Genomic DNA, 141,724 nt, shown 5'->3' on the forward strand with positions numbered 1-141,724 from the left:
CCTGGATTAGGGTGGGCCCTGGACCTGTGACAGGAGATCATCTAAGAGAAAGAGGAGAGGGATCTGAGATGCACAGATGGGGAACCAGCCATGAGGACAGGGCAGAGACTGGAGTGTGTGGCCCTGTGCCTGAGGCACCTGAGCCACCAGGAGCTGGAGGAGGCTGTGCAGGGTCCTCCCCAGAACCTTTGGAGGGAGCATGCCCGGGACACTTCAATGTGGGGCTTCTGGCTGCAGAGCTGCGAGGAAATAACTCCCTTGCTGTTGTGAACTACCCAGGTTGTGGTAACTTGCTGTGGCCACCCTGTGATGCCAGTATACCTCCTTCCCTCATGTCTGGTGCCAAGGCCGGGAGAGTCAAATACCTGGGGCTAAAAGCATTGGGGTTCCTCAGGTGATCCTCTTTGCACCCCTGCATAGGGTGTTTGCCCACACGGCCTCAGGGTCATGAGTTTTCTGCAGGCAGCCACCTGACCTGTCCAGCTGGGCATGTGTCTCCCCCATGGGTCAGTTTGGGCAGCAGGTTGGGTCCCGTGTAAGGCTCAGGGCTGCTGGGCTTTGATGTCACCTGTTGCCACGGTGACTCTGGTTGCTAGGATCAGACTACTCCCTTCCTGGGCACACTGTATCCCAAATCCCCAGAAGAACCAAGGGGATCCACCAGCACAAGGCTCGTTGGGGAGGGAGTCCTTGGCGCTCAGGTTTGAGAGAGAGAGTCGGGGCTGGCCAGGGGGTGTGGCTTGGGCAGAGGAGAGTGCTCATGGTGATCCTGAGGAGACCCTCCCTTCCCTCGTTCATTGCTCCCAAGGCCAGGTGTCTCTAAATGAAGCCAGTTGTGGAGAATGTTGGTCCTGCAGTGGCGATTAATGCAAAGATGCCCTGAACAAAGTGGGACACACGTACCTGCCTGCTACCCCTTCCCAGCTGCTGTTCTTGGATGCATGTGCTCTTATGGTGGGACCCATGAATATGTGGCTCACGGTCCTGGGGCACACCCCATTGTGTGAGGCTGGGGGTCTTGTGGGGAGCCAGGCCCCTGGTGTGGGTCCCTGCTCAGAAGCCCCACGCAGCCCCTGTTCTGCTGAGTGCGGCTGAAAGCCCCCCATACCCACAGCCCTCTGTCCTCAAATTTTTCTCATTTTAAAAATTGTGGTAAAATACCCATAACATAGGACTTAACCATTTTAACCTTTTAAAAAGAATTTAAATTTTTTAAGAGATAGGGTCTTGCTCTGTCACCCAGGCTGAAGTACTGTGGCGTGATTTTGGCTCACTCCAGCCTCTGCCTCCTGGGCTCAAGCGATTCTCCCACTTCAGCCTCTTGAGTACCTGGGATGGTAGGCACGTACCACCATGCCAGCTAATTAATATATTTTTTCTTGTACAGACCGGGTCTCAGTATGTTGCCCAGGCTGATCTCAAATTCCTGGCCTCAAGTGATCCTCCCACCTCAGCCTCCTGAGTAGCTGGGATTATAGGCGAAAGCCACTGCATCCGGTGACTTTTTTTTGTTTGTTTCTCTAATAGCTGCCATCCTGATAGGGTGAGCTGGTGTCTCGTGGTGGTTTTGATTTGCGTGTCCTGAAGGACTTGTGACTTTGAGCGTCTTTCCATGTGCTTGCTGCTGTTTATAGACATGTCTGTCTTCCCTCTCATTCTTGCATGCGGGCGTCCACAGGCTGACCCCTCAGCTGCTCAGCCAGGCCCCTGCTCCTGTCCACAGGGCCCACCCTCCAGGTGCACTCCCTGCCCGCCTCCTGCAGGTTCCTTTCCTGGGCATGGTGGCCCAGCCCTCTTTGTCCCTCACCTCACCTGCTTTCTTCATGGCATGTGCACATCTGACATGGTTACTCGTTGTGTGATTTCTGTCTGCCTTTGCAGTGGACACACCACAGACGCTCAGCCAATGCTTGAACCAGCAGGTGGGTCTGACTATGCCAGGACGGGACGGTGGCTCAGAGAGGGGCTGCCTGGTCTGGGGCCTGACAGCCGGGAGGAGGAGAGGCCTGTAGCACCCATTGGAGGTGCGTGGTCGCCCAGCAGAAGAACAAGGGAGGAGGCAGTCAGGCGGGGGCGCTCCTGCCCAGGCCACGGAGCTTTAATTAAAACCCGCCCGGAACATGACCCCACTCTGCCGTGCATTCTTCACTTAATTGGGGCCCTTCGGGAGGGGCCGGCTGAGGTTAATTAAAAAGTCCAGCTGAAGACATTGTTGTCTTCCTAGCATCTGCTGCCAGCATCCGCCTGCCTGTGCCCAAGGCCTGGGCTACCGGGGTGGGCAGAACCATGCCCCAGGGGCCTCCAGCCCCCATGCCTGTCACTGCAGCCTGCCGCCAGCCTGGGCAGGGGACTGTGAGTGCCCCCTCTGGCCTTAATGAAAAGGAGACTCTCCCGGATACCCTGAACTGATGGGCCCCAATGCCCCACCATGGGAGAGCAAGGCTGGCTGTGGGACACCAGAGCACCCCAGCCTGCCCCGGCCTACTTGTGTCAGCTCCTAACTCCTACCCTGGGGGTCTGGGTGCTGCCCACGGCTCCCAGGCAACTGCGCGGTGACCCTGCCCTCTCCAGCTCCTCTGCCCATCAATCACCTGCAGGCTCAGCTACACACCTACACCTGGGAGACCCCTTTCTCAGGAGGCAGGGAGTAGCCAGGGCTGCCGTGGAAGGTTCTGGGTGCCGCAGGAACATGCAGAGGGTGGGTGGCCCCGTGAGGGAGGCTGGCATAGAGGGCAGGGGAGGGCTGTCGCACTGCCTTCTCAGCGTATGCCCCGGGGCTTGGCCGCAGTGAGGGAGACAGTGGTTGGAGGAGAAGGGGCAGAAAGAGGAACTCAAGCAGTCAGGGAGTGCCGGGCCCCCTTCTGCCCCAGTGGGAGGAGATGATAGACGAGGAGGTGACAGAGTGTCACCGTGGCCTGCAGGACAGCCACCCGCCCAGAGCCTGGGCACCCATCCAGGTCTCCCAGTGCTGTGGTCCAGGCCCGGAGGCCCCCACAGAGCCGAAGTAAGTAGGCAGGTTGTGGGAGGAGGTCCTGTGCACCTGGCACACAGGGATGCTTGTGATCCAGGAGAGAAATGAACCCTTGGCAACAGCTGGGAAAGATCTAAACAACTGATGCACTGGTGCAATGGACTTGCAGGTGCAGACAGCAGCCATGCTGGGGGCTAGTCAAGGGGCCCCATTTGCTGACTAGGCACATGGCCTGGAGTCTGGGAGCCAGGCATCACACGGGGCTGGTGGTGTGGAAGCCCGAGGAAGCCTCTTGTGCTATACAGCACACGATGTCCAAGGGGCCAGGGTGGGATTCATGCCATAAAGGTGGAGGCTGCTTATCAGTCCCAGGCCGCAGAAGAGGGGACAGAGGCAGACGCCAGACCGCCTCCCTGACCCTGGACTGGCCCGCAAAGAAGCAACTCAGAGTGGGTGGTGGCCAGCTGCACACCTTTAGGCAGCACTGGGCCAGGATGGCCTGAGCAGAGCCACCTTATGGTTAGACACAGCCCAAGAAAGTGCCCACACTAACGGGGAACAGACTGGCCTCTGACCCTCCACCTGAGGCAGGCCAAGTGACACGGAAACAGGGAGGTGACCAGGATTCTGTGTCTGCAGGGTCCCCACATGATGCTCCAGACACAAAGCACACAAACCATCATGGACACTGAGCACAGTGCCTTGGCACCCCAACAGCACTGTGACCCCTGCACTATCCCCTACATTATCCCCCTACACTATGCCCCACACTATTCCCTTCACTATCCACCTACACTATTCCCCTCCACTATCCCCCTTACACTATCCCTCTACACTATCACCTACACTATCTACCTGCACTATGCCCCACACTACCCCCTTCACTATACACCTACGCTCTCCCCCATGGTATCCCCATACAGTATCCTCCCTGCACTGTTCCCCTACACTATCCCCACTACACTATCACCTACACTGTCACCTACACTATCTACCTGCACTATGCCCCACACTATCCCCCTTCACTATACACCTACACTCTCCCCCATGGTATCCCCATACAGTATCCTCCCTGCACTGTTCCCCTACACTATCCCCACTACACTATCACCTACACTATCGCCCTACACCATCCCCCCTACACTGTCCTTCTACAGCACCCCCTACACTATAGCCTCGGCAATATCACCCTATGCTATTGCCGTACACTATCCCCTGTACTCCATCCTTCTACACTATCCCCTCTACACTATCCCTCTACACTGTCACCCCTGCAATATCACCCTACACTCTCCACCTAAACTATCCCCCAACATTATCCACCTACACTATACCCCTGCATTATCCCCCTACACTATCCCCTTAACACCATCCACCTACACTATCCCCCAAACTATCCCCCCAAACTATCCTCCTACACTATTGCCCTACACTATCCCCTACACTGGCCCCTACACTATCACACCTGCAATATTACCCTACACTCTACCCCATACTATCCCCCCAAAACTATCCCTCCTACACTATCCCCCCCTACATTATTCCGCTACACTACTCCCCTACACTATCCTCCCTACACTATTTCTCTCCACTATCCCCTACACTATCGCCCTGCACTATCCCCCTATACTATCCCCCTACACTATTCCGTATACACTATTACCCTACACTATCCCCCCTACACTATTCACCCTACAGCATCCCCTACATGATACCCTACACTATCGCCCTGGCAATACCACCCTACACTATTGCCCTACACTATCCCCCTGCACTCTCCACCCTACATTATTCCCCTACACTACCCCCTACACTATCCCCCTATACCATCCCCCTACACTATTCCCCCTACACTATCCCTCTACACTATACCCCACACTATCGCCCCACACTATCCCCTACACTCTCACCCTATACCATCCTGCTACACTATCCCCCCTACACTATCCCTCTACACTATACCCTACACTATTGCTTCTGCAATATCACCCTACACTCTCCCCCGACACTTTCCCCTTACACTATCCCCCCTACACTATCCCCCTACACCATCCCTCTACACTACCCTCCTACACTCTTCCTGTACACTATCCCTCTATACTATCACCCTACACTATCCCCCCACACTATCCTTCCTGCTATATCACCCTACACTCTCCCCCTACGCTGTCACCCTACACTATCCCTCCTACACTATCTCCCTATACTATCACCCTATGCTATCCCCCTACACTATCCACCTATGCTATCCCCCTACACTATCCGCCTATGCTATCCCCCTACACTATTCACTGTACGCTATGCCCCCATGTTATTCCCCCTACTGTATCCCCCATACGTTATCCCCCTACACTGTCCCCACTATGCTATACCCCTGCACTATACCCCTATGCTATCTCCCTTACACTATCCCCCTATGCTATCTCCCCTACACTATCCCCCTTTGTTGTCCCTCCATGCTACTCCCTACGCTATCCCACTACTCTATCCCCCCGACACTGTCCCCCTACGCTATCCTGCTACACTATCCCCCCTACACTATCTCCATACACTATCCCCCTACACTCTCCCCCTACTCAATTCCCCCTACACTCTCCGCGTACACTATCCCCGCTACGCTATCCCCCGACGCTATCCCCCTGCACTGTATCCTACATTATCTCCCCTACGCTATCCCCCTACACTCTACCCCCTACACTCTCCCACTACACTATCCCCCTACACTATCCCTATACACTATCCCTCTACAGTATCCCTCCTACACTATCCCCCCTACACTATTCGCCTACACTATCCCCCCTACACTCTTCCCCTACACTATCCTCTCTATGCTATCTCCCTATGCTATCCCCCTACATAATCCCCCTATACTATTCCCGTGCACTTTTCCCTTGCACTATCCCCCTACTTTATCCCCTACACTCTCCTCACTACATTCTCCCCTACGCTATCCCCCTACACTATCCTCTCTACACTATCCCCCTACACTATCCCCCACACTCTCCCTCTACACTATCCTCTCTTCACTGTCCCACTACACTATCACCCAATACTATCCCCCTACGCTATCCCTGTACACAATCCCTCTGCACTATCCTCCCTACACTATCCTCCAATGCTACCCCCCTATACTGTCCTTCTACACTATTCTCTACACTGTACCCTACACTATCCCTCCTACAATATCCCCCTACGCTATCCCCCTACCCTGTCCCTATACACTATCCCCCTACAGTATCCCCCTTACCCTATTCCCTCTACACTGTTCTCCTACCCTATCCCCCCATGCTATGCCTCTACACTATCCCTTACCTTATCCCCCATGCTATCCCTACTGTGCTATCCCCCTACACTATCCCCCCATACCATCCCCCTACGCTATCTCCCCTACTCTATCCCACTACGGTTTTCTTCTACGCTATCCTGCATGCTATCCCCCCTACGCTATCTCCCTACACCATCCCTTACGCTATCCTCCTACGCTATCCTTGCTATGCCATCCCCCTACGCTATTACCCCTTCACTATCCTCCTACGCTATCCCCCCTACACTATCCCCCTACGCTATCCCTCCTACAGTATCACCTCCTATGCTATCCCTCTACGCTATCCTTCTACTCTATCTCCTTAATCTATCCTCCCTACACTCTCCCTGTACACTATCCCCCTATCCTATCACCGCTACGCTATCCCCCTACACTGTCCCCCCTGTGCTATTCCCCTACGCTGTCTCCCCTATGCTATCCCCCTACGCTATCCCCCTACCCTATTCTTCTATTCTATCCCCCCTACACTATCCCCCTACACTCTCCCCCTACTCTATCCCCCAAAGCTATCCCCCCTACACTATCCCTTTACACTGTCCCCATACACTATTCCCCCCATACTATCTCCCTACATTATCCCCCACGATATCCCCTTACACTATCCCCCCTATGCTATTCCCCTACTCTATCTCCCTACACTATCCCCCATTCTATCCCCCTACGCTATCCCCCTACACTACCCGCCTACACTATCCCCTCTACACTATCCCCCCTACACTATTCCCCCCACACTATCCACCTACACTGTCCCCCAACGATATCCCCCTACGCTAACCCCCCATGCTATCCCCCTCCACTATCGCCCCTAAACTATCCCCCAACAAAATCTCCCCTATGCCATCCCCCCTGCAAAGTACCCCCTACACTATCCCCCTACACTGTCTCTATACTCTATCACCCTACCCTATTTCCCTTAGCTATCCCTCCACGCTATTTCCCCTATGATATCCCCCTACACTATCCCTGTATGCTATTCCCTTTTGCTATCCCACTACACTATCCTTTACTTTATTCCCCTATGCTATCCCTGCTACGCTATCCTTCTACACTATCCCCGCTTGCTATCTCCCTATGCTATCCCCCCATGCTATCCCCCCTACGCTATCCCCCTATGCTATCCCTCCTATGCTATCCCCCTATGCTTTCCCCACTATGCTATCCCTCCTACGCTGTCCCCCAATACGCTATTCCCCTACGCTGTCCTTCTACCCTATCCCCCCAATCTATCCCCCCTACACTATCCCTCTACACTATACCCCTACACTATTCCCCTACGCTGTCCTTCTACCCTATCCCCCCAATCTATCCTCCCTACACTATCCCTCTACACTATACCCCTACACTATCCCCCTACACTATTCCCCTACACTCTCCCCTACTCTCTCCCCCTTACAGTATCCCCCTATGCTATCCTCCTGTGCTATCCCCCCTACACTATCCTCGTACACTGTCCCCCTACACTATCCCCCGTACACTATCCCCGACGCTATCTCCCTATGCTACCCCCCTACGCACTCTCCGCTACACTATCCCCCTACACAATCCCTTTTATGCTATGCCCCCTCCACTATCCTCCTCCACTATCCCCCTACACAATCCCCCCTATGCTGTCCCCCTACACAGTGCCCCCCACACTGTACCCCCTACACTATCCCTTTACACTATCCTCCTACTCTGTTTCCCTACGCTATCCCTCCTATGCTATCCTCGTATGCTGTCCCCCCACCATATCCCCCTATGCTGTCCCCCTACACAGTGCCCCCCACACTGTACCCCCTACACTATCCCTTTACACTATCCTCCTACTCTGTTTCCCTACGCTATCCCTCCTATGCTATCCTCGTATGCTGTCCCCCCACCATATCCCCCTATGCTATCCCTCCTACGCTATCCTTCTACGCTGTCCCCCCTACACTATCCCCCTAGGCTATCCCCCCATGCCATCCTCCTACGCTATCCCTCATGCTATCTGCCTATGCTGTCCCCCCTACTCTATCCCCCCTATGCTATACCCTTAGGCTATCCTCCTATGCTATCCCCCTACACTATGCTCCTACTACGCTATCCCCCCTACTCTATATCCCTATATACTATCCTCCTACACTGTCCCTCCTACACTATCCTCCTACACTATCCCCTTTACACTATCCCCTACACTATCCCCTTTACACTATCCCCTACACTATCCCCCCTACACTGTCCCCCTACACTATCCCCGCTACACTATCCCTATATGCTATCCTCCTACACTATCCCTCCTACACTATCCCCTTTACACTGTCCCCCTACACTATCCCCCACGCTATTTCCCCTATGCTATCCACCGTACATTATCCCCCTACGCTATCCCCCATGCTGTTTCCCCTACACTATCCCTCTATACTATATCCCTACACTATCCCCCTATGCTATCCCCCGACACTATCCCCTACATTATCCCTTTACACTATCTCCCTACGCTGTTCCCCCTACGCTATCCCTCTACACTATCCCCCATGCTATCCTCCTTACACTATCCCCCACACTATCCCCTACACTATCCCTCTACACTATCCCCCTACGCTATTCCCCCTACACTATCCCTCTACACTATCCCCCATGCTATCCCCTACAGTATTCCCCTATGCTATTCCCCCTACACTATCCCTCTACACTATCCCCCATGCTATCCTCCTTACACCATCCTCATACACTATGCCCTACACTATCCCTCTACACTATCCCCCTACGCTATTCGCCCTACGCTATCCCTCTACACTATCCCCCTATGCTATTCGCCCTACACTATCCCTCTACACTATCCCCCCTACATTATCCCCCCACACTATCCCCCTATACTATCCCACCTGTGCTATTCTTCTGCACTACCCTGTCTACACTATCAATTCTTCTACATGCCCTGTACACTCTGGTCTACAATACCTGCCAACACTGCCCCGCCTGCACTCTCCTGATGGTTCCCATGTCCAGCATCCCACATCCTCCCCAGCCTTTGGTGTTGGTGCTGCAGGCTGCCTGCTCCATTGAGGAGTGGCACTGCAGGGCAGGTACTTCATGCCAGGCCTTGGATGGAGTGGGGAGAGGGCAACACCAGTCTGGCCTCTTGGCCTTCTGCCATGGGGGGGTGAGTTTGGGCAGCAAAAGAAGACAGGAGCCTGGGCACTGGCTCTGGGGCATAGTCTGCCCACCTCAGGTTCATGAATGAGGGGGAGACACCTGGGGAAATCCACTTTTCCTAGCCACACATCCAGCCCATATGCCTGCACCTGGACTTCCACGTTTCCTGCTCCTGCCAGGAGGCCGGGCCTTGGCATTCTAGTTTGTAATTCTGCAGCTGGCCGCTGGGTGGGCAGGTGAGGTGTGCTGTTAGAAGGAGACCCAGGCTGGGACCCAGCCAAGAAGCTCTGATCCCAGCTGGGTCTGGAGGGCAGGGCTCCCCATGGGCACCTGAGGGTATGGTGGAGCCTTTGCAGCTTCCCCTGGAGGAGGTCTTTTTGCCGCCGATGCCTCACCTCTTCCTAGAAGCTCTCCTGGGTTAATCACAGTCCCCTGCTTGTGAGACCACAGCTCCTCAGTCTGAAGGAGGCTTCCCCGAGCTGGGCCTGGATGGGATGTCCCACCCCTGCTTCCTCCCTCCCAGCCAGCCTGTGTTTGGGTGGACAAATCCTCCTCATCTTCGCACCATAAACACCAATTTGCAGGGCCCTGAGAGCCAAATGACTGTTTACTGTGTGCTCCAGAGGCTCAAATAAAAAAAAAAAAGAGAGAGAGAGAGAGAGACAAAAAGAGAGCAAGGAGTCAGCTTGGAGCTAAATAGCAATTAGCACCTTCTGCTGAGCTCCCATCCTGGCCAGGCAGGCGGGTGGTGGCTCCCAGGCTTCAGCAGGGCCCCTTCTGAGGGCTCCCCTGCTGCCATGGGCACCCACTTTTTTCCTGGCGTCCGCAGGGATGCAATCTCAGAATTACAAGAGGATGTTGGAGCCTTAGGAAGTGTCCCCATGCTCACCTCCTCCTGGAAGCCCTCCCAGATGATCCCGAAGGCAGCCACTGACAGCAGTCCAGTTCTGCAGGAAGGAACACTGACCTAGTCCCCCAGACCTTGGAAGTTGCTCCAGGAGGTCATGCCGCTGGGACCCAGGGCTCCAGACCCAAGCAAGACTCTGGCAGAGACTTGAGTGCCCTGTCCTGAGGCATCCATCCCGAGGGGTTCAGAGGCAGAAAGGAGGATCCATGAGGGGAGAAGACTGGGAAAGAGGGCTGAGCTGTCCAGGGGAGGGGGTGGGGCTTGTGGGGGGCGGTGGTGCCACTGCAGGGCAGAGGGAACTAGGGCTCATCCCAGGTTGACAGCTGGACCCCAGGGTGGGACTGCTTCCCCCAGGACCTAGGGTGAGGCTGTGTCTCCCAGACCCCAGGGCAGGGCCGTGTCTTCTTATATTCCAGGGTGGGGCACATCCCCAGCTCAGTCCAGGCTGAGGGTCTGTACTTGTCTTATCTGGGCCCGCAGCCCAGAGTGCTCCAACCTCCTCTACCCTCTCTGCCAGTAGCCCAGGAAGGGCAGGGCCTACAGGTGGAAGGGCAGGGTCTTGGGACAGAGCCTGGCAGAGGGCAGAGGCTGGCTCCGCATCCCAGGGGTTCCCCCTCTGGTTCTCCCCGTGGACTTTCTCTCATGGCTTCTCACTCCAGGCTTCAGTGCAGGGTGGACAGTCCACCCACCGAGCCCCGCCCTGGGCTCGGGGACCTGGGTCCCCCACTCTAATGATGCCAGGCTCTGAGTGCACGGCCCTGATTGTAATTCCTGGTGAGAGGCTATCTGCAGGGGAAAGGGCGGAGGTATCCACCCAGCTGAAACATCGGTGAGGGCCAGGCTGGAGGAAGGCTCCAGGGAATGAAGTTACAGGGTCACCTTATCGGGGTACCTGTGGCCAGGGCAGCCTTGCTAGGGCTTAGGAGTGGCTGATGTCTGACGACGTCTCAGACATTCCACCCCATACACAAACAGGCGTACTGAGGCCTGGATGGCAAGCTGGGCCTAGAGGACCCCCTCCAAGGACTGGGGTGTGGCACCCCCAAGTCCCAGCTTCTCTTCCTCTTCAGGGGCATCTTCCCCCAGGCCTTGCCTTCCCCCAACAATAAGCTTCTAGAATGTTCCTTCTTGAGGATGGCCCAAGGGACTGCGGGGAAGCCCTGAATTCCTTCCTGACTGCTCAGCCTGTGTCCTGGAGTTCCCTGGAGGCCGTGACAGACCCCACTCCAACCCCGGACAGGCCGAGGACCCCCTGAGCCAAGGTCATCTTTTGGGCTGTGTCAACTCCTGGGGCAGCAGCTGTGCCCCTGGGAGCTGACAGGCCCAGAGCTTGGTCAGGGGTCCTGCCCTCTACCCTCTCCTCTCCCACCCAATGGAGGATGGTGACACCAGGCCCACACTAGGGGAGTTGGGCTGGGTGTGGAACCTGGTTGAGCGGGAAGGGGCTGTCTCCACTGATGAGCCTCTCAGGCCCCCACCGACTCAGCATGGTCCAGAGAGGACCCATGATGGAGCAGGGGCAAGGGCCAGGGCCGGCAGGGCCCCGGGACACACCCAGCCCAGGCTCAGCACTGGGGACGGGCACTGGGCGGTCAGTAAGTAGGGCCTCACCCCCACCCCATGTCAGGCATGGGGACCTGGAGCTGGCCTTGCACCTGCCTGCTGCAGTCCCAGCGTCCTGGGGAGGTCAGGCTGGCAGCCTCCAGGATCCTCCTTGAAGGGAGGAAACTGAGGCCCCAGGATCCTGAAAGTAGGTGTGGGGGGGGGGGAGTGTTAGAGAGAGGAGGGGTGCCCAAGGTGGGGGCCGGCCACACCCCTCCGGGACTTCAAAGCCTGGAGGGTGAGATGTGCAGGGGGCTGGGCAGGGTAGCCCTGGTGGGGTGGGGCCCCACTACCTCCGGGCCTTTTATATGGTTATTCCTGTCCTGTCTCAACTACCTGCGAACAGGCCCACCAGGCGCATTTCCTCCCTCTGCAGGGCGGGTGGGCAGGATGGGCTATAAACGCCCCAGGGGGTGGCTTCTGAGACTGACTTGGAGGCCTGCAGGCTCCAGGGGGTTGGGGGCTGGGGTTCCCGGGGTGATGCCTGCCCTTGGCAGGTGAGGGAGGCCGTGCACCAGGTGCAGCAGCCCAAGCCAGCAGGCCCTTGGGAGCGAAGACCTCCCTTGGCTCACTGCCTTTTGCATAGAAGAGAAACTGAAGCCCAGGCAGGGGTGGGGCTTGCTCCTACACAGGGTGAGTTGAGGGTTTCACCTCCCAGCCCCCATTGCCTATAAACTGGGGTGTGTCCTATGGCCCCAGGGGCTGCAGACCAGCCGACCCCCATTCCTCAGAAACACATCCAGGACCTTTTGTGGGGTCACCCTCTGTCTGTGCTAGGGCCACAGTGGGGATGGGGACAGCTGAGACCGTCTTCACAGTGGTCCTTCACACCTGGCCTGCAAGGGGACCTTGGGCTCTCCACCCAGATGGTCCCCTGGGTCTCCAGCAGACTGTGTGTCCTCAGGCCAGCACCATCCCCTCTCTGGGCCCCAGCAGTGGAGATACAGCCTGGGTGCTGGGGATCTCTCTGGGGCCTCTGGGGCCTACCTCAGCTTTGAGCCCCCAGTTGGCCCTGGCCTGGATCTGGGTGTGGGCTCTTGCCCCAGCCTATGCTGACTGCTCAGGGCCCTGCAACCTGGCAGCCATGCCCACGCTCTCGCGCCCTCTGCCTGCCCAGCCGCCTCCCGGCTGGGTCAGTGTCTTTCATCTGCAATGCCCCCGGCACTGGGGCCCAGTAGGTGCTAATTAGGGTGGCTGTGACCTGGGTCCCGACCAAGAGGCACTGTGTCCATGGGCTGGGGCTGACCAGGGGCTCCTGTGGGGCACTGCCCTCCCCCAAGGACTGACCCTTTATGGCTATTGGTCAGGAAGGCCTGGCGGGTTGAGCGGGCTTGGGGTCCCCCCACTGGTGACGCACCACGGGGGAGAGGGGTCTTGTGCCCTTAGTCACTGGCTCCCTCTTTGTAGACGGTAGCACAGCTGCCCCCGGGGCCCCCCTGGGAATTCCAGTGGCCCTGCCTATGGAGGGTCAGGGCTGCTCTGGAGCAGTGGATGACCCAGCTGGGATGGGTGTCATGGCCCCAGCCAATGAGGCCATGGCTGGGAGTGATATTGGGGTGCCCACCAGACCTTGGGGGTGCATGGAAGCTGAGGCACAGTTTTGGGAGGCAAGAGAGAGGGGTGCCTGACCTCCAGAGTCCTGGACCGGGTCCCTTCTCCCCTGGCCCTGACAGGCCCTGGGTAGCTCTGTGCTCCCATGGCTGGTGGCTCTGGAGAAGCACTCCAGCACCCCCCACCCCACAACCACCCCAGCAGCCACACTTCAGCCCTCATCCCCTCCTGGGCCTGGCCTCCTTGACTGTCCTCGGGTGGGGGCCTCTGCTTCATAAGGCTCTGCATGGCTGCTGCAGGCAGGGGTTGGGCAGCAGCCAGACCTGGGCAGAAGTCCTGTGCAGGCAGCAGGGTATGGTAGAGGGTGGTATGCTCTCTTGCTCCGTGGGTGCTGTGTGGCCTCACTATATCAGCACTGTGAGGAGGCCCTGGGCAGTGAGTGGAGTGGAAAGACCTGACCTGGGGTGGGGAGGAGCAGGGCCCTAGTGGGAGCCGGGCTGGATCTGTAGCCTCAGGGAAGTGGATGAGGCACAGGACCAAAGGGACCTAGGAAGTGGGTAGTGAGGGGCAGGTGGGGGGTTTGGGAAGGCCAGGCTTCTGGTGGACCCATCACAAAGGCCAGGAGCAAGGGCTCTAGCTTGAAAATGGCACCCAGAGAGGGTGGCCAGGCCCAGTATGGCCTAGAGAGGGTGTCCTGCTGGGCGGCCATGAGGGCACCTTGGGGTGAGGGTGTGGGGAGGGAGGTCAGCAGTCCCTCAGGCCCCTCTGCCCAGCCTGAGCTGCATGCCCTGGGCCTGTGCCCTCAGGGTCCAGGACAGCAGGTGTCTGGCAGGGTCAGGGGACACTGTGCCTGGAGGGGTCATGCTCCTGCCTGGGGCTGGCCCTTCTCTGGCTCTTGGGGCCTGGGGGTTGTGTTCCCATGACCTCTATGCCTAGGACACTGGTGCACCCACCCCAGTCCTGGGGCTGCCTTGACCCCCCTTCCTACCACGGGGCACACTGGGGGATGGCCAGCCATTCCTGTTGTATGAAGGCCTGGCTCCCCGCCGGCGTGCACATGGCTGAGTATGGTGGCTGTGTTGGGCCCGGCCTGCAGGCAGGTACACTGGCTGCTCCCGGCTGCCCCACCTCCATGGCTTCTTCCCTCGGCATTTGCTGCCCTGAAGGTCTGGCTGGGCATCCATTCAGGGCCCAGAGATGGGCACGGGGACCGGGCAGGCATGGGAGGGCAGAGAGTGGTACAGAGATCCTTGGTGGGGCTGGGACGGGGAAGGCATGGCCTTGAGACAGCCCATGGGCCCCCGCTGCCTGTTTCCAGAGGCACACCCGGCACCCCTAGTAAGGCCACATGAGGGCTCCTGTTGGCAGGATGGCTCGCCTGTTCCAGGGGCTCTCCCTGCCTTCCTTGGCTGGGCACCACTGTGCACAGCCCCATGAGGTGAGGATCCCAGAGGAACTCCTGATGGCCAGCCCCATCCCAAGGTCCTGCTGGGATCCAGCTGATCCTACACCCCCAGGCCACTGTCCCCAAACCTAGAGAGTTGGGGATACATCCATAGCTGGTGCTAAGGTATCAGCTGAGTGAGTACAGGCTCTGTGGGAGGGGAGGTGGTGGGCGTCCTGCTGCTCTACTGACTTGTTGGGGGCTCGGCCAACCCCCTTACCTTAGGGCTGCCTACCTGGGGCCTCCAGGTGCCTGCTGCTCTCTCCCTATCAGAGGCTCTACCCTGCTCCAGGCCTTGGTGCCAGTGGCCATTCCTTCATTTCCTCAGCTTGGCTATCCTTATTCCAGCTCTGGAGGTCCCCTGCCCATCATGGCCCTGGGGTATCCCCCTGCCCCCAGACCCAGGCCCTGAGCCCCTGAGTGGGCATCTTCTCTACTCTTTCAACACCGTGCTGACCCACCACCAAACATCCAGCCCAGACCACAGCCTTGATGGCTTCTCTTTTTTCACTTTTCCCATTGTTTGAAACTCACAAGCTATGACTAAAATAATTTCTTTCATAGAAAGAAAAGGAAAAAAAAAACACAACACATCTATTCGTCTAACTCCAGTGGACAGTGGATATAGCAGCATCAGATATAACATTAAAACCAAAAACGCAGAATTTGAGGCAGAGGATGGCGGTGTGCCCTCTTTTGGGCTCTTGGGGCACCCTGCCTGGCCTCGTCTCCTCCCCGCACCTTGAGGGTGGGAGCCGGTTCACAGTGGCAGAGGCTGAGGGGCGCTGGCCATGGGGCAACCAGGGATATGGGCCGGGTGGGTTCAGCGGCTTCCCCATTCATTCCCGGGCCAGGCGGATGAGTCAGGAGGGGCCGGGCCATTGACTCCAGGAAAGCGGACGTTTTCTCCAGTCCCGCCATGAGGGGCCAGGAAGCGGGCCGGCCCATCTCAGGGCTGTGGGACCTTCGCGAGCAGCACAGTCGGGGGGTTGATGCCCCCCAAACTTCCCGAACAGCCCCCAAATGAGACCAGCAGCTCTGGGCAGCCTGGGGGGCTGGACCCCTCTTCCTACCTTTCCCTTATAAGGGGCTGTGGACAGTCGGAGGAAAGGGAGGGATAGGACGAGAGGCTTCTATCTCTCCTGTAGCTGGATGGAGTGCAGGTGGGGAGACCCGAGGGCAGGGAGGAGGGGCTGGGCAGCTGCAAAGAAGCGGGCGCAGCTGAGCAGCGCAGAGACGGGCGGGGCCTGGGGCGCAGCAAGCCAGTTCCCTGGGAGGAGGACCTGACGGTGTGGGAGCCCGGGCAAGGCGGGCCTCTTTGGGAGGGCCTGGTCACTTGCCTCCGCGAAGTCCCTGTCCTCTCCCAGAACTAAGCTTGGTGTTGGGGTTGGGGGCTGGGAGGCGCTTCAGGCTTTCCCCAGTAGGGCCCCTGGTCAGGTGGGTGGCCAAACCCCAGGCTGAGGAAGGGGTGGCACAGGCGTCGGCGCGCCTGGAGCATTCCAAAGCCAGGCGCTTGGAGAGGGGCCCTCGGATCCCAGGGGCACGGGTTGGGGACCCGACTCGCTTCATGGAACCTTCCCAGCTCGACACAGGGGTGGATGGAACCTTACAGGGGGTTGGGGATGAGGGGGCTGGTGGGCTGAATTCCCTGCTCTGGAGCCGGGATTCCTGCAGAAGCCACGCCTTAATCAGGAGGGCGGTTCCCAGGGAAGAGTCCCACCCGCGGAGAGAAGCCCCGCCCCATTGGAGCCTGGTCCCAGAGAAGCCCCACCCACAGGAAGGAGCCTATGCAGGCCACGCCCACTCAGAGCCACCGCCACCGTGGAAGGGGCCTCGCCCTGGTCAGGAGAAGCTCTGCCCCATCCAGGAAGAAGCCCCATCCACCATGAAACCCCACTCCTAAGGAGGAGCTCCGCCCTCAGGGAGGAGCCTACCCCAGAGCCCTGCCCCATCCTAGAGCCCCGCCTCCTTCAGGAGGAGCCCCACCTGCAGGTAGAAGCCTACCTAGTGCCCCACCCACCCAGAGCCACGCCCTCACTGGGAGGGGCCTCGCCCCCGCAGGAGAAGCCCTGTCCCACCCAGGAGAAGCCCCGCCCACCCTGTAGCCCCGCCTCTGTCCAGGGGGGCTCCGTCCCCAGGGAGAAGCCTACGCAGAGCCCCTCCCCATCCTGGAGCTCCGCCTCATTCAGGAGGAGCCCAGCCGCCAGAGGGGAGACACTGGCTCCAGGGAGGAGCCACGCCTTCAGGTAGGAGTTCTGCCCCCAGGTAGGAGCCCCACCCCCAGGGAAGAGTCCCGCCCCCAGGGAGGAGTACTGCCCCGTTTAGGTGGGAGTCCTGCTCCACCCAGGGAAAAGCCCACCCCCAGGCAGGGCCCGCCCCGTCCGGGGGGAGCCGCGGCCGGTGCCTACTTGCAGGTGTGCACGTCGTAGATGCGCGTGCACTCCTGGCAGCTGACGTAGCAGCACCAGTGGAACACGCAGCGGCACTTCTCCCGGCGCCGCTCGGCTCGCGCGTTGTGGCCGCGGCCGCAGCACAGCAGGTCGCAGCCGTCGATGCCGTGCGAGCTGACGTTGCAGGTGCGGTCGCGCGTGCCGAAGGAGCCCGTCTCGGGGTTGGGCTCGCAGAAGTTGGGCGAGGCCTCGTAGTAGACCAGGTCGCGCTCCGTGGGCACCTTGAAGTAGGTGTAGCGCGGCCGCAGGGTCTCCACCCAGCCGCGGGACTCCCGGTGCTTCTCCACCACCATCTCCGAGGCGCTGTCGTACTTGTCCTTGAGGAAGTCACCGATGGCGCGGAAGTCGGGTTGCGACCACCAGCATGTCTTCACCTCGCAGCTGCCCGACAGCCCGTGGCACTTGCACTTGAGGTGCATGTGGCTGGCGATGGCCTGCGGGGCACGCGCAGGAGCCAGCGTCAGGGCGGCCCCCTGGTGCGTCTCCCCGAGGAAACAGCATTACATGTCGCCTGCAGCCCGCCTGCTCCATAAAGCCCCCGGGCAGAGGGGGCAGACTCCCAAACAGGGCCCCAGGGCCACCCCCTTCCTATGGTGCAGATACTGGTGCCTGCTCCCTTGCCAGACCCAAGCCTTCCCAGGTCAGGGCTTGGGGGGCTCCCCTCTCCCCGTCTCCTAGCTGAGTACTTCTACACTGTCTAGCGTGGAGTGAATGAAGGACAGAGCTGCAGCGTGGGGTGCCATACACGAAAAGCCACAGCAGTCAGAGTGCAGGGATGCAGGGGGATAGGCGTTCCTTCTGACCCTGAGGACCCAGGCACGCTGCCCAGAGGTGTATATGGCTGGGTGGAAAGGCAGGAGTCCTGAGCATGAGTAATGAGAGTGGCCCAGGAAGCTGGTCACTGTGTGGGGACTGCAGAGGAAGAGGAAGGCAATGTCGAGACATAAGGCTGTTGGGGGATGGGGCAGGACCTGGCTGAGGAGCAAACGGTTTCCTCTATGGGCAGTGGAGAACTCAGCTTCTTTTCCCTTCTTTCTTTGGGGAAGGGATAGGGGTGAGCATGAAGGGGCATGTGAACATCAGAACAGTCTAGGTGGCACTGCACTGTGGCAGCCACTGGCCAGACAGGAGCCCGTGAGGCATGGCAGTGCAAATTCAGAAATGCTGTAAGTGCCAACTGCATGCTGGATTCCCAAGACTTAGTGTAAGTAAAGGATGAGAAACAGCTCATTCATAATTTTAATACTGACTACATTATTGAAATGATAGCATGTTGGCTATCCTGAGTTAAATCAAATTTAGTATTAAAATTTGTTTCTGGCCAGGCATGGTGGCTCATGCCTGTAATCCCAGCACTTTGGGAGGCCAGGGCGGGTGGCTCACTCGAGGCAAAGCCCCGTGTCTATTAAAAATACAAAAATTAGCCAGGCGTGGTGGCGGGAACCTGTGATCCCAGCTACTTGGGAGGCAGAGGCAGAATTGCTTGATCCAGGAGGGGGAGGTAGTAGTGAGCGGAGATTGCACCACTGCACTCCAGCCTGGGCTACAGGGCGAGAGTCCGTCTCAAACCAAACCAAACCAAACCAAACCAAACCAAACCCAAAACCAAAAAAACTTGTTTTACCTGTTTACTCTTTAAATGTGGCTACTAGAAAATTTACAACGATCTTTGTGTCATTTGTGGGACAAATTATAATAATCTGTGAGCCATTTGTGGCTCCCATTCTATTTCTATTGGACAGTTCTAATCTAAGGCTTCAACTGGGCTCTGGGTCCCAATCCTGCCTCCTCCTCGTCCCCTTCGGGCTCTTTCTTGAACTCCTCCCTCTGATATTGACTGCTTCCTATGGGCATCTGTAGAGTAACATATCCTCCACCCTGCCCAGTCTAGTTTATCTAATATCCATTTTATTTCCTCTTTTGTTTTAGTTTTATATTGGATCAAAGTTATATAGGTGCATACTTTAAGGAGTCCAACAGTTTCCAAGACCCGTTTAGATAAACAGGAATTCTGGTGCTACATGCAGCCCCTTGCAATGTCTACAACTCTATTAACACACTTGTCTTGACACCTCTTGATTTTTCAGCATTAGGCATTATTTATTGGCCTCTCGCCATGGTGGGTGGCAGTTAGTTTTCTCTCCTTACTCCACCACACTGATGCACACTTCCCAACCACCAACCCCTCCTGCCCTAAAAACTAGCTTAATTTCATATCAATATTCACTGCTGGTGGTATTGGGACTACTTTAAGTGTCATATATTATGATGACTTTTTTTTTCCTAAATGACTTTTTGTAGTTGGTGTTATCAATGTACCTGTAACTGATTCAGCCTCAAATTCTCCCTTACTTATCTAAATATTCTCTTCAAGATGTCCAAACACATCAGCTATTCTATCAATTTCATTTTCTTGCAGATTTTTTTTTCCCAGAAAAGGCCTTGTAAATTTTTTGAAATGTCCATGTCTAAAAACAATCTTTTCTACTATCCCATTTAATTGATAGTTTTGCTGGGAAGTGAATTCTTGGCTTAAAATCATTTTTACATCTTGGAGTTCGAAAAGTATTATTACTGTTTTCTTCTAGCTTTCATTATTGCTCCCAAAATGTCTGGTACTATTTTGATTCCTGATCCTGAAGCCCATACATTCTCCTTGGCAGCTTGGAGGGCTGTTCTATGTAGTAGGCTCTGAACTTCACAACAATGTGTCTTGCAGTAGATCTTTTTCTTCTGTTGTTCTCGTCACTTAGTGGGCCTGTTTGATCTGAAACCTGTGCTCCACAGTTCTGAGGAAGCTTCCTGCCTTCTTTCTTTGCTGACTGCCTCCTCTTTTTGTTTGTCATTGTCTTTCTTGGACAGATCCTCCAAATCTTCTCCTTGCTCTTATTTTTAATCTCTTTGTCTTTTTTTTTCTGTCTTGTGGGAGGGTGTCTCAACTATCTTTCAATTTGAGGATTTTGCTTCTGTTATCATATTTTTAATTTCTAAGAGCTCTTTTGTAACCTGAGTGTTTAAAATTACCATCCTGTTCCAATTTCATGGATATAGTGTTTTATCTTTTGGGGATATTAATGATCATCCTTTGAAGTTTCATCTCTCTTTACAATGTCTCTTTCCCGTAAATTTTGTTGGAGTTTGTTTGTTTTGGACTTTGCCATTATTGTTGTTAGAGTCCTTCCTCAGAGGTCTGATGATCCTTGGCTGTCTGCTCGTATTTAAAAATGGGACACTAAAAATCTTATTGGAAGTTCCTGTATATGGGAGAGACTTGTCAACTTTGGTCCTCTCTATAGAGTGATCTAGCTGCATCGGTTTATTGGGACCTTCCACAAGTCACTATCTTGAAGTCTCCTCTTTTGAGTTGGTCAGAGTCCCCAGAGCAGAATCTTCCATCCTCTTGCCTGGAGGATAACTAGGGTTCACAGCTAGCATTAGGAAATCAGGAGGAGAGAGAAAGGCATGAACTTCCATATGTAGAGAGAAAATTTTCACTTTGAAAGGTTCACTCTGAGATGCGCTTGGCGTCCCTCAGATCAGACACCTGTGCTTTGCAGAAAACAAACCTCCAGGCTTCAGCCACAGGGAAAGGAGAGGCTGCTGCCTGGCTACAAAGAGTTGGGTAGTGGAGTGAGTGGGCTATAAAGTACTCTGAAAATTGTCTTTCAACCAATCTTCCTGTTTTCAGCACCATATTTATCTCAAATTCTCAAGATATCAGACACTAGGAATTCCTAGACTGGTTCTCAAATTTCTTCTCTACTGGCTTAAGACTCAGTTTTCTTGAGTCTGCTTGAGTATTCATCTATCTGCTTTTAGCTTTCAAAGTTTTGTTACCATTGTTTCCTCTTTATTTTCTGTATTCTCATGAGTATCCATCTCTATCTATTCATCCATCTATCTAATCTATTTATCCATCCATCCTATCTATATTAGCATCTATATCTATGTATAATCTCTATGCACCATTTATATCTATTTATATCTATCATCTATATCTACTATTACCTGTCTCTACTTATATCTATTTATATTTTATTTATATTTATCTCTACATATCTATTTATTTTAAAATTAATTTATTGTTATTTTAGTGGGTTCCAGGAGAGTGCAGACGTAAGTGTTCAGCTTCTCATCTTTAACTGGAAGTCCTTATTTTTTCTTCAGTTCTGCAATTTCTATGTAATTATTTTCCAAATCTATTGTGTATGTATATATTTGTTGTTGTTGTTTGTTTGTTTGTTTGTTTTGGGGATGGAGTTTCGCTCTTGTTGCCCAGGCTGGAGTGTAATGGTGTACTCTTGGCTCACTGCAACCTCCGCCTCCTGGATTCAAGTGATTCTCCTGGCTCAGCCTCCCAAGTAGCTGGGATTACAGGCATGCACTACCACACCCGGCTAATTTTGTATTTTTAGTAGAGACGGGGATTCTCCATGTTGGTCAGGCTAGTCTCGAACTCCTGACCTCAGGTGGTCCACCCGCCTTGGCCTCCAAAAGTGCTGGGATCACAGGTGTGAGCCACCGTGCCCGGCCTATTATATTATTTTTATAGTTTCTAGTTTCCTGATGCAATGTTCACACTTGTGTTTTAGCTCTGTGAACCTAAGTAAGCATTTTTCCCCTCAGAGTCTGTGTCTAATAATTCCAGTATCTGAATTCCCTGTGTACTTGTTTGTGTGTGTTTTTTTTTTTTTTCTGATTAAACTCATTGTGTCATCAGATCATGTGATAGATTATCTTTGATTGTGTGCTGGACATGGTGTTTTCTTTTCTTTTCTTTTTTTTTTTTTTGAGATGGAGTCTCGCCTGTCGCCCAGGCTGGAGTGCAGTGGTGTGATCTTGGCTCACTGCAAACTGTGCCTCCTGGGTTCACACCATTCTCCTGCCTCAGCCTCCCGAGTAGCTGGGACTACAGGCACCTGCCACCACGCCCGGCTAATTTTTTTTGGTATTTTTTAGTAGAGACGGGGTTTCACCATATTAGCCAGGATGGTTTTGATCTCCTGACCTCATGATCCGCCCACCTCGGCCTCCCAAAGTGCTGGGATTATAGGCGTGAGCCACCACGCCCAGCCGACATTGTGTTTTCTAAAAAATTATTATAGAAACATTTATAGGCTTAGAGGAGGGATATCATCCTTCTCCAAAGAGGATTTCGTCTGCTTTTTCCAGGTGTATGGGAGTACCAGCAATTTGGGATTACCTTAATCCAAGTTCAGGTTTTGAGAGATTTCTAGTCTGCCCATGTGCACAGGACAAGACTACTTCTGGCTTGGCTTTGCTCTTCAGGGTCACAGCCTACACTGAGGAAGGATTTACCAGAGATTGCACCCTTGATGGGCCCCTTAGCTCTGTGAGTCTGCTGGAAATGCAGTGCAACCTCTGTAGTCTCTTCCAGGTCAGCAAATGGCCTCTAGACAAAAGCTACCCCAGGTACCAGGCTTGGGATCTTCTCTTGGATCAGGGGCTGCTAATTCCTCACTAGATGGTCAGTTATTTGACACTTAAAAATCATTTTATGGAAGTATAATAGACATACAAAAAATATGTGTCATAAGTGCAAAATATACAAAATTTTACAAATTACCTGCCCCAGAACACCGGTGTCTCAGACACCCCCATCCTCCTCTCTCTCTTTCCAGGACATAGGTTCTCACAGCATTTTCTTGATGACTCATAACATTGAGCACCTTTGGTATAGGTATTGGAATTTCTGTATTTTCTTTCATAACATGGCTTTTAATTTTTTGGCCAATTTTCCCATTGGTTTGTCTATCTTTTTCTTCTTAGTCTGCAGAGTTCTTTTCCTACTGTAGCTTCTCTACATTTGCTGCATATGTGAGTGTGGATGGATGGATGTGAATGGTGTCCTCTATGGGTTGCCTTTTCAGTCCCATAGTGGTGTCTTTTTATGGATGAAAGTTCTTTATTTGAGTATAGTCTATGTTATTCCACTTCTCTTTCAATGTGAGTGATTTCTGGACTATTTAAGACACCATTGCCTTTTCTAAGGTCACAAAGATATTCTATATTTTCTTGAAAAGTTTTATTGTTTTACCTTTCCCACTGAGATTTGTAATTGATTTTTACGGATGGTGTGAGGTAGCAAGCCAGGGTTATTTTTTTTCCATGTTGCTATCTGTCTTAGTCAATGCTGTATTGCTACAACGTAACACTTAAGACTGAGTAATTGATAAATGTATTCTTTCATGGTTTGGGAGGCTGGGAAATCTAAGATCAAGGTGCTGACAGGTTAGGGCTTGGTTTATCTGCTTCCAAGAGGGCACCCTGAATGAATGCCGCATCCTCCAGAAGGGAGGAACATCATGTCCTCATATGGCAGGAAGGTAATAGAGAGAGAGAGACCCTCTTCTGCAAGCCCTTTTACAGCAGCATTGGTCCCTTCATGAGGGCAAGGCCCTCACGACCTAAACACCTCTTGTTAGGTGCCACCTCTCCAGACTGTTGCACTGGGGATCAAGCTTACAAGATACGAATTTTGGGAGACACATTCAGACCATAGCACCACCCAGTTGACTGAGCACCATTTATTGAAAAGCCCATTTCTCCCATGGCACTGCACTGCCTCATCTATCATGAATCGGGTAATTATGGGGACTCCACACTTTTAACAGGGTGCTTTTTATAGTTCATCCTGCATCTGAAGTTGTCTTCTGCAGGAAGATTAGTCTGAGTTATCTAGTTCCTCACTGTTAAAAGGTGAATATCCCCTGTTCACTCTTCGCCCCTCTGTGGTCCCCTGATTCTACAGCCAAGGTCAGCTGCCATCTTCATGTTGCTAAATCCCGTGGACGCCACTTGGTCCTTACACCCGTCACTGCCCATCAGCCATCTTTCATCCCTTGGTCATCCACTGATCTTCTGACCACGTCCTTTCTAGCAAGCTGCTGTGGTCTGAATGTTAGTGTTCCTCAAAAATTCATGGGTTAAAATCTTTACCCTCGGCTGGGCACGGTGGCTCACACCTGTAATCACAGCACTTTGGGAGGCCAAGGTGGGTGGATCACTTGAGGCCAAAAGCTCAAGACCAGCCTGGCCAACATGGTGAAACCCTATCTCCACTAAAAATACAAAAATTAGCCAGGTGTGGTGGCATGCGCTTATAGTCCCAGCTACTCAGTAGGCTGAGGTAGGAGAATCGCTTGAACCCGGGACGTGGAGGCTACAGTGAGCTAAGATGGTGCCACTGTATCCAGTGAGACTCTGTGTCCCCACCCCCCCAAAAAGAAATCTTTACCCTGAAGGTGACGGCATTAAGAGGTAGGGCCTTTAGAAGGTGATCAAGTCAAGTCATGAGGGTGGAGCATCATGAATGGGATTCGTGCCTGATACGGTTTGGATCTGTGTCCCCTCCAAATTTCATGTTGAAGTGTAATCCCCAGTGTTGGGCGTGGGACCTGGTAGGAGGTGTTTGGGTTATGGGGCAGATCCCTCATGAATGGCTTGGTGCTGTCCTCATGATAGTGAGTGAGTTCACACAAGATCTGTGCATGGCGACCTCTCCCCCACTCTGTCTTCCTTGCTCCTGCTATGGCCCATGTGACGTGCCTGCTACCACTCCACTTCTGCCATGTGTAGAATCTCCCTGAGGCCTCCCAAGAAGCTGAGCAGATGCTTTTACCAAGCTTGTGCAGCCTGCAGATCCGTGAGCCAATTAAACCTCTGTTCTTCATAAATTACCCAGTCTCAGGTAGCAATGCAAGAATGGCCTAAAACAATGCCCTTATAAAAGTAACCCCAGAGAGATCCACACCCTGGGTGAGGACACAGAAGGCATCATCCATGAGGAGCAGCCCTCACCGGACATGGAATCTGCTAGCACCACGACCTTGGACTTCCCAGTCTCCAGAACTGTGAGTACTAAACTCCCATTGTTTATACATTATCCAGTCTAAGGTATTTTGTTGTAGCAGCACAGACAGAATAAGACACAGGCTCACGAAGCTTTACACGGCTTGGTCTGGGTTGGCCTCTCCACATCAAGATACTGTTTGTTCCATTACACTCTGTACTCTGCCCAGACCAAGTCACTTGTTGTCTTTCACCTCCAGGCTGCCTGGGAGGCTCTCCCAGCCTCCGTCCCCCTAAATTACTGCCAGCTGTCCTTGACATCGGGTCACCTTGTGTGCCTGCATTTCCTCATTGCAGAATTCCTCCCTGTCTCTGTGGCTGCCTGGCTGTCTCCCTCCCTGGGCTCTGCAGGGGCTCCTGTTGACCAGGCCTTTGCCTCATCCCTCCTTCTTGGCTACCCCAGTTCACAGGTGGGCTCGCCATCCCCAGGAGCACACTGGATGCTGTGGTGCAGCTGGATGGTGCTAAGCTTCGCACACCCCAGGCAGGGGTCGAGAAGACCCTCAGCCTGGCCACCATCCTGCCTCACCGGGCCATATGCCGCAAAGAACCAGGGCACACACCCTGCTGAGGAGGCTCCTTTTTCCCAAGCACCCTTGCGGGCGGCGAACCTACCTGGCGCCCAGCCTCGTTGTTGTGGCGGTTCATGGCTGAGCGGGCATCTGGCCGGTTCTCCCGGGCGTCGGCGAACTCCCGAGACACCATCCCACCAAACTCGATGTCCTCGCTACAGCCACCCCACTTCCAGCCCTTGCCTGGTGAGCCCTGGTGGCGGCTGCTGCAGCCACAGATGGCGGCCGTGCCTTCTGCACATGAGCGTGTCACCGCAAAGGCCACACCGGCTGAGGCAATGGCGTGGACAAAGGCTGACTCCCTGGTAGCTGTAGAGAGAGGAGAGATGCAGGGTTAACAGGGCTCAGCTCAAAGGACAGCCTTGGGCAGGTCAGGGGTCTTAGCCCATTTGCATTGTTATAAAGGAACTCGTGAGGTTGGGTGGTGTATAAGGCAAAGAGGCTTACTTGGTTCACGGATCTACAGGCTACACAGAAGCATGGCTCCAGCAACTGCCTCTGGCAAGGGCCTCAGGCTGTTTCCACTTGTGGCAGAAGGGAAAGGGGGGTAAAGGGGAACCAGTGTGTGCAAGAAATTACATGGTGACAGAAGCCAGAGAGAGGGGAGGTTGGTACCAGGCTCTTTTTAACAATCAACTTTGGCTAGGTACAGTGGCTCATGCCTGTAATCCCAGCACTTTGAGAGGCACAGTAGGAGGACTGCTTGAGACCAGGACAGCCTTTTCAACATAGCAGGACCCCCTCTCTACAAAAACTAAAAATATTAACTGGGTGTGGCCCTAGCTACTTGGGAGGCTGAGGCGGGAGAACCACTTGAGCCCAGGAAGTCGAGGCTGCAGTGAGCCAGGATAGCACCACTGCACTCCAGCCCTGTCTCAAAAAACATACAGCTGGCAAGGTGGCTTACACCTGTAATCCCAGCCCTTTGGGAGGCAGAGGTGGGAGGATTGCTTGAGCCCCAGAGTTTGAGACCAGCCTTGGCAATGTAGCAAGACCCCATCTCTACAAAAAAATTTAAAAATTAGCAAGGTGCAGTGGTGTGCACCTGTAGTCCCAGCTATTCAGGAAGCGGAGGTGGGAGGATTGCTAGAGCCCAGGAGTTTGAGGCTGCAGTGAGCTATGATCACACTCCAGCCTGGGTGATAGAGCAAGACCCTGTCTTTTAAAAAAAGGCACAAGGAAGGCCAGCATGCACCTGGAAAGATGGTCGACATCACCCATCCTGGGGATGTGCAAATCAAAAAACCCAATGAGGAGCCACCTCACACCTACGGGGATGGCTGCAAAGAGTCAAAGAGTAGCAAGTGTTGGCAAGGATGTGGAGAAATCAGACCCCGACCCTTGTTCACAGCTGGATGGAGGGGAAAGGTGCAGTCCCCTTGGGAGGCACTTTGGCATTGTCTTCAGGGGTAAACGTACACCAGCCATTAGGTTTGCCCCAGAGGAAACCCATGTCTGTGCAAAGACTTGTAAGCAAATGTTCACACAAGCCACAAACTGGAAGTACCCCAATGTCCATCAACAGGGATGGTTAAAAAACAGTGGCAAGTCCATAACAGCATTTAATTTAGGAATAACAAGAAAAATAGCACAAAGGATCTCAAAATAATCATATAACTGAACGAAGGCAGGTAAAACCAGACAAGAGCCATTTCCTTCTGCTGCCCAGACAGCCTGGGGCGCAGACCCCAGAGTGTGGCTCCACCCCGCACACTGCCCACCTCTGCTGTGCCTCTTGCCATTTCCTTCCTCCACCCCAAGCACCGGCACTTGCATGGCTCAGCTGTACGGCCGCCTCTTCTGGAATCTTCTCAACACCAGTGACTTCTAGCGCCCACCTCCCCAGGGCCAGCCCCAGTGCCCCAAATGCCCCTGCCTCCAGCTTGGAAGGCTGCAGGGTGTCTGCCGCTGCTGACATTGGAGCTGCCTGGGTCCTTGTACACAGCTTCCTTCTTCCCCAAATGGGGAAATAGAGGCTAAGTTGGGGAAGTGGCATTGCTTGTGCAGAAGGGTGGTAGGGGAGGGCTGGAATTTAGGAGAAAGCTCTGGAGGCTAGGATCAGGGGATGGGAATGAGGGGTGGTGTGGGCTTTGCAGAGGCCAGGCCCCCAGCCAGTCTTCCCCAGACAGGTTGAAAGAATGAGCCGTGTCTTGAGGGTGGGTGTGTGCAGACACTTCTGCAAGGGTGCGAGGAGAGGGGGCGGGCCTGGCCAGGCCCTGCTTCCATTGATAAAAGGCACTCAGGGCTGGGGGCCTATAATCTCAGCTACTCTGGAGGCTGAGGCAGGAAGATCACTTGAGTTCAGGAGTTCGAGGCTGCAGTGAGGTATGATTACACCGGTGCACTCCAGCCTGGGCAACAGAGTGAGAACCTGTCTCAAAAAAACAAAATAAAAAAAGACAGGCACTCACTTTGGACCCACCTTCCGATACAGGTGAGGAACAGAGTGCCTGCTGTTTGCCAAGCATTGCAGTCTGAGCTGGGGAACTAGCAGGGAGCCAACCAGGAAAGAGCCTGACCTGCTTCTGGGCAGGGATCTTACAGACCTAGCAAGAAGATATCTGGGCTTTGGAGCCGCTGAGCCTCGGCTTGGCCTCTGGGGGCTGGGTGTGCCCTGGGGCAGGTTCCTCCATGTCTCTGCTTCTGTTGTGGGAGGATCCTGAGCCCCCACCTTTCCTTGGCTCTGACCTTCTCTCTTCCCTTGAGACCCTGGGAGAGCAGGAGGGAGAAGGGAACTCCGATGGGCCCTCTCTATGGGGACAGAAGGAGGCCTGAGGTTCTCCTGGAGCCAGGGTCCTCCCATGGGACAAGGCGGGGATACAGGGCTATGTCCCACTGTGTCCCCTGCTCCTCCTTGGCAGAGGCCCGCAGTGGACCCCTTAGGGTCACAACAGAGTCATCAAAGGGGGCTGTGACCTCCTCTGCCACCTGGACATCCAGGGAGCTTTCATCCTCGGGTGGATGGGGCTGATGTAGTCTGGATATTTAACCCTGCCCAGATCTCATGTTGAACTGTGATCTCCAGGGCTGGGGTGGGGCCTGGTAGAGGTGACTGGGTCATTGGGGAGTGGGTCTCATGGCTTGGTGCTGTCCTCGAGATTACGAGTGAGTTCTTGCAAGATCTGGTTGTTAAAAGTGTGTGGCACCTCCTCCCCCACTCTCTCTCCCGCTCCTGCTCTCACCATGTGACATGCCTGCTCCCCCTTTGCCTTCCGCCATGATTGGAAGCTTCCTAGCCTCCCTAGAAGCAGAAGCAAGAGCCACACTTCCTGTGCAGCCTGCAGAACTGTGAGCCAATTAAACATCTTTTCTTATAAATTACCAGCCTCAAGTGTTATATAGTTTATAGCAATGCAAGAATGGCCTAACTCAGGGACACAGGCACGTGGCTGCAGGCTGCCTAGGAGAGGACCGAGAGAGCAGCCCCTGGGGCTTGTGATGCCCTTGAGCCCAGGCCGGCAGGGACAGAAAGGCATGAGTGTGCACACACTCAGACGCTCCCACACGGCCCAACACATATCCACACACAGCCAGCACAGAAGAACGCACGTTTGCTCCCATACCAAGAACATACAAAGTGGAAGGTATTTGAGGCTATGGCTTTGCACCGGCGTCCCCCTGGCTGCTGACAAAGCCCCGAGCCCCTCGGGCCTGCTTTGGTTGACTTTTCTGTGGATTGGCCAACAGCCCCCTGATGGCAGGTCCCAGCAGCCCCGTCCCCTCCCTGGGGCCCTGTCCAAGTCAGGCCTGGACACCCACTGCATCCAGCCACAAGCCCAGAAGAAAACTCTCCATTTCTTCTGTATCCACTTCCCACCACCAGCTCAGGAAGGGCTCTGCTTGCTGGCCGGAGACTGTCCAGTCCTGAAACAGCCCCAGCCGCCCAGGCTGCTCTGGCCTTCTGAGGTGGCCCTGGGGCCTCTCAGCCAATTTGCCCCTCCTGGTTCTTGCTGTGGGTCCATCTCCCACCTTGCCATGAAGAGGCCCCTAGGAGGCCCCAGCCTCCAGCTTCCTTCTTCCACCACATGCATGCACACCACATGCACACATGCGTGCACACACAGACACATGCATACCACACACTCACGCACACCCCACCTGATGCACATGCACACACACATGCAAACACACACATATAGGCCTGCACACCACACACATGCACACATCACACACATGCACACACATGCACACCCCACCACACACAAGCACACATGCACACCCCACTACATACATGAACACATATGCACATGCATGCAAGCACAGCATACACATGCACTCACATACATGCACATCCCACACACACATGCACACCATGCAGGCATACCACACATACCATACACATGCACACACATGCATGCACACACCCCACATATACACACCCCACCCCACACACATGCACACACACAAATACACACACCACACAACACATACACATACATGAATACCATACACATACATGCACACACACACCCCACATGCACACCCCGTGCACATGCACACACACACATGCACACACATATCCATATGCATGCAAGCACACCATACACACCACACACATGCACACCTCCCATGGATGCACATATGCATTCACAACCCACCACACACCAACACATGCATGCACACAGATGCACACACATACACACCCCTCCACATGTGCACCACACACATGCACACACACGCATGCACACACACGCACACCTCTCCCTCGCAACACACTATCTGCAGGCTGAGGTCTTCGCCCAATGCCAATCTGGCCATGCCAGGCCCCCTCTGGATCTATCTCCTCTCCTGACCTCAATGCCACTCCCTGGCCTCAGGCCGCACTCAGCCCTTTGTCCTCCCCTTGGGCTCTTTCCAGTTCCTTCCTTGGCTCAGGCTGGACCTGCTGTGCCCCTGCCTGCTCTGAAGGGAGCGGCCAGGGATCGGGTGTCCTCTACACCTGGCTGCCCCTCCCCAACCAGGAAGATTTGCCCACTGACTCCCTCCCTAGCCCCGGCTGCCTAGGGGCAGGGACTGTTTGGCTCACCTTTGATTTCCAATCTGGAGCACAAGTCCCAGCCCATAGATATTTCCTGGGGCCAGAATGAAGGGCAGGAACCCTGGGCTGAGTCAGGGAACCAGGAGGGTCTGAGCCTACCCAGAGCAGGCCCACCCTTGCCCCTCTAAGGCACCCAGGCCCATCATGCAACCTTCGCTGTTTCCTTTCCCAGGGAGCAGGTAGGCAGCCACCTCCTCCACACCTCTCCAAGAAACTTAAAGCCCCCACCCCCGACTCCATGTTACTTCCCTAACACAACTGATCAGTTCACAGACGGGCCTGGAAGGGCCTTTGCTGAACCCACTGCCCTTGAGTGAATACATGTGTGGCTGGATGCAGAGCACTTCCTCTCTAAGCCTCCAGGTCTGAGCGCCTCTTCTTGTCTTTAAAGGACTCAGGTCGTCCCCTCCCTAGTCAGCACCCCCTCCCCTGCCATCTGCCCTGCTTCCCTTCTAAGGCAGCTTGAGAGGCAGGGTTGAGGAGTGTCCTGGGTGGTCCTGGAGCTCATGCATGGCACACAGCTCCACCTGCCCTCCCGGCCGGACCCTCTCACTCCCAAATGACCTGGGCATCCCACGCCCTGAATACCTACCCCAGCTAAGCCTGCCTTCCCACCTCACCGCCTGGCTACTACAAGTCTGTCTCCAAGGCCAGCCCCTCCCTCTTGCTCCTGAGCTTCTGGTAAGTGGAGAACCAGAGCCTGCGGCTAGGGCTTTCTGTGCCTCACTCGTGCCCTGCCCATAACAAGGGCCTTGAGATCCCTGCTTATCAAAACTCAGGCAAACAGCCCCAGTAGCCAGACACACTCAAGGGCAAGGGCGGGTGGTGCTCAGGGCTTCCACTTGGACAGAAAAGAGCTCATTCTTGCTCAGTTTGGTCACCAGCTGGCTGAACCTTGATTTTCTCTTCCATCACATGTGGAGGTGGAGCTCCCTGCCAGCTGAGAAAACCCTGGAGCAGGCCTTCAATTCACTCGTGAAGACTGAAGAGAAGAAGTCTCTGCAGAGAGGCTCGGATCCCAGGACAGACACCCCCATCCGAGGCCGAAGTAGAAGCTGCAGGCTGCAAGACCACAGGCCAGAAAAGCGTGAGACCCTATGTTCTGGCAAAGAGAGCTTGCATTAAAGTTGAAGCCACAAGGTCTCTAAGCGGTTCTGCAACTGCTCACAGTGTTTATCAAGCACAATGAGAAAAGCCTTAACTGTGCACTGGAGAAGCCTGGCAGATGCCACCTTATGCTGGGGACTGAGTTAACTTTGCCTGAAATGGGACACACAATACCTTGTGGCTCCAGGGATGATGCGTGAAGGCCACATATAGCCTTCGAGGTATTCTCGCCCAAAATGCACAGCCTGCATCTAATCGTCGAGAGACATCAGACCAACCCAAATTGATAGCTGTTCTGCAAAATGCCTAATTGTGCTCCTCAGAGGTCTCAGGGGCATGAGGGACAGGGAAGAGTAGAGGAGCCAGAGGCATGGCATCACCAAAAGTAACAAGGGACCCAGGAGGGGGTTCTGGGACAGAAAAGGGATCTTGATAGAAAAACAAAGGAAAGCTGAGTGACGTCCAGAGTGTGGTGAATAGAACACACTTAGTTTTGAACAATTGGCATGGTTATGCACCACAGGGTTGGGTGAGGGGACCCAGGACTCTCAGTGCCACTCCTGTGATGTTTATGTAAGTCTGAAATTATTTCAAAATAAAAAGTTAAGCCTGGGCAACATAGCAAGACCCCCTTTCTTAAAAAAAAAAACATAAATGAGCTGGGCATGGTGGTGTGCATCTGTAGTCCTAGCTACTCGGGACGCTGAGGCAGGAGGATTGCTTGAGCCCAGGACTTCAAGGCTGCAGTGAGCCGTGTTCACACCATTGTACTCCAGCCTGGAAAGCAGAATGAGACCACATCTCTAATCTAAAAATAATGAAATAAAATAAAATAAATAAAAAGTTAAAAAATGTCCTGAAACCATGCAGAAGGAAGACCCCCCAGAATGTCCAAGTGGCAGCCACAGCGGCAGGAGATTTGAGCCTATGGGATGGATTCCACCCAAGGTTCTAGGGGGAATCTGCAGCAGGTTCACTACCCTCCCCAGATAGCACAAACGATGGGGTATGTCTGGGAGCACGGGCGTCTTTCTGGAGAGAGAATCCATTGCTTTGATCAGATTTCCACAGGTGTTTGAAGCACACAGGTTATGAACCACTGCCCAGAGTCATCTCTGTTTACAGAGGAGCCGACTCAGGGCTCCCCTGGGCCAGGACTCACGTCCAGGCTCTGGAGTCCTGGCAGCCAGCCTCCACAGAAGCCAAGTTCTCTGCCACAAACACCTTTGTCAGGGGTTTCTGCTTTTGTTGACACAACAGAGGCAGCTATGGGGGTGAAACGGAGGCATCTTGCCCGTGGGAAGTGCCAGCCATCCCAGAAGGCCAGGAAATCATCCCAGTCAGCAGGAAAATGCCTTCATTAGAGTGGACTGTCGGAGGTCCCACTGGAATGGGACACAGGCTACTGAGAGGCAGGGTGCTTAGACACAAATGCTGCCAATTTGGCCAAGTCACCTGGGAAGGAGCCTGGCTGAACTTTTTGAGCCACCTGAGGCCTGCCCTATTCAGGCCCAAGACTTTTATTCTAACACAGCAATCAGTTGTTGGAGAAAGGAAGAAGAAAAGAAACTGCATAACAAAATTGTTCTGTAAGGGAAGTATCTTCCACCTGGGAAAACCATCTTTCCCAGAAACTTGTTGTGGTCTCATTTAGCAGTTATTTACTGAATTCATCCAAAGTATCAATTATCTATCTTTCCTTCCTTTCGTTCATTCATCCATCCGTTTTCCACATCCATCCATCTCTCCATTCATCTATCATGCATCATCCACCATCCATCCATCCATCCATCCATCTATCCATTACCTATCATCCATCATCTACCACCACCTACCATGTATCCACCTATCAATTCATCTATCCATTCACCATCCATCCGTCCATCATCCATATATCTACTATCCATCATCTACCATCATCCACCATCCACCACCCATCTATCCATCCACCCATCATCCATCCTCTGTCATCCACATCCATCCATCTATCATCCATTATCCATCCATCCATCATCCACATCTATCCATCATCCATCTATCATCCATCATCCACCATTCATCCATTCATCATCCATATCCATACATTATCCATACATCTATCATCCATCATCCACCATCCATCCACAATCCATCCGTTGTCCATCCATTACCCATCATCCACCATCTACCACCACTAATCCATCCGTTCACCCATCATCCATTCATCATCCATCCATCATCCATTCATCATCCATCCATCATCAATTCATCACCCATCCATCATTCAACCATCATCCATCCATCATCCCCTTCATCATCTGTCCATTCGTCATCTATCTGTTGCCCATCATCTGTCCATCTCTAATCCATCCATCACCATTCATCCATCACCATTCATCCATCATCCACCCATCATCCATTCATCCATCTATCCACCACCCACCATCCATCCATCGTCCATCCATCATCCATCCATCCATCCATCCATCCATCCATCCATCCATCCAAGATCTGAGAGTCCCTAATGAGCCAGGCACTGGGCTGAATGAGGAATATGAGATGAATAAGAAGCAAGGTGCCCACTCTCAATAACCACAGTAAAAAAATCCTCCAGAGGCTGGGCGCGGTGGCTCACAGCTGTAATCCCAGCACTTTGGGAGGCTGAGGTGGGCAGATCACAAGGTCAAGAGATTGAGACCATCCTGGCCAACATGGTGAAACCCCGTCTCTATTAAAAATACAAAAATTAGCAGGGCATGGTGGCGTGCGCCTGTAGTCCCAGCTACTCAAGAGGCTGAGGTAGGAGAATTGCTTGAACTCGAGAGGCGGAGGTTGCAGTGAGCTGAGGTCGCGCCACTGCACTCCAGTCTGGCAACAGAGGGAGACTCCATCAAAAGAAAAAAGAAATCCTCCAGAAAGTGCACTGCTGCTCAATATGATACAATTTCTAACAACCTAGGCTTTCTGAAAGTTGAAGGAGTTCCTGTCCTGGTGATAATAAAACAGAGGCTGGATGACCCACTTTCAGGAGAAGAGAGTCCTTGCCTTGGTAAGGAGAATGAACCAGGGGAAGCCTTCCCTATCTCTAGTGGGAGGCTTTGCTGGTGTGTATGTTAGGTTTTTTTTGCCTGGGACTGTGCTAAACCATGTGCTTTTGGGAGCTTACAGTTCACAAGGGAGGCAGTAGAGAGGACAAGGACACACAGCAAGGCTTGACAACATGAGCTCTGAGGCAGGCCTGGGATGGAAGGGTGATGAATAGTGGGTAGATGGATGGGTGGGTGGATAGATGATGGATTGAGGGATGGTGGATAGATGGATGATGATGAATTGATGGATGGTGGATGGATGGATGGATGGATGGATGAATGATAGATTGATGGATAGATGGATGATGGATTGATGGATGGCAGATAGACAGATGGATAGATTGATGGATGTTGGATGGTGGATGGATGGATGGATGAATTGATGGATGGTGGATCATGCATGATGGATAAATGGATGATGATGATGGACAGATGGATGAATGATGGATTGATGGATGGTGGATCATGCATGATGGATGAATGGATGATGGATGGATGGATAAAGTCTGAGAAGGTGAGGGAGTTCTAGGTGGTAAGAGGTGGGCATTTAGGGAAAGGCAGAAGAGCTGCCAGGTAAGGCTCCATCACAGCTGAGGGCAGTGCAGTTGTCAGATGCAGGGAATCATGAGATGAGCTTTGATGGTTCCTTTGTCTCTTGCATCTCAGAACTTTTGGACTAGAGGGATCTTAACAAATCCTTTGTTTCTAGGTTTGGATTTAATGGGCTTTTCAAGTATCAGAGAGCATCTGGGGACTAACAGAGGACTGCCAAGTGTTTTATTTTGTTAAGACAGGAAAAGATGTAGATAGATAGATAGATAGATAGATAGAGATATGTAGATATGTGGTAGATATTTTATATATATATATAATATCTACCATCATAACTTCAGAAAAGGACCTTTGAACATCAAACAGGAAGGATATGTTTCCAAATTCTTTTTTTTTTTTTTTTTGAGACAGAGTCTCGTTCTGTCGCCCAGGCTGGAGTGCAGTGGCACGATCTCGGCTCACTGCAAGCTCCGCGTCCCAGGTTCACACCATTCTCCTGCCTCAGCCTCCCGAGTAGCTGGGACTACAGGTGCCCACCACCATGCCCAGCTAATTTTTTTTGTATTTTTAGTAGAGTAAGGGTTTCACCATCTTAGCCAGGATGGTCTCGATCTCCTGACCTCATGATCCGCCCATCTTGGCCTCCCAAAGTGCTGGGATTACAGGCGTGAGCCACTGCGCCCGGCCATGTTTCCAAATTCTTAAACGTTGAACAACATTTGCCCAAATCATTCCAAAATCCTTGTCTTTCACATTTCACTAAAGTTGCTCAGTTGCCACTATGTATTAAGCAGCGACTGTCTTTTAAGTGGCAAAGAAGGCTGCAGCCTCTGTCCTCTCAGGGCTGACCTTCCCACAGGGAGGTGACCCGGGAAGCATTTCGGCAGGGACAGGTGTTTGCTCAGAAGGTAGCTGCTGAGGGAGCACAGCATGGAGGCTGCCCTGTTCTGGGGTGACAGTGGGAAAAGCAGGTCCAAGCCTATCCTTGTGATAACTAATGAGAGAAGTGGCCCCGACAGGAAAATGGCTCAGAGAGGGTCAGCCATGGGCCCCAGGCTGCACAGCAGTGAGTGCAGAGCCCAGACAGAGGGGTCCCAAGAGAGGTCCCTGAACCCATCATTACAGGCTCCTGCAGCTGCAATGGGTGTTCCCATGGCTGGTGTTTCCATGGCCGTAGCCTCAAGGGAGCAGGGAGCCTACCTGCCTGGCTAGGCCCCCACTGCATGGCTGAGGGGGACATGCCTATCTGTGGAAAGGCTGTGGGGGCTGATACAGGGCGAGAGAAGAGAGACAGCCTGGGACTCCTGGGCTCCTGGGACATGCCCGTTGGTCCAGAGGGGACTCCTGAGTGGCTTTTCTGAGGGACAAACAACTTGAAGGAGGGAAAGTTCTGGGTCAGGGGGTGGGGATTGTTGTTAAATGCAACCATAGGACAATGAAATCCAGCTCCTCAGGGAGGCAGAGTGCTCAGTCTGAAGGGCTTCACCCAGGCTGGCCCCTCTGGGAAGCCCAGCAGGGAATTAGGACTGGAGGCTTCCAACAATGGTCATGGCTGGGAGGCCAATGAATCACTGCAGGGCCGCCCTGGGGACCCAAGTTCAACTGGGGTGGGGGCACCTATATCTTAAAGGGTCTCCAGTGATTCTGATGCATCAACTGAGATGAGATCTCCCAAGCTCAGATTCCATTCTGTGCTGACCCCTCCTCTGGGCTGTGACCAGAAGGAAGGCTATGGACAGCTTGGTCATGACTTTGTAAGGGCTATATGGGACCCTGGACAAGACCCTAAACAGGAGCCTACCAGGAGAAGGGGTTGGAGGGTGTCTCCGATATGCTGATGGCCATCCCCCATGAGTGGACAGTGGTCATTGGGTCTCTGGCTTGGCCTCTTCCTGGAGGTGGGTACCTTGGTCACAGGCTCTGGGATTCAGGGCCCTGGCTGCTGGCAGCTGGTGGCTGGGCTGCTCAGTCTGGGGAGGGGGCTATGGTTCTGCCTCTGTGGCCCCATCCTGGGGCAGCTGACACCTCCTTTCCTAGGAGCTTGGGATGCCACCTTTGCTCAGTCTGCTTCTTGATTTTGACCCATGCTCACCTGGCCATGCCTCCTGGGGCCCTCCAATGCTTTCCCCAGCCCCTGGAAACCTGTGGCTTCGTCTCTTTCCCCTGGCAATGCTGACTGTCTGGCTGGACACCCCCAGCTCCGGCAGGGATGCACTGGCCGAGGACAGGACCCCATGGTGGTCAGTCCAGCTGGGTGCTGGGGGCCCAGACTCCCAACATTGCCCACTGCCCAGGAGAAAAACTCTGCTGAATCTCCACCGGGAAGTTCTCACCTCCACTGTGACAAAAAAATGCCCTCTGTCCCCCAAGTGCACCCTACTGCAGCCAGCTTCTCTCCCCAGGTCTGCAGGGCAAATGCCCCACCCCACAGGCTTTGCCCCTGCCTGATCTGCCAGCCGTTTCCATGCACCAGTGAGGAGCAGTCTCCCTGTACTCCGGGTACTGGCCTTCAGGCATCCTGGGGGATGGAGGGTCACAGCGAACGCAGCCTGCCGTGCACGCTGCACCCTGTATGATTACCACGCCCCCACCACACACCTGCGACCCATAGAGTTGTGGGGACAGTGGCCACCCCGAATGCATTGGGTCCCTCCCTCCTGGTGCTGCCCCCATTTCCTGCCTGCTCAAGCCACAGCGGCCGGAAGGGGCTGGCTGAGTGAGGGGGTGCCTCGGATCCCAGCTAGGACCACCTGACCAGACTGGTCAGGGGCCTGCAGGTCACTGTGGCCCCAAATGTCATGTCATCTGGGGACCATCGCCCCTGAAAAAGGACAAGCAAAGTCCTTCTCGTGCCCATCGGGAGGCCACAACAGGCTTCCAGAGCAGCCAACGCATGGGCCCTCTTCCCCCACTGAGGCCTGAACACAGGGGAAGGAGAAGACCCTTTGCTGTGGGGCACACAGGGGGACTCAGCCCGCGCCCCCGTCCCCGCCGGAGCCGACGCCCGGGCGCCTCCCCTCGGGGGCTGCCCACCTTCCCTCATTCCTGCGGCCCCAGGAGGAGCCAGGCGGCCAGGAGGGGGTGTCGCGGTGGCATTTGGTAATCATGGCCTGCACAAAAGGCCCCGGAGCCACCTGAGAGCGGAATGCGGCCCGTGCCCCACCGCGGCCACGGCCCCTGACACCGCCGGGCGGCCCGCGCGGCCGGGCGCCGTGCTGACCCGCTGGGGCGCTTGAATCCGGCTTTGTGCGCCACTGTCACGCCGAGTTAGGCCCACAATGGCCGGCGATATTTTATATGAATTTCCCCCTGGTCGGTGATTAGGCGAGCACAGGCCAGTCATAGCAACCTGGAAGTATGCGCCGCGCGCCAGGCCGTCCGGCGCGAGGGGAAATCCCCATTCAGACGCTTTAATTCAGCACCGCGAAGGGCGTGTGAACCGCCCGCGCATTTGCACTCTCCCCTTGTGCTTAATCTTGTCGCCGTCGCTGGGATATTGTGCTCCCAGCCGGACGCGGCGGGGAGTCGGCCGGGGTTCCCCTCCCACTGGGGAGAGTTAATGATATACCAGAGAGGCCGCTGGAGCCAGGGGAGCCCCCCACCCCAACGCATCTTAAATGGCAACACTTTCCGATGGGGGGGGTCAGGGGTCGCAACCTGGATTTGGGGACGCTGGTTCCCTAAAGAGCTGCCCTCTGCGTCCCCATGTCCTAGCAGGCAGGCCCCACCCCTGTGCCGGCCCTCATAGGCAGGGGACACACAGGGAGGTGGCGGACCACCCCCGAGGGGCTCCTGGGGGCTCTGTGGGGAGGAGAGGAGGCTGGGCTGTCTCCTGCCTGGGGAAGACGTTGGGGAGATGAGGGGGGCCTTGTGGGGCACCCAGCAAGGCTTACTGACATGTGGTGCGCAGGAACCCTTTCATTACTCTCCCCACCCTTTGGGGCTGGAGGGGTCCTGGGGCACCAACCAGGAATCTGGCCGTGTGCTTTGAGTGGGGATACCCTGGGGTTCACAGACGAGGGCAGGGGGTGGGGACTGGAAATGCTTGAAGAGGGGGTGGTGTGTGAAGGCTGAGTGGGACGGCCACTGCTGCAGGCCCCACCCACACTGGGTACGAAGAAGCAAACCCCAGGGCTCTGGGAAGTGTCCATGGGGAGTTGTGGGAAGCACACTTATTTGGGAAGCACAAGAGATTGCATACCTCCCCATGCCACTACGCTCCCCCCGACCTCTGTGGCAGGTGCCAGGGCCTGGGGGGACTCCTGGGCCCAGCCCATGTTAGAGGGCACCGAGCGTGCGGGCACAAGTGGCATCCCTAGGCTCCAGGTCTCACCCACTCCTGGCCTCCATCCCCTTCTCTAAGGAGCACATGCCCCACTTGGCCTAGAGCAGGCCAGGCTCTCTGCAGAGCCACATGCCGCCTGAGATCCAGCTGCTGGGCCCTGGGCTGCTGCATCAACTGCAGCCGTCTCTGCCCTTTCTCTGTACCTGTGTCCTTGCCAGCTTTACCTTGCCAGGGGTCAAGAGTGAGGTGTCTCCAGCTCTGCAGGGAAGTGAGCCCTCCCGGTGCCTGGGGCCTGCGGCAGGGGACAGAGAAGCTGCACGGTGTGCGCAGTCTCCATGCACTTAAAATTCCTCAAATGCTTCCTGCTCCAGGCAGGTTGAATGTCCTGCTCCTTTTGGACCCCAGAAGAGAGGGCTCTTCAGGGACCAGGCTCAGCTTCTGTGACAGAGCCCCATGTTCCAAGGACTGATGGTTTCTCCCAGCCTCAGTCTGGTGGCCCCAGCCCCCAGCCCCAGGCCAGGTGGACAGCAGATGGGGCTGAAAGCAGGAGGTGTGAGGATATGAAGCTTCTTCCTTCATATGTTCACACTCATGCACACGCACACACACATGCACATGCATACACACAGGCATGCACATATATGGCTATGTGCACATATAGGCACACACATGCACCCCTCACAATGCACACACTAGGGTGTACACTCACATGTGCACACACACACAAGAGGCTGGGCCCCTCTCCTCACAGCTGGCTGAGGGTTTTTAACTGTGTTCAACAAGGCCATCTTGGCAGGGGTGGCCAGGCACCCTGTGGCCCCTGCCACAAAGCCTGGGGTGACCTCTGACATGATTAGGGTTGCCCTGACCCTAATCCAATCAGATGATTATGGAGAGCGCAGCCAGGGCCTCCACAATGGCCTCCTGAGCAGGCCTCTGTCTGAGGCACCCGACGGGCTCCTTCCTCCCAGGCCACCAGGACTCCAAGCATTTCTGAGTCCCCGTGGCAGGCAGGAGGGAGGAGCCGGGACTTCCCCTTTCCTACTTAAACCTATTTAAGCCATGAGGAGGTAGGAGGGGTCCCAGACTGTGTTCCTCTATCAGAAAGGGGAGGAGAAGGGGGTTGTAGGATCAGAGAAGGGGAGAAGGAGAGGGTCCAGGGGAGGTAAGTGGGATGGGAGGGGAGGCTAGAAGCGCAGCAGGAGCTCAGCCCTTTGCAGAGAGGCCGGCATAGCAGCAGGAAAACAACCGGAAATGGGGGCTCCCCGCCCCCACCCAACGCTGGCACCTTAGGGCAGGACCTGGGCATCTGTGAGGCCTACTTGCCCCTGGAGAGCCTGAGGCATTCATCCAAGAGCACCATTGAGAAATTCTCAGTGACTGCTCAGATCCATCCCCGCCCTGCCCGGAGGGATGCACACATGGGGACCGGGTATCCTCTGGAGTCCTACCTTCTCTGCTTCCTCCAGGGCTGCACCTGCCCTCCCTGTGGGCTCGGGGTTCCTCCAGTGATTCCTAAATTGTATGCTCCAGCTAGGCCCTGTCACTGCTGGGCCTGCCTGAGGGCTCTGCTCACCCCTACGTCAGCCCCAACCTTGGCATGGGCTGTCCCCTCTGCCTGGGGACTTTGGAGCCAGGCTGCCAAGGTTCACGTCTCTGCTTTGTCACAGTGCTTCCGCTTCCTCATTTGTAAAACAGGGTCACTGCACTGCTGGCCTCATCAGATGGGCATTAGGATTCAACTGGCCATGGTGTGTCGAACACTTAAACAGTGCCTAGAAAATACTGGATATGTGTTGTGTTAAAGAAAGAAGATCCTTCAAGATTCAGCCCAGGGGCCACCTCCCCTGGGAAGCCCTCCTGGGATTCCCCGAGGTATGCCCATTGTTCTTAGGTCACTGGCTTAATACATCATTTCTAAGCATATGCTGTGTGGCAGAGTGCATCTCTGTGCTTTCCCAGGGGACCGACTGCGTACATTTGCGCCACATGTATACCTGTGGCATATGCTATAGGGATGCTGTCACACACCAGACCCATGGGAGACCCCCAAGGGTCCCAGCTCTTGTTCCAGGAGACTCCTGGATCTTCCTGGAGTGTGCCATACCCTAGGGAGTTTCTCCCAGAAAGCAAGAGTGGGAGCCATTGATAATGACTGGGACTTGTGAAAATCAGGCGCCTTTAATTCCCTGTTTTCCACAAACTTTAAGGAGGACCTAACTGAGTCATGTGCTGATAGGCTTTTTCCACATTTTGATGATAGGCCACCATGTGATTTTTGGCATACATAACTCTAAAAAAATTCAAAGAATTGAGAGATGCATGATAACTAAGTGCTCCCCTTTTTATCTATTTATTTATGTGAACAAAGTTTTTCTCACATCTAGAACTACTAAGTTTAAAAGCAAGATGGGCCTACCTGCAGCTAACATCCTATCCGGTGGTGAAAGACTGAAAGCTGTTTGTCCACTCTCAACTCTGCTATTCATCATGGAACCGGAGGCTCTGGCCAGGGCAATTAAGGAAGAAAAATGAAAAAAGTGCATCCAGCTTGGAAGGAAGAAATAAAACTATCTTATATGTAGAAAGCCCGAAGGAATCTGCAAATTAAAAAATGCATTAGAACTGATCAACAACTCCAGCAAGGTTACAGAGTACAAGATATATATTAAAAATCATTTGTGTGTGTGTGTATGTGCGTGTGTGTGTATGTGTGTGTGTTTTTTTGAGACAGAGTCTCACTCTGTTGCCCAGGCTGGAGTGTAGTGGTGTGATCTCAGCTCATTGCAACCTCCGCCTCCTGGGCTTAAGTGATTCTTGTTCCTCAGCCTCCTGAGTAGCTGGGACTACAGGTGTGTGCCACTATGCCTGGCTAATTTTTGTATTTTTGGTAGAGACAGGGTTTTATCATGTTGGCCAGGGTGGTCTTGAACCCCTGACCTCAAATGATCTCTCTGTCTCAGGCTCCCAAATTGCTAGGATTACAGGCATGAGCCACTGCACCCGGCCTCATTTGTGTTTCTGTACACTAGTGACAAATAATTAAAAAATGAGATTAATAAAACAATTTCATTCACAACAGCATCAAAAATAATAAAATACTTAAGGAATACATTTAACAAAAGAAGTGCAAGATTTGTATGCTGAAAACTACAAAATGTCGTGAAAGAAATTAAAGACCTAAATGGGAAGATATCCTATGTTCATGGACCAGAAGACATAATATTAGTAGAACAATATTTCCCAAACTGATCTACACATTCAATACAGTTTCTAAAAATCTAAGCTTTTTTTGCAGAAATTGATGAGCTAATCCTAAAACTCAAATGGAACTGCAATTGTCTCCAAATAGCCAAAATAACCTTGAAAGGAAAGACAAGCAGGAGGACTCACATGTTCTAATTTCAAAACACTACAAAACTACAATAATCAAAACAGTGTGGCACTGGCATAAAGACACACATATGGAAAAATGGAATAGAATAAAGAGCCCAGAAATAAATTCATACATCTAGGGCTAACTGATTTGCAGTAAAGTTGCCAAGACTATTCAAAGGGGAAAGAACAGTCTGCAACAGATGGTTCTGGAATAACTGGATTTCCACATGCAAAAGAATGTGATTATATCCCTGCCTCACATCATCTATGAAAATTAAAATAAAGACCGAGATGTAAGAGCTAAAACTCTAAAACTCTTATTAAAAAAAAAACCTAATTAAGAGTAGATCTTTGTGAGGTTGGGTTAGGCAATGGTCTCTTAGATATGGCATCAAAAGCCAAGGAACCAAATAAAAAACTGATAACTTGGAATTCATCAAAATTAAAATCTTGCATGTATCAAAGGACACCATCAAGCAAGTGAAAAGACAACCCACAGAATGGGGGAAAATATTTGCAAATCATGTACTGGATAAGGGACTTGTATGCAGACTATATAAAGCACTCTTACAACTCAAAGACAAAAAGACAAATAACCCAATTAAAATGTGGGCGGAAGAATGGAATGACATTACTCCAGGGAAGAGAGGCAAATGGCCAATGAGCACATGAAAAGATGCTCAACATCCTTAGAGATCAGGGAAATGCAAATGAAAACCTCAATGAGACATTGCTTCACACCCACTAGGATGGCTAGAACAAAACCAACAAGCAGAAAATAACAAGTGCTCGTGAAAATGTGCAGAAATCAGAATCCTCAGACCCTGCTGATGGGAATGTAAAATGGTGCAGACACTTTGGAATAGTTTGACAGTTCCTCAAAAAGTTAAGCATGGAGTTCCTCTATGACCAAATTCCGCTCCTAGGTATATGCCAGAGAGAATTGAAAATACACATTCACACAAAAGGCATTATTTATAATAGTCAAGAAATTGAAAAAACCCAAATGCCTATCAATGAGTGAATGGATAAACAAAATATGGTCTATCCATACAATGGAATATTACTCAGCCATAAAAGGGAAGGAAGTTCTGGTATATGACCAGGCTCCTAGACCATAGATTTGGGGACTCCAGAGCAAGACTCGTTCATAGGCCTTTCCTCGAAGCAGCTGGAGGTGTCATCAGGTTTAGGACCCAGTGCTATTCACCGACTTTGGGGCTTTGCATTCAGCTGGATGGCCCCCCAGCCAATCTGCTGGCTGGGATTCCCATCTGTGCAGATCTGTGCCTTTCCATGGGCGTGGTCCAATCCAGACAGCGATGGCACAGGCTCCCCAAAGCTCAGCTTGGAGGACAGACCCAAGGGTTCCTGAATGGTGTGACTCATGAGGCTAGCTTCCTCCTGGCCTCCAGCTGGGCTCAGATGCCCAGGTTGGGAGTCAGTGAGCTGATGCCGTTCATGGGCAGGAGCCCTCCCCACTTCCGCAAGTGAGATGTCCTCCCCGCTTCCACGAGTAAGAGACACCCTGACATTCTGGAGGGCAATGGAATATCCTAAAGATTCCCGAGGGTAGCAGGGCTTTAGGGAATGGCATGTTCCCCTCGGATCCCATGCAGCACAGCCTTCCTCCATTACTTGGTATGGCTCCAAGCAGGACAGGCTTCCTGCTTTCTTCCTAAAATCCCTGCTTCCTTCTCAGAGGGGGAGTGGCAGCCCTAAGCACCCCATCCTGGCTCTGGAGCCAGCAACCACATGGCACAGGGCCCAGTCTGGTGCTCTTGGCCTTTTGCAGTGTATATGTTGCCCATGTCTCCCTCCATGCCACCACTGGCTACAGCACAGCCCAGGAACCCTAACGAGCAGCAAGTGCATCAATGCACACATAGGCATGCACATGCATGCCACAGCCATATGCACACGCGCACAGGCACATCCACATACACCCATGCACAGGCACATGTATCCACCAAACCACATACACATTCACTACACCTGACACATACACATGCACACACCCCACACCACACCACATGCATGTGCACATATGACACATCACACCACATTCCCACGCACGTGCACACTCACATACACACAATGCATCACATGCCACACACACCCTTGGACACGCTCGATGAGCTGCACGGCCCTGGGACCTGACTCCTGTGCACCCTGGCAGCCATCTCCAGGGGAGCTGCGTGGTGTATTACCCCAACCAGCAGCTCTGTGAGGTCTGACAAGCTGTAAGTATTCTTCCACTTTATAAATGGGAGGCTGACGCTCCAGGAAGTGAGCTGCCTCTCACTCAAGGTCACAGGACGGCCACCATCCGAGCTCCCCAAACTCCAGTTTCTTCTCCTATATGGACCCTGACTTGTCCCTCAGGGACGTCCTCCTCATCCCAGGCCCACAGTGACCAGTGCCCGGACTCTGAGCCTGACCCTCTGGTCCCCACTCTCTGCCCCACAGTGCCTTCCCCACGCCTGAAGAACACAGGCCCGTGATGAGGGCTGGGGGGTGGCCATGACCACTGGATGCTGGAGGGCTCCTGCCCATGGATGGCCTCAGCCAGGCCCCACCAGCCCTGGAGGCAGTGTCAGCTTCACACTCAGGGGCTCTCCTGGTCAGGGCACATGCCAGGCCCCCCAGAACCAGGCACCTCCCCTCCAAAGGACTTGTGGTCTTCCTTCGCATCTGGCTGCAGGGGTGAGCAAGGCCATGCTCTCCTTCCACAGAATCATCAGCTCATGGGGCTGACCAGAGGCTGTGAAGCAGGGTGAGGGGATAGGAGCGAGCGTGGGGGACACTCCTGAGAGGGCCTGTGGGAATTACAACAGGAGAAAAGGTGTTCCTGGCAGAGGGACTGCAAAGTGCAAAGGTGGGAGGGAGGGGGTATCATGCTCAGTGTTTGAGAAGCAGCCAAGAGGCCAGTAGGGCTGGAAGACACAGAGAGTGTCTCAGTCCATGCGGGCTGCTCTAACAAAACACCATAGCCAGGCAGCTCATACACAGCACAAGTCCAAGGGCAAGGCACTGGCAGGTTCAGTGCCCTGCGAGGACGCATCCTGGTTCATAGACCTCTCTTTCTCACTGGGTCAGACCTCTTTTTCTCACTGGGTCAGCATATGCATGGTGGAAGGACTGAGAGGTTCCTTTTTATTTATTTATTATTTGTTTATTTATTTATAGTTTTCCTTTTTTTTTTTTTGAGATGGAGTCTCACTCTGTTGCCCAGGCTGGAGTACAGTGATGTGATCTCGGCTCACTGAAAACTCCGCCTCCCAGGTTCAAGTGATTCTCGTGCCTCAGCCTCCCGACTAGCTGGGATTACAGATGCCCACCACCACCCTTGGCTAATTTTTTTGTATTTTAGCAGAGGCAGGGTTTCACCATGTTAGCCAGGCTGGTCTCGAACTCCTGACCTCAAGTGATCTGCCCAACTCTGCCTCCCAAAGTGCTGGGATTTCAGGCGTGAGCCATCACACCTGGCCTGTTTATTTTTATTTTTATATTTTTTAGAGACAGGGTCTCATTCTGTTGCCCAAGCTGGAGCTCAGTGGTGCTGTCATGGCTCATTGTAGCCTGAACCTGGACTCAAGTGACACTTCCTGACTAGCTAGGACTACAAGGCACTGTGCTTGGCTAACATATGTTAACTTATTTTTTGCAGAGATGGGGTCTTGCTATGTTTCCCAGGCTGGTCTTGAACTCCTGGCCTCAAGCAATCCTCTCACCTCGGCCTCTGTGGCACCGATCCCACTCATGAGGCTTTATCCTCATGACCTGACCACCTCCCAAAGGCCCCACCTTCTAACACCGTCACCTGTGGGTGAGGATTTCAATGTAGGAATTGGAGGGGGTGGGGCACAAGCATTCATACTATTGCAGGGAGGACAGGGAGGAGGGTAAGGTGGCAGCCAGGGGCCCAGGGTTTTTGACCTGAGCAACAGAGAACTGGAGTTGTCCGTTATAAAATGAGGGAGCCATCGGGGAAGCAGATTTGTGGAGAAGTGAGATGAACTCCGGCCTTGGGCATTCTGCCAACAGGACCACCAGGACTGCAAGGTCCCTGGGAGGACTTTCCCAGCATGACCTGTCTCGCTTTGTCTGAGTAGCCTTCCTTCGGCACCATGGTCTCCAAAGTCTCCTCGGCCTGCTGACCACATGCTCAGCACAGCTGTGGTCCTCTGGGCCCCGCCTTGGCTGGCAGGACTGTTCTGGGCCACCCTGGGGTGGATGGTACTATGCACATTCCGCCCTACATGCTGGTCTCCCAAGGTGACCTTGATGCTCCATCGAGTGGTGGGATCTGTGTCCTCTACCCCAGAACGCAGCCTGGAACCCAAAAGGAAGCTCCGAGGGCCCTCCAAAAAATTAGACACAAACGGTTAGTACCGACATTGTTAGCTCTCTGGAAAGCAGTCAAAGGGTCACTGCAACCCACTGAATGCCAACTTGAGGAAATGATGACCTTGACTTGCTAGGAGAGCCTGGTAGTGTTTTCATGTGGTGGTGCCCACAGGCCTCCCTGGGACAGTGAAGGCCGGCGTTCCCTGGGTGGGTGGATAGTTCTGGAGGGTGCGGAGCAGACCTTTTCCCCAAGGAATTGTTTGTCTGTTTTAACCTGTCTGGGTAAAAAAAAAATTCATTTTGCCTAACTCAGAACTCTCTCAGGAGGGAGCAGTGGCTAATCAAAGGGTGGTCTTTGAAAACCTTGAAAGTTAAATAAAGCCATTGCCACTTGGGGCAACTGGATAAAAGGCATTTGTGAAAAACCTGCAGCCAACACCGTTGAAGAAAATCATAGACTACGCAAACAAACAGAAACACATCCCATGCTCATGGACAGTAAAAATCAATATTGTGAACATAACAATACTGCCCAAAGCAATCTACAGCTTCAAGGTAATTCCCCTCAAAATGCCAACATCATTTTTCACAGAATTAGGAAAAACAATCCTAAAATTTATATGGAACTGGCCAGGTGTGGTGGCTTAAGCCTGTAATCCCAGCACTTTGAGAGGCCAATGTGGGTGGATCACTTGAGGTCAGGAGTTTGAGACCAGCCTGACTAACATGGCGAAACTCCGTCTCTATTAAAAATACAAAAAACAAAAACAACAACAAAAAAATTAGCCAGGTGTTGTGGCACATGCCTGTAATCCCAGTTACTTGGGAGGCTGAGGCAGGGAATCCCGGAGATGGCTTGAACCTGGGAGGCAGAGGCTGCAGTGAGACGAGATCACTCCACTGTACTCCAGCCTAGGCAACAGAGTGAGACTCCATCTCAAAAAAAAAAAAAAAAAAATTTATATGTAACCAAAAAAGATCCCAAATAGCCAAAGCAATCCCAAGCAAAAACAAATTATACTACTAATTATACTAACATACTAATTTGAAGCAAACTTCAAATTATACTACAAGGCTATAGTGACCAAAACAGCATGGAACTTGTATAAAAGTAGGCACATAGACCAATGGAACAGAATAGAGAACCCAGAAATAAAGCCAAAAATGTACAGACAACTGATCTTTGACAAAGAAAACAAAAACATAAATTGGAAAAAGGTCACCCTACTTAACAAGTGGTGCTGGGGAAACTGGCAAACCACATGTAGGAGTTGAAACTGGATGCTCATCTCTCACCTTATACAAAAATCAACTCCAGATGGATCAAAGACTTAAATCTAAGACCTGAAACTATAAAAATTCTAGAAGACAACATTGGAAAAACTCTTCTAGACATCAACCTAGGCAAATTATTCATGACTAAGAGCCCCAAAACAAATGCAACAAAAACAAAAATAAATAAATGGGACCTAATTGAATTAAAAAGCTTCTGCACACAAAAAGAAATAATCATCAGAGTAAACAGACAACCCACAGAGTGGGAGAAAATATTCACAAACCATACATTTGACAAAGGACGAATATCGAGAATTGACAAGGAACTCAAATAAATCAGCAAGAAAAAACAAATAATCCCATTAAAAAGTGGGTAAGGGACATGAATAGATATTCTCCAAATAAGATATACAAATGGCCAAAAAACATAGGTAAAAATGCTCAACATCATTAATCATCAGGGAAACACAAATTAAAACCACAATGAGATACCACCTTACTCTTGCAAGGACGCCATTATTAAAAAATAAAAAAATAATAGATGTTGGTGTGGATGTGGGGAAAAGAGGATGCTTATACACTGCTGGTAGGAATGTCAATTAGTTTAACCACTGTGGAAAACAGTATGGTGATTCCTTAAAGAGCTGAAAGTAGTTCTATCATTCAATCTAGCAATCCCACTACTGGGTATGTACCCAAAGGAAAAGAAGTCATTATATGAAAAAGACACTTGCACACATATGTTCACAGCAGCATAATTCCCAACTGCAAACATGTGGAACCAGCCTAAGTGCCCATGAACTCACGAGTGGATAAAGAAAACGTGGTATATAAGGCCAGGCACAGTGGCTCACGCCTGTAATCCCAGCACTTAGTGAGGCTGAGGTGGGTGGATCACCTGAGGTCAGGAGGTCAGGACCAGCCCAGCCAACGTGGTGAAACCCCGTCTGTACTGAAAAAACAAAAATTAGTGGGGCTTGGTGGCGGGTGCCTGTAGTCCCAGCTACTTGGGAGGCTGAGGCAGGAGAATCACTTGAAACCAGGAGGTGGAGGTTGCAGTGAGCTGAGATCGCACCACTGCACTCCAGGCTGGATGACAGAGTGAGACACTATCTCAAAAAAATAAAATAAAATAAAGAAAATGTGGTATATATACACCATGGAATACTACTCAGACATTAACGGGATTTACATAATGTCGTTTGCAGCAATTTGGATGGATCTGGAAGCCATTATTCTAACTGAAGTAACTCAGGAGTGGAAAACCAACATCCTATGTTCTCATTTATAAGTGGGAGCTAAGCTATGAGAACACAAAGGCATACAGAGTGATATCATGGACACTGGAGACTCAGAAGGGGGAGGTTGGGAGGGAAGCCAGGGATAAAACACTACATATTGGGTACAATGTACATTATTTAGGTGAGGGGTGCACTAAAATCTCAGTTCACCACTAACAATTCGTCCATGTAACAAAAAACACTTGTACCCCAAAAGTTATTGAAATAGAAATTAAAAATAAATAAATAAAAAGAAAGAAAGAAAAACCTGCAGCCAACACCATATATGCAGGCAGCTCAAAGTTTTCACCCTAAGATCAGGAGCGAGGGAAGGATGCCTACTTTTACCATTTCTGTTCAACATAGCGCTGGAAGTCCTAGCCAGAGCAATTAGGAAAGAAAAAGAAATAAAAGACATTCAAATAAGAAAGGAAGAAAGGAGGCAGTTTCCATCCATAGATGACATCAATTTATATGTAGAAAATTCTACACAATTCACCAAAACCCTCTCAAAGCTAACAAACAAATTAAGCAGTGTTACAGCTGAGGATCAAAACTCAAAAAAATGTATTTCTTGATTAAAAAGTTGAATTTCTATATATTAACAATGGAAAATCTGAAAAAAAATTAAGAAAACAATTACAAGCTAGTCACAGTGGCTCACGCCTGTAACCCCAGCACTTTGGAAGGCCGAGGTGAGAGGATTGCTTGAGTCCAAAAGTTCAAGACCAGCCTGGGCAACATAGGGAGACCTCCATCTCTACAAAAATAAAAATAAAAAAAAAATACAAAAAGTTAGCCAAGCATGGCTACTCAGGAGGCTGAGGCAGGAGAATCACTTGAGCCAGGGAGATGGAAGTGCAGTGAGCCGAGATGGTGCCACTGCACTCCAGCCTAGGTGACAGAGCCAGACACTATCTCAAAACAAAAAAAAGAAAAGAAAAATGATTCCATTGACAATAGCATCAAAAAAAAAAATAGTACTTAGGAATACATTAACCATGGAGGTACACAACTCATACCCTGAAAACTACAAAACATGGCTGAAAGAAATTACAGAAGCTGGGCACAGTGGCTCATGCCCTGTAATCCCAACACTTTGGGAGGCCAGGGCAGATGGATCGCTTGAGCCCAGGAGTTAGAGACCAGTCTGGGCAACATAGCAAAATCCCATCTCTGCAAAAAATACAAAAATCAGGGGGGACATGGTGGCGCATGCCTGTAGTCCCAGCTACTTGGGAGGCTGAAGCAGGAGGATCACTCGAACCTGGAAGGTCAAGGCTGCAATGAGCCGTGATCATGCCACTGCACTCCAGCCTGAGCAACAGAGTGAGACCCTGTCTCAAAAACAAAAACAAACAAACAAACAAACAAAATTAAGGAAGAAGACCTAAATAAATGGAAAGATCCTGAGCTCCTGAATTAAAGGACTTAATGTTGTTAAGGAGGCAATGCTTCCCAAGGCAACCTAGAGAATCAATGAAATCCCCATGAAAATCCCAGCAGCATTTTTTTTGCACAAATGGAAAAACTGCTCCTAAAATTTACATATATTTGAAAGGGACCCCAAATAGCCAAAACAATCTTTTTTCCTGTCCCCACCAAACAATCTGGAAAAGAAAAGAACAAAGTTGGAAAACTTACTCTTCCCAGTTTCAAAACATACCACAAAGCTACAACAATCAAAATAGTGTGGTGTTGGTGACAGGACAGACATACAGACCAATAGACTGGAATTGAGAGTCCAGAAATAAACCTATACATCTATGACCAACTGATTTTCAACAAGGGTGTCAAGACCATTTGATGGGAAAAAGAACAGTTTTTTCCATAGAAGGTACTGGAATAACTGAATTTCCACATGCAAAAAAATGTGGTTAGATTCCTACCTCATACCATATAAAAAGATGAGCTCAAAATAGATCAAATACTTCAAAGTAAAAGATAAACTATTAGGTTCTTTGAAGAAAACATAGATGTGAATCTTTGTGACCTTAGGTTAGCTAATTCTTGCTTCAGTATGACATCTAAATAAACTGGATTTCACCAAAATTAAACAATTTTGTGTATCAAAGGACACTTTCACAAAAATGAAAAAAACCTAAACGATGAGAGAGAAATAGTCACCAGTCATACATCTGATGTACATCCAGTATCCAGAATATATAAAGAACACTCACAACTCAACAACAAAAAGACAAAGAATCCAATTTAAAAATGGGCAAAGGACTTGACTAAACATTTCAAAGAAGGTCTACAAATGGCCCCAAAGCCCATGAAATGGTGCTTGGCATCATCAGTCACCAGAGAAGTGCAAACTGAAATCAGAAGGAGGTTCTACTTCACACCCTAGGATGGCTAGAAGTAAGAAATACAAACACCAGAAAACAGTGTGTCAGTGAGGATGAATCTGGAACCCTCAAACAATACTGGTAGGAATATAAAATGGTGCAACTGCTGTGGAAAATAGTGTGACGGTTCCAGCCCATTGCAGCCTTGACCTCCCAGGTCAAGCAAAGCGAAACAGAATTACCCTGTGACCCAGCAATTCCACTCCTAGATACAGAAACCAAAAGGTGTGAAAACAGGCATTCAAACACATGCATGTCCAAGAAAAGGCCACAGCAGCCAAAAGGTGGAGACCACGCTCATGTGCATCAACCTGAAGAATGAATAAACCAGTGTGCTCCATCCATGCAATGGAATATTATTCAGCCCATGAACAGGAATGAAGTGCTGGAACTATCCACAGTGCAGGTGAATCAACACGCTCAGTGAAAAAAAGCCAGACGCAAAATATTGAGTGATGCCGTTTCTTAAACAGGCAGAGTAGTTAAATCACAGGGGAGAAGGCAGGCGGGTGGGTGCCAGGGGCTATGGAAGGGAGAAGAACGGGAATGGCTGCTTAATGGGCACAGGTTTCCTTTTTGGGTAATGAAGATATTTTGGAACTAGGTAGGTGATGGTTGCACAATTCTGTGAGTATATCAAATGCTACTGAATTGAATACTTTAAAATCGCGGACTTTCAGTTATGTGAATTTCACCTCAACTTTTTAAAAAAAGATGCTAAAGTTTTAATCTTGTCCATGTTCTCTCTGTCTCTGTCTCTCTGTCTCTCATTTTCTCTTTGTGTGTCTCTCTCTGTCACTCTTTGTCTCTCTCTATTTCTGTCTCTCTCTGTGTCTGTCTCTGTGCATCTTTGTGTCTCTGTCTTTCTATTCCTCTGTGTATTTCTCATTTGGTCTTTCTGTCCCTCTCTGTCTCTCTCTCTGTCTTTGTCTCTCTCTGTGTGTGTCTCTCTCTGCATCTTTCTGTCTCTATCTTTCTCCGTCTCACTGTTCCTCTCTCTCTCTGTCTGTGTCTGTCTCTCTCTGTGTCTCTGTCTGTCTCTCTCTCTCTCTGTATCTCTCTGTCTTTCACTCTGTCTCTCTTTCTCCTCTAGGGTGCCCCCAAACCTCTCCCTTCTTGTAGGTCTTTAAGTTTGTGTATTTCCTCTGCAAGCCTGGCCTGTGCCCTGGCTCCTGGGAGCAGCCCCGCCGCTGGCCGTGGTTGGAGTCACCTTAGAATGCCCGCTTTCCTCTCCAGGGAGCAGGAGGAAGAGGGATACCCGAATAACCCCGCGGGCTCAGTCCTGCTTCAGCCCCAGACCGTCCTCCTGGCAGTAAGCGAGAAGGACCCCAGCGTCCACGTGAGGCACCGTTCCCACCGTGTGCACAGATGAGAATGTCAGGCAGCGCCAGGTGGGAGACTCTGTCCCACTCCAGACTCATCTGCCCTCCCCCAGACCACCCCCATACCTTTGTCCAGCACAGGCCCGAAGATGGCCAGGCTGTCATGGACGGTGGTGCAGTTCCACCGGCGGCCGCGGAACTGGTGCTGGCACTCCTGGATGCCAATCTTGATGCCCTCGGCCACGCTGGGCATGATCTCCACGTAGTTCCTGCAGAAGCGGAGCTGCTTGGGGACCAGGCCCGGGATGCTGGCACACAGGATGGGCTGCGAGCCCAGGGAGGAATACTGTGGCCCAACAGCCAGCGACCTGCAGAGGGCAAGACCCGGCGGTGAGTGTGGGGCTGGGACAGCGACACAGATGAGCAAGCTACAGACCCTTTGCTCTGGGGCCTCAAGTGCATTCAGGGGGTGAGACACAGCTTCCACCATGAAGGAAACCTGATTTTTTATTTTGCAAGTAAGAGAATTTTTACTTAAAATCCCAATTAAAGATTCTCTATGGCCTCTAAAATAATGTTCATAAACCATGCCTTCTAATTTTTCTTTTTTTGAGAGAGAATTTCACTGTGTTGCCCAGGCTGTAGTGCAGTGGTATGATCATGGCTCACTGCAGCCTCCAGATTAGCTGGGACTACAGGCACACACCACCAGAGCCAGCTAATTTTTACTTTTACAGTTTGTAGAGACAAGGTCCTGCTATGTTGCCCAGGCTGGTCCCAAACTCCTGGCCTCAAGTGACCTCTCTCTAGAGCCTCCCAAAGTGCTGGGATTATAGGCATGAGCCACCTTGCCCAGCTCTTAAGCCTGTATGTTATACATGAAGTGCTTAACACAATGTTGGGTGCAGAATAAATACTCAATGCTGGCTATTTAATTTTTTCTGGATGTTTTGATATCATCTACGTGTTTTTCTGTATGTTTTATCTGGAAGTCTGATTTTATGAGGCCAGGACCCTAACCTGCCGTATCCCCAAAACTCAGCTCAGAATTCAAGTTGTCCAGATCTGTAACAGGAAATGATGCAGCCCCGCATTCCTGCTCAGCACAACTGCATGGGCCTCGTTCACACCAGGTTGACCTGGAGCCCAGTGGGGGACTCAGGGCTAGAACCTGAGAACCTCAGGCTGGGGAGTGGGTCAGGTGGGGGCTGCCCAGAGGAGGGATGCCCTTGGCTTTGGGATTGGAGGAGGAGGCCTGGCTTCCGGGATGTAGGTATGACCCAGCGCAGAAATCACCGTGGAACTCAGACCCATTCCGCCAGCCCGCAGGCCCGCTTTTGGCTATGTACCCCTAGATGTAAACACGTGTCCACAGTGAGACGTGTTCAGGAATCTTCCCAGGCCTTTGAGCCTGAGAGCAGGAACTTGGACGCCACCCAAGCATCCGTCAATAGGAGAGTGAATAAACAAATGAAGACTGCCTCTAGGGTGCCAGGCTGCTCAGAAACCCGAAGGCATGGGCTCCCGTGAGCACGTGGGGAGGAGGGGCTCAACTGTGAGATGCTCCTGGGGCCCTCCGCATCCCCCAATCTGAGCTCAAGACCAGGCAACACTCATCCGTGGGAGAGGTCAGCACCGTGGCAACCTCCCTCCTCGTTTTCCAGGTCCCAACAGCTCCCAGGCTGTGCTCTGCTTTTGGCAAAAGGCATTCGACACCTGTGCCGTTTAAATTAATGTAATTAAGTTTAAAATTAATTAAAATACAAGAAATGTAAAACTCAGCCCTTCGGTGGCACCAGCCATGCTTCACGTGTGGCCCGTGGCTACCCTGAATGGGACAGCTAGATAGGGAATGTGCCTGTCATCAGGGAAGTTCTGCCGGGCCAGCCTGGCCGAAGTGCTCTGCGTTTGACTGCGATGTTGGTTATGTGAGTGCTTCACGTCAGAACGAATTGAGCCATGCACTTAGGGTCTTCCATTTTGCTGTACAAAATACACCTCAATTTAAAGAAATCATCAGGTCCTTTTGGGCACTGGTGGAGGTGGGTGGAGGGAGAGAGTTCCTCATGCTTATGACCACCTGTCGATGTGTCCACTGGATCCAACCAGTCTGGCCTCCGGACCGGACTCCCAGCGTTCAGGGTCCCCAATATGTCTACCCCCTGGAGATCTGGCCTCCCTCTCCCTAGTCAACCTCCCTCCTGTCTGTCCCTCATTTGAGTGCATAACCTCGTGCCAGACCCCATGGGCATCCCCAGGCCACCACCCAAGCCTGCACCCCTGCGGTCTGTCCTTGCACAGTCGGCTCCCTTGTTCACTCCTTTATTCATTCACTATATGCAGGTACCCTGCCCCAGGTGTCCCTGCACACTCCCTCCACCGTTTTGTAGATCCCAGCACTCCCAGGAAGTGCAGCCCTGATGCAGGCTGGGTTGGTGTCCCTGCTGTAGGTAGCTGGGCAGTCTTTTTCCATGTCTCCTCCCCCATCCTCTCTCTTCCTTTGAGTCTCGGCAACTGGATGACCATCCGGGGTCCCTGGGGTATGGTCTGCACTGCCACTGGCCAGGGCCGAGTGGTGGTGGCCAAGGTCAGCTGTCTCTGACCTGGACTGTGGATGAGAGGCCTCTGGACAGGAGAAGGTGGGTTGAACCAGGCCAGGGAGGTGACCATAGGGGCTGGACTCGTGGTTTTCTTTCTTTCTTTTTTTTTTTAACTAAAATGCCATTGGCTTCTTTAATTGGTTAAAAACACAAAATGTAACAGGCAGAAAGTCTGTTTCAAACAAATTAAAAGGCTATGTGTTTTTTAAATTCTCCCCAAATCAGATATATACACACCCACAAAAATAGTGTGTGAAGGAAAGCTGTTATACACAAGAAGTTGTATCCTGAATTCTTCAAGGAAACACATATTGAAATAGGAATTAACAGAGTCAGCAACAGATTAATAATTTTTTAAAATTGAGTCTTAAAATGCTACATGGCCCAAAGCTATACTATATAAAGTACTGCTAGGTACAAAAGAAAAAGTCTGTACACCTTTTAGCAAAACTGCTTTCCCAGAAAAGCAAATTAAAATAATGCAATCAGCAGATCAAGGAGGCTACAGCTAGACATCAGAGCTACAACTTCTCATATCTGTATCAGAAAATCCTATTTATCCAGAATAGACTAAAATTTCAGGACAAAACAGGGACTTTTTAACATTTCTTACTTTACCCATTTTAAGTTCTTTTTATCTCCCTCACCCCCCAAGCCAGTAATTCAGCAAGATCCAGGAGAAAGAGGGCTACTTTTAGAATTGGCTACTTTATTTTTCTTTCTATGGCGAGACTGTCATGGAGCCTGGATATTTCAGGCTCATATGCATCCATGACCAGTGTCCCACTGTGGTCAAAAAACTTAGCAATGGACTTTGTGAACTCGGCTTCCCGCTGCTGCTTTGTTCTCCCACTGATGAAGGTCAGCTTCAAGGTGTATTTGTCATCAAACCTTTTAAGACTGGAGGACAGCTGCCAAATATCATCAGGATCCATTCCTGTAGGATCTTTCCTTTTTGGCAGAATCATCCAAAGAGTTTTTCACAGCTGATCCATCCCACTTGTCAATTTTTACAGGCTTATCATCTATCTTCCACTTATCCAACAAGCTGCTACGGCCACTGCCTGTCCCACAGTTGGAAGCACCGCCAGCCCCACTACAGCCTCCGCCACCACCGCTTCTCCCGCCCTGTGCAGCTGCCGCGGCCATCTTGTCCGCCTCTGCGTCTGTGGTTTTCAAAGCATGTACCTCAGAGCACCCGGGAACCCCAGCAGAGGGGGCTGGGGGTGCCCACGGGTGAGGCTGGGAGACCAACTGTCTGCTTCGTCCGGGACTGCAGGGGCTTCCTTTTTTTTGTTTTGAGACGGAGTCTCGCTCTGTTGCCCAGGCTGGAGTGCAGTGGTGTGATCTCGGCTCACTGCAACCTCCCGCTCTTGGCTCAAGCGATTCTCCTGCCTCACCCCCCCGAGTAGCTGAGGTTACAGGTGTGCACCACCATGCCTGGCTAATTTTTGTATTTTTAGTAGACGGGGTTTTGCCATGTTGGCCAGGCTGGTCTCAAACTCCTGACCTCAGGTGATCCACCCGCCTTGGCCTCCCAAAGTGCTGGGATTATAGGCATGAGCCACCGCGCCCAAGCAGGGGGCTTCCATTTTTAAGCCAGGGTGAGGTGGTTACCCCAGGTGAGGTGCCTCCATTCCATCAACCCAGATGCTTCCCCTTCACCCATTCTATGGTGTGACTCCATGTGGGATGTTACTTGCAAAACATCCAGCACTGGTTCAGGACGTGCCTGCTACAGTGTTTGGGACAGAGCAGACTGACGTAAGCATAAAAAGATAAGACGGATAGATAGAGAATGGAGAGGGTGGTGGGTGTGAGATAAAGCAGGCTGACTTCAGTGTGAGCTGTGGACACACAAGGCTTTGATGTCCAAAGGCTGCATCTTTTCCAGATGTTTGAAAATTTTCCTAATGGAATGTTGTAGAGGACAAACATTTGAGTGTCATGGCTGAGGCCTGGGAGCGTGTCTGAGAAGGGCCGGGTACCTAGGCTCCAGGGCCAGACTAGCTTACAGCCAGGGAAGTGAGCAAGAGGTGTCTGAAAGAAGGAAAAGCTTGAGTAGTTGAATGTCCTCGTCTACTTGGAGACTTAGAGTGAGGAGAAACAAAGGAATCCAGTGAGAGCTCGCTGCTTACAAAACAGGGACTGGCCTGGGGGATGTGGCCATTTCCAAGGCGCATCTCTTCTCCAACGCTAGATGCTGGATTCATTTTGGGGGCTGTCACTCTGCCCACCCCCAGAACACTATGACCAGCATGAAGCCAGGACCACCTCGGCTCGCAGGCTCGGGGCTGGGAGGGGCGGCCTTGTCCCTGGTCTCTAGGGAAAGCAGAGAGGGGGACTCCCAAGTCTGAAGCCTCCATTCTCAGGGTGCTGAGTCAGCCAGTTCTGTGCCCCTTTCACCCTCCTCCCGGGTGGGCCCTGGCCCACCACCTTCCTGAGTATGGCCAGGGTGCAGGTGGTCAGCTGCCAGGCCAGAGGTGGCTCCAGCATCCCTGGCCTCTAACAGCCCTGATGGGACCCCTCCCTTGACAGGCCCTTGTGGATTTGGGGTCAGGATGGGCTTCTCCTGCCTCCTGTGGACCAGAGGGCCCCTCCAGTTCGTGGAGTTGCTTCCTGAGAGACTTCTCCTTCTGATAGCACCAGGCCACCAGAAGGCCTGGGCCACACAGACCCTGCCTGAGGAGGGTGGAAAGCTGGCAGGCAGTGGGGAGCTCCTATGGGGCCAGGGAGCAGTGCAGAGGAGGGCCCAGGAGGCTCACTGGGCCGCCAGATTTTGGCTGGGCCTTGAAGGATCAGTTGGGTCATTAAAAAGAAAATCAAATATAAGGCTGGGCATGGTGGCTCATGCCTATAATCTCAGCACTTTGGAAGGCTGAGGCAGGTGGATTGCTTGAGGCCAGGAGTTCAAGACCAATCTGGGCAACAGAGCAAGACCCCATCTCTACAAAAATACAAAGGTTAGCTGGGTGTGGTGGCGCACGCCTGTAGTCCCTGCTGCTTGGGAGGCTGAGGTGGGAGGATCATTTGAGCCCAGGAGGACAAGGCCACAGTGAGCTCTGATTACACCAGGCTAGGTGACAGAGTGAGACCCTGTCTCAAAAAAAAAAATCTAAATTGCACAGGCACTATCCCCACACCAGCCCCCAAGAGCTCCTAGGATCCAAATTTCTAATCCAAGGAGAATGCAGATGCCCGGAATCCATCAGTACTTGGGAAACTATGACCTGTAACTTCCTCCTCCCACACCCTGTGGGCCAGGCTTGCCTGGGACAAGGGACAGACAGGCCTGTCTCAGGGTCTCGCCAGGGAGTATTGGCTGCAGTGAGTGGGGGAGGGGCTCTGCAAATGGAGAGTGAATGAGAACCCAGTCTTTGAGATCGAGTGTCCCCAGGGTCCTGTTCTCAGCACAAGTTCTCAGGATGCATCAAATACAATGCAACCTGGACTCCCGGATCCCACCTTGGAACGTGAAAAGGACGTTCACGCCCAAACTGGGGTCAGTCTGCGTTAGCCAATGGCAAAGCCCCAGTGCTGTTCTCTTGCTTTGTATTTTTTGTAGAGATAGGGTCTTGCAGCACTGGGAGCCAGCAGATACTCCCTCTCACTTTCCTGCTCATGCTGGCATTTCCTGACCACCTCTGAGTTCCAACACCTAAGCTTCTCAGACCCAGAGAAGGAGAAGGATCTGAGGGCCAGGCTGCCACCTCCAGCATCTTGCTATGCAAGCTCCAGGGACCCGAGCCACCGCTGTCTCTGCCAGCCCATTGCCATGGCCTTGATTATTTGTTAAATTTTATTAATTTACTTTTTTAGAGATGAAGTCTTGCTCTGTCGTCTAGGCTGAGGGCTCACTGCAGCCTTGACCTACAGGGCTCAAGGGATCCTCCCATCTTAGCCTCAGCCTCCCAAGTAGTTGGAACCACAGGCCTGTGCCACGATGCCCGGTTAACTTTTGTATTTTTTGTAGAGATGGGGTCTTTCTATGTTGCCCAGGCTGGTCTTGAACTCCTGGACTCAAGCCATCCTCCCGCCTTGGCCTTCCAAAATGCTGAGATTACAGGTGTGAGCCACCGCGCCTGGCCACTGTGGTCTTTAGAGAGCTAGTCCCTCCTCTTCCCTCCTCCTGCGGCCTCTCCACCTTTCCAGCACTCGTCTCGGAAAGGGAGCCTTGCTGAAGCTGGTTGTTTCTCCCTTCCACTACCCAGCATCACTCCTCTTACTACCACACCCAGCCCCTTACCCGGCCTCCACCTGCTGGGCAGAGCTCACTGGTGACCTCCCCACAGGCTCCAGTTATGTGGCTCCCTGAAACCCACATGACCTGGATAGGTGGCACTGGGACCTCCCAGAGCAGGAAGCCAAGGCTCAGGGAATGGAGCTTTGCCACAGCCACCGGCTAATACAGCAGAACAGGGCTTCCCGCATGTTGGCCTCCAGGGGCCACTGCTTTCTAAGATCCTACAATGCCCTTCAAATGTGTTGATGTAGTTTGGATGTGTGTCCCCTCCAAATCTCATGTTGAAATGCGACCCCCAGTGTTGGAGGTGGGGCCTAGTGGGCCCCACCCATTTAGGTCTCAGAGGCAGATCACTCATGAATGGCATGGTGCCCTCCCTGCGGTAATGAGGGAGTTCTCCCTCTATGAGTTCATGCAGGAGCTGGTTGTTAGAAGGAGCCTGGCACCCTCCCCTGCTCCCTCTCCCGCGTGTGACACACCTACACCCCCTTTGCCTTCCACCATGAGTGGAAGCTCCCTGAGGCCTCAGCAGATGCCAGTGCCATGCTTGTACAGCCTGCAGAACCCTAAGCCAATTAAACCTTTTTTCTTTCCAGTCTCAGGCATTCCTTTATAGCAATGCAGAATGGACGAGTACATGTATGAAACCCCAGTCTCTGCAAAATAACATTTATAAATGAGTCAGAGATAAATGGTGCAAGTCACACAGACCCTGGACAGCCTCCTTGCAGCTGACGACCCAAGACATCATAGGGCTTCCTGTCCCCAGTGCAGCCCCCTTTTCACCCCAGGAGGCCACCCAGGGAGACATGGGTTGTGGCCCTAACAGTTGCATCTGCAGCTTTGGGACTGTTGGAACCTCAGTTTCCCCAGCTGAACTGGGCGGTTGTGGTTTACAGCAGGGTCCTCCCAGGGTGGCCCCAGGAGCATGAGTCCCACAGGGAACGTGTGCTGGGTTCACGCAGGCTGCCTCTAGCTTGGACATTCTAAGGCTGACGGGGAAACTTCTATGGCTTCCTTGAGTCTAAACTTGCTCCATGGCCCGTGTCTGTCTTCACGAGGACTCTGAGGGTCCTTGGGGGCTCCCTTGGGCCGAGTCTCTGGGGAGTCAGCCTTGCTGATAATCACCCTGGGGGGCCAGGGACCTACCTCCACCCTCTAGCCAGTAGGGTCCCCAAAAGAGCAAGGTAGTAGCAGGCGCTTAAAGCACGTGCAGGGGACAGAAAGGGGCAACATCAGGTGCCCAGAAGGTGACAGGCACGGACAGACCCTGAGCACTGGCTGTCAGTCCGTGGCTCCTGCCTGCTCATGGCCTCAGGCGGAGCAGCCACGAGTGGCCACTGTCCTGCCTGGTGCCCTAAGACAAGCGTGGCCCCAGCCAGCAGTCAGGGCCAGGAGCTCCCACTTGGGCTTCTGGGGCTTCTGATGAATTCTCCAATCTCCCCTTCGACCTCTCCTACGCTTTGTAGGCATGCAAACAAGTGTCTGGTCAGGGACGAAGGGTCCTTGCTGAGAATCACTCACACAAGGAACCGCAGGTAAGCACTTGAGCGGCGGGGGCGGGGCGGGAGGCGGGGGTGGTGATCTTGTCATCCGTCACTCCCTACTCACTTCCTGGATGCCATCGATCTGGATCGCAGAGAGGTCTGGGCCCTGCCTCAGGGCGGTGGGAACAGCAGGGGCAGGAAGGCTGGGCCCAGTCCCCGGGGAGAGGCTGAGGCCAGCCTGCCCTCCCTGCCCCCATGCCCTGCACCCCGAGCCTGTGATTCACCGGATGAGGAATTCATTCCCTCTCCCCTCTCACTGCCAACACCACAGTGTCCCAGGAAGAGTCCATGTTTCCCACGTCCAGCTGTCACACAGCTGAGTGGCTGGAATTCTAACTGCCCAACTGGATGGGACACCAGATATCCCTCTGGCTGTGCAAAATTGGTGTCCCAAGGGAATGTGCCCGTGCTCTTCCAATGTCTCCAGCCTCTCTTGCTCTGTCCCCTTTCCCTGGAATCCCAGCTCTGGAGGGAACGGCAGGGCTGGGCTAGCAGATCACAGTACCAGCACCACAAGGCCTAGTGGAACCATTGTGTGATCATCCAGAAGGCCCCAGAAATGGAGATGATGCTTAGTGAGTTTTCAAAAACAGAACACAAACTGTTTCTATCCTTAGAAAAACAAAAAGTTGAAAAAGTTGATAAGATCACAGACTTGTCTTTCCTTCCAGATTTTCACTAATGCTGTTAGGTTTTTTGTTTTTTTTTTTTCCTAATAATAGTTTGTTTTGAAGGGGAGGCTGTCATATTCACTCAGAACACACACAAATATAGTTTTGTAAAATGGCCCCAGTCCCTAGACCCATGGCTCCCGCCTGTGGCCAAAGTCACAGCAGCCATGCCTGCAGCCCACAAACACTAATGGTTTTTCTTCCCCACTCCCTCACTTCTGTTGAAAGGCTGGGCAGCTCGCCAGAGGTACGGCAGAGATGCTGGCTGCGACATGCAGGGCAAGAAGGAGGCTGGCCCAGGACCACAAGGCGGGCGGTAGGCCAGCCCAGTCCGGGCCATGCTGGCCTCCTGGGCTTGGTTTGGTCCCATGTGCAATTTCCCATCTTATGTGGCGGCACTGGAGGTGCTACCTAATCCTTGTGGATGGAGGCTCAGGGCAAAGCGTGGGGGCCTTCTCGCAGCCACACAGCTGTGGGGGTCCTGAGTGGCCATCGTATCCAGGCTCCACTGTTCCCATGCAAGTCCTTCTGAGGCTGGCAGGCTCTTAGGTTTCTCAAGTCCAGGCCTGATGTCTTTTAGCAGTAAAATTTAGCAAACTTAGAGCACCCATGTACCAAGGGAATGGCTCTGTGCTTGCATGTTTGCTGGGGGCATGGGAACCTCACAGTAATGCTCCACGCAGGTGTGTGGACAGGCCTGGAAGGCGGGCATGGGCTCCAACTCGAGCCCTGTTACTCGCTTGTTTGTTTGCTCTTTCTCTCTTTCCCCTCCTGGGCCTCAGTTTCTCCATCTGTCAAATGGAGTAATGGACCCCTCTCCTACCTGAAGCTCTGAGAGAGGAGGGGAGCAGTGCATGGAATGGGGACACTGATCTCAGGCCCTGCTGCCCTGCTGGATATCATCTCAGCCTCCTCCTGGCCTGAGAGGGACCCAGCGCACCCCACTCGTGGGCCTGCCAGGGCCGCCCCTCCAGGATGCAATTTGTGCCCTGAGTCCAGCTGGTCGCCTCCTAGGACCCCTCTGGCTCCAGCACAGCTGCAATGCAGGCAGGTGTGGAGGACCAGGGCAGGTGGGTGTCTCTGCCATTGAGGGTCCTGCTTGGGCAGGTGGGCTTCCCCTCTATGGGGCCTCTGGAGCAAACATCCTGTTCCAAATCATTGTCTTCTTAAGATCAGGGCCACTCCATGGGCGGTGATAGGGCTTCCTTCCTCAGACCTGAGGCTCGAAGTGTTTCCCTGTTGGTGGATGACCTCCCATCTCGCCCAGGCTGAGACTGCCCGAGGGCGCCCACCTGCCCGGGAGACCCCCGAGGCTCTGGTTTCTCCTCACACCCGGTGGTGGAACTGCAGCTGCCTGGAAGACCACTCTTGGCAGCTCAGGCACCTTGTGAGCCGGCCAGGGTCCCCAGGACTTAAGGCCCCCAGGTCCCTCCTGGGTGTCGGCACCCCTTCCCAGTCCAGGCTGCCCAGCCCTGCCTGGAGCTCTCCCAACCCGCACCTCCTCCTGCCCGCCGGCCCAGCTGGGATTACTGACACATACTTTGAACGAGTCCCAGCAGGCACAGCGGCTCCTGTGCCCGCGGCCACGCACTTGCCAGTTTCCCTGGGCGGCAGCGGCACGTTTTGCCGGGGAAGGAATGTGGAAGCAGCAACGTGAGAGACACCTCCAGGGTGTCACCTGGGGAGGCCAGTAAGGAGGCCAAGGAAGAGGCCATGTGCCCCTCACCAGCCTCAGGGCTGTAACCAGTGAGGGGTGGGGTGGGGGATTGTCCAACATTAAAGTGCACAGCCTGGGCCACGGAGCAAGACCCCATCTCAACAAAAAATGAAAAACACTAGCCAAGCGTAGTGGCACAAGCCTGTAATCCCAGCTACTCACAAGGCCAAGATGGGAGGATTGCTGGAGCCCAGGAGGCTGGAGCCCAGGATTGCTGGAGCCAGCCTGGGCCACACGGTGAAACCCATCTCTACAAAAAATACAAAAATTAGCTGGGAGTGGTGGTGCGCGCCTGTGGTCCCAGCTACTCAGGAGGCTGAGATGGGAGGATCACTTGAGCCCATGAGGGACGAGGCTGCAGTGAGCCAAGATCACATCACTGCACTCCAGCCTGGGTGACAGAGAGAGACCCTGTCTGTCTGTGGGGCTGTACAGGTCTCCTTTGTGAATGACGTTCCTTTTCTTCAGCCTCGGTAGCTGCAGCTCAGCACCTCCCAGGTACCACTTGGGGCACAGGCTCTCATCCCTAGGGAGCTTTTTCCCTTTGGGAGCCAGAACCAGCCTCCTTGGCACCTGCAACCTCTGCCCCAGCCCCTGCCCCTTGAGCCACACAGTGTAATCCTTCTTCCCCAACCAATAGCCTTCAGAGACATGAAGCGGGTCTTCTGAACAGAAACAGCAACCAGCCCTTCAACTACTCTTAAAGGGGACAAGTTAGAAGTCTCACATTTGGGTCAAAAATCCAATGGATGAGGGCTACAGGCAGTGGTCCACATTGAGAGAGCCCCCCCACCCCCATCACTCCAGGTGTGGCTTCAGGCTGGCTTTCTCAGACTAGAGTCCCAACAGAGGGACGTGGTTGGTTTGTTTTTAAATTTCCATTATTACAAAATCCACAGAAACGGTTGCAGCACCGTCAAACCGCTACAATGTCACCAAATCCTTTTTAAATTCCCATTTCTGTTCTGATTTCTTCATGGCAGGTGGCCAAGCATTCACATTTGGGCTCTGCATGGTAGGCCCCACATTGAGAAGCCCCAACGGGGTCCCTGGATGGAGACGGCACGAGCCCTGTCGCCTGCATCTTGGGAGGGCTGCTGGACACCGGAGCTTCCCTCCTCACAGTACAGTGATGTGCACAAGGGACCCAGTGGATGAAGTGGTCACCGGGCAGTCACCACCCCTAAGACTGGGCTGCTATGACTGTATCTACTCATCCTGCTCTCCCTGCTACAAAGGATTCCAGGAGGCTTATGCGAAGCAAACATCGTTAGAACAAGCCCCGTGAGTCAGAGGGGCAGCCGGCCTCCAGGGCCCAAGCTGGCCAGTGCCTGAGGTGTGAGCACCAGGCAGGAGGAGCTTTGCACTCTCGAAGGGTGCTGTGGGTCCCTGAGGTGGCTACGGATCCTGGCAGTCATGCAGGGCCAATGTCTGGTTGCAGACACTTGACGTGTGGCCACTCCTGACCGTCACCCTCAGGAGGGGTTTGTGTGTGGGCAGCTCTGAGAAGCAATGCCACCCCCAGGGCCCTGAGATCCCACAGCCCTGGGAGGGCTGGCCTGGTGGCTCCACTCAGCTCGTTTCACGAGTTTTATTTGCTAGTGACTGCTGTCCTCAGCACCAGAGGCAGAGACGAGAGGCAGAGACTGCAAAAGACAGACAGACAGAGATGAAAAGAGATAGAGTGACAGAAACAGGCAGAGAGAGACAGAAGGACAAAGACTGAAAGAGAGAGACAGACACAGAGAGATAGAGACAGAGACGGGCAGAGACAGATACAGGAAAGAGAGAGAGACAGACAGGGAGAGACTGAGAGACAAAGATATGGAGATATGGAGGGACAGAGGCAGGGAAGAGAGAAACAGAAGACAGACAGACACAGACAGATGCGGGCGAAGGGAGAAGGAAGAAGGGGCTAGGGTGAGGCCAGGCCTGCGGAGGGAGTGCGCCAGTGGCAGGCTAATGTAGAGGCAGGGTGACTCTGGGAGTGGCAACCATCCCTCCTATCCACAAGGCCCTTCCCATCTGAGCTTCTGGGTACCCTGGGCCATGTCCCTGCCCTGCCCGACTGGCCCCTCTCAGTCCCCAAAACACCCATGCTGCAGCCACCTGCCCACACACCACACACGTGTGCTTGACCCATCATTCCAGCCGAGCTCCTTCTCTCCCGCACCCCTTCCTGGCTCCTGCCTCTCTAAGCTGCCTCTTCACCTGACCCATCTTCGTCAGGCTGTCTCCCCACCACAGTGAGGCCCACCAGGACTGAGAACACAGGGCCGAGGTGCCTGGTGGTCATGCAGTGCAGACACTGGCTGAGCAGGGCCTCCAGGGGTGCTGGCCCATGAAGGCCCATGAAGGCCCATGAAGGGCTGGGAGGAGGGGCTGAGCTCTTGTGCCCAGGAGGTTGTTTGCACCCATGAGTATGTAGGAGAGTGGGGGCCTGAAAGGGCCTACATGTTCTGTTGAGGGCTGTGTGAGGTGCCCTATAAAAATGGAGGTCATGATGTGTTTCTGTCATAGTGACAAGCTGGAGGCCCAGAGGGATGTGAGGGAGACCCTGGAGGGAGCATGAGCGAGGCTGTGGAGCAGGCCAGGGGCAGGGAAAAGGCTGGACACAGCCTACACCGCACTTCCCTGGGACAACTGGGGTGGCCATCTGCAGGCAGCCAGGCCCCTGTGCTTGGGATCTCAGTCCAGCAGGAGCTGGTGACGGCCGGGCAGAAGGAACGGCCTGAGAGGGAGAGCAGGGCTGGGTGAGGGGCGGAGCTTGCTGTGCTCTGCTAGGCAGCCACGGTGGCTATGGCCAGGCCTGGCAGCAACTCCAGGTGGCTGGGAGGGTGTGGGTCCCAGGGGAGGGCCAGGACTGAGAACGGAAGCAGGAGGTGGCCGTGGCGGGAGTGCCACAGCCCAGTCTGGTAAAAGCAGCAGAGGGACTTGAAAGATGAACAAAATCCAGTTGCGAGCCCCAAAGTGGGCTTGGACCCTGGGGAGGCGGTGGCGGGAGGCACAGGCCCACCTCTAGGGTCCTGGTGGGGTCCCTGGGGAGATGACAAGATTCCATTAACCCAGACATGGGAAGAAGAAGGGAGAGGTGCTCAGAGTGCCCTGGAGTGCAGGCGTGCCTGGGGATTGTTCTCAGATGGAGCCATGGTCTTGCAGCGCAGCTGCCCTGTCCTCTGTCCATGTGGGCTCTTCCAAGAATTCTTGTTCCTGAGAACTCAGCTTAGAAGGGGCGTGCAGGGAGGCGGGGCCACTAGGTTCCTGCCGTCTGTGGCCTCATGGGATGCAGGTGGTCAGGTGCATATGCTTTGGTCTGGTCTCCTGCCTGGCTCCTCTCTGTCACCGGATGAGCTCAGAATGGATGCTCCTGGACGTCTGTGCAGCTCTGGGCCATTCAGTGTTAGGCTAGGCCCGTCTCTCTGCATTTCAGACCCGCTCGGCCTTGGGACCACCGGCATCTGCTGCATGGGTATAAGACACCTCTGGGCCACCCGGCCCTGGGGAGGCAGGTGGCCCTTCACACTCTCACAGGGCTGCTGGCCACAGGGACACCTTTGCCTCTCCCTCTGCGAACTTCAAAAGCCTAATTACCCTGATTTGGGCTGTTTCCTGGTTTGTTTCTCCAGGTGAGGAGATTCCCCTTCACTTTCACTTTCATGTGCCCGTGATGGTGGAGGGGGGAGACTCAAGGGGACAGTGGCTTCATGTTAGGGAGGGGCTGGGGGTGCAGGTGAGGAGTTACAGAGAGGCCCCCCACCCCAGCCTGCTCTGCTCCACTGGGGCTCACCAGGAGCCCACCTGGCAGGGGCCAAGGTCCCCTCCTCCCCTGGTGATGCTTAATCTGGGGTGGATGCGGGGAGGCAGGAGAAAGGAGGAGATGCTCTACTGGGTAGAAAGACCAGAGAAAGAGAGAATCTTCCCCGGCTATTAAACTGTAGGATGCCAGCGGCAGGGGTCCAGCAGCAGGGGTCCTGCAGCGCTGTGTCCTTCTGTGAGTCTTCTTCCCTATGCTGCCGGGGTGCTGCTCATGCCTGGGGGGAAGGCATGTCCTTGCTCCAGCCCGAGCAGCCTGCCTGGGGGCAGAGAGGGGATCAAGAAGGGGGCAGACTTGTCCCCAGGGAGCCAGCCTCCCCTAAGGGGAGGCTGCTTCTCAGGAAGCAGAGAATCCCCAAGTGTGAGAACCCTACTGAGAACAAAGTGGGGGTGGGGATGGGGGAGGGGTCCTCACCACCCACCCCCGTCAGTGTCAGGTGGGGTTCTATGCCCCGCTTCCCTGTGTGGCCAAAGGGCTGTCCCGGACTCTTGATAGGAGGGTGCGGAGGGTACAGGGACTTCACCTCTCTGCTCCTCCTGGCTCCCCTGCAGAATGCCTGACTGTCCCCGAGGGTGTCTCAGGGTCCATTCAGGGTAGAACACAGGGGGCCCAGGTGAAAAGGAGGTATACATGCGTATGAGGTGGAAGGGGACCGAGGCTAGGAACCCTCAGGGCCGACAAGACAAAGATCCTAGGGCGCGGGGTTGCCAGGAGGCTGGCGAAATTTATGGGAAGGGCGCGGGAGCGAAGGCGCTTCCTTTTGCGCTCAGGAACGCGGCGGCGGGTTCTAATTAGAAGCCTGGTGCGTAAGCCGGCAGCCCTTGGGGCTCTCTTGGATGGACGCGCTGCCCCTGGCTCCCTGCGGCCGTCTGGACGCGCGTCAGTATCCCCGCGCCCCAAGGCGAGCCCCGAGCCTGACCCTCAGGTGGGCCACTGGGCGCCGCAGGTGCCGCACGGGAAATGGGGCACGCGGAAGTAAGGGGGCGCGGGGGTCCCCGAAGCGCGTCCCCGCGGGGGTCCCCGAAGCGCGTCCCCGCGGCCTCGCGGCCTCTTCCAGGCCCTTCAGCTGCCTAGGGCTGCCCCTTCCCCGCCCCGCTGCTCCTGGCCCGGCGCCCCTACCGCGGGAGCCGCCGCTCCTGAACCATCTCGAAGAGAAAAATTATTATCGGATTAGATGTACCTCGGCTCGCTGGGTCTCCCCCCCTTCCCCTCGGCGTAATTATTATAATTCCAGGCTGCCGTCGGAGAAGGATGGGGGGGAGTGTGCATGCTTGTGGGGAGGCTTCTCTCCAACTGCGGGTCCTACCAGCGCTGCGCCCGGCCCTGCGCGCCCACATTCCTCCCACTTGTGTTCCTCAATCTTGGGCATCTCAGAGCGCCCTTAATTCGGAACTGGGGTGATCCTAGCTTGGTGAGGGCTCTGAGGGATCATAAGCCCTGGCGAAAGTGTGGCCCCCGTTCCCCCTCCCACAGGATATGTGCGGTGGAGGTGGGAGGACTGAGAGAGACCTTTCGGGACTCTTCCTTTGGTTTATCTGCACTTGCATCGCCAGGCTGGGGAGGGTCTCACCGAACGCGCCTTTTCTGGCGTGGAGGGCGCAGCACAGCGCTTTCTGATTGAGGGTCCTGGACTCCCTCACACCCCGTGCTTAACTCACCCTTACCTCTCTCTACAGCAGCCCCTCCTTGCCAGGTGGACCCAGGCGGAGGGCTCGCAGAGAGGGCCCCTGGAAACCCCCGCGCCCAGACTGCGGCGGGGAGGCGCGCGGGGCCCAGGGCCGGCCCCCAGTGCGCCCCGCCGCCGGCTCTGCGCCACTCCCCGCCGGGTCCCAGCTTTCTTTACGTAACCGCGCTGCTCCGAGCTGTTCAGTCTTGTCTCATCGACTTTGTTTTAAAACGTGTGTGTGTGTTTGTGTGTAAGATACGGTTTTTGAGGAAAGTCTCCGGCGAATTCTCTCTCGCTGACCCTCTTCCCTCGCCTGTCCCCTGGCCTCGAGCTGCCTGTCCCCTCGGTGACCGTGCGTGCCGACCTTCTTTCAGCCTCTCCCCAGCCCACTGCTCGCCCTGTCCGACGCCAGGGGCAGCTAGGACCTCCGCAACCTCCCCTACTCTCCCGCTCGGGAATCAATATCTCCGGAAGCTCCGCCACCCACGCGTCCCAGCGGCCTGAACAGGTCCAAAGTGGCCGTCAAGGAAAACCAACCGCCCGCGGCCCGCACGCGGGGCTGGAGCAGAAGGGCGCGGGCTCGGGCCACCGCGGGGTCCCTGCCCGAGGGGGCCGTCTGCTGCGGGCGCGGCGCACAGGGGCAGGGGCGAACGCGAGGAGGCTCACTCACCACCAGATCGGGTAGCTGCCCAGAGCCTGCTTCAGGCTGCAGAGGAGTAAGAAGTATCCGAGCGGGGCCATCGCCGCGCGAGAGGGCGCGGAGGGCCGGGAGTCCGCCCCGAGAGCGTGAGCGCCGGGGCGGGCCGGGCCCTGGGAGCTGGCGCGGCGGCGTCGCTGGGCCCTCCTGCGGCCGCGGGTGCGCGGGTGTGCGCGGGCTCCGAGGGCGGCGCTGCGCCAGGTGGGCCGGCGGCCGGGCTGCGGGCCGAGGCCCGGGGCGGCGCGGGGCGGCGGGGGCGGGGCAGCGCCGCGGGGGGCGCCCGCCGGGGCCGGGGACCGGGCGGGGCAGGCAGGGGCGGGCGGGGCCCTGGGAGCCGGAGCGGCGGCTGCGGCGTTGGCCCCCTCCTGCTGCCGTGGGTGCCGGTGTGTCTGAGGACGTGCTGGTGTGCGGGCGCCCAGGTGTGCGCGGGGCGCTGGGGTGCGCCAGATGGGAAGGCTGCCGGCCCGGGGCTGCGCGATCCGCAGGCGCCCTCCTGGAGCTCCCGGGCCGCGTCCTAGGTTTCCAGCCCCGCGCGCCCTGCGCTCACGGTGGGACCCGCAGTCCCCCTCTCGCTCCTGGTCTATGGCGAGCTCCGTCTCTTGCCCCCGAGGTGGCTGGGCTAGGGCTCCCCTTCATCCATCAACCTTCTCGGGGCGGGGGTTTGGGGAGGGAGCGAACAGTTGTCGGGTGCACGTCCTTTGGCCCCGTCTGCCTGCGGCCGGACTCCTTCCTCTGAGACCAGGGCTGCCCGCGCCTTCGGCGGATAGAAAGGGTCCGGGATGGATGCAGCCTGCAATGGGGACAGCGGCCAGGTGGACCTCCAAGGTGCAGCCACGCGCCTGTGGGTCGCAGCTGGGGACGAGTGGGACTCTCTCTGTGGCGCAGGGATTGACGCCTCCATTTTTCTCCCCATCACTCCACCAGGGAAGAGAACAGTGGAAGGCCCTGACGCGATGGGACAGTGGGGAAGCGCAGTGCTGCCCCCAGGTTCTGGGACCACCAACCTCCAGGTCTGCCCAGAGCTATGCAGCCTGTTCCGCCAGAGGGATTTCTGACTGTTTAGTTAAGCTATAGGAGTTTGCTGATGGAGAGGGGAAGACCTGAGAGGGAAAGTGACTTGCCCAAGGTCACCCAGTGACCAGTCAACTCTCCAGCTCTCAGTCATTTGCATATCCATGTGTAGCCCCGGGAGCCGCCTGGGGAGATTGTAATTTGCAGAGGGAAAGTGTCCCCAGCCTCCCCCGGGGGACCTGATAACTGGGATGGTTAAGAGGCACTCTCCCACCGCGGCTGGTCCTCTTGCAGTCACACTGTGACCTAAGCTGAACAGGAATCTTGGTTACCGCGTTGGAATTGAGGAAAGAGGCTCCGGGAGCTTCTGAGAGCTCTAAGCAACTCCAGACTCATCCGTGGTGTGTTCTCTGGGGATCCTGCACTGCCCAGCCTGTGGGCTAGGCCTCCTGTGCGGCTGCAGAGTTGGGGCAGGGAGGTGCATGGAGAGGCAGGGATGGGCATGTGGCCGCTTCTGTGCAGCTTCTCAGGGAGGGGGTGGCTGAGATGTCCCCAGATGTGTCACTGGCTGGCTGATGGAGGCAGCTGCTTCCCACAATGTGCCTCACTCACAACTTGGTTCTGCATTTGCAGAGTGAGCCTGTGGTCCTGTGGACACCGCCCCTAGGGGTCACCTGGTGGCTATGTCAGGAGTCCTGAATTCAGAGTGACAGCCATTCTCTTTGAAAAAAAGTTCCCTTTGCTCCTCACTACCTTGGGAATCCAGTTCCCGCTACGCATGCCCGGCCGCCCAGCCACTTCTCCCAGGCACTGCGGGGGCCCCCATCCTCAGAGGGAAGGAGGGAAGAGCTCTGGAATGAAGCGGCGGTGGGGGCAGGGAGGGGGAGGAGAGGGAACGTGTTTGTGCTCCTCTGGACTTTGCCTTGCAGCAAAAATCCCACCCAATTACGGTACTGGGGGAAACCTGCGCTGCAGGTGGGGTGGGCGCCTGAGCCCAGCCTGAGGCACGCAGACTCTTGTTACCCCCACCTGCCCAGCAATGAGGCTCGGGGATTAGAGCCCCCCAGAGGATGCCAGCTCTGTCCACCGACAGGATGGGCCTGGTGACCTCACTGAAGGCGGCAGGTGAGCGCAGCCTGCTCAGTCCTGCCCTCTTGCCCCTTGGCTTCCCAAGCCCCTCCTCCTGGCTGCTTTCTTCTCCCCCATCAGGCCCCATCCTCTGCCCATGCCACCTGGGTAGTGGACACATTGAGAGCCGGTCGCTTCCCAGGCTGCAGAAGATGAAGGGAGGAGCAGACTCCGAGGCCCCAGGCAGGAGCTCAGCCTGCCCAGGCTGGGCTCTCAAGCGAGAGCTCCTGTTTCTGAAGAATCTGGATACCAGCGAGCCGGGGTAGGCTGCGTGGAGGAACGGGCGGAGGCTTCTGGAACTAGCTCCTGGGTACCTGCCTGTACCATGTGGGGCTCCTCCTTCCCTCTGTGAGCCTGAGAGCCTCGGCTCCTGAGCAGCCAAGTCAGTGGGGCTGGGCTGGGGCGAGGTGGAGAGCAGAGCGGGGGAGCAAGGGTGGGACCCCAGCTGGGTGTCAGGGGCCTGAGGGGCTGCTCCTGAGTGTCTTCCAGGCTCGGGTGATGTTGCCTACAGTACATTGTGTCCCTTGCTTGGGGTGCAGTGGAAGGTGAGGGGCCTCCCTGGAAGCGCCCTCTGCTGTTGCCTAAAGGGAGCTGTCCCTGACCAGTCTGTCAAGGTCTATGTCCCCACCTGAGCATTGCGCTGGGGACTGGGATGGTGTAGGTCGAGGTCAAGGCATAGGGCAGGCTCCTGGGGGCATGCCAGGTGGGTGCTGAAAGGTGACTGAGACCCGGCCCTGTCTCCACAGACCTCCTTGTTGGCCAGGACACAGACCTGCATTCCAACACGTGGAACAGGGAGGTGGGTGAGACCTTTACAAGCCAGCATCAGGAAAGGGCTCATGGTCCTCGGAGAGGGCACGTGTGAGAAGGCCTGACAACCTGGCGGCTGTGGAGCTAAGCCCTGAGCAGCCAGCCATGTGTTTGATGAAACAAAACTCCCAATGTATGGATGGTGCTGGAGGGAACATCATTTCTGGCCGGCTGGAGGGCCCAGGGAGCGTGCTCCCTCCTTCCAGAATAGGCCCCCCGGTGAGAGGAGGCACTGCTCACCCCAGAAGCTCTGTAAGACACCTGCTTGGGTGGGGTAAGCCAGGTGGGAGGGGCATCTCTGATGGGCAGTTTGCTGTGTGAGGTAGTGAGTTCCCTGTCTACAGCAGGTGTGAGTCCCTGTTATGGGTGGGGCAAGCCAGGATTTCAGACACTAACTGGTCATCTTTTGCTTCCTTTTTTTCTCATTTGAGCGAAAATAAGTTGGGGGAAAACAGGGAAGGGGTTTGGGCTGACAGAGTTCAAGGCTCTGGGGGCTTTCTGGCTGAGGGACCCTGGAAGAACAGCAGCAGGACAGGGTAGGGGTCCAGGGTCAGAAGACAGAGTGCCCCTGCACACTCAGTTCCACTGGAACTTGGTCCCTTCTAGAAGCTTCCCTGACCCTCCTTGTGGGGGTCACTCTTTGGATGCCTTCTCCATAAGCAGTAGGTTCTTGAGGTCAAAAATTTCAATTGGCCAGGTGTGGTGGTGCACACCTGTAATCCTGGCACTTTGGGAGGCCGAGATGGGAGGATCATCTGGGCTGAGGAGTTCAAGGCTGCAATGAGCTATGATTGCATCACTGCACTCTAACCTGGGTGATAGAGTGAGACCCTGACTCTAAATAAAATAAAATATAAAATAAATCAAGAAAACAACTTATAGTCATTCTTTCCTCAGCTCCTCAGGCTAAAATAAATACCTAACGGCTTTGTTTATTAAGTAATTAGGTCCAACAACTTAATGATTAGTAGCTATTTGAAAAAAATCATATCAGTTAAAAATAAATGAATCATATTTTTATTTCATCCTCACATAACTGCAATTACTGGCCCTCCGGAAGCAACACTCTCACTTCTTGTTCAACGTTCTGGCTCTCAGGTCATGCAAGGTGATGTTCATGCAGGACAGGTGACCCTTGAACAACACAGGTTTGCACTGCATGGGTCACTTATACATGGATTTCTCCCGCCTCTGCCACCCTGACACAGCAAGACCAAGCCCCGCTTCTGTCTTCCTCCTCAGCCACTCAATATGAAGACCGCTAGGATGAAGACCTTTATGAGGACCCACTGCCGCCTCGTGAACTGTGAGTCTGGCTTCTTTTCTAGGTTTTCTGATCAGGAGTTTCCTTTCTCCAGCTGAGTTTATTGTAGGAACACAGTGGATAGCACATGTGGCATGCAGCGTATGTCCTGACTGACTGTGCGTGGGATCAGCAAGGCTTCTGATCAACAGGAGGCTGTTAGTAGTTTCGTTTTCAGGGAGTCAAAAGTTATACTCAAGTTTTTGACTTTGCAGGGGGTTGGTGCCCCTAACGCCCATGTTGTCCAAGAGTCAATTATACTTTCTTTAAAACAAATTTTTTTTTTTTTTTGCAGGGACGAGGGCCTCACCATGTTGCCCAGGCAGGTCTTGAACTCCTGGGCTCAAGTGATCCTCCACTTTGGCCTCCCAAAGAGCTAGGATTACAGGCGTGATATTCTGCAACACCCTGGGAATTTGCTGTGGCGTCCCAGGGTGCCTTAGCACACAGTTTGGGAACTGCAGCTGGAAAGAGAGCAGCCAGGGCTGGGCCTGAGACGTGCAGGTCAGCTGAACAGAGACAAGGAAAATGACGTGGCCACCTGCTTCCCCAAAGCTGCTGTGGTGAGACAGGGTCTCTGGGCCACAGACCTGTCTGCCTCCCACCTCCTGTCTATGGCCGTCCTGTCTTTCTATCAGTCTCTGTGTGTTTTCCTGTCACAGCCGATGAGCCCTCCTGCACAGTTGTGAGTTGCTCTTCCTGTCTGCAGCCCCTCTCTACATTCCTTGTCTCTGTCTCTCTGCCCCGTCTCCACCTTTGATGGTGTTGTTCAGCTCAGGCACTGTGGGAATTACCTCCTCCACGTTAATATCACCATGAGAGCCCCCGTGGACATTACTGATGTGGGTATGTCCTGGCAGGGCTTTGCAGGTACGGCTGTGAGCTCACGGCTGTCTGTCTTCCTGTGGGTCACCTGCCCCCTGTGGGAGGCTGTGTGTGGGGTCTACATATCCACAGCTCTGGGTTTCTGCTGTGTATTTATTCAGACCGGAGTCTGTGGCCTCCCCGTGGCCCCTGCCCAGAGCAGGTCCAGCCCGCAGAAGTTGTTGCTCTGCCCCCTTGCCGTGCACGCCAGTCGCAAAGCAGGGTGGCGGGGGCACCATCCCTGTTTCCCCCTCACAGTGGCACACCACTGCATTGCTTGTCTCAGTGAGCATCTCCCAGTAGCCCAATCTGGTTACCTGTCTGCTTCTTACCATTGCCCTGTATCTATCTTTCTGAGCTTGCCGTTATATTTATATTTTAAAAGGCTTTTCTCCTCTCCAGCCCAGATCTCTTATCAAATTTCCACTTTCCTTCAGTTCTCCAGAAGGTTCTTTTTTGTTTATTTGTTTGAGACAGGGTCTCACTCTGTCGCCCAGGCTGGAGTGCAGTGGTGCCATCATAGCTCACTGTAGTTTCTAACTCCTGGGCTCAAGCAATCCTCTCACCTTGGCCTCCCAAACTGTGGGGTTACAGGGGTGAGCCCCCACGCCTATAACCAAAAGGTCCTTATGGTAAATGTGGGTTGTCAGACGAGATGATTTCTTGAAGGCTCCTGGAGCGGAGTGATGACAGCGACTACCATGCCCACTGTATGCCCACTGTGTGCCCACTGTGTGCCCGGTGATCCACGAAGCACTGTCTGGTCAGAGGGAAGTGAATTTCACCATGTTCTGGAAGTGGAAAAGGCTCAGTGAGGCTGAATGAGGAGGCACAGCCGCCTGAGCCTCCTGGAGGCAGCACAGCAGGGCTGGGCTCTCTCCGAGGCTCACCATTTGTAGAGTATATATTTCCCTCCAAGACTGGAAGACCGACTGCAGGACTCCAACTCAGAAGGCCATCCTTTCCTGGCTCCAGAGCAGAAGATTGCACCAGGATGGGGGGCATGCTCGGGAGTCCTTGTGGGCAATGAGGGGGGTGGGTGGACATGAGCCGGTCCTCGTGAGCTTGCCTTTCTGAGCTGCCCTGTGGGACGAGGGCAAGGGGCCCAGTGGCCAGACTCCCTAGAGAGTGCATTTGCAGGGGCTTGGGGCACCTCTTTGGGAAATAATTCAGTCTGTTTTGAGACATCACTCTCTCCTCGGGTGTCACCCCTTCAACTACCCTCCTTAGAGTTCCATTTTGACCCTTCACCAGATCCCACCTGATGAAAGCAACTGGAACCTTAGGTCAGCCCCTCCTTGTACGGAAAGACTGGGCTCAAGGCAAAGTGGAAGGAGCAGTGGGCCCGCAGGAAAGACCCTGGTCTCCGGGTCCCAGCCTCCAGGGATCCTTCCGCACCCCCACACTGCTTTCTTTCCAGGAATGTCTGTTAACTCAAAGCCCTTCCCATGCTGTGCCACGGATGCCACCTTTGAGAAGGCTGACGCATGATGATTGTGTGAACATCCCTTCACAAATCAAACCATGTGTGTTCTCACAGGCAGCTCTTGGATGCCATGAAAGTCAACTCTGGGGTCCAACATGCATGTCTTTCTCATTTGACACCCCAGCCATCCACCTCCCAGCTCCATGCCGTCCTCTCTCCCTTAGGGCATGATGTAGGAGACACACGATCTCATTCTCATTGCAAGGTGACTTCTTGAACCTGCTCTCCTTGCAGGTGGCCTGGTGATGTGTGGGGAATTGTGGATCTCCCTATGAGGAAGAGAAGATGGAATCCGGGAACCATGGAAGTAGGGCCATCAGCCTCTCCCTTTAGCCATGTGGTTAATCCTGGTTGATCTCATGAAATGGCCATGAAATGCTGGAATCATCCAAACACAGAATTATAGGATGCAGGGGAACTGAGTCAGTAGAACCCTCTGATCTTAGAATCTTATGGTTCTCCAAGCATGGACCCATAGACGGAGAGTCTTAGAACCATAAGAAAATCAAATTTGAGAACAAAAAAAAATCACAATGGGCCAGATAGGTAGCTCATGCCTGCAATTCTAGTGCTTTGGGAGGCTGGGGCCAGCAGATCTCTTGAACCCAGGAGTTTGAGACCAGCCTGGGCAACATAGTGAGACTCCGTCTCTATAAAAAATTAGCTGAGTATGGTGGTGTGCACCTGTAGTCCCAGCTATTCAGGAGGCTGAGGTGAGAGGATTGGTTGAGGCCACAAGTTCGAGGCTGCAGTGAGCCATGACTGTGCCACTGCACTCCCGCTTGGGTGACAGAGAGAGACCACGACTCAAAAAAAAAAAAAAAAAAAAAAATCACAGTATCATGGAGTTCTGGAATCCTGCAGATTAATTATCCAGAATCCTGGCTCCCAGTCCATAACTTACTTCCCTGTGAAATGAGGCCAATAGATTCCCCAGACTTTCCTGTTGGGAAAGAGCTAAGTTTTGCTGCCACAGCAGCTCTTAGGGACCGGTTGGTGGCTGCTTGCTGGAGTTCCGCTTCTGGGTCAATACTGCCACCAAGTGGAGATGCCAGAGGAGGGCGGCACTGAAGGGGTGCCTGGGTCCAATCTTCCCCTAGAGGCAGTGCCCCTTCTGGGCAAGGTTGTGGGTGGCATGAGCGGCGCCTCCTCCCTAGCCCTTGGCTGTCCTGCAGCCCAAGTGAGATTTTACATTGTGGGTATGACCTATCTCATGGGAATAGTGGTGACCACAACCGCTGCTGAAGCCTGCATGACCCAGCTGATCCCTGAGACCACAGGAGATGCAGTGTCACTATCTTTGGAGCATAAGCCAGAGCCAAGGCTCAGAGGCCAAGAGCAAGATTCATAGGGCTGCTGTTCACACATGGGCCTGGGCCTGGGCAGCTTGACAGTCACACTCCTCCTGTCCACCCCCATCACCCAGAATCATGGGTCTTGGACTCCCTCATCACTGGAGATGCTCTCCTTCACTCTGGTTCACCCCCAACTTCACCTTGAGGGCCTCCCCTTGGCCTTGAAGATCCTAAGCTCCAGGGACATGGTGGGATTTTTAGAACATGATACAAGTACTGAGTGCAGGTGGTTTATGTGGGAACATGGTTCTAGGGAACAGGAGAGTGGGGGAACAGGTGAAGAGAAAAAGCCATTGGGGTATCCATTGACTGCCATCTTCCCTGGTCGAAGAAGCTGGGGCCCGCTGTGCCTGGCGAGGCACAGGAGACATGGCTCCAAGGCGACATGATGTTTTGTTTCTTACAAGGCCAGGCCATCAGCCCCTTTGTGGGCTTCCTCCCTAACATCCACCTGCTGCACACCCTTTCTGACTGTCAGTGGCACCCTACTCTCTCATTTCATGGAGGGAAATCGAGGCCATCAGCTTCTGTGTCACAACCTGCAGTCTCTGCAGACAGTTTCTGTCTCTCCCTCCTCAGAGGGTTGCTGAGGTTGTCCTCCAACCCAACGGGTCCAGAAGCTTCCTTGCTGGTTCTTTCCTTGCTGTTCTTTGCTGGTTGTCCTCCAGCCCAATGGGTGCAGAAGCTTTGGCAAAGCATTTGTTCCTGTTCTCTCCAGGCTCTTCTCATATCAGGCTCAGCAACCACCTCCATACTCTCCTAAATCTTCCACCTGCCCCCTCTACCTGCAGCTTCCTCTTACTCCAGAAGCTATCAGCTATTTAAAGTGGTATTACTTCTTTCCATTTCCATGTTTTGTTGCTAGTGCTTTTAGTATATTGATGTTGTTTCCTGCGACTGTCCTAAGTTCACTTATTAGTTCCGGCAGATTTATTCTTTTTTGTAGATTTGTTGGCGTTTTCCATATAAACAATTGTGTTACCTGTGAATAAAGACAGGTTACCTCTTCCTTTAAATTCTAGATGCCTTTCATTTCTTTTTCTTGTCTTATTGCACTAGCTAGAAACTCCAGGACAGTGTCAAATAAAAGTGGTGAGAGTGGATGTGCTTGTGTTGTTCTTGATGTTTAGGGAGGAAACACGCAGTGTTTTATTAAAGTGTGATGTGAGCTGAAGTTTTTCATAGATGCCACTTATCAGGTTTAGGAAGTTCACAGCTAGTTCTAATCTGCTGAGAGTTTTTATATAAATATTGGAATTTATTAAATGATTTTTCTGCATCTATTGAGACAATTATATGTTTTTATTTAGCCAATTAATATAGTGAATTGCATTAATTTGTATTCAAATATTAAACTAACCTTGCATTCCTGGGATAAATCCCACTTGCTCATGGTGTATCATCCTCTTTATATGTTGTTGGATTGGATATGCTAAAACTTTGTTAAGAACTTTTGCATCTATGTTCCTGAGAAGTACTGATCTAGAATTTTTTTTCCTTATAATGTCTTTGTCTGATTTGGGCCTTAGGGTAATTCTGGCCTCATGAAATACTCATGAGTATTTCCAGCTCTTTAATTTTCTGGAAGAGTTTGTGGAAATTGTTATTATTTCTTGCCTAAATGTTTGGTAGAATTCACCAAAGAAGCCATCTGGCCTTTAAGTTTCTTTGTAGGAAGGCTTGTAACTACAAATTCAGTTCTTTAAATAGTTATAGAACTATTTTGTTTATTTATTTCTTGTGTGAGCTTTTGATGTCTTTCAAGGAATTTGTTCATTTTACAGAAGTTGAATTTATTGGCATGTAGATGTTTATTCCGGTTTATTTTTTAATATCTATAGAATCTGTAGAGATGTCACCTTTCTAATTATTGAGATTAGTCATTGTCCTCTCTCTTTTTCCTGGGTTGTCTGGATAGAGACAGAAAGCCCATGGGTTGAGCCTGTCCATGGTCTTCCTGAGTTCCTGGCCTGTGAATTTTGGACTTGCTCAGCCTCTACAAATGCATAAGGCACTTCCTTGTGATAACTCTATCCTGCCTTCAGGGACTCCACTTACATCTATGTTGTGCTGCTTGAAGTTTTCCCATAGCTCACTGATTCTCTTTTCATATTTGCAGTCCTTTTTCTATGCTATGTCTTCAAGTTCACTAATTTTTTCTTCTGCAGTGTTAAACTGCCATCAATGCCATTCAGTGCATGTGTCCACTCAGATATCATAGTTTTCATCTTTGGAAGTTTGATTTGGTGCTTTTAAATATCTACTCCTTCTCCACATGTAACATGCTCCATCTTTCCTCTGCCTTCTTGAACATGTGGAAGCACTAGAGGCAATTTTTTGACGTACTTGTCTATTAATTTTATCATCTGTGTCATCATGTTTGTTTCTATTGCTTGATTGATTTTCCTCCTCATTCATGAGTCACATTTTTCTTCTTACTCACATGCCTAGTAATTTTTGATTAGATGCCAGACATTGTGAATTTTACCTTACTTGGTTCTGAATACTTTTGTATTCTTATAAATATTTTTCAGCTTTATTCTGGAATGCAGTAAAATAACTTGAAAACAGTTTAATTCTTCTGAGGCTTGCTTTTAAGCTTTGTTAGGCGGAACCTAAGCAGCATTTAGTCTAGGGCTAATTTTTCCCCAGTACTGAGGCAATACCCTTCTGATCATTCCACCTGATGTCCTATGAATCACTAGATTTTTCCACTCTGGCTGTTGGGAAGACAAACTGTTGCTGGCACTGTGTGAGCTCTGAAGATTGCTTCTCTAATTCTTTGAGGAAGTAGTTTCATCACATGTGTGCGCTGGCCAGCACTCAGATGGATACACTGAGGAACCCTTCTGAAAGTCTTGGGAGCTCTCTCCATGCAGTCACTCTTCTCTGGCACTCTGCCTTGTGAACCGCAGCCAACTTGAACTCCCTGGACTCAGTCCTCCTCCCTGCTGCAGTGTAAACTCTCTCTAGACAGTGTGGCTAATGCAACTGAGGAACCTAGTGTTGAATTTTAAGTTTAATGAATTTCAACTTAAATGTAGGTAGCCACGCATGGCTGGTGGCTAGCACCATAGATGGCTCAATCTCTAGTGCAGCTGGTAGAGAGCCTGAGATGAGAGGTCTCTTCTCTTCCTTTGGGAAATGAGTTCTGCCCTCTCTGCAGTCAGGACATGTGTGAGCTCAGCTGGCTCTGGTCAGCCTGGAAAACCACAGTGGAGAGCTCACCTGTCTATCACCTGTCCAAGGTGGGCTTACATTTTCCTAGTTCAAGCTGGGTGCTATGATTTGAACATTTGTCTCCTACAAAACTCATATTGAAATGTAATCCCTGATGTGTCAGTATTGAGAGGTGGAGCCTTTGAGAGATGAGTGAGTCAGAGGGTCCTGTCCTCGTGAATGGATTAATCAATTCATGGATCAGTGGATTAATGGGTCATCATGGAAGTGGGACTAATGGCTTTATAAGAAGAGGAAGAGAGACCTGAGCTAGCATGCTCAGCACCCTCCCCATGGGATGCCCGCTACTTCCTTAGGACCCTGCAGAGAGTCCCCACCAGCAAGAAGGCCCTCACCAGATGCACCCCCTTGGTCTTGGACTTCCCGTCCTCCAAAACTATAAGAAATAAATTTTGTTTTTTTAATAAATTACCCAGTTTCAGGCATGCTGTCATAAGCAACAGCAAATGGACCAAGATTCCGGGCTTTGTAGCAGAGTTAGCAGTTACCCTTCACTGCAGTATGGCAGATGCTTAGCTGGGCTCTGGTCTCCAAAGAGCCCCCTCTTCTAGCCCAGTTCTGTCAGATCTTGACTCAGAAAATAGCACAGTTTTCAGACCATCATAAACTCAAGGGGAGCCATTGTGACGTTGGGAAAAGAGACACTAATTCCACACTTCCAGCCTCCAGGGTCTTACTCTGTCCTAGGCAGTGCCATGGAATAGAAAATCCCAGAATTCCAGCCCAAACGCCCAGCCTCACATCTCACTGGTGGGCAAACCAGTCCAGAGAGACTACGGACTTGCATCCAAACATAGCACATAGTGATGGGGCCTGGACTGGAGCCTCCTGTGCCTCCAGACCCTCCATCCTGGCCGGCTGCCCTGTCCCCGCCCCCGGCATGTTCTCTGATTCTATCTTGCTTTTTGTCTCTGCTCCCTCCCTTTCTTGTGGGGCTTTCCCTCTTCTCTAGGTATGGCCCTTTCCAGAGAAGACAAACACAAGGAGAATCCCATCTTGTGTTCACGTGCAAGGACACGCTCTGGACATTTTTGTCCTATCTGGTCCATCTCCCTATCTGCCTCCTCCCCTCTGGGGTGACTCTGCTTTTACAAGCCTGTAGACAGAGATGGTGGAGAATGCCTCCGGGGGAGAGACACTACAGGGCGGGGAGAATCTCATTCCTCAGGGAGGGCTTGTCAATTGAGTCCTGGGGCTGCTAACAGGCAGCTGTGTTCTTCCTTCCCTGAAGGCCTTCTTAGGACGAATTCCTCAAAGTGGGACAGTTGGCCCCAAGGTGTCATGCACATTGAAGATTTTGCTACATATCATTAAACTGACATTCTGAAAGAACCCTCACCAATGGCATGAGAACAACTGTCCCCACCCCTCCACCTGACTGTCTAATCTTTGAGCAGCCTGGTCTCTGAGTCAAAGGACCAAGGAATGAGTGAATGCTCAGGGCCTGGGTGGGAGGTTAGGTCCCTACTGAGGGATGGGTGGGTTCCCACAAGGCAGGGTCTTGGGAACTTTGATACTTACAATACAACCATTGAAATCAAGACACTACCTTGACCCATTACTGCTGTCTAATTGTCACAGCAGTTCAAGGGTGACCAGTTGTCCCAAAAAGCCTTGTTTAGAAAGAGTGTCTTGGGCCGGGCGCGGTGGCTCACGCCTGTAATCCCAGCACTTTGGGAGGCCAAGGCGGGCGGATCATGAGGTCAGAAGATCGAGACCATCCTGGCTAACACGGTGAAACCCCTTCTCTACTAAAAATACAAAAAATTAGCCGGGTGTGGTGGCGGGCGCCTGTAGTCCCAGCTACTCAGGAGGCTGAGGCAGGAGAATGGCGTGAACCTGGGAGGTGGAGTTTGCAGTGAGCCGAGATTGCGCCATTGCACTCCAGCCTGGGCGACACAGAGAGACTCGGTCTCAAAAAAATATATATATATACAAAATTAGCTGGGCATGGTGGCACATTCCTGTAATCCCAGTTACTTGGGAGACTGAGGCAGGAGAATCACTTGGACCTGGGAAGCGGGGGTTGCAGTGAGCCAAAATCATGCCGTTGAGCTCCAGCCTGGACAACAAGAATGAAATACCATCTCAAAAAATAAAAATAAAAATAAATAAATAAATAAATAAAAATAGAATTACCATATAATCCCTCAACCCCACTCTGGGTATAGATCCAGAGAACTGAAAACAGGATTTTGAAGAGATATTTGCATATCCATGTCCATTGCACCATTAATTATGGTAGCCAAGGGGTGGAAGCAACCTAAATATCAGTTGACATAGGAATGGATACACACATACACACGCACATGATATATAGTATATATACAAATGTGATATGTGATATATACAAATGTGATATATATACACAAATGTGACATATACATATATACAAATGTTGGCTGGGCACAGTGGCTCACGCCTGTAATCCCAACATTTTGGGATGCTGAGTCAGGCGGATCACCTGAGGTCAGGAGTTTGAGACCAGCCTGGCCAACATAGTGAAACCCCCTCTCTACTAAAAATACAAAAGTTAGCTGGGCTTGGTGGCATGTGCCTATAATCCCAGCTACTTGGGAGGCTGAGGCAGGAGAATTAGGAGAATCGCTTGAACCTGGGACGCAGAGGTTGCAGTGAGCCGAGGTTGCACCACTGCACTCCAGCCTGGGTGACGGAGTGAGACTCTGTCTCAAAAAAGAAAAAAAAAAGTTATATATATGCATATATAAAAATGTGGTGTGTGTGTGTATATATATATAAATGTAATATATATTATGTATATATACGAATGAGATATATACAGTTGGCCCCTCAACAACATGGATCTGAACTGCATGAGTCACGCTCAGATTTTCTTCTGCCTCTGCCACCCCTGAGACACCAAGACCAAGCCCTCTCTTCCTCCTCCTCCTCAGCCTACTCAATGTGAAGACAACAAGGATGAAGACTTTTGTGATGATCCACTTCCACTTCATGAATAGTAAATATGTTTTCTCTTACAAAGTTCTTAATAACATTTTCTTTTCTCTAACTTACTGTATTGTAAGAATACAGCATATAATACATATACAAAATATGTGTTAACTGACTGTTTATGTTATTGGCAAGGCTTCTGTAGTTGAATTTGGGGGAGTCAAAAGTTATACATGGATTTTCAACCATGCAGGGGTTGGCATGCCCTAGATTAGTATGGCCACTATGAAGAAAACAAAAATAGAAAACAGCAAGTGTTGACTGTAGAATGAAAAGACACCCTACACAATGGAAGAAAATACTTGCAAATTATATATCTGATATGGGATTAACATCCAGAATATATAAAGAACTCCTATAACTCAACAAAAAACTAATTTAAAAATCAGCTCAATCTCCTGACCTCGTGATCCACCCGCCTCGGCCTCCTAAAGTGCTGGGATTACAGGCATGAGCCACCGTGCCTGGCTCAGTAATTCTATGTTTAATCTTGTAGAAAACCTCCATACTATTTTCTATAGCAGCTGTGTCATTTTACGTGCCCACCAACAGTGCATAAAGGTTCCAATTTCTCCACATCTTTGCCAACACTTGATGTTTTCTATTTTTGTTTTCTTTATAGTGGCCATCCTAAGGAGTGTGAGATGGTATCTCATTGGTCTTGATGTGCATTTCCCTGATGATTAGGATGTTGAGCATCTTTCCATGTGCCTATTGGCCATTTGTATGTCTTCTTTTGAGAATCATCTATTCAAGTCCTTTGCCCATTTTTTAGTCAAGTTATTTGGTTGTGCTTGTTGTTGTTGATGAGTTGTAAGAGTTTTTAGATATATTCTTGATATTAATCTTTATCAAGTTATATGTTTTACAAGTATTATCTCCCATTCTTCCATGTTGTAGGTTGTCTTCTCTGTTGATTGTCTCCTTTGCTGTGCAGAAGTTTTAAAGTCTGATCTAGTCCCATTTGTCTATTTTTGCCTTTGTTGCCTGTGCTTTTGGTGTCATATTCAAGAAACCATTGCAAAATCTAATGTAAATTTTCTACATTTTCTTCTGAAATTTTATAGATTCAGGTCTTAAGTTTAGGTCTCTAATCCATTTTGAGTTAATTTTTGTTTATGGTGTAAACTTAGAGTCCAACTTCATTCTTTTGCATGTGCATATCCATTTTTCCCAACACCATTTATCAAAGAGTGCATTCTTTCTCTAGTGTATGGATTTGACAGTCTTGTTGGAGATCATTTGGCCATGTACATGAGAGTTTATTTATGGGCTCTCTATTCTGTTTCATTGTTCTATATGTTTGTCTTTATGCCTGTACCATACTGTTTCGATAACTGTAGCTTTTGGAATTGTTTTCTCTCTCTCTCTTTTTTTTTTTTTTTTTGAGTTGGAGTCTTGCTCTGTTGCCCAGGGTGGAGTGCAGTGGTGTGATCTCGGCTCACTGCAACCTCTGCCTCCTGGGGACAAGCTATTCTGCCTCAGCCTCCCAAGTAGCTGGGATTACAGGCATGAGCCGCCACACCCAGCTAATTTTTGTATTTTTTTTTTTAGTAGAGATGGGGTTTTGTCATCTTGGCCAGGCTAGTCTCGAACTCCTGACCTCAAGTGATCTGTCCTTCTCAGTCTCCCAAAATGCTGGGATTATAAGCGTGAGCCACCATCCCCGGCCTGAGATTGTTTCCTTAAGTTTCTTTTTGGATTGTTCATTACTACTGTATAGAATGCAACTGATTTTTGCAAGTTGATTTTGTATCCTGCAACTTGGCTGAGTTTCTTTATTATCTCTAACAGTTGCTTTGTGGATCATTTAGGATTTCTTCTGTATAAGATCGTATCATCTGTGAACAGAGATAATTTTACTTCTTCCTTTCCTTTGTGTCTTTAACTTCTTTTTTTTTTTTTGAGATGGAGTTTCACTCTTGTTGCCCAGGCTGGAGTGCAGTGACGTAATTTCAGCTTACTGCAACCTCTGCCTCCTGGGTTCAAGTGATTCTTCTGCCTCAGCCTTCCAAGTAGCTGGGATTACAGGCGCCTGCTACCATGCCCGGCTAATTTTTTGTATTTTTGGTAGGGACGCGGTTTCACCATGTTGGCCAGGCTGGTCTTGAACTTCTGACCTCAGGTGATCCACCCACCTCGGCCTCCCAAATTGTTGGGATTACAGGTGTGAGCCACTGTGCCTGGCCTTTTTTTTTTTTTTGCCAAATTGCTTTGGCTAGAATTTCTACTACTGCATTGGATAGAAATAGCAAAAGTGGACATCCTTCTCTTGTTCCTGGTCTTCGGGGGAAAGCTATCTGTCTTTTATCATTGATTATATGATGCTAGCTGTGGGGTTTTTATATATGGCCTTTAACTAGAGAAAGTTTCCTTCTATTTCTGGGTTGTTTTTTTTTTTTTTTTAATCATGAAAGGGTGTTTGACTTTGTCAAATGATTTTTCTAATCATTTTTTAATCAATTGAAATAGTCTTGTTTTTTCCCCCTTCATTCTGTTGATATGGTATAATTCTATTGATTGTTTTTTGTATGTTGACCCATTATTGCATTCTAGGAATAAATCCCACTTGGTCAGATATATAATCTTTCTACTACGCTACTCAATTCATTGTGCTTTTATTTTTTGAGGGTTTTTGCATCAATATTCGTAAGGGATATTGGTCTATGGTTTTCTCGTACTTTGGTGTTGGTATCAGGGTAATGCTGGTCTCAATGAATGAATTAGGAAGCGCTCCCTCTGCCTCAATTTTTTGGATAAGTTTGAAAAGGATTGGTATTAGTTTTTGTTTTTTTCTCACAGAGTCTTGCTTTGTTGCCCAGGCTGGAGTGCAGTGACATGATAATGGCTCACTGCAGCCTTGACCTCCCGGGCTCAAGTGATCCTCCCACCTCAGCCTCCCAAGTAGGTGGAACTATAGGTGTGCATCACCATGCCCAATTAATTATTTGTTCTTTGTTTGTTTGTTTGTTTGTCTGTAGAGACAGGGTCTCACTAGGTTTCCCAGACTAGTCTCAAACTCCTGGGCTCAGGTGATCTTCCTGCCTTGGTCCCCCAAAGTGCTGGGATTACAGGCATGAGCTACCACACCCAGTTCTTTTTCGTAAATGTTTGGTAGAATTCTCCAGTGAGGTCACCTGGCCTTGATTTTATTACTAATTAGTTCTCCTTACTGGTTATAGGTCTGTTCCAATTTTTCTATTTCTTTATGGGTCAGTTTTAACACATTTTGTGTTTTAGAAATATCCATTTTAGTTAGACTATTCAATTTGTTAGTATACAATAGTTTATGGCATTTAGTCATTTTTTTTATTTCTGTAAAAGCAGTAGTAATGTCCCCACTTTCATTTCTGATGTTATTAACTTGAGTCTTGTGTCTCTCTTTCTTGGCTGTTCTAGTGAAAGATTTGTCATTTTTTGCTGGCCTTTTCAAAGAAATAACTTTTGGTTTTATTGATTTTTTTCTATTATGTTTTTATTTTCTTTTTCATTTATCTTCGATCTGATTTTTATTATTTCCATTCTCTTGGATGGAAGCTTTGGGTTTAGTTTGCTCTTTTTTTCCCCTAATTTTTAAGGTGTACAATTATTGATTTGAAGTATTTTTTCTATTTTAATGTAGGTGTTTACAGCTATGCACTTCTCTATTACCACTGTTTCCATGGTATCCCAGAAGTTTTGGTGTGTTTCGTTTTTATTTTCATGTGTCTCAAGGTTATTTTCTAATTTCCTTTGTGATTTCTTCTTTGACCCTTGGTTGTTTAAGGGTGTTTTGTTTAATTTACACATATTTCTAAAATGTCCAGTTTTCCTTCTGGTATTGATTTCTAGTTTCATTCCATTCTGATCAGACAAATACTTCAGATTATTTCAATCTCTTAAAATTTATTAAGAATTGTTTTGTGGCTTAGCATGTGATTTGTCCTGGAGAATGTTCTATGTGCAGTTGAAAATAATGTGCATTCTGTAGTTGTTTGGTGGTATGCTCTATACTTTTTAAGGTTTAATTGGTTTATAGTATTTTCTAAATCCTCTATTTTCTTAATGTTCTTCTGTTTGGTTTTTCTATCCATTATTGAGGTGGGATATTGAAGTTTACAACTACTGTTGTAGAACCGTTTGTCCCTTCAATTCTGTCAATGTTTGCTTTATACATTTTTGGTCTCTGTTAGGTGTTTATATGTTTATAGCCATATTGTCTTGCTGTATGAAGACTTTTCTCTGTATATATTGTTCTTCCTTGTCTCTTGTAAAGTATATTTTTCTGACAATAATATAGCCATCCCAGCTCTTTTTCATTACTATTTACATAGAAAGTCTTTTCCTATTATTTTATATTAAACCTCTTTGCACCCTTCTATATAAAGTGAGCCTCTTGTCGACAGCATATAGATGGACGTTGACTTTTAAAATTCAATATGCCAATCTGCTTTCTTAGAGATTTTAGTTAATTTACCTTTAATGTGATTACTGGTAAAAGGATTTACTTCTGCCATTTATTTGTTTTCTATATGTGTTATATAATTTTTTGCTCCCCAATTACTACCTTTTTTATATTTAGTTGATTTTTTGTAGTGTACAATTTTGATTCCCTTCTTTCCTTTTCTGCGTATTTTAAAGTTATTTTCTTAGTGGTTACCCCAAGGTAACCACTTTCAACCTAGTTTGAATAATACCAACTTAGTTTCAATTCTGTCTTCTATACACTACTCTGCTTCTATACATCTCTGTCCCTCCCCATTTATATTATTATTTATCACAGATTACATCTTTATACATTATATGCCAATTAAGTTAGATATATAGATATTATTTTATGTGTATGCCTATTATATCATATAGAAAAATAAAGATGTTACAAACCATACCAAAAGTACACTAGTGGTGGCCTATATATTTACCTATGTAATTACCTTTACCAGTGTTCTTTATTTTTTCTTAAGGCTTTGATTTTGTCTAATGTCCTTTCCTTTCAGCCTGAAGAACTCCCTTTAGCATTTTTTGTAGGAACAATCTTCTGATAATAAACTCCTTCAGCTTCTGTTTTTCTAGAAATGTTTTAATTTATCTTTTATTCTCAAATGAGAATAAAGAGAAATTTTTGCTATAGAATTCTTAGTTGACAGGGCTTTCTTTTTTCTTTCAAGATTTAAATATGTTATCCTATTGCCTTCTGGCATCATTTATTTTTCTGATGAGAAATCAGATGTTAATCTTACTGAGGATCCCTTGTGCATGAGATGTTTTCATATTGTTGCCTTCAAATTTTTCTTTTTGTCTTTTTCCTTCAACAATTTAATTATAATTTGTCTTGGTGTGGGTGTCTTTAAGTTTATCCTGCTTGAAGTTCATTGAGCTTTTTGGACAAGTATATTCATGTCTTTCCTCAGATTTGGGAAGTTTTCAGCCATTATTTCTTCAACTATTCTTTCTACCTCTTTCTGTCTTCTTCTGTGACTCTCTAACTGTGTATGTTGGTCCACTTGATGGTGTCTCATACAGCTCTTAGACTCTGTTTACTTTTATTTGTTCTTTTTTCTTTCTATTCCTGAGACATAATAATTTCAGTTGTCTTACCTTCAGGTTTGCAGACTCTCCTGCCTGCTGAAATTTGCTATTGAGCCCCTCTAGTGAAATTTTCACTTCAGTTATCCCGCCTTTTATGCCAAAAATTTGGTTTGGTCTCATTTTATAATTCCTATCTCTTACTGAGAGTCTTATTTTGTCATACATGGTTTTCCTGATTTTCATTGTCTTTAGCTGTTTGGGCATATTTAAGATCATTGTTTTAGTCTTTATCCAATAGGCCAATGCCTGGGCTCCTTAGGGACAGTTTTGATCTATTTTGTTCCTTTGAATAGGCCATACTTTCATGTTTCTTTTTATGCTGTGTAATTATTTTGAAAACTATACATTTAAATATTATAATGTGGTAACTTTGGAAATCAGATCATCCCTTTTCCCAGTGTTTGCTGGATTTTTGATTGTTGAAAGCTGTAGCAGATAATTTCTCTAATGACTTTCCCAAACTATTTTTTGCAAAGACTGTATTCCTTGCCATATTCAGTCACTGACATTTTGTCCATAGCCTGTGTTCAGCTTGTGTTTTTTTATTTTATATTTTTATTTTTTTGAGACAGGATCTCACTCTGTCACCCAGGCTGGAGTGTAGTGGCATGATCATGGTTCACTGCAGCCTCCACCTCTTAGGCTCAAGCGATCCTCCCACCTCAGTCTCCTGAGTAGCTGGGACTACAGGTGTGCTCTGCCATGCTGGACTAATTTTTAAATTTTTTTTAGACTAGGTGTCACTATGTTGCCCAGACTGGTTTCAAACTCCTGGGCCCAAGCAATCCTCCCACCTTGGCCTCTTAAAGTGCTGAGATTACAAGTGTGAACCACTGCACTCGATCTCAGCTTGTGTTTTGACAGAGATTCCCTTCAATATCAGGAACTAAAAACAAACAAACAAACAGCAGAAACCAAATAACCACTCCCAGACTTTGCAGATTGACTCTGTGCCAGGCACTCCTTCAACACTTACCCAAGCCTGCACTTAGCTTAGGGATCAGCCCAAAGTGGAAGCTTAGGATCTCCTCAGGTGTTTTCTGAGCATGCATCTTGCCCTGGGCATGCATGTGGCCTTCTAAATCCCCTTGTACACATGGGTGCTTTTGAATGCCCTGATTTCCCAAATAAACCCTTACCAGCTTTTACTACTGGGTCTTAATTGTTTTATTGTAGGTCTCGACTATAATCTTCTGCCCTAGGCATCTGCAGGATGTGAGTTCACCTTGCTACATATATATATATACACACATACTACAGACATATATATATTTATATATAGTATTATATAGAGTATTTTTATATATATAGAAGATATATATATATACATATATATACACACACAATATCTGCCATGTTTCCATCTGCATTCTGAGTTAGGCAAAACAAAGACAAGCATCTTGTATGAGTCCTTCAGGCCACTTCTCCCTAGCCCCTCAGACAGCTTAGGACAGACATGCACAATAATTTGCCAATCAGGTCTGGCGTGCTCCCTCTTGTATGAGAGACCAGAGTCCTGCTCTGTCACCCAGGCTGGAGTGCACTGGCGTGATCTCGGCTCACTGCAGCCTCCACCACTCAGGTTTGAGTGATTCTCCTCAGCCTCCTGAGTAGCTGGGACTACAGGTGTTTGCCACCACACCCGGCTAATTTTTGTATTTTTAGTAGAGACAGGGTTTCGCCATGTTGGTCAAGCTGGTCTCAACCTCCTGACCTTAAGCCATCCTCCCACCTGGGCCTCCCAAAATGCTGGAATTGCAGGCATGCGCCACCGCGCCCGGACCTCCTTCATGTACTCTCGCTTTCCTCTATTTTCTTGGACATGTGGGGTATATTTATAATAGTTGCTTAAATGATCTTATCTACTAATTATATTATCCCTTTCATTTCTAGATCTGTTTTTGTTGATAAAATTTTTTTCTCATTATGGGTCATATTTTCCTGTTTATTTGCATGCCTAGTTATATTTGATTGGATGTCTGGCATTGTGAACTTCACCTTGTTGAATGTTATTTCTTTAAATGTTTTTGAGCTTTGTTTTGGGATGCAATCTGATCCTTTCAAAGATTGCTTTTGAGTGTTTTTCAACAAGCACAGAGTGACTCATAGTCAAGGGCTCATTTGGCCATCTCTGTGTCCTTCTTGTCCTCTTCTCAATGTCCCATGAATTGCGAAGTTTTCTGATCTGGATATTAGTGACCTATTCCCAGTTTTGTGTGAGCTCCACCGATTTTTTCTCCTGCAATTCGGGTGGTTCTTTCCCGTGTCTTAGGTAGTTTTCTTGCCCTTGTGCACTGATTAGTCCTAACGAGGACACTCTGCAGCCCTCTGCAGCTCCCTCCCCCTCTCCAGTCTTCTGCCCTGTGAACTCCAGCCAGCTTGCTTTGGGCTGTCATAATAAAGTATCTCAGGCTGGTGGGCTGAAACAACAGACATTTATGTTCTCAGAGTTCAGGAGGCCAGAATTCTGAGGTCAAGGTGTGGGCAGGGCTGGTTTCTCCGGAGGCTTCTCCTTGTGGCTTGCAGATGCCACTTCCTTGCTATGTCCTCACATGGCCTTTCCTCCGTGCACACGCAGCCCGGTGTCTGTGTGTACAGACTTCCTCTTCTTATAGGGACATCAGTCAGATTGGATTAGGGACCCCCTCATGGCCTCATTTTAGCTCAATCACCTCTTTAAAAACCCTGTTTTCAAATCTTGTCACATTCTAAGGTACTGGGAGTTAGGACTTAACATATGGATTTTGGGGGTTGGAAAGTGTCAGGACTCAGCCCAGAACAGCCTCTGGGACTCTGGCTCTGTCTCCTCAGGGAGACTACTGGCCCCTGCCTGCACCCACCTCGCTCTGTCCCCTCTCAGGGCCTGTTGTCCTGTGCTGCCTGTTGGCTAATGTTGGAAATTGTGGTTCCATCCATTTTGTCTAGATTTTTTAGTTGTTTCAGGAGGGAGGGTAAATTTGATCCTTTTTACTTAATCTTGGCTGGAGTAGAAGTCTCACAATACAGCTGCTTAACCCGTCCTCTTGTTTTCCACTCCATCCTCATCCCAGCCCTGGTGGCCCTCAGCAGAGTCCCAGGTTGCTATCCAGAGACCCTGCCGTCCGTCCTCCTGTAGCTCTCTCTGCCGTGCCTTATCAGTTGCCTCTTCTCTATCTGTGTTTTTTTTTTTCTTTCAAAGATTTGTTGTAATCTCTTGAGTGAGCTTCTCCTGATCAACTTGTCCCTATGGGTCTTCTATGTCTTCATTCATTCATGATTATTTTAGTGAGATCTTGAAAGGAAGAAGAAACCAGTGAGTGTAAACAGGTTAAACTGCCGTCTTCCACCAGACATTTCCTCATGTCTTTAAACAGTTAAAGTTTCTTGGAAACATTATTTGAAAGCAGATGTTCTCCTGGGGGACATTTATAATGCTTGTAACTTTTTACTATTGTAAATAATGCTTTGATCACTGCCCTTGCGCAGAATGTTTTGTGCATCTCTGTTACTTTTCTAGTATAAATGCTTAGAGAGACTCGGTCAAATCTCTGACAAAATTAAAACCTCCGAGGTATATTGCCAGATGGCCACCAAAAATTTTGTATCCTTCTACCCAGATACTACCAATGCTTTCTTCCTATGCTTACAAAGCGCTTTCTTACTCTGGAATCAATAAAAAGTTTTCCTATATTTCAATTATTTTAAAGTCTCTTTAATCCACCTGAAAATTGTTTATGGCATAAGCTAGGGTGTGACTTTGTTTTTATTTGGGAAACAGTTAATTTGCTCTCTTCAAAATGGTTTTCCATCGGCACATCTTTGTGGAACATTTCTCCTTCCTTCCCCTCCTCAAATTGAGCTGGGGCCATACCTGGGTGCTTGCAAGGGAGATACACAGGGTAACACTGGCTTCTGGGCCTGCGGTCATGTCTGGCTGGGGAGGGAGGATCCCCAGGACCAAATATTCTCTCAGAGCCCTGGAATCTACCCCAGTTTTATCCTGACGGCCCTGCTATAATGGTGTGGATATGGATACCAGAACCACTACATACCAACCAATTCTAAACTATAGCACCTTTGCCCACTGCAAAGCTGACTCACATCTGAAGATGTCTTTTTTATTATTATTATTTTTTAAGAGACAGGGTCTCACTCACTCTATGTCCAGTGCTGGAGTGCAGTGGCACGATCATAGCTCACTGTAGCCTTGACCTCCTGGACTCAAGCGATCCTCCTGCCTCAGCCTCCCAACATGCTGGGACTACAGGCTTGAGGCACTGCCCCTAGACAAGATGTCTTTATCATCATACCCCAGGATATCTATCAGTCAGGGTTTGATTGGAGAAATAAACAGCTTGGAGATGTATACTTGCTAATGACAGAAATTTGACTTTTGATTTCACATCACTTTGGGAGCTGGTTATACCGTCTTTTTTTTTTTTTTTTTTTTTTTTTGACAGAGTTTTGCTCTTGTTGCTCAATGTGGAGTGCGGTGGTGCGGTCTCAGCTCACTGCAACCTCCAGCTCCCGGATTCAAGCGATTCTCCTGCCTCAGCCTCCCAAGTAGCTGGGATTACAGGCACCCGCCACCACACCCGGCTAATGTTTTTAGTAGAGATGGAGTTTCACTATGTTGGCTAGGCTAGTCTTGAACTCCTGACCTCAGGTGATCTGCTTGCCTTGGCCTCCCAAAGTATTGGGATTACAAGCGTGAGCCACCGCGCCCAGCCTATACTGTTTCTTGAAAGCTGTTGACTTGGAAGTTCGTGGCATGGGAAGATGGAAATGGAAGATGGGCATGAGGTGGATATGAGGCTCCTGTGAGGCAGAGTCACAGCCCAGGAAGGTGCAGCAGGACCCGGAGGGATCTCCTGCCACCTCCCAGCCTCTACCTTCAGTGATAGGTCCATGCAGGAAAGGATGTTGCCTTTTGTATTGCATTAAACACCCGCTGGCTGGTCAGGGTTGTGGGGGGCGGGGCCAAGGCAAAAGATCCAGCAGGAAAGCTGAGTGTAGTGGTTCATGCCTGTAATCCCAGCACTTGGAGAAGCCAAGGTGGGAGGATCACTTGAGGCTGCAGTGAGCCATGATCACACCTCTGCACTCCAGCCTGGGTGACAGGGTGAGATCCTATCTCAATAAAATAACATAAAATAAAATAGGATGCAGCAGGAGTAGGGAGCCATGGGCCTAGCCACTGTCCCATGCTGACTGTTGGGTGGGACAGATCTGCCTGTGCCTGCGTCCAGGCTTAAAGACACAAGGTGCTCCTTTACCCAAATCTCAGACAAAAATGTTCCTGGGGTCCACACTCCCTGGAATCTTGTTTTATCTCAGGGAGTCAATTAAATTTGGCAGAGAGGCTCAGAGGGGTAAAGGAGCCACTCACAGGCCTCCCTGGCCTCAAAGGCTGAGCCTGTCAAATGTTGGGAAGAGCTACTAGTTCAGAGCCAACCCTGGAGGCTGTTGGCCCCACCCTCAGGGACATGCCCATGAGCAAGTGAAGAGCTCAGCATCCTCCTGCTTGCCCACACCCTCCTCCCAGGAGAATCAGTGAGCACCCTTGGAGCAGGGGCCCCTGACTAGATTTGGGCTGCTTTGGGGTTTGGAAGGACAAGTACGTGGGGCCATGAAGGGCCTGGATGCAGGAATTTATGCCCCTTGAGGCCCACTAGGGAGCTACAGTCATGGGTGGCGGTCCCAGCCATGGTGAGGTGAAAAGCCAGGCAGAATCTAGAGCTGCTTTTAGTTGGATTACTGCTCAAAGCTCCTGCCAAGATGAAAAAGGAAACTTTGCAGATGTGAATCTCAAGTCTGGAGAACATCTGGGGAGAGAAGGGCTGCCAACCCAGTGGGAGCACCAAAACCTGGCCCAGCACCTCACCTGCCTCCCCACGGGGCTGGCCAGCTTCATGCTTGGTCTCCTCATCTTCCACCATGAGGTTAGAGAGTGCATCCTGTGTGACTTCGATTTTTTAAAATTCATTGAGGTGTATAGTGTGTTCCATCTTGGCAAATGTTCTATGGGCATCTGAAAAGAATGTATATTCTGCTGTTGTTGGGTGTAGTGTTCTATCAGTGTCAAGCAGACCCTCCAGGTCAATGGTATTATTGAGTTCTATATCCCTGCTGATTTTCTTAGAGTAGTTCTATCAACTTCTGACAGAGAGATTTTGAGTCCTCCACTATAATTGTGGATTTTTCTACATCTTCAGCTCTATCAGTTTTTGCTTCATGGATTTCGAGGCTCTGTTGTTTGGTGTGTACACATTTGGAAACAAAAATGAAAATACAACATATCAAAATATATGAGATTCAGCTAAAGCAGTGCTGAGAGGAACATTTGCAACAGTAAATGCCAGAAAAGAGGGAAGCTCTCAAATCAATATTCTAAATTCCCACCTCAAGAAACTAGGAAAAGAGGAGCAAAATGAAACAAAAGCGAGACAATGGACGAAAATAATAAAAACAAGAAAAATAAGTAAATGCAATCAAAAGCAGAAAAACAATAGAGAAATATCAATGAAACAAAAATTTGGCTTTAAAAAATAAAATCAGGGCCGGGCGTGGTGGCTCACGCCTGTAATCCCAGCACTTTGGGAGGCCGAGGTGGGCAGATCACCTGAGGTCTTGAGTTTGAGACTAGCCTGACCAACATGGAGAAATCCCATGTCTACTAAAAAAAATTACAAAATTAGCCTGGCATGGTGCTGCATGCCTGTAATCCCAGCTACTCAGGAGGCTGAGGCAGGAGAATCACTTGAATCCAGGAGGCGGAGGTCGCAGTAAGCCAAGATTGTGCCATTGCACTCCAGCCTGGGCAACAAGATTGAAACTCCATCTAAATAATAATAATAATAATAAAATATAAAAAATTAAATCAGTAACATTTATAAACCTCTAGTAAGACTGAAAAAGACAAAAGGAGACAAGACACAAATCACCAATATTATGAATGAAACTGGAGATATTACTATAGATCCTGCAACACTACAAGAATAATCAGGTAACACCATGAACACTTCTACTCTCATAAATTCAGAAGCTTAGGAAAAATGAACCAATTCCTCACAAATGACAGACTAGCAAAACTCCATCAAGATGAAATAGACAACTTGAATAGTCCTATGGCCATTTTTAAAAAATTGATGTAAATAAACATTCCTTCCCCAAATGTCCAAGGCCAGATGGTTTCACTGGAGACTTTTACTACACATTTAAAGAAGAAATAAGTCCAGGCATGGTGGCTTATGTCTGTAATCTCAGCACTTTGGGAGGCTGAAGTGGGAAGATCGCTTGAGCTCAGGAGTTTGACCAGCTTGGGCAACACAGTGAGAATCTGTCCATGTACTTTTTAAAAAAGAAAAAATAAAGAAGAATTTATACAATTTATTCTAGGAAGTTTATGCAATTTATTCTAGAAAATAGAAGAGGTGGGAATCAATCCCAACTCATTTTTAATATCCCTTACAAACTTAGAAGCAAAAATCCTCAACACAATATTAGCAAATTGAGTCCAGCAATATATAAAAAGAATTATATACCATGATCTGGTGGGATTAATTCCAGGTATGTAAGGCTAGGTCAATGTTTGAAAGTCAATGTAATCCATCATATCAACAGGCTAAAGAAGAAAAAGCATATGACTGTATTGATGCAGAAAAAGCATTTGGAAAAATCTAACACCCATTAATGACAAAATCTCTTAGCAAAATAGGAATACCCATTAATAACAAAATCTCTCAGCAAACTAGGAACAGAGGGGGACTTTAAAAATATATTTTATATTAAAAATATAAAAATCTTTATAGCTAATGTCATAATTAATGATAAAAGAGGAGTGCTTTCTCCATAAGATCAAGAACAAGGCAAGGATGTCAGCTCTCATCACTCTTATTAACACAGTACTGAAAGTTCTAGCCAGTGTAATAAGGCAAGAAAAGGAAATAAAAGGCATACAGATAGGAAAGGAAGAAATAAAATTGTTCCTATTGGCAGATGACATGATTATCTACATAGGAATACCAATGAATCCTAAAAAATAAATCTTGTAGAACCAATAAATGGTTCTGTAGGGCTGCAAAATATCAACACACAAAAATAATCTTATTTCTATATACTTATAGTGAATATGTGGAAGCTGAAATAAATATAAAAACACACCATTTTCAATCACTCCAAAGAAAATGAAATATTCAGTTACACTTAACAAAAACATGTATAGGATCAAGTATGTGTTGAAATTGCAAAATGATAATGAAAGAAGTAAAAAGCAAAAACCCTAAATAAATAGGAATACTATGTTCATGGATTGGAAGACTCAAATAGCAAAGATGCCAATTGTTCCCACATTGATCTGTAGGTTTAATGTAGTTCCTATCAAATCCTCAGCCAATTTGTGGGTATAGACAAGTTTATTCTAAAATGTATGGGAAGGCACAGATCCTAACTACATAAACTTATCTTAGAAAAGAAGAATAAAATGAGAAGAATTGCTCTACATGATGGTAAGTCTTCCTACAGTATATGGCTACAGAAACCAAGACAGTGTGGTAACAGCTGAGGGATAGACATATAGATCAATGGAACAGAGAACCCAGAAATAGCTCCATCCAAATACACACAACTGATTCTTTTTATAAGAGTTCAAAAGCAATTCAATAGAAAAAAGGCAGCCCTTTTAACAAATGGTGCTGGAGCAACTGGATAGCCATTGGCAACAACAACAACAACAACAACAAAAACTGAATCTGAACCTAAATCTCATATCTTATCCAAAAAATAATGTAAAATGGATTACAGACTTAAATGTAACTGTAAAACTATAAAACACATAAAATAAATGAAAGAAAATCTTCAGAATCTATGGCTAGGCAAAGAGTTCTCAGACTTGACACCAAAAGCATGATCCACAAAAGGAAATATTGTTAAGTGGGACTTCATCAAATTTAAAAGTTTTGCTCTGCAGAAGTCCATGTGAAGAGTATGAAAAGACAAGCTGCAGACTGGAAGGGCATATCTGTAAACCACATTTGCAAAGGAGTTATACCTAAAATATATAAAGAACTCTCAAAACTCAACATTAAAAATCCAGTTAGAGAGTGGACAGGAGCACACGTTCTCAGGACCTTCAGAGGCTTTTTGCCTCCATGGGCAAAAATAATAAATTATATATATTTAAAATATTTTTAAAAATTAAAATAAAAAGGAAAATGAGCAAAAGATGAACAGGCATTCCATCAAGGAGGATACACACATGGCAAATACAAATCATGAATGTTCAACATCATTAGCCATGAAGAAAATGCAAATTAAACCCACAATGACACATCTATCAGAATGACTAAAATAAAAAAGTGACAACTACAAATCCCGGTGAGTGTGTGGAGAAACTGGATCACTCCTTTACTGTTGGTGAGGGTGTAAAATGTGCCTGCTGGCACAGCCCCTCTGGAAGACAGTTTGTAGATTTTTACAAAACTCAACATGCAGTTGCCCTGTGACCCAGTCTTTGCTTTCTTGGGCATATTTCCTAGAGATAGGAAACTTATGTTCACGAAAACATGGACATCAATGCTTACAAGCAGTTTTATTTGTAACAGCCAGAAACTGGAAACAGCCCAGATTCCATGGGTGAATGGTGAAATGCACTGTGGTATATCTACAGAGTGGAATATTATGCAGCAGTGAAAAGTCATGAACTATTGATCCATAGAACTATTGATCCATTTGGGTGGATCTCAAGGGAATTCTGCTGAGTAAAAAAGTGAATCCCAAAGAGTTACCTGCTGTAGGATTCCGGGTAAATGGCACCCTCGAAAAGACAAAATGAGAGATGGAGAACAGATGAGTGGGTTCCTGGGTTGGGCTGTGTCTATGCAACAGCAGCATGAGGGGTCCCGTGCTGATGGAAATGTCCAGTATCCTGATTGTGGCGGTGGACACATGAAGCTAGCATAGAACTAAACACCCACACACACAAATGATTGCCTGTAACAATGTCAACTTCCTGGCTGTCATAATGTCCTAGAGTTTTGCAAGTGGTTACCATTGGGGAAAACCGGGGGAAGGATACCAAGGGTCTCTCTGCACTATTTCTATGCAAGTGTCCAGCATGCATCTGACAGAGGACATGGTGCTATCCATGAGAATAAGCAGGACAGGTCCTGTGCTGGATGCCGCCTGAGGGGTGTGTGTGTGCCGGCGGGGATGCAGGCACCTTCTCTAGCTGGCCTGCAGGGGGCAGCCCCGCCTTGCAGGGAGCTGGGCTTGGCAGACGCCCCTGGGCTGGGCTCAGCCTCCCAGGCCTGGCCTTGTGAGCCCAGGAGCTGTTCTGTGTCTGTCTGTCTGTCTCTGTCTCTCTCTGTCTCTGTCTCTGTCTCTCTCTTTCACACACACACACACACACGGCACAGCCCGTGAGCTCACTCTGCCCATGGCTGGCAGTCTGGGTGGGTTGCTTCTGCTTGAGCTCTTTGTCCAGCTCCATTTCAGATGACTCATGAGTGGTTTTTGCCCTCTCCCCTAGGGACACCCCCTGCCTGGCATCATAAACCTTCCCAAGGAGGCAACATTTCCTGATAAGCAGCCTCTCGCCTCACTCCTCCAAGACCACCCAAGAGATTGGCCCCCCCCCCCCCGGGTGGTGCCAACAGCCTCCCCGCCCTTGGCCTCCGCCTGGCCTCTTGAGCTCAGAGCAGTGGTGTGCAGCTCTCTGGAACCCCATCCTCATGTACTCTGTTAGCTGGGCCAGGTCCAGAGAAGGGCACATCAGCTGGGGAGGAGGCCTCCTCCTGCTCTCCGAGGCCTTGGTGGGTGTGGTAGCGGGGGGCACCTTTGCCCAGTAGGGCGTCCTGGCAATGCCTACACTGTGGCAGCTCAGGCAGCCCTGCTGCACACCCCTCCTGCAAGGGTTTAATCAGGGGCTTGTGGCTGTGGGGATTCCTGTTCTCTGTCCTCCTTGTCCCAAGGGAAAGGCTCCCTTTCTCTCACTGGTTCATGCTGTCTCTCTGTCTCTTTCTCACATGCTCTTATTCTGTTTCTCATTTTCTATCTCATTCATTTATTGTCTTTCCCTCTCCATCTCTTTTTGTCTCTCATTCTCTGTCTTCGTATCTCTCTCCATCTCTCTTTTGTCTCCCTCTTGTTCTCTCTCTTCATCTTTCATTAATTCCATGTCTTTCATTCATTCTGTCGCTCCATCTCTGTCTCTCCTTCTCTCTCATTCTCTTTCTTTCCCTATCTTCATCTCTGTCTCTCTTTCCATCTCTGTCTGTCTCTCTGACTCTGGCCCAGGGAGCATGGGACTGAGGAGGTTGGATCACTGGACTGGAGAGGTGGAGATAGGAACTGCCAGGATCGTCACCCAGCCCAGTTGCTGTGCGCGGCCAGGGACAGCGGGGCAGGAGTGGCCCTGGGGCGGAGGCGTTGCTCAGTTTCCCAAGGGTCCCACCTCCTGAGCTTTCTGGCAAGGTCGAGGGGAACAAGCACTTATTTCTGCCCAGCCACATGGTGACTTGAGTGGATTGAAGGACTTTAGAGTTGCTTTTGTTTGGTAGGGGCACCCTGGCTTTCGAGAGGGGCCCACCATTGGGAGTGTGTGAGCCCAGAGCCCTTCAAGCCCCTCACAACCCACACCACTTCCCTGAGGAATCCAGACTGGGCCTGGAAGGCGGGTCGGGATGAGCCTGGCCTCGGGAGGTGGCTGCCTTTGCCCAGCAGGGCGTCCCAGCAGCACCCAGACACCACGGCGGCTCAGGCAGCCCCTGTGCATGCTGTCTTGTGTGGGCATAGTCAGGGTCTGCAGCTGTGGGGGATTCAGCACTTCACAGGGCAGGGGTCTGCACAAAGACGGATGTTTGCAAGAGCGCCTGGACGTGATGAGCATTCACAGGCAGCTTACTTTTGGGTTTTCTCTCTATGTGGTGAGGCTCCTTCCTGAGCCCATGCCTCCTCCCTGGCGCTGACACAACCTGTCAGGGTTGTGCCTTCCCCACCCCTTGGAAAGCATGCTGAACCCTAGTTGGGGGTAGGGCAGGGAAAACCCAGCCCAGCCTTAAACACTTCTTGCAATCCCTTGGGGCTTCTGCCAGCTGCCCAGCGCATCAATTACAATCACACATCTGGAGCTGGGGAAACCACCACAGGAGGGGTTCCAGGAGCTGTGGGACCAACTGGGAATTGACTGAGCTACAATTCCATGGGTTCCAAGACCTCCACAAGCCCCTGCTGTGCCTGGGGCCACTGCGACCTGCTGGTTCTCCTGGAGTCGATGTCGGTGCAGGGCTGTGTCCAGCTATCCCTGAAAGGTCTGATTATCCCCTCTCCCCACTGCATGGTCACCCTGGTAAAAGGCCAGAAGTACCTTTGGGGAAGGCTGGGAGAAAGGTAAGAACAGTAAGTTTTTGGTAGTGCAGCGGGTCCTCCTCAAGGGGGCCCTCCCCTCCATCCAGGGGGTTCTGGGTCTGCAAACTGGCTCAAATTTGGGACTTGACTGAAGAGCTTGGACTTTTTTTTTTTTTTTTTTTCAGACAGGGTCTCACTCTGTTGCCCAGGCTGAAGTGCAGTGGTGCAATCATAGCTCAGTGCAGCCCTGAACTCCTGGGTTCAAGCAATCCTCCTTCCCCAGCCTCCTGAGTAGCTGAGACTATAGGCACACACCATGATGGCCAGCTAACTTATTTTATTTATTTATTTATGTATATTTTTAGTAGAGACGGGGTTTCGACATGTTGGCCAGGCTGGTCTCGAACTTCTGGCCTCAAGTGATTCGCCTGCTTTGGCCTCCCAAATTGCTGGGATTACAGGTGTGAGCCACTGTGCCTGGCCCAGCTAATTTGCTAATCTGTTTTTCTTCTTTTCTTTTCTTTTTTTTTTTTTAGATGGAGTTTTGCTCTTGTTGCCCAGGCTGGAGTGCAATGGCACAATCTCAGCTCACTGCAACCTCCGCCCCCTGGGTTCAAGGGATTCCCTTGCCTCAGCCTCCTGACCAAGCCTGGCTAATGTTTTTTGTATTTTTAGTAGAGACAGGGTTTCACCATGTTGGTCAGGCCAGACTTGAACTCCTGACCTCAGGTGATCCCCCCGCCTCAGCCTCCCAAAGTGCTGGGATTACAGGCATGAGCCACCACGCCTGGCCCGCTTATTTGTTTTTATTTTTTTTTATAGACACAGGGTCTTGCTATGTGTCTATAGCTGGTCTCAAACTCTGGGCCTCAAACGAACCTCCAGCCTTGGCCTCCCAAATTGCTGGGAGTAGAGGGGTAAGCCAACACACCTGGCCTGTTTTTGACTGGAGGTAGACTTCACTTCTGTTCACCTGACTGTGGGCCCAGTGATGGCTTGTCCTGCCTACCTGGACAAGCCATCCCTTACCTGGAGAGCTTCTTAGGCCTGGGAGGCCGTGGGGAGTTGTGGGGTACAATGCACCTTCCAGCCAGAGAACTGCCAGCCCCAGCTTCTCCAACAGAAACACAGGGGAGTTTCATCTCCCCTGCGGTATGGCAGATGAGAATAAAAAAGCCTACACTTCCTGGGAAACGTCTCCACCTCACACTGTGCCAAAGGTTGTCTGGATATGGCTTGAGAGAAGCAGGGGGTGGGGGCAGGTGCTTGCCTTCTTAGTGCCATGTGCCCTTGGGCAGGTGAATGCTGCCCTCTGGGAAGGGCCACTAGCGGCTGTGGCTGAGGCAGCAGGCAGGCCACGGTGGGTGAGGGCAGCCAGACATGAAAGGGAGTTTGAGCCTGGGAGATTCGTGGGAGGGGGTGTGATTCTCCCTGGGTCCAGGTAGGCTGAGGGGACTGCCTCTATCTGCCACCATCATCCTAGGTGCAGGAAGGTAAGAGCTGGGCCAGCCCTGCCAGACCTCAGGTGTATCTCTGACATTACCCTGCCTGGGGCACTGGGCCCTACCAACCACGTGCCCTGGGTCCTGTCAGCCACATGCCCTCGGCTCCTGGGCATTCTGATAGGCTCCTGGCTGGAGTTGGGCCGGGGCTTCAACTGGGGGTCTGGTGGGGCCACTCAGGGCTGGCCTGTCACTCCCACCACCACCAAAAGCTGCCATGAGCTGATGGCCTCCCTTCTCTGGCGAAACAGCAGGGTCCTTCCGGAGTCCACGGATGTCGGATCATCCTTCTCAGCACCCTCTTGCACCAAATGTGGTCCTGAGAGTCCAGGACTGGGGCTAGAGCCCCCTGCCCCTCAGCCGGCCAGGCAGCCTCCTTCCTTGGGGACCACCAAACTGCTGCTGGGAGAGCGCTTCACCCCCAGTGGAAGGGAGCTCTGTGATGCCAGAGGCGCTTGTGATGCACATTTACAATCTCACACATCTTCTTGGAGGCAGCCTCCATGCCTTTAAGCATGCCATCGTTGTGGGGGTTGGGGGGGTCGCCCATCCTGTCTGCTTCCCTCTGCTACCTCTCACTTCCTGGTGCTGGAGCCAGACTTTGGAGGCTCACTGGAGCCCATGGCCGTGGGGCGGGTGGGCCTCCCACTGGCGTCACTGCAGCCTGGGTGGGCTGGGCTGCCGTCTGCGCTCCCTCTGCTGAGTCAGCCCCATTTCAAGGGAGGTGGCCCAGCCCCCTGAGCAAAAGAGGACAAACAAGTGCCCTCTCCCCACAGGAGGGGGGTCCTATGGATGGGGAAGGATGTGAGACCAGTCACACTTAGTGGAAAAGCAGAACCAGGGGCCAGGGCTCCCACACAGGACATCATGCCTTGGAGAAAAGCCACCAGTCGCTGGAGTTGGATGGGTCTCAGATGGGGAAACTGAGGCCCCGAGATAGAGTGACTGCCCAGGCCCGGTCTCCTCCCTTCCCCACCCTTGCTTTGCCCCACATGCACCTGAAGCTCACCTGGCAAGCTGGCCATCAGAGACTCAGAAAGGGCATGCTCACTGGGGTGACCCACATGACCAGGCTTTCCCAGGCAAGCAGGGCCGGGAGCCCAAGGAGTGGTGAGGTTGGCTCAGATCCTTGTGGGGGCCATTTTCTGCTGCTCCTATCTTCTTTGTTTTTCCTCTGAGGACCCCTCATATTCGCCTCTGTCGCTGCCACTGGCAGCGTTTCACAGCCTTCCGGGGGCATGTGCTCCGCCCCCCCCAGGCTCTGCGGTCACTGTGCCAGAATCAGTCCCTGCAGGCGCAGAGGGCACTGCCTAGAGAGCTGGCACCGCAGCCCAGGTCTCTGAGGCCCCTGCAGCACATGGCTGGGCAGGATCGTTGGCCCTGTGTCCTCAGCCTTGGTAGCCTAGCCCGTGTTGGAGGCACCATCCTGCACTGACCAGGGTCTGCAGGTGGCAGGCATGCCACCGCCAGCCTGGACCCCAAGCCCTGTTCTTGTGTCCCTTGTTGCATGGCACAGAGGCCCCATCCAGGGAACTTACAAGCCTTCTCCTGGATGCCACCCCCAGGTCTGTCTGGAATGTGTGCACCTGTATCCTAACGCCAGCTCTGGGTCCTCTGACACCATTCTGCTTCAGAAGCAGCTCCGAATCCGTATCAGCAGAGGGGACGAGTCCCTGGGCTGTGACTGTGCGCTTCTAGCTGCCTGGGCGTGCACCTTCCATCCCAGGAGTCCTCTTTCTCCCCGTCCCGGCCAGGAAACAGGCTCTGAGAAGGGCGTCGTCCGATGGCTGGTGTGGCATTGACTTAGCCGCTAGCTCCACTCCCACAATTTAAGAATGGGGAGACCACCAGGACCCCAAAAGGTAGAGCTACTCACCTCACAGCCCCAGCAGGCTACGTCGCTTCATTCCCAGGCCGAAAGCGGCCACATTCCCCGCCAGAAAGGAGCGATTCTCTGTCCCCGCTCCTTGAGGGGGTCAGCATGCCCAAGAGGCGCAGGCATCACCGGCTGGCCCGACTCCTCCTCACCAAGCTTCCCCCGGAGCAGCCGCGCAGCGCCCAGCTCGGGGCAGACGGCCGGGTCCTCTGTGGAACCATCCCCGACCGTCCCGGCCTGGAGCCCCGCCGGCGGCTAGCCCGGCCGCCAACGCCTCCCCTCCCCTCCCCCTCAATCCCGCCCCCAGGGCCGCCCCAAGCTCCCACTGCAGCGCCCCCAACGCTCTACCCGCTTCCCGATGCCCGCCCCCGGCCCCCCAATGCCGTCCCGCCGTGGTCGCCCCGGGTTCTCGCACGCCCCGCCCTCGGTTCCCACCGCTCCCCGCCTCCCCTTCCTCCATCCCCGCCGGGCAGGGCGCGCCTGAGACCCGCGCCGGGAGCGGCGGCCGGGGCCCCGAGTGGCCGGGAGGGGCTGGCGGGCTGGCGCGCGCGGCTCGGGTTTCGGCCCGCCCCCGGCGCCGGCGTGATCCCCTCCCGGGCGCGGGGCGGGGCCGGGCCCAGCTGGCCGCGCTCCGGGCGCTATAAGAGGGCGGCGGCCGCGGCGCGCCCTGCGCGGAGCTGGGAGCGCGATGGTCGGCCGCCGAGGCGCGGCAAGATGCTGGATGGGTCCCCGCTGGCGCGCTGGCTGGCCGCGGCCTTCGGGCTGACGCTGCTGCTCGCCGCGCTGCGCCCTTCGGCCGCCTACTTCGGGTAGGTGCCTTCGGCGGCCGGCGCGCACTGGTGGGCGGGGGCGGCGGGGGCGGCGGGTCGGGGCGGGGTCGTCCGGAGTCCCCGAGGCACCCGGGGTGGCTGGGGCCGGGGCGCGGCGGGGCCGCCGGGTTGCCTGGCGCTGTTTGTTTGCGGCGCGCGCGTCGCTCCGTCCGCCGCGCGGCACGGCTAGAGAGGCGGGTGGACCCGTCGGGCTTGCGCCGGGCCGCGGTCCTCCGTGACCGCAGAGTCGTCGTCGTCGTAGTCGCCGCCGCCGCCGCCGTGAGCAGGACTGCCTCGCGCTTAAGGACTGGGATCAGGTCCCGACTTCCTTGGGCCGCGGTGTCCTTGCCAAAAGGCTGGAGCCTGAGTCCTCAGCCCCTGGCCATCGCCCACCTAGCAGCTTCCCCCCCTTTCTCTTCTCGAGAAGTTAATTTAACAGTAACAAAAACACGTACAAAATCCAGATGTTCCTCGCGCTGAGCCCCAAACGGAGAGAGAGAGAGAGAAATCCTCCAAGCTGGAGGAATTTATTTTTCTTGCGCTTTGCTTCTGACGCTGTGGCCCGGGCCCCGGCCCGCGGGAGCGCGTCCATGGGACCTGGCCGGGAGCGCAGGGCCAGGCCGGGGCGTCCCGCGGTGTCACTGCCCGTGCTCGCGTGTCTCTGGCAGCAGCGCTTTGCGGGGCTGTCGGCGCGTCTCTCTCTTCCTTTCTTTCCCTTCCTTCTTCCCTCGCCCTCTCCGAGGTCTGGGATGCCCAGTCCAGCGACCTTTACAGGGACCCTCGCTGCGCTTTGGGTGCGCTTAGGTGCAGGGTGGCGCCGTGCGAGGCAGCGCCCCGGGCCTCCCCGCCACCCTCCCGCCTCCTACCCCGAGCGCCGCCGCTGGGAGCCCTGGCTGGCCTTCGGATCCCAGCCCCCGACCTGGACGCCCTGGGCCACTCCCTCGGCCGGGCCGCCGCCCTCCGCCGGTCACCTGTTCCCGGTCCTTTGGCCTGAGCGCCAGCGCGCGGCGGGCTGGCCGGCAGAGGGCCCCGTTGGTCCAGGAATCTGGCACCCGCCCGGGCAGGGAGAGGCCGCCTGGGCCGAGGAGCCCTGCAGGTGTATCCTGTTCTCAAAGAAAATAAAATATTTTCATGGGAAACTTTCCCTTTGTGTTTTTCTTTCTCCCCCTTTCTTCTCTCTGTTCCTTTCTTCTGGGTCGTCTTCCAGGGTCAGCCCGGTGTCTCAGTTCCCTGGGGCCCCCACCCGCAGCCCTCTCCTGGCTGCAACTGTGGGTACGGGCTTGGGCTGGCACGCCACAGCATGCCATCTGTGCAGCCCGCAGCCTCACCCGGGAGTGCAGGAGGGAGGGCCACAGGTCCGCGGTGACTCACCGTGGCCTTGTCAGCCAGCTGTGCTTCCTTGCTCTCCGGCCCAGCGGAGGCGCTGCTTCTTGGGCTCGGGACACACCCTGGGCTTGTCCGGGCTGCAGCAGCTTTGTCCCTGCTGTGATCCGATTCCTGGAGACGGGGTGGCGCTGGGTCTTGGCCTCTCCTTCTCTGACCTATCTCTGGGCTTTGTGCCCTGGAGAAGGTCAAGGGGCTCTGCTGCTTTGTGTGCGTGTGTTTCAGCTCTCTTGCAGACAGTAAGTCCAGGCTGGTGCCAGGCGCATAGCAAGGACTTAAGTGCTGTTGTGGCTCCTCTGGCCAGGCCCCCTTGGCCCTGCTTCTTGGCTCCAAAGGACCCATCAAGGGAGAATTCCTGAGTCCTGTCTGAGGGCAGCTCTCCATGTAGCTGCCCTGTGGGAAGTCCAGAGGGCAAGCGTGCTGCCTTTGGGGACAGCTGACATTGCAGAGGGCAGCTAGGACTCTGTTTGACTGATGGAGAATGAGCACCTTCCTGAACCAGGGGCTGGGGGGCATCCTGGGTCAGGGCAGGCCAGGTTCTATCTGGGCTGCTGGAGGCCTTGGGCCCCACATAAGTCAGTTCCCAAGGTTGGGCTGGGGAGGGGAAGCAGGGCACAAAGGGCTCCAGGCTGGGTTGTGTGGAGGCCTCTCCTGCTGTGGCTCCTGGCCCAGCAAAGGCAGGGGGTGGCCCAGGGCATTAAAGGCCAGGCGGGGCTGGAGCTGGAGCGGGGCTGGGGTGGCCCTTCCCAGCTCCAGTCCAGGAAGCAGGGAGAAGGGGCTGGGATCTAGGGCCGTTTTTTCCCTTCCCCCTCTCGAAAGCTCTGCCTGGCACGGAGGCTCCCGGGCAGGAACGCGGCTCCAGTTACAGCCCAGGAACCCGGAGAGGAGAGGCTGGCCTGGGGGAGGGTCACGTGGACCCACGGGAGCCCTCCCTGCCTGTTCCCTGAGCTGCAACCCAACCCTGGCTGGCGCCCGCTGCCCTCCTAGAGGCCTCTGGCCACCAGGCTGGACCCCCTGTGGGGAAGAGGCTCCCCCTCGGCCTGGCCCTGCACCTTGGCCTGGCTAGCAGGTGGCATCTCCATCTGGTTCTCCCATGGCTGTGTCCCTGTGCCTCCTCACTGGCCTGGCCCCAAGCCCTTCTAAACAGAGGAGTAAGCAGGGAGGCCAGCCCGAGGTCATAGGGAGGGCTTGGGGTGCAGACTCAGACCCTCTCTCCAAGGTTACAGCAAGAGGGTGGTCCTGGTGGTGGTCTGAGGACATAGTTTGTCTTCCATTGGGAGGCCCCTCTTGCTTTGCCTTTGCTGGGTTGTGGTCTCAGCTGAGATGGTAGATCCGGATTAGATGCCGGAGCTGCTCCTCTGCTGGGCCCAGACCCTCTGGATGTGGAGTCAGGGCTGGGCCTGGGCCTGGGGGCTGTTCCTGCCCAGCAGGGCTTGGACCCCCACGTCTGGCTGCTAGGCTGCCTGGCTCCCTGGCACCTTGCAGCCCTTTCCTTAGGGGTCCCGGGCTGGCTCGGGATGAGGGCTGAGACTTCCCACTGGAGTTCTTCTTTAAAGACCCTGAGGCTGTTTTGTGGTGGTGGCCCTTGCAGTTTACATCACTCAGGAAACATTTGCAGGTTACTTTGGGGGCACGATGGTGGGAGACCAGGCCCTATCAATTTGTCCCCTTCTCTGGGCCTCAGTAGCCTGGAGGCCTGCCTGGAAGAGGCATAACCAAGGCTGGCACTGAGGGATTGTTGAGGTGCCCCCGGCCGTGGCCCCAGAGCCAGCCATCGGGGCTGGAAAGGTGCTTGGAACTGGTCTAGAAGCCAGGCTGGAGGGAGTGACCACTGTGAATTGGGGGCCTGGTGGGCCTCAGGGCTGGCCGAGGCTTTTTGTTATTGGCCGTAACTCACGTCCTGTAAAATCCACTCTTTTAATGTATACAGCCCCGTGATTTTGAGTACCTCATTTGCCAGGCCATGCAGCTCTCACCACTGTTTAATTCCAGAACGTTTTCCTCACCCCAGAAACCTCATACGCATTAGGCAGTCGCTGCCCATTCCCCTCCCCCAGTCCCTGGCAACCACTCATCTGCGTTCTTTCTCCACGGGTCTGCCTGTCCCGGACGTTTCCTAGAAATGGAATCCTATGCCGTGTGGCCTCCGCGCCTGGCTTCTCTCACTCAGCATCACCGTTGTAGCACGCGTCAGTATTGCCTTCTTTCTTACCACTGAGTTAGACTCGACTGGAAGACTGTCCGAGAGATTTTTTGAGTTCATCAGTTGACGGACATCTGGATCGCTTCCACTGTTGGCTGTGATGGATAATGTTGCTGTGAACGTTGGTATGTGAGGTTTTGTGTGTGTGTGTGTTTTCAGTTCTTGGGATACATAGAAGTGGAGGTACTGGGTCACATGGTAACTCTGCATGTGATGTTTTTGTTTTTGTTTTGTTTTATTGAGACAGAGTCTTGCTCTGTCACCCAGGCTGGAGTGCAGCTATGTGATGAAGGCTCATTGCTGCGTCCACCTCAGAGGCTCAACCATCCTCCCGCCTCAGCATCCCAGGTAGCTGGGACCACAGGCACAAGCCACTAATCCTGGCTAATTTTTTTAAATTTTATTTTTTGTAGAGACGGGGTTTTACCATGTTGTCCAGGCTGACTTTGAACTCCTGGGCTCAAGTGATCTCCCGCGTCAGCCTCGCAAAGTGCTGGGGTTACAGGTGTGAGCCCCTGCTCCCCGCCTGCATTTAGGTTTTTGAGGCCCTGCCAAACCCTTCTGGATGCAGCATTTTACATTTCTGCCGGCAGCGCAGAAAGGCTCGTTTCTCCACTTTCTCGCCGACACTGGTTTTCTGTTTTATTTTCTACTGCAGCCATCCGAGTGGGTGTGGAATGGCACCTTGTGTGGCTCTGACTGCATTTGTCAGGTGGCCATTGGCGCTGAGCATTCTTTCGTGGCCTCATGGCCCATGGATCTTCTTTGGAGAATGTCCATGCAGCTCCTTTGCCTGTTTTTAGTGGGGCTGCTTGTCTTTCTCCTGTTGAGTTATGAGAGCTCTTTACATATTTGGATCTCTCCTTGGACTGAGGAGAAACTTGTCTCTAGACCTGTGAGCCTGTGGGCGCTCTTACCCCTGCACAAGGAGCCAGCGACACCCCGGCAGCCCCACTGGGTGGGTGGGGGCAGCCAGGACATCCCCCGTTTCCTAGAGCCTGGTGTGGGGCAGTTCTGGGTGCTCAGGGGACTCTCAGAGGAGGCTGCGGAGAGGCTGCTGTCGCAGGCATGGGGAGGGGATATGTTTCTCACATTAGTGCCAACATCAGATCCCACAGGGTCCAAGAGGGAGGCTGCTGGCTGTGGGCAGGACATACCCTGCCTGGTCCCATGGCTCTGCCTTTCTGTGCATCAGGCCTGGGCACAGCTGGCTGCCTGGACGAGGGGCACCTGTGGGTCCCTGGCAGGGCTGGAGAAGGAGGGGTGGGCCTGAGGTGTGGAATCATGGGGCTGTGTGGTGGGCTAGAGAAGCCTGGGAAGGGGCTGGCAAGAAGGCAGTGTCTGGGGTGACCCCTTGGCTGGGGCCTGGGTCAGGTGCTCTGAGCACTGTGGGCCAGGGGGTTTGGGAGCAGCTGAGAGCTCAGGCTTAGGTTTGGGCAGGCGCTGCCCTGGAGACCCGCCCCCTCCAACAAGTTAGGACACCCCAGGAAGCACGTGGGGCCTGGCATCAGGAAGAAAGGCCACACAGAGTGCTCTGAAGGGCCAGAAGGGCAGGGAGGAAAGAGGCCAGGCAGCTGCCTTGTTTCGAGAGATCGTGGAAGTGGCTCAGTGGGGCAGACCTCAGCAGAGGGCTGAGAGGAGGGGCCCTTGGGGCCAGGGGACTCCCTGGGGACTTCTTAGCATGGAGAGGAGAGGACAGGGCCAGTGGAAAGTCGGGGCATTTCTCCAGGACTCCTGGCCTGGGACCCCGTGGCCAGTAGAGGGACCCAGGTGCCAGGCTTCCCTGACAGTGGGGCCGTAAGTGGGACGGTCTGGAGTGTCAGCCTGATGGCCCCTGCAGGCGCTGGTGGCCTTCCTCCTTCCTGCCCTGCACCCAGGGGCCTTGGAACCCCCAGCCTCTCCCTGCCCGACCTGCTTGGGGGTCCTGGCTCCCTGGAGGGTGTGGAGGGTGTGTGGTAAGGACGGAGCAGCAGTGCCTGGCCTGCCACAGCTGAGGGAGCAGATGTCCTGTCCACAGCCGGCGGATGTCTGGTTGGGGAGACAGCTGGCCTCATCTTGCTCCCATCCTGCTGCAGGCTGCAGAGAGCCCCAGTGCCTGCCCTGGCCTGGGACCTTCCGCCGGCTGCTGGGGTGGCCCGGGCTGGGGGTGCCCTGCTCTGGGGTTTGGCCATCAAAGAAGCGTGTGGGTGACTCTTCCCCTAGGAAAGAGCACACAGGCACGGATACCTCCTGGAGGCTCTGGACCTGGGGGCAGGGAGGAGGTGATGCCTGTGGGAGGGTGGGGGCTGCGGGAAAGCGACACCTGTTGACAGGCCTCGGTTGCGCCACCTGATCCCGGCTGCAGCACGGGCTCCCTTTGTGCATTGTGCTGGGCGGGCGGCGGGGTGAGGACCGGTGCAGTTGTCTGGGACCAGGGTGGCTCCCGCAGGAGTGTCTGTGGGACTGGGGACTGAGCCAGGCCCCCAGAACCCAGAAGGCCAGCCACGAGTGGAGGTTCCCCAGACCCCATGCCTTCTGGCTGGATGTTGACCTCTGATGGGGCCGACCCCGAGGGTCAGGTGAGGCCCTTGGGGCACAGTGGTGCCATCTCCCCTGTGCTCCCAGGGCCTTGCCTGTCCCTCGGGGTCGGCCCTGGCTGCTGCTTCTTGCAGGAAGCCCAGTGACTGCCCCGATGCCTCCTTCTCTCCCTGCGTGCTCAGCTCTGGGGTTTGCCAGGAGGGTCCCTGTGGAGTCTCCTCAGATGCATCCTTCTCTCCCTGGTTGCTCAGGTCTGGGGTTGGCCAGGAGGGTTCCTGTGGGGTCTCTTCAGATGCATTCTATTCTCCCTGGTCGCTCAACTCTGGGATCAGCCAGGAGGGTCCCCTTGTGTTCTCCTCAGATGCATCCATCTCTCCCTGGTCGCTCAATTCTGGGATTGGCCAGAAGGGTCCCTGTGGGGTCTTCTCCAAGCTGCATTCTGTGTGCCCCCCTACCCCAAGACTCCCTCAAGCCTGAGGCTCTCCCTGCCAGGTGGATCTGTGTCACTCATTCACCTGAGAGCCCAGCCCCGGGTCCTACAGGACCCTGACTCTGGCAGGGCTGTGTCTACACTTGTGGCCAGACATAGTGCAGTGCAGACCTGGCTGCCAGGCTGCCGCATCTTCCTGTGTGTGGACAATAGGCCAGGTGTTGATGGCCCCACCAGAGCAGCCATGCGGAGTGCAGCCCCGGCGGGGATGTGACCCTGGTTTTCCTTCAGGGGTCATATTCAAACACATCTGTGGTCCAGGCCGGGCAGGGTGGCAGGTGGCTGGGGATGGTCTTGCTGTGCCTGCTGACCTGGGTGGCACTGGGCCGCCCCAGCTCCGTGACCTGCAGCCTGGGCCCTCCCTGGAGCCTGTTGCCCTCCCGGCGTGGTCCTGGCTGGCTGGGCGCTGCTGCCCGCCAGAGGAAGCCCAGCTGTCCAGCTGGCAGTTGCAGCACCTCAGGACCGGTGGCCGGATGGGACGATGGAAAAAGGCAAGCCGCAGGCTGCATTTGTTTTTTTTAGCGATACCTGAGGTCAGTGCAGCCAGGGGAAGTGGGCTGGAGGTCTGGCCCAAGAGGAGCTGCTGCCAGAGCCTCCCAGAGCTGGAGAACGTCAGGGCCGGCGTCCCTCCTGGCCAGATGGGGACAGAGGCTGCAGCCCTGGAGTCACTGTGGGGTGGGGAGGGGAGCCAGGTGGACTTTGGGATGCCCCCTCTGTGACACCCACAGGAGAGTGAGCTCCAGAGGGTATGACAGTGTGGGAGGTGACACTGGTGGCCGCTGGAAGGTTGTGTGGCTCTCCCTGTCCTGCTGACCAGTTGTGTGGGTCTGCGGCTGTCTGGGAAGGCCATGGGGGGCTGTGGTCACTGAGCACAGAGGCCTCCTGGAAGCTTCTGCTCTTCATCTTTCCCCCGGGGGTCCTGTGTGCAGCCTTGGTTGCCTGTCTTGCAGCCCACAGACCAGCCATGTCCACTCTGGGGTCCAGGACTTTGCCCCAGAAAAGGGCAGTCAGCCCAAGTAGCCTGGGGGAGGTGGGCTGGCCTCTGTGGTCTGGTTTGGGGGACCCCATGGATGCTGCAGACACAGACAGGGCAGGGCTTATTCCCGGGGCTGCCGTGGGACACGGTGCTTTCAGCAGGGTGGAGGGAGGTGTCTCTCTCAGGCCCGAGGATGCCTCGCCTGGCAGGCACCTGGGCATCTGCACAGGCCACCCCTGCCATCCTTGCGGCATGTGCCCCACCTCCTCTTGGGTGCAGCTGGGCCCTGGTGGCGTTGCAGCCCTGAGGGACACAGCAGACGTGCTTGGGCTGGAAGCTGGGCTCGGGCTGGGTTGATTTGCAGACCACGGGGAGGGTGGAGAGTTGATCTCAGCCCCGGTTTCTCAGTGCTAGAATTTGTTTTGATTTTGTTTCACACAGAAATTAAACGCTGTCTGGCAGGACTGAGGTTTTGCTGGCGGGGCGTTGTGGCTTCTGGAAATGCAGTCCCCTCTCCCTCTGCCCCAGCCTGGAGAAGAAAGCTGGGTCCCGGTCAGGGTGGCTAGACCTGCTGGCAGGAGGCAAGGAGGTCGGAGGCCGGCCTTGGTGATGTGTGCTCCCTCCGTAGGACTTCCTGTCTATCGTGCTGGGAGCTGGAAGGAGCCTGTGGCTTTAGGGACCTGGCAGTGTGGGGTGGCTATCCCTGTGTGTCTCGGGTTCTCTCTGGGGACAAGGCCCATTTGGCTGCCCTCAGGCTCAGGGCAAGGTGTCTGAGTGTCTGGGTCCTCCCAGGGTGGCCCGATCCCCAAGCAGCCAGGTCATGGCAGCATCAGGCCTAGCCCGAGGAGCTGGGGGCCGTCCCCAGACTCAGCCCCATGTGTGCTAAGCTCCACTCCTGTGGGGCTGGGGAATGGTCTCCACGGAGCTTCTGCAGGGGTCAGTGCTGACCACCGCGGCCAGCTTCCAGGGCTCAAGGAGGTGGCCGGGTCACCGCTCCCTGGAGCCACCTCCCCCATGGTCCCTGAGACCAGCACTGTCCGCGGCCCCATCTGCAGCATGGAACTGTTCTGTGTGCCCTGTGGCATGGCAGCCGCAGCCACATATGGGTGTTGAGACGTCTTCCTTCTCTCCAGCAGGCCTGTGTCCTCCTGCATGGCTGCACCTGGAATGACAGTCAGAGGTGGGAGGTGGCTGGGGCTTGAGGGGTATGGGTGTCCCATGGAGCCGTCGTCATCCGGGCCCTTCACCGGGGAGAGCAGTCATGAACTGGTGCTGCTGTGGGCCTGGCAGGGGTGCAGTCAGGTCAGAGGCCACTTTCAGGTCCCAGCCCTGCCTCCGCACTCACAGGCTGCACAGGCGGCTACACTGTTTAATACCCTGACCTCAGTTTCTTGCCAGTGTAGCAGAGTCAAAAACACACTCACCAGGTAGTTTAGGACATGAAGACATGAGACACTGGAGAGCATAGATGCCCATTTTCAGCAACAGGCCCACAAGACGCAGAGGCTTTTCTGCTTGAAACAACTAAAGCTGAATTTTTACATGGATCTTATGTGTGTACATGCATATATATGTATGTGTGTGTGCATGTATGTGTGTTTGCATTTGGATGGACATATGCATGTGTGTATACATGTATGCATGTGGGGGGTTGTGTGTCTGCACGTGCGTATGCGTGCATCTCTATGGGTTTATGGGTTCATATGGGTGTGTCTGTGTGTATACCTGAGTGTATGGGTGTATCTGTGTGTATGGGGGGTTTGTGTGGGTGTGTTCGTTCCTGTGGATGTGTGTATGTATGTGTCTGTGTGTATGGGTTTATGGGTTCGTATGGGTGTATCTGTGTGTGTGTGTGTGTGAGGGGGTTTGTGTGAGTGTGTTTGTTCCTGTATGTGTGTATGCATGTGTCTGTGTGTATGGGTTTGTATGGGTGTGTATGTATGGGTATATGTGTGTGTGTATGGGTTTATGGGTTTGTATGGGGGTGTGTGTGTACACATGTGTGTCTGTGTGTATGGGTGTATCTGTGGGGGGGTTTGTGTGGGTGTGTTTGTTCCTGTACATGTGTGTATGCGTGTGTCTGTGTGTATCGGTTTGTATGGGTGTGTATGTATGGATATATGTGTGTGTGTATACGTGTGTATATGGGTTTATGGGTTTGTATGGGGGTGTGTGTGTGTGTACACATGTGTGTCTGTGTGTATGGGTGTATCTGTGTGGGGGGTTTGTGTGGGTGTGTTGTTGTCTTTGTGCATGTGTGTGTGTGTATTTAACTTTATAAGTGTCAAAGAGTTGATGAAATGGTTGGTGGGCATCCCTAGAAATAGCAAGAATAGATGCTGAACAAGACAGCGTGAGGTTGGTTTGGTCTCATGGGATGAGGGTTCATAGTAAAGGCCATGGCCCACTAAGGAGAGAATACTCAGAGGAGACCCTCCCACAGCCCCAGGTGGCCCCCAGGGCAGGGCACAGCCACCATGTGTGCGCTGAGGCCTGAGTCACCAACATGGTCCCGGGCCCTGGCCTCATGCTGGGTTTTGGGTGGCCTGGCTCTGGGACTGCAGGTGGCCCTAGAAGCCTGGCTGGTGTGCACATAACGAGATCCTTTCCAAAATCTATGCTAGTGTCCTGGGGCTGCTGTCAGGCACCATAGACTGGCTGGCCTAAAACAACAGGACTTCTGTCTCAGGTCTGAAATCACGGCATCCGCAGGGCCATGCCCCTCTGGAGGCTTGAGGGGAGGGTCCTTCCTGCCTCTTCCAGCTGCCAGTGATGGCTGCGAACCGTGGGGCTCCTTGGCTGGTGACTGGCCACTTTACGCCCTGCCTCAATCTTCACGTGGCCCTCTCGTCCGCCTCTGTGTCTTCTCCTTTTTCTTATAAGGACAGCCTCCACTGGCTCTAAAGAGCCCACCGTGTCTGGGATGATCTTGCCTTGAGATCCTTATCTCAGTTATTTCTGCAATGCTTCTTATTCCACATAAGGCCCCTGACTGAGATTGCGTTAGACGCATTTGGTGGGGGATGCCGTTCCACCTACTGTAGTACCTTTATCCTCTCCTTCAACTTGTTTCTGCCAACTGTTTCCTCAGTACAGTGAGCAGCCCGGGGTCAGAGCTAACCAGGTCTGCACAGAAACACAACAGGGGCCTCGAAAAGACAGCCGCAGCCCAGGAAGCGGAGCAGCGGTGCTGAGTGCAGTGGCTCTCCTCACTCTGCCTCTAGGAAGGAAGACACTTGGGGATGGCTGCAAGGCTCGGGAAACCACAAAGACTGACCCAGCAAGTTTGGAAAAACCAAATAGAGCTAGAGGGGGAAAAAAGTAAGTAATGGCCTGATTTAAAAGCAGATTAGAAACAGCTGAAGGGAATTAGCACACTGGAAGATAAGTCAGAAGAAATTACCCAGAGTATACCAGAGAGGCGGCGAGATGTCAGACAGAGGGCAGGACACCTCGGCGACATGGGGAGGCCATGCCGGAGGCAGCCGAGAAGGGTGCGGGAGTGGGACAGGGCTGATATGTATGAGGGGAGAGGATGACAGTTTTCCGAAATTGAATAAAGCTGTAAAGAAGATTCCAGGAGCCCAGTGTCTTCCCAGGCCAAAAGTAAAAATAAGTTCACCCTGGAACATGACACATTAGAAGCACACAGCATGCTGGGCACAGTGCCTCATGCCTGTGATCTCAGCACTTTGGGAGGCTAAGGAAGGAGGATCACTTGAGTCCTGGAGGTGGAGGCTGCAGTGAACCAAGATAGCACCACTGCCCTCCAGCCTGAACAGAGCAAAGACCATGTCTCAAAACAAACAAACAAACAAACAAAAAAACCGGGTGCAGTGGCTCATGCCTGTAATCCCAGCACTTTGCGAGGCTGTGTTGGGCAGATCACCTGAGGTCAGGAGTTTGAGACCAACCTGCCCAACATGGTGAAACCCCGTCTCTACTAAAAATACAAAAATTAGCTGGGTGGCCAGGTGCAGTTCCTCACACCTGTAATCCCAGCACTTTGAAAGGCCAAGGTAGGTGGATCACCTGAGGTCAGGAATTTGAGACCAGCCTGGCCAACATAGCAAAACCCCGTCTCTACTAAAAATACAAAAAAATTAGCCAGGCGTGTTGGTAGCCGCCTGTAATCCCAGCTACTTGGGAGGCTGAGGCAGGAACAATCGCTTGAACCCAGGAGGTGGAAGTTGCAGTGAGCTGAGATGGTGCCACTGCACTCTAGCCTGAGCAACAGAGTGAGACTCCGTCTTAAAAAAAAAAAAAAGAAAAAAAGAAAAGCTGCACAAGATTGAAGACAGAGAATCGTGAAAGCCATCTGAGAAAGAAGAATACAGATGAGGCGTGAGGACACCAACAAGCTGGCGCCGACCTCAGGAGGCGGAGGCCCTGCTGCATAACGAGATGCAGGAAGGAGTGAGGGCAGAGCATGGGCTCTGAAGGTGCCACGGAGGGAGTGCTGACTGATAAAACAGTGTCTTGTTGGGCCCCCAAATGGAGGTAAAACACGCAATTAGCACATAACTCAGGGCGGGAGAGTCGATGGGAATGTGTTCTCTGGCCCTGTGCTGCCCAGGTAGAGAAGGCACTGACCAGCATCAGGCCTAGGTAGGTCACAGACACATGGTATAGCATTGAAGGTGACCGTGGAAATTACAAAAAAGACTATGCAACTTCAGATGAGCAGAGGGAAAATGTGGAATAACAACAACAACAACAACAACAAAAACCCAAAAAGAGGAAAAGAGGATGAAAAAACCCAGGACAGGCATGGTCAACAGAAAGGATGAGACAAGAGGGTAAACTGAGACTCCAGACCCTAGGGGATGAACTGCTCAAGGCGAAAGGCTGGGTTGATTGGAGTGTGGTTAGGGGCTTAGTCTAATTTCCCTGTAAGAGACACTCCAAGGACGGAGGATATAGAATGTTAGAGGAGGGGAGAGAACTCACCAACTCAGAGGGTTTAGGGCACAGAGGGAATCTCAAGAGAAGGAGGAGGAGAGGGCCAGATGGTGAACCAGGCTCTGCAGCATGACCTGAGTCTGTGACTTGGTCTCTGTTTGGCAGCCTGAGATTGTGACTCAGGCTCTCTATGGCAAACAGAAACCTAGGCTGTTACTGGGGTCACAGTCCCCACTATAGTGAACTGGAGCTGTGACTCAAGCTCTGTATGTGAACTGAGTCTGATTCAGGCCCTGTATGGTGACCTGAGGCTGTGACTCAGGCTCTGTATGTGAACTGGGGGTGTAATCTGGGGTCTGCTTGGCAACCTGAGGCTGTGGCTGGGGTCACAGTTTCTGCTATGGTGAACAGGGGATGTGACTCAGGCTCTGTATGGTGAACTGGGGCTGTGACTCAGGATCTGTATGGCAAACTGAGCTGTGACTCAGGCTCTTTATGGTGAACTGGGGCTGTGACTCAGACTCTGTGGTGAACTGGGGCTGTGACTCAGGCTCTGTATGGTGAACTGGGGCTGTGACTCAGGCTCTATGTGGTGAACTGGGGCTGTGACTCAGGCTGTCTATGGTGACCTAAGGTTGTGACTGGGGTCACAGCCCCCACTACGATCAGCTTGAGCTGACCTGAGGCTATGACTCAGGCTCTGTATGGTGAACTGGAGCTATGACTCAGGCTTTGTAGAGCTCCCTGAGGCTGTGACTCAGGCTCTGCGTCGTGACCTGAAGTTGTGACTGAGGCTGCAGTTTAGGAGCAACTGAAATGATGACAGTGATAGCTTTAAGTGCACATTTTAGAAGAGGAGAGAAACCAGAACGCACAGTACTGTTGAGAAGCTAGAGAGAACTACAGGCCAACATGAAAGGAAATAGAAGTAAGACATTGGAAATAGTGCCAACAGTAATTACATAAGAGTAGACATGCCGTAGAGATGACAGCGCACTTCTTGGAAATATCTGAGACTAATCCAGAAAGATGAGGCTCATTGCATTAGTTTCCTGTCTAGGGGAATCCCTACAGATTCTTCAGACAAAAACAGGAGAAAGCAATTAATAGATTCATGACAATAAATCTGAAAATTTAGATGAAACTGACAAAACCAGAAAAGAAAAGTAATAGAAACTAAGTCAAGATACAGAAATATTCATTAATCCTATAATAATTAAAGAAAATGGGGCATTGAGAATATAAAGTGCAGCCACATTGGAAAAACATCTGAGTTCCCAAGGGATTAAGCACAGAGTTTCCCTGTGACCCAGCAGCTCCCCTCCCAGGTGTATACCCAAGAGAAGTGAAAACATATGTCCACACAAATACGTGTGTGAATGTTCATAATGGCATCAGGTATGAAAGCGGGAAAATGAAACAACCCAGGTGCCTCTCAGCACATGACTGGGTGAGCACAACGTGTTCCATCCACACAATGGAATAGGATTCACCCTTAAGAGGAGGGATGTTCTGACACAGGCTGCAGCCCAGATGAACCTCGAGGACATTGTGTTCGGTGAAATAAGACAGCCACAAAAGGTGAATGCTGCGTGATTCCACTTAAATATCCAGGATAGGCAAATCCATCAAGACAGAAAGTGGATCAGGGCTGGGGGAGTTTCTGAGGAGATGGCAGGCCCTGTGTCTGACTGTGGTGATTGTTGCCCATATCAGTGAATTCACAGCGAATCTTGCAGTGGCTGAGTTTGTGGTGTGTGAGCTGCAGCCTGACCCTGCTCCACTGTGCTTGGCTCTGTGGTACGATTGCATGTCAAGGGTTAGTAGCAGCCCTGTCACAAGCACGTCCTTTGGGGCCATTTTTCCAACAGCGTGTGCTCACTTCCTGCTTGTGTGTCACATTTTGGTAATTGCAATATTTCAAAATTTCTCATTATGATTATATCTGTTATGGTGATCTGTGGTCAGTGATCATTGCTGTTGCTATTGTAAGTATTATGGGATGCCATGAGCCGTGCCCATGTAAGACAATAAACTTAATTGATAAACATTTTATGTCCTCATTGCTCCACCGACAGTCTATTCCCCATCTCTCTCCCTTTCCCCAGGCCTCCCTATTTCCTGAGACACAACAATATTAAAATTAGACCAATTAATAACCCTACAGTGGCTTCTGAGTGTTCAAGTGAAAGGGAGTCACACGTCCCTCACTTTAAAGCGAAGAATGATTAAGGTTAGTGAGGAAGGCATGTCCAAAGCCAAGACAGGCTGGAAGCTGGGCCTCAGTTAGCCAAGCTGTGAATGCAAAGAAGTTCTTGAAGAAAATGGAAAGTGCTACTCCAGTAAACATACAAATGATAAAGTGAAACAGTCTTATTGCTGATATGGGGAAAGTGTGAGTGGTCTGGATAGAAGATCAAACCAGCCACAGCATTCCCTTAAGCCAAAGCCTAATTCAGAGTAAGGCCCTAATCCTCTTCAGTTTTATGAAGGCTGAGACAGGCCAGGAAGCTGCAGAAAAAAAGGTGGAAGCGAACAGAGGTTGGTTCACGAGGTTTAAGGAAAGAAGCGGTCTCTGTAACATGAAAGTGCAAGTGCTGTTGGAGACATTGCAGCAAGCTCTCCAGCAGATCCAGCTAAGATCACTGATGAAGGGGGCCACGGTAATAACAGATCTTCAGTGGAAATGAAACAGCCTTCTACTGAAAGAAGATGTCATCTGGGACTTCCATAGCTATAGAGGAGAAGTCAATGCCTAGCTTCAAAGCTTCAAAGGACAGGGTGACTCTCTTGATAGGGGCTAATGCAGCTGGTAACTTTTAAGTTAAAGCCAATGCCCATTCACCATTGCAACAATTCTATGACTGTTAAGAATTACGCCAAATCTACTCTGCCTGTGCTCTAGAAATGGAATAACAAAGCCTCGATGACAGCACATTTGTTCCCAGCCTGGTTTACTAAATATTTTATGCCCACTGTGAAGACCCACTGCTCAGAAAAAAAGATTCCTGCAAAATATTATTGCTCATTAGCAGTGCCCTGTTCACCCAAGAGCTCTGGTGGAGATGTGCCAGGAGATATATGTTGTTTCCATGCCTGCTAACACAATGCATTAATTCTCCAGCTCACAGATCAAGGAGTCATTTCAACTTTCAAGTCTTATTATTTAAGGCATTTCATAAGGCTACAGCTGCCATAGACAGTGATTCCTCTGATGGATCTGGGAAAAGTCAATTGAAAACCTGCTGGAAAGGATTCACCATTCTAGATGCCTTAAGAATATTCATGATTCATGGGAGGTCAAAACAGCAGCATGAACAGGAGTTGGGAAGATGTTGATTCCAGCCCTCATGGATGACTCTGAGGGATCCCAGACTTCAGGGGAGGAAGTCACTGCAGATGTGGTGGAAGCAGCAAGAGAATGAGAATTGGAAGTAGAGCCTGGAAATGGGACTGAATTGCTGCAGTCTCATGAGAAAATGTGAATAGATGACGAGTTGCTTCTTATGGGTAAACAAAGAAAGTGGTTTCTTGAGATGGAATCTACTTCTGGTGAAGATGCTGTGCACATTGTTGAGATGACAACAAAGGATTTAGAATTGATATCAATTTAGTTGATAAAGCAGTGGCAGGGTTTGAGAAGAGTGACTCTAATTGTGAAAGCAGTTCCACTGTGGGTAAAACGCTAGCAAGCAGCATCACCTGCTGTAGAGACGTCTTTCATGAAAGGGAGAGTCCATTGATGTGGCAAACTTCATAGTTGTCTTGCTTTAAGAAATTTCTGGCTGGGCGCGATGGCTCATGGCTGTAATCCCAGCACTTTGGGAGTCCAAGGCAGGCGGATCAAGAGGTCAGGAGTTCCAGACCAGCCTGGCCAACATGGTGAAACCCCGTCTCTACTAAAGATACAAAAAAAAAAAAAAAAAGAAAGACATTTCCACAGCCACCCCAAACTTCAGCAGCCACCACGCTGACCAGTCAGCAGCTACCAGCATGGAGGCAAGACCGTCCCCCAGCGAAAAGGTGACAACTCAGTGAAGCTCAGATGATTGTTAGCCTTTTTTAGCAGTCCAGTGTTTTTAACTAAAGTATATGTATTATTTTTAAGACATAATGCTATTGCTCACTTAAAGACTATAGTGTAAGCATACCTTGTAGAAGCACTGAGAAACAAAAAAACTCATGTGATTTGCTTTATTCTGACCTTCTCTTTATTGTGATGGTCTGGAACCAAAGCTACAACATCTTCAAGGTGTGCCTGTGTATTTCAGTAAAGCTGTTCAGAAAGAAAAGAAAAAAGAAACTGGATCAGAAAGGAAATGTTTTTGCCAAGAATAGCTCAGTCCTTAGATGGCTTCATGGCCAGTTCTTCAGAACAAACAGGTAAGAAGATACAATTCTCATCTGATACAAACTCTTCTAGGAAAATTAAACAGAAGACCCCTCACACAGGCACTGAAACTCAGTGGGAAGAGCTAGAGAGAAGAAAATCACAAACACAGATGTGAAAATCCTAGGAAAACACTGTCAGAAGACATCTAGCCCCATAGAAAAGGATGGAGCCTGTCCTGGCCAGGTTGAGTCCAGGAAGACAAACTTCCACAGAACATTGGTCAGTTTCTGTAGCTCACTGCAACAGTGAGGCTGCAGTGAGCTGTCATTGTGCCACTGCACTCCAGCCTCGGTGGCAGTGTGAGACTCTTCCTCTAAGAAAAAGGAAGGAAGGAAGGAAGATGAGAGAAAAGTCATACCTCAAAAGATGTAGGGATGACATTTGATAACATTCAATATTCATTTATGATTTTTTTTTTTTTGAGACGGAGTCTCACTCTCGTCGCCCAGGCTAGAGTGCAGTAGCGTGATCTCAGCTCACTGCAACCTCTGCCTCCCGGGTTCAAGTGAGTAGCTGGGATTACAGGCGTGCGCCTCCATGCCCAGCTAATTTTTATATTTTTAGTAGAGACAGGATTTCACCATGTTGGCCAGGCTGGTCTCGAACTCCTGACCTCAAGTGATCCTCCCACCTCGGCCTCCCGAAGCGCTGGGATTACAGGCGTGAGCCACTGCGCCTGGCCTCATTTATGATTTTTAAAGGTTCTTAGCAAACTAAGAACCAAAGGGCGCCTCTGTGGCTGGAAATGCTGTTTGGGCATCAGACTTCATGCTGAAATGTTGAAGGCATTCCTCTGAAGATGAAGAACAAGATCAGGATGGCTGCTGCCACCTTTATATAAACCGGGGTGATGCAGGCTGGTTTTTTTGTTAGTTTTTAGATGGTCTCAGTCTGTGACCCAGGCTGATGTGTGGTGGTGTGTTCGTAGCTCACTGCAGCCCCCACCTCCCAGGCCTGTGCCATTTGCTGAGTGTGGAGCAAGTTCCATGGATTCTGGATAGGCCATCTGTGCACCAGCACAACTCACATCTGTGTGGGGAAGAATGTGCTTCCTCCATCTTTGGGTCTTTGCTTGGTCCGGTGTAGCCACAAATGCGCACGCACATGCTGCCCTTACTGAGCTTATCCACCCCCTGCTGGGTTCTGCTTGTCCACTGAGCACACCTGGGGCGCGACTCGGCATGGATTCACATGGAGTGGCTGGCTGCCCATGGATCACGTGACACGCCACAGGGCGTGTGGATCCGACGTTCCCAGCTGCTCTCCTACTGTCTCCAGCACGTTCCTATAACAAGGCTGTGTTGAATGGCATGCTGGGAAGGTACAATGCACGTGCAGGCTGTGCTTCCAGAAAGATGTGATTATATCTGTAATTGTCGGGCATCTTAGTTTACGCAGGCTGCTATGGCAAAACACCACAGCCTGGGAGCTTGTGAAACACAGAAGTGTGCTGCTCACAGCTCTGGAGGCTGGAAGGCCAAGGTCAAGGTGTGGCAGATTCTGTGTCTGGTGAGGTCACTTCCTGGTTCGTAGACAGTGCCTTCTCCCCATGTCCTCACATGGCAGAAGAGGCAAGGGTCTCTCTAGGGTCCCTTTTATTTATTTATATTTTATTTTATTATTATTTTAACCACAGCTCACTGCAACCTTGACCTCCCAAGCTCAGGTGTTTCCCCCGCCTCAGCCTCCTGAGTAGCTGGGACCACAGGCATGCACCACTGCACCTGGCTAATTTTTAAATATTTTATAGAGACCAGGTCGCACTGTGTTGCCCAGGCTGGTCTCGAACTCCTGACCTCGAGTGATCCTCCCGCCTTGGCCTCCCAAAGTGCTGGGTTTACATGCGTGAGCCACCGCACCCAGCCTGGGGTCCGTAAGGACACTAATCCTGTTCATCACCTAATCACTTTCCAGAGGCCCCACCTCCTAATGCTACCACTTTGATGGTGTTAGGTTTGACCATATGAATTTGGGGAAGACACAAACATTCAGATCCCTACAGTGGATTATTTGTAAAGTTTCCTAGATATGTCAGTTTGGAATTCCAGCCGTGGAAGAGTGTCTCCCCATGTCCTTGACAATATTCTCATCAGACATTTGATTTGTGCTTATTAATTAACGAAGCATAATGTATCAATATAGTTTTTTTTCTTGAGATGGGGTCTTGCTGTGTTGCCTGGGCTGGTCTCCAGTTCTTGGGCTCAAACAACCCTCCCGTCACGGTCTGTGGAGCAGCTGGGCAGGCAGGCACAGAAAGTCTTGGAGTGGGGCTGAGTGTCGGCTCATGGGTTTAAAGAGCCAGTTGGTTTCCTTCCCTTGGCCTGTGGGTTTATACCCTTTGTCTGTCTTCAGTCGGTTCCTTTGTTATTGGTTTATAGGAAGAGATATGCATCCAGACACACACACACACACACACACACACACACACGTGCACAGCGCTGGCCCCTGGTCTGGGGTGTGAGTTGTAGGCATTTGCCCCAGATAAAATTTGTCTGTTGATCTCTGGACTCCGCGCTGCCTCTTTTTTGTTTTTTTGCTATGCAGAGATTTTTATACTTTTAAGTAGTCAAATATATTCACTTTTCAGTGACTTCTGAGTTCTGAGTCTCACAGAAGAAAGCTTCTCTGTTCTGAGGTTGTGTTGGGAACCACTTCTCCCTTCTTCAGCCCTTCTGTGGCTCTGTCGTGTGGCAGACAGAGAGCCCCACCTGGGAGCCCTGCCTGTCAGGAGGGTCTGGGCCCCCTCTGCTGGGCCCACGCTCTGAGATCGCCCATCCTGTTCCCCAGCATGCCCTGCGGTGCCTGTGGTCTGCCTGTTTATCCTCAGACCTGCACCCCCTGAGGCTCTGAGTCCCCTCAGTTGGCTGCATGTGGAGCCCACCCTGATAATGAAGGAGGCATGGGGCAGGGGTTACCCAGGGTGGGAGAGGTGAGGAGACAGGAGCTTAAGAAGGCCATGGCCAGAGCAGCACAGAATTCAGTGACTACTCCAGGGAAGGGCGTAGCCCTTGGGCCTCAGGCCATCCCTTGCCACTGCTGGGCTGGGGCCACCCTCCCTCCACACCCTTCTGCCAGTGCCGACGGCCCACCCTGCCTACCCTGCCTGGCCTTGGATCAGGGTCAGTCACCTGCGGCTGCGTTTAGGGAGTTGCCTCTGATAGAGGGGTGTCCTGGGGCCAGAGGGGAGGGCAGCTGCCTGGCAAGTCTCCAGGTGTAGCCACACTTGCTGCCCTGCTGTCTGCCTGCTTCAGGGGTGCCCTAGGGAAGGCTGGAGGACTCAGCTAGTCACCGTCAAACCAGCTCTCAGTGCCCCGGCGTGCTCGGGCCTCACGCTGACCAGTGTGGGCAAGGTGGTGGGTCACAGGGAGAGGGCAGGGCAGGCTGACATCCTTGACAGGGAGGGAGGGGTGGCTCCGGTAGATGGGGCTTCTCCCCCTCCTCCTCGTCCCCTTGTCCCCTCGTCCCCTACCCTCCTCCTCTCCCCTTTTCCCCTCCCCCTCTTCTTCTTAATGCCCTCCCTCTCCCCTCCCCCTGTGCCCTGTCCACACCCACAGTTGGGTTTTGCAGCTTGTGGAGGGCCCACGCCGGCCTGGCTGTAGGGGTTTTCTGGGACAGTGGCTTGGGGCTCGTGGGTCCTGGCGGGTCCAGGCCTGGGGAGGCACAGGTGGGAGGCTGTCGTCTTCCTGAGGGCTGTTCTGGTCACAGCTGTGGCATTCCGTCTGGGGATGGAGGTCTCCATCTGCAAGCTGCCCTTGTGTGTGAGGTGTGGCTCTCCTGGCCTTACTCCCCAGCCTGCCTCCCGCCCTAGCCCTGCTCTGTGTGCCCAGCTGTCCTGGGACATCCCATCCCTAGCCCTGGGGCTTGGAGGTGTCTGTGCATGGATGCCCACAGTGCCGCCCCGTGCTCCTGTCCTGACCCCTAGGGCATCTGAGGGGACCTGTCTGCCCCGCCCTGCCTTCCCTCACCCAGGCCTCTCCCAACCTCAGCCCACGGCAGTGTCCGGGCTCGGAGGACTGGCTGGTCCCTCCTGTCCTCCCCATGGGGCCCGTTGTGCTGCATGGGGCCTGCGCCTCGGGGACCTTGGGGATTTGCTAGAAGGGCCCTTGGGCTCCTCCTCTACCCACTCCCTGGCAGCCTGGCACATGGGTGTGTGTCCTGAATCCTGGGCATGGCCTCCCCAAGTGAAGACCCCCTCCACGGCACCTGTTGGTGGCTCACTGACTGGTGAGGGGCCGTTGCAGGTCCTTCTGCAACTCTGGCTCAACTCCGAGGGCTCATGGGGGCTCAGGCTGGCTCTGAGCATCCTGGAGGAGCAGACCCCAGCTTAGGGGGCAGGATGTCAGCTTGGCCGGGCAGGGTATCTCAGCACGCCCACCAGGTGGGTGGCTCTTGTGGAGGGGCTGTGGGGTCCTTCCTTGGGCCTCTACCTGCTCCCTCTGTGGCCTGCGCCTGTGGTCCTGGAGGCAGGTGCCCCTCAGTAGCCTTGGGGTCACCTGTGTGGCCTTGCCTTTGATGGGGTGTGCTAGGGAGCCTCTTGGGCCCCTCCCCTCCATACCCTTGGGCAGGAGCTACTCCCTCGGGGTGGGTGGCGGGGCCTAGCAGGGCCATGCGAAGGTGTGGGGGGAGCCTTCCCAAGCTGGCACCCCGGTGGCTCCCAGAACATCCTGAGTGCCGTTCTCTGCTGAGGTCTGCTGGCGGTGGGTTGGGCAGCATGTGTCCAGTGATGCTCTCGGGAGGGGCCTCTGAGCCCTGGCCCTGTCCAGGCGGGTGCCCTCCTAAGGGCTGGAGGGCTGAGTCTGGCTTGAGGTGGCCGTGCCTGGGGCCCCTGACATTCAGTCCACCCATGTGGGGACACTGAGCTGGCAGGTCTGACACAGAGCTGCAGAGCATGCTCGGTCAGTCCCAGGATAGACAGGTGACATGGGGGCAGGGGCAGGGTTTGGGGTTGAGGGCTCTTGGCTCGATATGGGCTGGGCTGGGCCAGGGCAGGGTGTAAGGGAAGCCCTGTGAAGTGAGCCCAGCAGCAGCAGTAGGTGAGCCAGCAGCCGGCTGTGGGGAGGGGGCACCCAGTGGGGTGGAGCCGGGTTCCTGGAGCAATTGAGGTTGGGGATGCATCCTCGGTGCTGGGGGCTGGTGCAAGGCCTCGTGTAAAGATGGAGGGTGGTGTGCATCAGCTCAGAGGCCCCCAGGGGTAGCCTATGGGGATGGGTTAGCAAAGGAGGATGTCCAGACTTGGTGAGGTGAGAGGGGTAGAGTGTCAGAGAACCAAGAGCCACTTCCCAGTGCCACACCCAGGCACTGAGGTGGGGAGACCCCAGCTGGAACCTGGGGACATATGCGTAGACTGCAGGAGTGCTGGGAAGCTGCAAGGGGACACAGGACTGTAGACATCCCAGCAGGTCATGGCAGAGGGTAGGGGGACCTCAGGCGGGGTCCTGTGGGTCAGCTGGGGCCAAAGAGGGTGGAGGATGTGGCAGATGCCCATCAGGCATAGCTTGGGATTCAGGCTCCGGAGCCTCCTCCCTGCCCACAGCCCTAGGCGGGGCTGTCCTCTTGCGTATGTTGTGTGTGTTGTGGGGGTCTTATCTGTCCAGTGCAGCCAGAGTCATCTAGACTCCCTGAAACTGTGGGGGTCGAGTCGGCAGCAGAGACAGCCCTGTGATTGCTGAGACCATGCTCGCTGGAGTGGGGGCCGTGGGTGTGCAGGGGGCCAAGGCCCTTCTCGCCTCCCCCTCCCCTGCCTGGCTCATCTTGGATTCTTTCTGCCCCCTCACCCCCGGATGGACACACCTGTCCCCTGTACCCTGGCCACCGAGACACCTGGCTAGGCTCCAGCAGGGCTTCCTGGGGCCGGGCTCATGCTGGCCTCTCTGTGCCCAGGCTGACGGGCAGCGAGCCCCTGACCGTCCTCCCGCTGACCCTGGAGCCAGAGGCGGCCACCCAGGCGCACTACAAGGCCTGCGACCGGCTGAAGCTGGAGCGGAAGCAGCGGCGCATGTGCCGCCGGGACCCGGGTGTGGCAGAGACGCTGGTGGAGGCCGTGAGCATGAGTGCGCTCGAGTGCCAGTTCCAGTTCCGCTTTGAGCGCTGGAACTGCACGCTGGAGGGCCGCTACCGGGCCAGCCTGCTCAAGCGAGGTGAGTGTGGCCGGCCTGGCCCTCAGGAAGGCCCCTGACAGAGGTGGCAGCCCAGGCCTTGTCCATATCCCAAGAGGCCCCTCTCAGGCTGTGCTCCTGGGGACGCCGGGCCCAGCCTGCCCAGAGCTCCTGGGCCTAGGCCCTGGAAAGGGCAGCCCCTGGACCTCCCTGAGTGCTGCCTGTCCTGCCTTGCTTTAGGCACAGGCACAGTCGTTGCTGGTGGCCAGGGCGTGCTGACTTGGTCTTTGACGGGGCCCCAGGCTACCCGGGGCTGCCCCGACAGCCCTTGGCTCCTGCCAGATGGCCCAGTGCCCAGTGGGCTATGCCTGTGCAGACTCTCTTCCTGCCCCTCCCACACTCACGAGGGCTTCTCTGCTGCCTTATTTCAGCCACCCTCCCACCCAGCCTCCTCCCGCCCCCTCCCACCCAGCCTCCTCCCGCCCCCTCCCACCCAGCCTCCTCCCGCTCCCTCCCACCCAGCCTCCTCCCGCCACCCTCCCACCCAGCCTCCTCCCGCCACCCTCCCACCCAGCCTCCTCCCGCCCCCTCCCAGGGGCTCTCCACCGCCTATTTCAGCAGCCCTCTCACTTCAGCTTCTGGAGTAGCTGGGGCTGCAGCCATGTTTCACTGCACAGCATGAGCTTGTTTAAAAATTGGAGACCCAAGGCCCAGGGCCGGGAAGGCCTTGCCAATGGCCCCATGGTGAGGCTGGGAGGTTCGAGACCCTGATGGGGACTGTGACCACGGAGCCAGAGCCATGGCCATGGCGGGCTCTGGTTTCTCCCCACAGCCAGCCCTGCGCCTGGGACACCTGGGCGTTTCCTACCCTCTGGTGCCCAGGGCACACCCACACCCTGTCCCAAGCGCAGCACCAGGAAAGATGCTCTGAGCCCCCACATGTGATTCATACTCTTGGGGTGGTTTGGCCGCAGGACAGTGAAGGGGGAGCTCTGGGCAGCCTGGGCTCACTGACCGGCCCTTGCCAACCCCAGGCTTCAAGGAGACTGCCTTCCTCTATGCCATCTCCTCGGCTGGCCTGACGCACGCACTGGCCAAGGCGTGCAGCGCGGGCCGCATGGAGCGCTGTACCTGTGATGAGGCACCCGACCTGGAGAACCGTGAGGCTTGGCAGTGGGGGGGCTGCGGAGACAACCTCAAGTACAGCAGCAAGTTCGTCAAGGAATTCCTGGGCAGACGGTCAAGCAAGGATCTGCGAGCCCGTGTGGACTTCCACAACAACCTCGTGGGTGTGAAGGCAAGTGGGGTGGGGCTGGCGGGGTGGGAAGGAGGGCCAGAGAGAGCATCGGGGGGTAGTGGTGGGGTGCAGGGCTGGGGGCAGGGCTGCAGCAGGGCGGGCAGGCACACAGTGGAGTGGCCTTCTGCAGGAGGGTGGAGGCTGTGCAGTGCCAGCCATGGTCCTGGAGCCTCTCATGCCCATAAGGCTCCCTACCCACCAAACGGGGCACTAGCCATGGAGAGGTACCTCAGGTTCTCTGTAGAGGGGTGCCTCATGTATGCCTGCAGAGGGGCCCCGACGGTCCCTGTGGGGCCACCAGGAGGGTCTCCTTGGTTCGGCAGTCTAACCAGTATCATGGCACTGTGGGCCCCACCTGTGAGCCAGCTGGCAGGCTTGTCACCAAGACCGGTGGGAGGAAGATGTGCCCCCCACAGACCAAGGCGGAAGGCATGGTGGGGAGGGGATCCCAGGGAAGGGTTAAGGGTATGGAACCCACTCATCCAAGTCAGGGGAGTCTCATTCTGCCCCACCAGCCCTCTCCGTGGCCAGGCCTCTGTTCTGAGAGACAGAATCCCGACCTAAAGACTTCGGGGTAAAAGGGCTCTCTCCTGGGCCCTTCCAGGGGCCACTGGCTGTTGGGGTGGCTGACCCGGGGTGACCCTGGCTCTCTGGTCATCCTTCGTGCTACCTGCAGCCTGTCAGTGCCCAGGTCCACATGTCTGGGGGAGTCCAGGCTGGACCTGTAACCCCACTCTGCACAGAGCCCCCAGCATCTCTGCAGTTCCTGAACAGGGATGGGCAGGGTTGACACCTCTGTTGGAAGCTGAGGGGCATTTCTCCCTCCTGCCTTCATCTTCACATTTGCCAGGCAGGCTGGGAATGTAGAGCCCCAGCCTGGGGAGGGGTAAGGTAAATAGAGCCGGCCCTGCTCTGAGCCCCACTTGATTGAGAAGTCAGAGTACCCAATCACCCACTTACTAAAGGATCAGCCTCCCCTGTTTGGGCCTCTTGTGCCTCCTTCCGCCTTCTTGGGCAGGGGAGAGCCTTCGAAGGCAGATTCAAGCCCCCAGCAAGGCCCTTTCTTTTCCTTTGTGTATGACCCCCCTTCCCCTCTTTGCCGCTTTGTAAGAGATTAATGAGAAGTCGGAACATGAAGGTGCTCCATTAGCTCCACAGAGCCTGGGTCGGCGACATTTTAATTAAATTGGTCCGGGTTTCTCTGCAAAGCATCATTAAATGTGACTCTTCGGTTGCCGGGCCAGAGGTGGCTGGATTTCTTAATCCTCCTTGAGCCGGCCCTCCTGGGGGCTGCTGGCGTGGGAGCAGAGCCACCTGGCTTGGGTCCCACCTGGGAAGGGACCTCCCCACCAGGCCTGTCTTTGCAGGTGGGGCCCTAAGTCCTGGGAGGGGACAGGTCCAGCCAGGCTTCTGTGGCAGCCCCCAGTATGGATTGTGGGTGCCTGGCCCTCCCTGCTGTGGGTGAGGGGTGCACCCCCTTCTGGGGCCAGCCTGGACGCTCTCCTGCGGTATAAGGAGCTCTCTCTTCCCCAGGAGCCCCTCTCCCCTGCAGCGTGGGCCTCCCTGCTCCTGCAGTGCCTTCGCTGGCCCCCCAGGAGGCTGACCCTCAGCACCGGTGGGTTGGGGGTTGCGTCTGCATGTGCGGTAGCACCTGGTTCCTGATACTAGGGGTAGGGAGGTCGCGGTCAGCTCAGACATACACCACTAGATGAGGTCACGTTTGTCCTCACCTGTCCAGCAAGCTGTGTGCTGAGAGCAGATGTGAAGTCCTGGCGGGACTGGGATTATGGGCATGGGGGCAGAAGGTCCAGACCCTGCTGAGGGCAGCCTCTGACGCAGGGTGGACATCAGGCAGGAGCCTCCCCTTGTGGAGATGCAAGGGTGGCCACCCTGGGGGCTGAGGTGCCGGCCCTGGAGCCTCTGTCTTGGGCAGTCAGCAACCTGGAGGAGGTAGGACAGCCCTACGAGCCGGCAGACTGAGCTGGATGTGAGATGTGTAGTGGTGACGCCCGCCGGCAGGCCTGGGCCTGGGTGGGGGTGCGGGGTCCCTCTGGGGGTCGGGGCAGGGTCTGCTCACTGGGCCCACCTGCACAGCCCTCACACTGCCCTCCCTGCCGCACCCTCCTGCCAGGTGATCAAGGCTGGGGTGGAGACCACCTGCAAGTGCCACGGCGTGTCAGGCTCATGCACCGTGCGGACCTGCTGGCGGCAGTTGGCGCCTTTCCATGAGGTGGGCAAGCATCTGAAGCACAAGTATGAGACGGCACTCAAGGTGGGCAGCACCACCAATGAAGCTGCCGGCGAGGCAGGTGCCATCTCCCCACCACGGGGCCGGGTCTCGGGGGCAGGCGGCAGCGACCCGCTGCCCCGCACTCCAGAGCTGGTGCACCTGGATGACTCACCTAGCTTCTGCCTGGCTGGCCGCTTCTCCCCGGGCACCGCTGGCCGTAGGTGCCACCGCGAGAAGAACTGCGAGAGCATCTGCTGCGGCCGCGGCCATAACACACAGAGCCGGGTGGTGACGAGGCCCTGCCAGTGCCAGGTGCGTTGGTGCTGCTATGTGGAGTGCAGGCAGTGCACGCAGCGTGAGGAGGTCTACACCTGCAAGGGCTGAGTTCCCAGGCCCCGCCAGCCCTGCTGCACAGGGTGCAGGCATTGCACACGGTGTGAAGGGTTACACCTGCACAGGCTGAGTTCCTGGGCTCGACCAGCCCAGCTGCGTGGGGTACAGGCATTGCACACAGTGTGAATGGGTCTACACCTGCATGGCCTGAGTCCCTGGGCTCAGCCCTAGCAGCGTGGAGTGAGTCCCTGGGCTCAGTCCTAGCTGCATGGGGTGCAGGCATTGCACAGAGCATGAATGGGCCTACACCTGCCAAGGCTGAATCCCTGGGCCCAGCCAGCCCTGCTGCACATGGCGCAGGCATTGCACACGGTATGAGGAGTGTACACCTGCAAGGGCTGAGGCCCTGGGCCCAGTCAGCCCTGCTGCTCAGAGTGCAGGCATTGCACACGGTGTGAGAAGGTCTACACCTGCAAGGGACGAGTCCTCGGGCCTGGCCAACCCTGCTGTGCAGGGTGAGGGCCATGCATGCAGTGTGAGGGGTCTACACCTGCAAGGACTGAGGGGCTTTTCTAGCACGTTGGGGCGTACAGCTGGAGCAGGATGCCAGGGGTCTTCTGGGTTGGCTGTTCAAGCCCTGTGTCTCCCCCTCTCCAGGACCCAGAGGCGGGAGTTGGCTCTGGTCTGGCGTATGCAACCTCTCTGCTTGTGCCCTGGGCCTCAGCTTCCTCCCTCTGACCCGAGAGCATTGCACCAATGCTTTCTGAGCTTTCTCCCATCCCTAACACACCAGTCCCTGGGAAGCGGCTCCCCATGCCAGTCCATTGGCTTTCCCTCCCCACCTCCTCTGAGGCATGGGTGGCAGGTGCACCTTGGTGACCATGCGGCCTCCGTGTGGGCCACCCATTGGGGACTGGCCTGGCCCAGGCTGCCCCAACACCAGCACTGTCTTCAGAGACTCAAACCACTAGAAGAGGATGCAGCCTGTTCTGCACTTCCAGGGCCTGGCCGTGCAGGTGCCCAGGCTTGGGGGACACTGCCAACCTCTGACGTTGAGCACTTCTCTTTGGAGTAAATATCAGTGACTTTTAAATTATTATGATTATTTAACTAATATAATAATTATTATTTTCTCCATCCCTGCCACCTCCCCGGCTGCAGCTCCCCGCTCTTGGCCAAGCCCCAGTCTGGGAGGGCCCCGCCTTCCGTCCCTGACATGTTCCCTCCTAACCCTGCCTCTGATCTGCTTAGTTGTTTGAAACCACTAAATCGAGATAGATGTGTGTAGTTAAGGAAATACAGTGAGCTGCGTCTGGTCACAGCCCTTGGGGCTTCTGGAAGCCAGCTTCCCCAGCCCCATGCCAGCCAGCCACTGCCATGTGGTGGGCCAGCCGGCGGCCCCTGCCCTGCACCCTGTGGGCAGACGGCCTGGCCTCCAGGCCGCTCAGTGCAGATTCTCGAGCTGGGGGTGGTGCGGAGCGGTGGGCATGGTGAGGGGGCAGGGCAGCCCTTTGATTGGTTCATGTCATGTCATGAGGAAGCTGCTTGCTTTGTGTCACTGGGGGACAGATGGGGACAGATGCTGGTGGAGGCAGTCTTGGGCTCACATCTGGCCATGGAACGCCGTGCTTTATGGCCCTGCTGTTGTGTGTGCTGGGGACAGGGTGACCTGCACTGACCTGGCTTGGTTTGAGGGTGTAGTGTGTGTGTGTGTGTGTGTGTGTATTGTGAGAGTGTGTGTGCTGGCATGGTCAGTGTGCATACGTGTGCGTATGTTGTGAGTGCGTGTGTGCTGGTGTGGTCAATGTGTGTAAGCGTGTGTTGTGTAAATGCGTGCTGGCGTGTGTGTGTGTGTGTGTGTGTGTGTACTTGCATGGTCAGCTTGGCCGTGCTGTGCTGTCAGTGGCATGGCGGTGCCTTAGGTTCCCAGAGCCTCTCGCCCTGGGCTCCATCTTGTGGGTGTCCTGATGGCTGTGGGCTGGGTTCTGGGCGGGTTGCTGGTATGGATACAGGAACTACTGAGTGAACAGGTGTCTCAGAGCCCCAAGGGTCTCCAGAAAGCCAGGGTGTCTGTGTTTTTAAAAGAAAACCTATTTATGTTGCTGTGGGTCTCTGCCGTCCCTGTGTTATAGTACATAAGAACCTTTATTCTCCTGTGGTTCAGAGAGCACCCCGACACGTGCCTGCAGCTGCATCCCCATACTGCAGTGTGGGTGCAAGACGCTGGGTTTGTCCTTTGTCTGGTGAAGCCTGGCTAGAAGGGGTGGGGGTGGTAGCCCCTGCCCTCTGCAGTGTCCGCATCCACTGGACGCTGAGCAGCATAGCTGGCCACACCCTCATGACATGACAAGACTGTCACTCAGTCACTATTGGGTCTATGAAGGGCGTCAAGTCAGAGGAGGGTTTTTATTTTTAATCAAATACCACATTTAGCTCTATGTCATAAATATTCAGAAAAGTATTTTTTTAAACAAGGCAGACCAAAAATGTCTGCTAGCTGGTTGGTTTCTATACAAATATATATTCGAATGTCTTGCTGGATGAAGAGGCCGCTCAGCCGGAGCCTCCTGTTTCATGCGCTTCTCTTTCGAGGGGCAGTAGAGGAGAAAGGGCTGTTGGGAGGGGTTCAGCCCGCTCCTTGGCCAGGGGATCCCAGCCACCTTCTCTGCACCGGGCCCTGCCATGAGGGACCTGGACCCCCAGGTGGCTTCTGGCCAGATGTGGGGGGGTGGGAGGGGCCCTGTCTGTGCTCCGAGTCTCCGTGCGTGCAATGATTTCTCTACCTCATCTGTGTGGCCCGTCCCAGAGGGACTGTGGAGAATGTATTTATTTAACAGCTTTGTGTCACAGAACCAGAAACAAATGGAAACACTAAATAAATGTATTTTAAATTATAGCCTCATCTCAGTCTGCTGCCTTCACAGGGGCTTCTGTAGGCCTGGGACAAGGAGGAGGGCCTGAAGAGGAGGCCTAGAAGTTGGTCTCTGTGAAGAGGAGGACAAAAAAGAGGGTTGGAGAGGAGGTGGGCTCAGGGAGGTGTGCCTGGGAAGGAGGAGAAATTGGGAGGAGGGACCAGGGAGGAGGAGGAAGGGGGAGGTTTTGGGGAGAAGGGGTATCCATGAAGGAGGACCCTGGGGAGGAGGAAGACCCTGGAGAGGAGTAGGGCCCTGGAGAGAAGGAGCACCCTGAGGAGGACAAGGACCCTGGAGAGGAGGAGGACCCTGGGGAGGAGGGCCTGGGGAAGAGGAGGACCTGGGGAGGAGAAGGGCCCTTGGGAAGAGGACTTGGGGAGGAGGAGGACCCTGTGGAAGAGGAGGGCCCTGGGGAGGAGGAGGGCCCTGGGGAAGAGGAGGACCTGGGGAGGAGAAGGGCCCTTGGGAAGAGGACTTGGGGAGGAGGAGGACCCTGTGGAAGAAGAGGGCCCTGGGGAGGAGGAGGGCCCTGGGGAGGAGGAGGGCCCTGGGGAGGAGGAGGACCCTGGGGAGGAGGAGGACCCTGGGGAGGAGGATCTGAGGAGCACAGCCCTGAGGAAGAGGAGGACCTGGGGAGGAGGATGAGGGCCCTGGGGAGGAGGGCTGTTGGGAGGAGGAGGACCTAAGAAGGAACCCCCAGGGAGAAGCCCCATCTCCCAGCCACATTGGGCACCTTTGTTGGGCAGGCATCTCCAGGCTGCGTGTATGGCCCTAGCTGACCCTGGTCTCTGTGCTTCCCATGTCCAGGCTGGAGAGCCTGGGGTGCCACAGGAAGCCCTGTCCAGCCCTGTCTTCTCAGAAACCTAGCTCTATCCCACTCCTGCCCACAGCCTCTTGCTGAAGGAGGCCTCTCACTCCCGTAGTGCTGGGTCCCCAGCAGGGCCTCATCATCCCCCTGCCCTGCATCTGGGGTCTTCTGGGCACAGCCCCTCATCTCCCTGACTCGGAGCCAGTTCCCAGCCCACAGTCCTCACCTTCCTCTCACCTCCATCACCCTTCTGAGCCCACATCGTGGGTCCCCCACCGCTGCAACATGCCCTGCAGGAAACCCCTCACTGGCCCTTCCAGACCCTGCCTGCCCCTCTCCTGCCACCTTGCGTCTGGTCTGTGCCCTCCGGACATCCAGGTCCACGCCCACCACAGCACCGGGGAGGGAGGGGCTGCCCACTGAGGAATGTGGGATTATCTCCCTGATGGGAACAGTCCAGGCTTCCTTTCCAGACCCATGGCCACAGCTCCTACTAAGAGGCCAGTGGGGGCTTCCTGGTGCCGGCCCCTGGCCCTCAGCCTCTGGCCACTGCCTGGTGAAGCCACACTAGATAGCTCTGCCTGGAGGGACAGGCCTCTGGAGGGCAGGGTGGTCAGGGGCTTGGGCCTCTGTGCCCAGGCGGGAGGGGGATGTGAGCTGTCCAGCCAGGGAGCAGGTGGCCTGAATGAGACCATTCTTCTGAGTGACAGCAGTGAAACCATAGCTGAATTCAATCCGGGTGCAGGCGACAGGCAGGCGGGGGCCAGGCTGCTGAGGAGACAAGTCGCTGGTGGGTGGACTGGCTGGACAGGCCACTGTGCACAGCCAACCCTCCCCCTTTGTCCTGGGTCCAGTTGTGTGGGCTAGGGTTCTCTGTGTATGATGGATGCTCTGTGTGTCTGGTCTGCATCTGCACGTGTGTGTGTGAGGTTGGATTTGTGTGGGTCTGCATGTCAGTGCATTTGTGTCTGCAGGTATTGTGTACGTGTGCATGTGTGTTGTATGTGTCCACATGTCTGTGCATCTATATGCAAGCATGCATGTGTGTGGCTGGGTTTGTGTTGTCCACATGTGAGCATGCATGTGTGTGTGTGTTGTGCATGTGTCTCCATGCATACATGTGGCTGGGTCTGTGCATGTGTCCACATGTGTGCATGCATATATGTGGCTAACTCCATGCATTTGTGCCCGTGTGTGCATGTGTGTCTCGAGTGTGTCTGCATGCATGTGTGTGGCTGGTTCCATGCATTGGTGTCTGCATGCATGTGCATACATATGTGTATCTTTTGTGTGTCTGCATGCATACATGTATATGGCTAGGCCTATGCATCTGTGTCTGTGTGTGTCTCTTCATGTATGTATGTATGGCTGGGTCCATGTATCTGTCTACATGTGTGAGTGCATGTATGTGTGCATATGTGTGGCTGGATTCACGCAGCTACATTCATATGTGTGCATACATGTGTCCATGAGTCTGTGTCGTGTGTCTCTGCACACAGGTGCATGTGTGTCTCTGCACCCAGGTGTTTGTGTCCATGTGGGTACATGCACGTGCATGCACATGTCCATGTGTCTGTGTCATGTGTCTGTCTCTGCATGCACACATGTGCTTGAGTGCTGTAGGTGTGTGCTGAGCCATAGCTCATCTCCTTTCTAGCCTCCTACCTCGCCTTTCCTGGGTGATTGAGGCCTGGCCCCTACCCCCACTCTGGTCTCCTCCAGCTGACAAGCTCCCACTGGCCCTGGGCCCATCCTGTCCAACGACATCCACCAGGTGGGTGGAGACACCTTGGAATCCACGAGGTGCTTCCGCACCTGCTCGAGCACAGGTCAGATGCTCCTGGGCAGTTTCCAGACGACAGGGCATCCCCAACTTGGCTTGTGGGAGTGAGAAAAGCAGGGCCCACAAGGCGTGGAGCTACTTTAGCCGAGCGGTCTCAGGTGCCATTCACAGGTGGGAGACAGGCCCAGGACACACAGGTGGCCAGAGGCAAGCCCAGGCTTGAGCCCAGGCTGGTTGGGCCCGGGTGGCTGGGGCGGTAGCAGGCATCTGGCTCCCCTCCAGGCGGCGGCAGGGAATGGCTAGGGGATTAGGTAAGAAGGCGCAGTTAGGTAATGTCTCAGAAGGGCCTGGGGTGTGCAGCAGGAAGGTTTGGGTGGGATCCTGCCTGGCCTTCCAGGCTGACTTCAGAGACGGAGGGAGAAGGTGGAGAGGAGCGGGGGGAAGGGTGGGAGAAGGAGTAGAGGAGGAGGTGAAGGAGAGGAGGGAAGAGGAAGGACGAGGAGGAGGAGGGGAGGGTGCAAAGAGTGAGTCTGGCGCCCCAGAGCCCAGACAGGCCGTGGTGGGGTCCTGTGTTGCCCTTCCTGTGTCATGGACCTTGGGAACTGTTAGGGACCCCAGGATGATGTCCTCACTGCCTCCATAGGGTCTGGCCCAGGCTGCACACTGTAGGTGCTCTGGGGCCAGCTCCTGAGGCAGCTGCTGTCAGGGTAGAAGGAGGTGGCCTAGGAGGCCCCGGGGTGCAGGAGTCTGGAGGTGTGGGAGGCTCAGACTCACTCCCTGCCCCACCTGGCTACGCAGGCCACAGCCCCTGCATTGGGGCCTGGGGTCCCAGGGGTTCACCTTCTCTGCATGCACACTCTGTTCCTGGGGCCTCTTCATGTAGGTGGGCCTCATCCTGGGGCCAGGGGTGGCTGTTCACAAGGGGGTGGCCTTGACCTGTCCTGCATCTCATCCCCGGACCATGCTGCCTGTCTTCTTAGTGCCCCTGACGTGCACTAGAGCCCCTGCTCCTCTAAGCCCCACTGGGCTCACTCTCTCTGCAGCCTCTGTGGTCCTCAGAAGCCCCTCCCCGCCCACTGCCCAATGCATACAGCAGCTGGCTGGCCCAGGAGGAGCGGATCCTGGGCAGAGCTGTCACCTCCCTGGAGGTGGCCTTGGGTCAGCCAGGCCCAGGGGACTGATCAGGAAAGAGCAGGCCAATTCTGCGGGCTGCAGAGGGCCTAGGCTGGGGACCAGAGTCCTGGCCCTGCCTGGTCCTGCCTCTGCCAGGCTCTAGGACCTTAGTTTCCCCATCCACCCCTTGGGAGGCAGCCCCTGCCTGATAGCCTGGGATTCTGAGCAGGGGTCTGCTGTGGGGCTGGCCAGGCCAGGTGGAGGGGCTGGTGTAGGCACCAAGGGCAGCAGGGCCTGGCTGGCCGGCTTTGCCGGAACGCCCCCGTGGATGGTGGACGGAGTGGAGCAGGGGTCCAGCAGATTGCCAGGGAAACAAGACCAAATAAACACTCCCCCTGCAGCCTTGCGGAGGGGGCTCCCATGGCAATGACCTCATCTGCCCACCCAACCCTGCGCAGGGCCAGACTGGAGGTGGGGGGTCCAGGGCTGGCAGGGGAGCCTAGCATCCTGTGTTTGTGTTGGGCCCACATCCATGGCAACAGCTGGGGGCTCCCGCTGTGCTTACCAGCCAGAGGCCGAGGCCTCCCCATCAGGGCGGGAGGGAAAAGGAGGAGGGGAGAGGAGAGAGAGGAGAGGATGGAGGAGGGGAGTTAAAAGAGGAGGAAGGAGAGGAAGGGAGAGACAGGGGAAGGGGCTGGGGTGGGGCGTGGCCCAGGCCAGGCCTCCAGGGGTGGCCTTCGCTCTGCAGCCAGTCCTCCCTGCCTTCTGCAGCAAGTCCTAAGCTGTGGAAGGGGGCAGTGGCTCTCGCAGGTGCCCGGGTCTGTCCAGGGCTGGGTGGCAGATGAGTGCACGTGCACGGGTTTTCACCCACACAGGCTTATCAGCGCCCATTTCAGGAGACTGGGGCCTCAGACCCGGGGTCTCTTGATGTGTCAGCCAGGGCCAGGGTCTCATCTGAGGCTCGCCTGGGGCAGGTTCTGCTTCCAGGCACCATGCCCTGTCAGAGGAAGGGCCTGGGTCCTTGGGAGCTGTCCCCCGAGGCCATCCTCAGCAACCTGCCATAAGGGCCTCTCTGAGGGGCAGCTTCCTCCACTTCCCAAGGTGGGGGTGATGGAGAGAGTATGCTGGAAGGAGGGGCCTCAAAGTCTGTGGAGCTGCCAACAGGGGTGGGGGGGGGGGGATGCACCACTGCTCTGCTCTGCTGGGCAGGAAGCAGGTCAGGGCAGGAGCCTGGGGTACAGGGGTCACAGGATGCCTGAGGGTCTGTC

The 141,724-nt window shown here is 53.0% G+C and overlaps 2 protein-coding genes and 1 long non-coding RNA gene across 5 annotated transcripts; 2 read left to right on the top strand and 1 right to left on the bottom strand.

The window, feature by feature from the left end:
• Nucleotides 1-15,509: 15,509 nt before the first annotated feature.
• Nucleotides 15,510-70,947, bottom strand: WNT3A (Wnt family member 3A). Its single transcript, XM_009236585.3, has 4 exons — nt 70,746-70,947; nt 53,944-54,185; nt 25,855-26,120; nt 15,510-17,801 (listed from the first exon to the last, which is right to left on the bottom strand). Exons 1-4 carry the CDS (start codon nt 70,814-70,816, stop codon nt 17,322-17,324), a joined length of 1,059 nt encoding a protein of 352 aa, XP_009234860.2. The 5' UTR covers nt 70,817-70,947; the 3' UTR covers nt 15,510-17,321.
• A 208-nt stretch (nt 70,948-71,155) lies between these two features.
• LOC129047621 (uncharacterized) lies at nt 71,156-83,681 on the top strand. 3 transcript variants are annotated; one of them, XR_008509387.2, is made up of 6 exons: nt 71,156-73,173; nt 73,658-73,710; nt 74,820-74,869; nt 74,964-75,027; nt 77,609-77,681; nt 81,435-83,681. It is a non-coding gene; the product is annotated as an uncharacterized LOC129047621 (long non-coding RNA). The 3 variants fall into 3 exon arrangements; XR_008509386.1 differs by lacking the exon at nt 81,435-83,681 and adding an exon at nt 75,320-75,587 and having other exon boundaries at nt 77,609-81,193; XR_008509385.1 differs by lacking the exon at nt 81,435-83,681 and having other exon boundaries at nt 77,609-81,193.
• Nucleotides 83,682-106,830: 23,149 nt separating this feature from the next.
• WNT9A (Wnt family member 9A) lies at nt 106,831-136,736 on the top strand. The gene is made up of 4 exons (XM_009236845.4): nt 106,831-107,021; nt 129,766-130,022; nt 131,015-131,277; nt 133,409-136,736. The coding sequence occupies exons 1-4, from the start codon at nt 106,927-106,929 to the stop codon at nt 133,889-133,891; spliced, it is 1,098 nt and encodes a 365-aa protein (XP_009235120.2). The 5' UTR covers nt 106,831-106,926; the 3' UTR covers nt 133,892-136,736.
• Nucleotides 136,737-141,724: the final 4,988 nt, after the last annotated feature.

The sequence above is a fragment of the Pongo abelii genome, chromosome 1 (assembly GCF_028885655.2).
Source record: "Pongo abelii isolate AG06213 chromosome 1, NHGRI_mPonAbe1-v2.0_pri, whole genome shotgun sequence".
NCBI lineage: Eukaryota > Metazoa > Chordata > Mammalia > Primates > Hominidae > Pongo > Pongo abelii.

What these genes read in the sequence shown, in the direction of transcription:
- WNT3A (XM_009236585.3), bottom strand. Translation starts at nt 70,816, where the DNA reads ATGGCCCCGCTCGGATACTTCTTACTCCTCTGCAGCCTGAAGCAGGCT. An exon ending in GGCAGCTACCCGATCTGGTG is followed by an intron (nt 54,186 to 70,745) that starts GTGAGTGAGCCT and finishes TGCCCTCTGCAG; the next exon opens with GTCGCTGGCTGTTGGGCCAC. An exon ending in ACAACGAGGCTGGGCGCCAG is followed by an intron (nt 17,802 to 25,854) that starts GTAGGTTCGCCG and finishes CGTGCCCCGCAG; the next exon opens with GCCATCGCCAGCCACATGCA.
- WNT9A (XM_009236845.4), top strand. Translation starts at nt 106,927, where the DNA reads ATGCTGGATGGGTCCCCGCTGGCGCGCTGGCTGGCCGCGGCCTTCGGG. An exon ending in GGCCAGCCTGCTCAAGCGAG is followed by an intron (nt 130,023 to 131,014) that starts GTGAGTGTGGCC and finishes TGCCAACCCCAG; the next exon opens with GCTTCAAGGAGACTGCCTTC. An exon ending in ACAACCTCGTGGGTGTGAAG is followed by an intron (nt 131,278 to 133,408) that starts GCAAGTGGGGTG and finishes CCCTCCTGCCAG; the next exon opens with GTGATCAAGGCTGGGGTGGA.